The 111,613-nt window shown below is 45.4% G+C and overlaps 2 protein-coding genes across 10 annotated transcripts; one reads left to right on the top strand and one right to left on the bottom strand.

Moving 5' to 3' along the window:
• Positions 1-14,351: 14,351 nt before the first annotated feature.
• Positions 14,352-38,592, top strand: MAX (MYC associated factor X). 9 transcript variants are annotated; one of them, XM_008138942.3, is made up of 5 exons: positions 14,527-14,731; positions 15,465-15,491; positions 23,094-23,201; positions 35,792-35,915; positions 37,131-38,592. In XM_008138942.3, the coding sequence occupies exons 1-5, from the start codon at positions 14,696-14,698 to the stop codon at positions 37,316-37,318; spliced, it is 483 nt and encodes a 160-aa protein (XP_008137164.1). In that variant the 5' UTR covers positions 14,527-14,695; the 3' UTR covers positions 37,319-38,592. The 9 variants fall into 9 exon arrangements, with proteins under 9 accessions (XP_027997378.2, XP_054571960.1, XP_008137164.1 ...); XM_054715986.1 differs by having other exon boundaries at positions 23,094-23,200; positions 35,785-35,915; XM_028141577.2 differs by lacking the exons at positions 14,527-14,731; positions 15,465-15,491 and adding an exon at positions 14,352-14,520.
• Positions 38,593-51,238: 12,646 nt separating this feature from the next.
• Positions 51,239-111,186, bottom strand: FNTB (farnesyltransferase, CAAX box, beta). The gene is made up of 12 exons (XM_008138944.3): positions 110,414-111,186; positions 93,267-93,331; positions 88,600-88,672; positions 86,367-86,458; positions 78,905-79,051; positions 78,719-78,802; positions 73,787-73,873; positions 70,062-70,191; positions 66,502-66,634; positions 59,211-59,322; positions 58,159-58,273; positions 51,239-52,638 (listed from the first exon to the last, which is right to left on the bottom strand). Exons 1-12 carry the CDS (start codon positions 110,555-110,557, stop codon positions 52,507-52,509), a joined length of 1,314 nt encoding a protein of 437 aa, XP_008137166.2. The 5' UTR covers positions 110,558-111,186; the 3' UTR covers positions 51,239-52,506.
• Between the last annotated feature and the right edge of the window lie 427 nt (positions 111,187-111,613).

Consider the following 111,613-nt stretch of genomic DNA (forward strand, 5'->3'; position numbering starts at 1 on the left):
TAAAGGAGTGTTACCCATGCTTTCCCTGGAGTGAATAGGGGTGCATTTTACCCCTAGGTTCCTGGACAGTGGGAAAGGAGAAATCAAAATTGAAAGAGGTATAAGGGCTGGCCGCGGTGGCTCAGTAGTTGAGCATCAACCTATGAACCAGGAGGTCACAGTTCAATTCCTAGTCAGGGCACATGCCCAGGTTGTGGGTTCGATCCCCAGTCGGGCGCATGCAGGAGGCAGCTGATCAATGATTTTCTCTCATCATTGATGTTTCTAGCTCTCTCTTCCTTTCCCTTCCTCTCTGAAATCAATAAAAATATATTTAAAAAGAAAAAGAAAAAGAAAGAGGTGTAAGGAAGGGCAAAAACTCGGGAAAAACTACCTATTCTGCTAGCTAAGCATCAACCTGAACCAGGGGTTCAACCTGGCTCAACATCATCTTCTCTCAGCTTCCTATGACTCTCCCTTCTTCAAAACTGATCTCTTAGCCAGGACATTCCCAGTTGTGCCCCATTTGTTCAGTCTCTCCAACTCATCCAGTATCAGTCTTTCTTCCTTCTTATGTCCTCAAATGCTTTCCTTTTTTATAGTTGTAATTTACTCATAAATCTGTGTTTCCTCCGTATTGTTTTTATAAATAATCTGAAGCATACAAATAATGCTTACATTGTCCTATTGGATTGGAAGTTCTTTGAAAGTGAATAGCTTCTATCTCCTTTGTAATCTCTGCAACATCATTTATATTAAAAAGGTTTATCAAAAGTAAAATATCTTTATTATGTTTTTCAAGAGTTCATTTTTTTAAAGTTCAAACAGTACAGAAAAGAAGAAAATTCATAATTCTATTCCAAAGAGATAACATCCATTAAGAGTTTGAAATATATCCTTCAACACACCTTGTTCTACGCATGTACAAAAATGAACAAGAACGATATCTCACTTCATATTACATTTCACAACTTTCTTCTTTTATTTTCATGTTGCTACACAGACCTACTTTATTTCTCCGAATAGCAATATGATATTCCAAGGCACAGATATTCCATAAAATTGTTGGTTTATTAGTAGATATTTAGGTTGTTCCAAATGGACTTTTAGGTTGTAAAAAAGCTGTGTTGCTGGGTAGATGGTGATAATGCCAATTAAGATAGAGAATACCACAGAAGTAGCAGGTATTGGGTTGGATAACTTGTTTCTTGTCCCTGGTTATTTTCTCTTTACAATAATATAACCATTAAAATCGAGAGCCAAGATTGATATATTATTGCTGTCTAAGCATCATACTCCGTTCCACTTTCACTAATTGTCCCAGTGGCATTCTTTATAGCAAAAGGATTCAATCCAGGATCATGCAGAGCATTTAGTTGTCATGTTTCTTCAACTTGCTTCAATCTGAAATAATCCCCCGGTCCCTCCTGATCTTTAATGGCCTTGAAACTTTTGAAGATTCTAGTCCAGTTATTTTCATAAAGTTACTTATCAGAGGATAGAGCTAGGAAGAACTCTGTTTCTGTATCTATGTATATATGTGAAAACCATACATTTACAGTTACTTTCCATTTTAATCCAAACCATGGGATTCATTAATTCTAATAATCTTCCTCTCCATATCATACTTCTCTCTCTGATGAGACATCTGTCTTTCATTATTCTCAAGATATTTATTTGATCGAGGGCCCTGTGTGTAACAAATCTTCTCTCGCTGCCATCACACCCCTGCACAGATGCCCTTATCATCTCACCTACTCTGGGCACCCCATCACCCCCTCACTGTCATAGAGGCCCCCCTCACTCAACTTAGACCCTGACAACCCAGTTGGGCCATCACCGCCCCCCATTCATAGGTGCTGCCTCACCCCATTTGGGTTCCTATGTCTGTGATATGTGACTGCAACTCCCACTCCCCAATCCCCACTGATGCATACTTTGCTTGGCCCATGCTAATGTGTTTTGTTTTCTTCATGCTAATGGTTTTACGCTAACTTTTTCAGAAGGAAGGGAAGAAGTGAGAGAGGAAAATGTTCCCTGGTTAATTTTTAATTAAAAAAACTAATGTAGCCTGGCCAGAGTGGCTCAGTTGGTTGAGGGTTCAATTCCCGGTCAGGGTGCATGCCTGGGTTTCAGGTTTGATCCCTGTTCGGGGTCTGTTGGAGCCCGTATGGAGGCAGCCGATCAATGTTTCTCTCTCACATCTGTTTCTCTCTTTGCCCCTTCTTCTCTCTAAGTATGTCCACAGGTGAGGATTAATAATAATAATAATAATAAAATAATAATAATAAATGTAAATATCATTAAAGATGAAGGAAGACTGAGGAACTTGTTTCTAGAATAAAGGAGACTAAGGAGACATGACAGCTAAGTGCAGTGTGGGATCCTGGACCAGAAAAAGGCCATTACTGGGAAAGTGGTGAAATTTGAGTAAAAGCTATGAATTAATTAATAACATCATATCAATATCAACGTCCTGGCTTTTATCATTGTATTGTGATTATGTGAAATGTTAACATTAGGAAAATCTAGGTGAAAGGTGTATGGGAACTATCGTTACCTTACAATACTTTGGTAGGTACTGTTTTATAACCTGCTTCACTGTGTCACCTTTCATTATGGACGTGTTCCCATTGTTTATCAGTACATAAAAGTCTCCCTCATCTCCCATGTCAGCGCATCTTGCTGTAAAGGATAGAGTGGGCTTTCCATAAATGTTGTTGACCTTCTCCACTTGCCGCGAGTCAATTGGCTAGAGAGGGTCGGCCTGACCGACAAGAAGACCAGACTTATTCCAGCAGCTGTCAGCGTCCAGAGGACACTGTGTTCTTTGGACCTGTTACCAAACCAGCCAGGTCAGTTTCGCCTCCTATTTCAAAGCAAATTTCCTCTCATTCTCCTTGAATTGCCACAGCATTTGGCCTGTAATTGTACCACAGGGGTGGGGGCAGAGAGGAGTGCCACTTAGAAGAAAATCTTCCTATCCACGCAGAACAATTGTTTATACTTTATCATTCCTATTTATTTATTTCAATCAATATGCTTAGAGCTTAAACAGTTCAACTGATTCTTGAGAGACGTGGTCAAGGTCTCACAAGCCCCTGGCAGTGACAGGAAGAAAGATGGAGAGATGGCTGTGTTGTCTTTAGCCAGCAAACAGGCTGTGCCAGGCACTGCCATCCCTGCCACGCCCAGAGCGAATGCCAGAAGCTCGGGGTTCCGCATTGGCAACTGAAGAGACAGCTGGATTTGGGAAAGCTGTGTGACAACTTCGGCAGTGTTTCCACACTTGCCCTTAGAAAGAGCCTCTGAGCGGTCTAGACACCTGTCAGCAACCAGCCTCTGGGACTGCTGCCCTTCATCACCCTGATGCCCCTTGAACTCCCCTCTCCGTCAAGTGCATACAAACTTCAGACTGTGCTGACTACATAAGGGTCTCAATTCACAGAAGGAATCCACAAGCCAGGGTTCCCCAACTCACTCTTCTGTCAACTGGAGTAGGCAGGGAGCTTATGTAATTTGATAGAGAAAGCAACAACTACGCCGAGGTTGATGAAAAGGAGTAGCTTGGTGTCATGTGACTACGCCATTTCCAAGGTTCCTTTCCATTCTAAAGTTCGCTATTCTGTTCCTGACCGAGGCAGCAGTGCCATGGTGAAAGCACACATTTCGGCATCCGAGAGACTTGGGCTCAGGTTCTGGTTCTGTCACCTACCAGCTACGTGGTGTTGGGCAAGTTACTTGACCTTGCTCTACTTCTGTTTCTCCATCTTCGTTGGGCTATTGGGAGGTTTCTGTAACATGATGCAGGGCTTAACACAGCACCTGGCACAGCAAAAATGCTCAGTACCATGGCTATCATCATTACTACTAATCAGAAATTTACATTTCTGGAAAAACAGATGGAAAGTTTTTCTGCAGACAAGGATTCTTCCTTCTAAAACGGTTACTGAATAGAATAAAGGAGATGAGACACTCTGAATGGGGAGGACTGGTCAGACACTTCTTTTTATTTGTTCACTTTAAAAGATTAGAGTGGTAACCACAAGAAACAGTTCTCAGAGGTCATTAATGAAGAAAAGTGAAAGGGGAGGTTAAGTGATTGCTCAAGATCACTAAGCTAATTAGTTTGTCAATCTGTCCTTAACCTCAAATTTCTGCTGTGTCCCAGTCAAGCACAACGCCGCCTAATTCTTAACTCTGCTCTCAAAAATGTTGGTGTTGGAAGTGTCACTTAACGACTCTGGGTTATATTAACGTTAAGCTATCATTTATTGAGCACTTACGATTTGCCTGGCACTGTGCTCTAATCCTTGTTCATTCAGTCTTTAAAACACCCTGTGCGTAAGTATCACGTCCCTATCTTGGGGGCAGAGAAACTTACTCAGAGAGGTTAATCACCTTGCCCAAGGTGACACAGCCAGGAAGTGTCAGAGTCAGAATTGCAGCAGCCATTTAATTCAGGGGACCCTAGGGGTCAGAATGTGTGGGCTCCAGGGTTACCATAAGTTCTAAATCACTGCTCTATGGATCTTAGGATTCCAAGGCACTCTGAGGAACCCAACATTGGAAGCACAAGATAATCCACCTAAAACTCTGCCTGTTTGTGCTTCCATGTGGTGGTGGGAACGGACTCACATCAAAGCAAGAACTGGAGAGGGGGAACCGGACCCATCTCTTGGCAGCAGACTCTCAGCCTGACCTTCCCAAACTGGAAGACAGTGGTCATTCCATCAGACTTTCCCACATTCAGTCAGATCAGCAAGAGACCTTCCTAGAAAATTCTCCAAAGACACAATGGGTGGCTTATAGCATAATTTGGAGGAAGCCAGTAAGGCTGAGTCCAGCGCTGAGCCCTGTGGGTTTGGACTGAACAGCAGCAGAAGGCTCAGGGCTACCTGGCAGGAAGCTTGATTTCCACCCAACGTTCTTGGCCCGGTTATTGTGTGCAAGGAAAAGCAGAAAGTGCAATCTGAAGGGTGCTAATAACTGGCAATATTTGTAGCTACAAGGTCAGCATAGAAGAGCAGTTATGGGGGTACAGTGTCTGGAATCTAACACACCTGGATTTTATTCCCCCTCGGGTCTCTTATGAGCTGGGTTGCCTTTGGCATGTGATTTACCCTCTCTGGGCCCCCTGTCTTCACCTGTAAGGTGGAGTAATAAAAAGGGTCATTGTGAAGATCCATGTAAAGTATGAAGCCCAGTGCCTAGGGCATGGTAAGTGTTCAATAAATGTCTACCAGTATTCACTGTGATTCTAAATAAGCAATATATTTTTGTAGTATTGCTCCCAAGATTCAGTAAACATTCTCGGCTGATTGCTGTAGCCTCTGTTAGCTAGTTGGGCAAACTGTCTCTAAGTTGCCCTTCCCAATCCTGGGAAAACTGCTTTCTACCTACCTGTATAAGGGATGTGTAGAATTTTTTTTTCCCAAAATATTGTCACATTACTCATACATTGCTGGTGGAGATGCAAAAATGGCACAGCCATTTTGAAAAACAGTTTAACAGTTTCTAATAAAGTTAAACACACACCTACCATATGACCCAGCAATCCCACTCTGAGGTACTTATTTCAAGAGAAATGAAAACTTATATTCACACAAAAACCTTTATGCAAATGTTTACAGCAGCTCTATTCATGATTGTCAAAAACTGAAAACAACCCATATGTCCTTCAGAAAATGAATGGATAAACAACTAGTAAATCTATCAGTGGAATACTACCTAGCAATAAAAAAAAAAAATGGACTGATGATGTGCATGTGCAAAACTTGAACACATCCCAAATACAAAGAAAAAGAAACCAGACCCAAAAGGCTACTTGCTGCCACTGCTGTGACATTCTGGAACAGGTATAATTACAAATATAGAAAACTAGAGGCCCACTGCACGAAATTTGTGCACTGGGGGGCGGGGGGGGGGGGGGGCGTGCTGCGCCCTCTCACAGTCTGGGAGCCCTCGGGAGATGTCTGTTAGTAGGTCATCCTTAGTGCCTCGGAGGTGGGAGAGGCTCCTGCCACCACCGCTGCACTTGTCAGCCATGAGCCCGGCTTCTGGCTGAGCGGCGCTCCCCCTGTGGGAGCACACTGACCACCAGGGGGCAGCTCCTGCATTGAGCGTCTGCCCCCAGTGATCAGTGCGCCTCATAGCTACCAGTCATTCTGCCGTTCAGTTGATTTGCATATTAGCCTTTTATTATATAGGATTATTATATAGGATAGATTAGGCCCTGGCTGGGTGGCTTAGTTGGTAGGAGCATTGTCCGTTACACCAAAAGGCTGTAAATTCAATCCCTGGTCAGGGCACATACCTAGGCTGTGGGTTTGATCCCCGGTCTGGGAGCGGACGAGAGGCAACCAATTGATGTTTCTCTCTCACATTGATGTTTCTCCCTCTATCTCTCTTCCTCTCTAAATACCAACTAAAAAGTGAAACAAAACAAAACAAAAAAAACCATAACCTGGTGTGAGGATTAAAGAAAGAAAATAGGTCAGGGGTCATTTTCAGGGGCTGAGAATGGTGGGAGAGGCTTAATAGAAAGGGGCCCAGGAGAATTTTAGGGGATGATGAAACTGCTCTGTAACTTGATTGTGGTGCTACTTCATATGAACAGTGAATTTTACTTTATGTAAATTATACCTCAATTAAAAGAAAACCAAAACAAAATATTGACACATACATAATCGCATTGTATCCCCATATCTCCATCACCTGGGCCCCAGAGCTGCTATGGGAAGTTTAGAGGGAAGTGGCACTCCAGTGGAATCAGAACCATCCCTGCCACCTCCACTCCTAACTTGGAGCTATTTCCACTCTGGAGCTACCCCGCACTGACTGCCGACCCTTCAGTCAGTTCTCTCTCCCATCAGAAGGAACCCTGCCGGGCTGGCTACCTTCCAAGGAAGAAAGAGCCCATGTGCAGGGGTGAAGGCGCCTTTTGAGGGGAGGAAAGGGAAGGGACGGGGCTTAGGGTACTCAGCACACGCTGATTGGTGGTTTCATATAAGGCACATGATTAGGCACTTAGGGACGTAGGAATTGGGGGCTTAGGGTATTTGGCAGGTGCTGATTGGTGGTTCAATGTACAGTCCATATAAGGTGCCTGGTTAGGTGTTCAGGAATGTTCGTGCTGCAGGTGCAGTTTACGTCATTCTCCGTCCATCAGTTGGGGGAAGGGAAGATCTATCATTCCCTTTCCCATGAATGCCTCATGTTTGAAGCCATCAGTTTAAATAACACCAATAGTCAATCAGTTAATTTGTAGATTAAAAGTTTGGTGATGGGTATTCTGAATCCCACAAGCTTCAAAGAGCCATATTCTTTCCAAGGCCCCTAGTTTCGTCACGCGGAGGAGACAAAGGAGACCTCCTTGGGGGAACCACGTGTTCTGGCACATGTTCCTCTAATATAAAAGGAACTTGGGGTTTGTAGGCAAAATATTCTTGCTATGGTCAGCAAGAAGCCAGATCAAAAGAGCTAGTCTCACAATCTTCCCAGCAGTGACTTCAAAACTGCCCTTGGAGTATGTTTCGCCCGCTGGAGAGGGTCACAATGAAGACTGATTGGACTATTATTGCTTTGAATTAAAGTTATTGTCTCATTCAACCTCAAACATCTCCATTAAATGAGGCCTGTGATTTTTGTTTGCTTGCTCTTTGTACATTGGACTTTGACTCTATGAAGAAACATATAATATGTGCAATCTTATTCCTTTATATGGAATTTCTCCTACGTAATATAAAATCTAGCGTATATCACTAACAGCAGTCTAAGTGGTCAGTGAAACAACTTCCATCAACAGACTTCCCATGTCTATGAGGACACTAACGCCAGCGCTAAGGAACAAAACATCCTCTGCTGGCTCTCTCTTACAAAAGCTCTGAACCAATGCCTTTGGTTTTCTGACAAAGGAGTCAAATTAGTTCAAGGACTGCAAGTAAGGTGTAGGCTAAACACAGACTGGCCCTTGACCTAATCTCCTCCTCTCCACCCTGACCCCTAAGACCTCAGAATTGTTGAAACACATTTGGAGAATTCAGAGCTGGGCGTTATTAGCAGGGACGGTCCTGCCAAGCTCACTGTGTAGAGCTGGTCCAAACAAGTAGCCTCCTTGTTCCCCATCAGCCCTGGGATGTGTGTGTCAGACAGGGAAGCTCTCCTCAGCCCCCGGGCAAAGGTAAAACCATCTTTATGATTTCCCGCGCTCCTCCCCGCCTCCCCCCTCCCCCCCATGGTATTTCTAGGAGTGACTTAACATTTATCAATGCAGACCAAAGTATGGTGAGATTGAGATAAACAATTGTGAGGTTCCATATTGCAGTATTTATTATGTACCAACCACATACCAGCTATCATGCTGAGTGCCAGGGATATGACTAGGAGCAAAATGGGCACAGCCCCCCCCCCCCCCCATAAATAAGTAAACAAATGTCAAATAAAAACAGGTGCGATTGGCTTAGTCCATCTGTGCTGCTATAACAAAATGTCACAGATTGGCTGATTTACAGCAACAGAAATCTATTGTTCAGTTTTGGAGGCTGGAATTTCAAGGCACTGGCCAGTCCACTCTTCAGGGAGGGAAAAATATGGGAGGGATACTCTGACATGTCTGTCCCCCTTCTCTATCCCCTTTGGAGGAAGAGTGGCTCATCAGCTTGGCAAATTTGAGAGGAGAAACTGGTTGCCTGTGGCTCAGTGCATTCTCCCTAATCCAGCCTTGGAGAATCCAGGAGGACTTCTTGGAGGAGGCTATGATGGCTATGTCAAAAAAGATGAGAAGAAAAGGGAGGGCAGAGGGAACAGCTTGTGAAAATCCCTGGAGGCTAAAGGAAACATGGTCCTTTAGGCAAAAGGGAAGAAATTCTGCATGGTTAGAGGGTAGAAGGTGAGAGAGCAAGAGCTGAAAGATGAGCCTGGCCAAGGAGCCAGCCAGATCATAAGGGTCTTAATGTGCCAAACTCTGGAGTCCGAGCTTTATCCCCAGAACATGGAGATGGATGAAAGGGTTTAATCAAGAGAGTGAGGACATTTCATTCCTGAGAGGTCATTCTGGCTGCAGGGTGGAGAACAAGCAGGAGGTTGGCAGTTCCCAGCCCTCTCTGAAAGTGTAAGAGGAGGAAAGGGTCCTTTGTCATGCCTCAGAGATCTTCCTTTTGGCCCTCCCGATCCAATTGCCCTGGGCTCCAGGTCTGAGCTCCTGTCAGAGGGCCCTTTCGTATACCCTAGACACAGCTCCATAACCACTCATTCCCTCTCCCCTACACGTCTATAGATGGGCAGAGAGTCCCAGTGGTACTGCACAATCCCTCATAGTTTCTTTACACCCTGCTCACATATTTGTAAACAACCTCATTATTAAAACCTCCTTGAATGATCCTAATTTGAGTGTGACAGCTGGCTCCTTCTGGGACCCTTGAGGTTATACCCTCCCCCCAAAAAAAGAAAAAAGCAGTAAAAACCCTTTGAAACAGCATGGAGGCACCTAGAGAGTATTATGCTAAGCGGAATAAGCCAGTCAGAGAAAGACAAGTATCACATGATCTCACTCATATGTGGAATCTAATGAACAAAATAAACTGATGAACAAAATAGATCCAGGGACGTAGAACAGACTTCAGAGTCTCCCAAGAGAAGGCAGAGAGGGAAGGGGGCAGCGGGGGTGGGGAGGGGGGTGACATCAGCCAAAGAACTTATATGCATATATGCATAACCCATGGACACAGACAATAGGGTGGTGAAGGCCTGGGGGGGGGGGGTGCGGGGAGGGGCGGCTAGAAGAGATCAATGGGGGAAAGGGGAACATATGTAATACTTTCAACAATAAAGATTTTTTAAATAAAAATAATTTTAAAAAGAAAAGAAAACAGGAAGCATAAGTGGCATGGGAAAAGCATGGAACTGTCTTCCTCAGGATCGCAACTTGAGAAGTTTGCTGCTTAGGAAAGATAATGGACTTATTGAGATAGTGGTTGTATTTTAATAGCTCTACTGGTTTGGTGAGAATGATGCCGTTCACTTGAAAAGATAAAGAAAAATCATTGGAAATTCCACCTCCCAGAGACAAATGCTATTAACATTTTTGCTGAATAGCCTTCTACACATTTCTCTACATGCAAATACTTGAACAGATATGTTCAGTTTTATAGGGATGAATCATACTCCAAATGCTGTGTCAAACCTACTTTTTTGTTGTTGTTAATCCTCACCTGATGGTATTTTTCCCATTGATATTTTTTAGAGAGAGTGGAAGGGAGGAAGGGAGGGAGGGAGGGGAAGAGAAGGGGGAGAGAGCGAGAGCGAGAGAGAAACATCGACGTGAGAAAGACACATTGATCTGTTGTTTCATGCACTCACCCCAACTGGGCTGAGGCTGAACGAACCTTCATATGCCCTTGACTGGAAAAAACGAACCTTGAGACCCTTCGATGCGTGGACACTCTAACCATTTAAGCACACCAGTCAGGGCTGTCAAACCTACTTTTTCTTATTCACCCATAAGTCTCGAGTTTTGAGTTGCCTGGGATTAATCTAGGTGGATGTGTCCAGAAATAAATTGAACATAACAATCTAGAGTTCAACAGAGAGAGATTCTGTCTTAGGGTCGCCATCAGAGAGATGGCCGCCAAAGCCTCAGGAGGCAGAAGAGGCCACCATGCAGATCCTGGGAGGGGAAGAGAGAGGGCCACCAGAATCCCTGGAGCTCAAACACTGATGGGCAAGAGGAACCAGAGGAGTCAGAGAAGAGGCAGCTATGGAGGTAGGAGGAAAGAAGGAGTGTATTTGACCTTCAAGAAAGACGAGTGGTCAACTGTGCAGAAGGCCAGTGTCAGGTCAAGTAAGACAAGGGCTTTGGATTTAGCAATAAAGAGGCAGCTCATGGCCAGGATAAGAGTGATTTCAGTCTAGTGGTAGAATGGAAGCCAACTTATGAAAGAGCTGAGGAGAAAATGGAGCCAGTTGCTTTGTCCTCCCCACTTGCAGTCCCCCCTCCTCTCTCATCAGAGCCTCTCAAACACGAATGCACGTATGAATCACTTGGGCATATTGTTACAATGCAGGTCTGTTTTAGTAGGTCTTGGGTGAGGCCTTTATTTCTAACAAGGTCCCTGGTGATGTGGATACCACTGGACCAAGCTTAGAGTAGCAAGGGGCTAGATTGGGCAGCCCCAGGGACAAGACCCAATCTTGATAAGCTCATACAGGGCTTTCCCAAAGACATTCAAGCATGCAGAGATGAAAATGAATTCTTAGGATCCTAGATTATTATTTACATCAGAAAAATACTGAAAAGGAAAATTAGAGGACATTTCTCTTTTCATATGTCTAATTCTTCCCTGTGTGTATGCCTTGCTCATGGAAGTCCCTCCATTTGAGTCACTTAAGTGTTTTCTGCCCTGGCCAGTATGGCTCAGTTGCTTGAGCATCCTCCTATGCAGAAAGGTCACCCATTCAATCCACAGAAGGGAGTGTGCAGGAAGCAGCCAATTGATGTTTCTCTCTCATTGATGGTTCTCTCTCTCTCTTCCTCTCTCTCTAAAATCAATAGAAACATATTTTTTAAAGGTGTTTCTTAAGTTCCAAATGTATGAGGATTTTCTAGTTATCTTTTATTTCTACTTTAATTGCATTAAGTGCAAGAACTTGCTCTCTAAGATCACAGTCCTTTGAAATTTGTTGATATTTGCTTTATGGCTCAGAACATGATCAATTGTGTCAATGTTTCCTGAGAGCTTGAAAAGAACATATTCTACAATTGTTGGGTGACGTGTTTTATGTCTCTTAGGTCAAATTTATTACCTGGGTTGATGGGTCTTTGTATTCTATCAATTTACTAAAAAGAAATGTGTTAAAACCTCCAGGCTCTCTACCTGGAAAGTTTTTCCTCTGCACTTCGGGTACTTCCTCAGGCCTCCATCCAACAACTGGGGATTCATGTTCACCAAAGTTGGACCCGGTCTCTGCAGACCCCATCCTTGCCCTGATGGACCTGACAGCCTAAGAAGACTTACCTGATCACCAACCTCTCCCCACCCCACCTCAGACCTGGAAACACATCTTCCTTCTCTGAGCTCCTACAGCATTCACTGCCTGTGCAGCTAAGTTAGCACTTAGTCTATCTTCATTGCAGTTATTTGTATTCATAATTTACAACCCTATCAGGTTTTAGATTTTGGGTGGGCAAAGATTACCCTACTTTTATATAACTGCTTTATTGACATATAATTATTGACAAACCATAAAATTCACTCTTGTAAAGTATACGATTCAGTGGAAGATCGTTTTATTTACCTTGGATCCTTGGTAGCAGTGGTTCTCCATCTTGGTAGCACATTGGAACTACCTGCAGAGCTTTAAAAAAAATACTGCTGCCTGGTCCTCATCCCCAGAGGTTCTGACTTAATTGGTTTGGGGCACAGCCAGGGTATTGAAATTTTTAATAGCCCTAGAGTAATTTTAACTTGTAGCCAGGATTGCCCTATAGTGCTTTGCACATAACTGGCACCCAATAATTGTTGGTTGTAATCATGAATAAGCCCTAACTTCTAATATCCAGCTAAATTACCTCACCGAAGAGCTACCTTCCCTGTCTCCCTTATAGCCCATCAGCTCTTATAACGCACTGTCCTACTTATGCCTATCTCTCCCACTTAGTGTGAAAGATGACTAAGAGACAAAAGCATTTAGAGAAGATGACTGATTACTTGTAAAGACCTGCAAACTTCAGTAGGATTGGATCACTGAATAAGAGACACAACAGAATACAAAAGAAATATAAATGTGACATAGTCCAAATTTCTGTATTCAAAAATCAGAGATAGAATGGTTTTCATTCGAAATTCAGTAATTTATGGAAAAAGCTCAAGATTTCATTCATTTTGGAGACCAGATGTTAAAAGTAGTTTACGTCAGGGCTGAAAGCGTCTTGTTATTGTTTACGTCAGGGCTGAAAGCGTCTTGTTATTGTTTTTCCTTCCAGTGGGACTTGATGTTCACTGTTAAAATGGTGGCAGGGCATTCTAATTTTTGTTTCCACAGCTGTGAGCAGCATGAAGGCTGGGACTGTTCCAGTTTTATACAGTATGGCATCCCAGTGCTGGCACATGTTAGGTGTTCAATAATATTGGTGGAATGGATATGAGCACACCTCATGCCACAGTATTTAAATATGAATTTAACTGCACAGCTTTCCTGTTGTGGATAGAAGAAGGGCTTCTATGGAAAGCAACCTCACAGGGCGATCTGATCAAAAATTCCTAACTGGGCAGGTCATGCCCCGGCATATAACTTCTTTAGTAAAAGGCTTAGCTTTCCCTTAAGCAAGCCCTGTCCATTGTTTCTTGCGTCTAGGTTAACACACCTTTGAAAAGCCCCCTTTCAAACCTCTCCTTTTAAAGTGTGAGTTTAACTATCCTGCAATCCAATCCCCAACTCACTTTCTCCCCATTTTCATGTAATCTTTACGTTATCGCCTTAATCTCAAATGCACAAAGGAAACTGAAGAACGTATTCCCTAAAGCTTTGGGGATCTTGCTCCCTGGCATGTGTTGTCAGTTTGGCTCAAATAAACTCTTAGAAAAATTCTCTCTAGGTTTGGACATTTCTTACCCGGACACTGTTTTGGATACTTTCTGCAATTCTTAATTACGGTACTGCAAACTGCCGGGCCACTCCTTACACTGCCTGGGCTACAACAAACCCAGGAGAGGCTTTTACTTCCACATACACAGTTGTTGGGGTAGGGTGGAGGAAAAGGATGTCTGTGTATGTAAAAGAGTAGCAAGATGATCAGTCCCAATTAATGAATACAAGATTATCACGTCTGGGAGCTGTCCTTCAGCGAGGCGGGTCACCCTGCCTATCTTGTAACACCACTTAACACCTGCCATTGACACCTCCCCACAGCCAGATCCCAAGGGTCCTCGTGTGTGCACCCGAAGCCGCGCCCCCAAGTCCTCCGCCGCCTCAGCATTCCCCCGAGCTGGCGGTTACGCCCCAGCACGCAATGCAGAGCCACTCAGAGCACTAAAAAAAAAAAGAAAAAAAAAAAAAGTAAAACCACTCGTACCAAGGAGAGGCAGCGTTATTTAGGCAGCCGGCTACTCCCCCAGAGTCTCCACCCTGTCCCCTGGGCCCAGCGCCCAGCACTCATACGGTGCCCGGCTTCAGGAGCCCCAGCTCCCTCCACGTGTCCTGTCTTCCCAGCAGCCTCCGCAGCTGCCTAGGGAGGAAACCTCCTGACAACTCGCGGTCTGCGGACTACGACTCCCAGCAGGCACTGCGGCGCTCCTCTCTCCGCCCATCCCCCGCCCCCCTCCACAGGATACGCAGGCGCTCTGGGTTCCCTTCGCAAGCTGGGCTAGCGACAACTAGATGCAGTTCCTTATGGGATTCGTAGTTTTTCTGGAGCTAGCTGGGCCGTCAGTGAAAGGAACAGGAACTACAAGTCTCGGTGGCCCCAGCGTGACGAGCCCGGTCACGTGTCAGGGGGCCGACCGGGCGTGCGTGCCGCCGTTGATCCGGTGCTGCAGTGAGGAGGTGGTTCTCGCCCGTGTTGTGTGTGTGTGTGTGAGTGTGTGAGTGAGTGAGAGAGCGAGTGAGTGAGTGAGTGAGTGTGTGGGGGGACTTGCTTGTTGTCGGTGACTTCCCCCTCCCCTCCACCCTTACCCCTTCCCTGCCGCTGCTGCAGTGGCCGCTCCCTGGGCCGTAGGAAATGAGCGATAACGATGACATCGAGGTGGAGAGCGACGTGAGTCCCTGGGTTTCTTCCTTCCCTTGGGGGTTGTCAGGCGGGGACAGCAGGGACAGCGGCCCGGGCTCTCAGCGGGGCCACCGCGGCGGGGGGCCGGGCAGCCGCCGCCTGCCTCCCACCCTCGGGCTGGGACCGCCTCCGTCGCCCTCCTGGCTCGCTCCGCTCCGGGCTCCCAGCCGAGCGGCCTTCTGAGACTGGAGGTGGGGAGGAGACGTGCGGCCTCTGGGATCCCCACCTCTCCCGTGGAGGAGGGTGCTGCGGCCTCCCGCTCCCACCTTATCCCGCTCCGGAGACGGGGGACAGGGACGGGGTGCGCCCAGGATCCCATTGTCCGGATTCTGGGGAAAGGGACGGCGCTCAGGACCTGGCCCTTCGTTCCGCGATCCCCTCCTCCCTTGACCCGCGGATCCTTGGGGCGTGAGGGTGGACGCCGAGGGCTTGGGAGCGCCCTGATGCCCCAGTTGGGTCCGAGGGCAGGAGACAGTGCTCTGACCCCCTCCGGCCTGGGTCGGATCCCGGAAGAAGGGGCGGCGCTCGGGACCCCCCTGTCCCGCCACCGGATCCCGCTGGGAATATGGGGGTGTGGGGCAAAGAAGTGGGGGGTGGGGGGTTTCGGGCTGACTCCCCACCCGTCGCTTCCTCCGCCGCCGGCATTTTCTTTCTTATTATTGAATGCGAAGTGTAAAAATAACTTCTATATTTTCTATTTTTTTTTTCTCTCTTATTCCAGGAAGAGCAACCGAGGTTTCAATCTGCGGTACGTCTCCTACTCTCCATTTCATTTTCATTTCCGTTCAGTTCTAGTCCTTTTTGGGGTCAGAGAGAAAAAAGATCATTCTATTACTTTTAATATTGTAGTAAACTTTCCTGTTAACCGCTAAGGTGAGGTGGAGCCTTGTTCTGGGGTTCTAGGTTGGGGAGGGGTTACAAATCTCATAATTCTAGATTCTCAGGTGATAAGTTCCAGTGTCTGTGGGTGAGAGGAGCTGTATGCCAAGAAATGAATCATTCTGTAGTTTTCAGGTGGGGGAATCTAGCTGTCACTCTGTATGTCAGAAACGAGAAGGACATCATCCTGAAGTAAACTGTGGTAGTATTTCAGAGCAGAGTGGTCAGAAGATTTACTTTGGACAAATAGGTTCTAAAGCATATCTACATAGTTGTGTAAAACTGAAGCCACATGACAGTCACCGAAAGTCATGTGACTGCTGTAGACCTGTAGCATCTAGTATAAGCTGGTATTATTCTAATGCAGAAGTTGGAAATGTAGAGGAGCCAATGGTTGAATATGAAAGTGTCGCAGACAGCTTATTGTGGTCTGAGTGTATTTGAGGCGAAGGAGTGGTATAAAGGAAACAAAAATTGTTGAAGGAAAGTGGCGTTGCAGAGATAGTTTTGCTAAAGGCTGATGGTTGAGACTGGGCAGTGTTATCAATAATTTCTCAGGGTTTTGATATTGATGTTCTCAGAAAATGGCTTTATGGATATATCTATGAGTATAGCTATAGATATATACTAATCCTATGTGTTTGGAGACAGAGCTGTGGTTATTCCTTGAATATGTTAGAATAAAAAGATAAATCATAATCAGAGAAGGGAAGAGAAATAAGTGTATCACTGTCTAATATTTGACAGCTGGGAACAGTAAGAAGTATATAGAATGAGGGTCGAAAATGTAGATGCCTCTGGGGGACCCAGGCAATAAAATAGTCAAGAATAAAGTAGAGAATAGAGGTAAAGACTAGGGTACTAGAGAGCACATGCCTCTTCTAAAAAGGCAGCCACTAAACTCCAGTGGGTTGTTATGTAGGAAGGAGGGCTCATTGTTGCCAGATCTTCCTATTTTTAAAGAAAGATTAGAAATCCTTTTGTATGTTATTTTTCTGATTTTCAAAATGATGTGTGGGACAGTCCCTTTGTCGGAGGGCTTGTTAAGAATGTGTAGGATGTCACTTTAATACCTCTGGTCAAAGAATTTAATTACCACAGGATAAAAGCAAGCCTTCTTACTTGTACCTTCATTAGAGCAAACAAGGATTCTGCCATTTGTCCAAGCAGATAGGCATTAAGAAAAATTTTATTTATTGAGAGCTAATATTTCCATAAAATCCAAGGATGCCGTTGTTCCAGGGTTCTTAAAAATTGTCCCTGGCTAATAGTCACTATGAAAGAATTCATTTTATTTCTCCTTGAAGTATTGTCAGATACTAAATGTTTATGCATATATTTGAAAATTCAGTTCCTTTTTTTTTCCCCCCAGTTACTATTAACCTTAATAATGTGAATGTGGAGTTTCATGTTTGGAACTCAGTCTATTTAAAACATTTCTTTCTCCAAGTCTCCAGTCCTAAAGTCTCCCCCAGAGCTTGATCATGGTTGGAGAATAGGGATAGGTTAGGCATCCTTTGCAGAATCATTACTTGAATTGGAATTACATTGGCTTTCCAGTGAGAGAAAAGTTTTCTTTGTGAAATTTTGGCTTGAATTTTGAAAAGCTTTCTGCTTTTCAAAATATTCATCCACATGGGTGTTGATGTAAATTGCTTTGTTAAATTATTAAAATGTTTCCATTCTCCTAGAATGCTAATCTCATTGTTTTGTCTAGATATTTTTAGTCTGATGTTAAGGTGCCTAGGGTTTTTCCCTTTGATTTTGGGAAGTGGGCAAAGGGAGTGGGCTTGACCTTTTGTTTTTAATTTGACACATCTGCTTGCTGAGACTTAAATATTATCTAGCACGGGAGTATCACAAGAGCGTGGAGAGAAGAAGCAATAGACAAATATCAAACAATTATCATAAACGTGTAGGGTAAAAAGGATTTCATTATTTTTCTCTGAAAACATCTATTTAGTTCAGGCATCCTCCAACTACGGCCCGCGGGCCACATGCGGGTGTTTTTGCCGTTTTGTTTTTTTACTTCAAAATAAGATATGTGCAGTGTGCATAGGAATTTGTTCATAGTTTTTTTTAAACTATAGTCTGGCCCTCCTACGGTCTGAGGGACAGTGAACTGGCCCCCTGTTTAAAAAGTTTGAGGACCCCTGGTTTAGTTCTTGACATTTAGTATAGATCATAAATATATATATATTTTTTTTTAATTAGGGGAAAACTATTCTTAAGCTTTGTCTCATTCATAAAAGGATGCGAACTGAATAACCGCATATATAGGACTACTGAAGAACTTTTAAAAAGTTATTTAGGAAAGATTCTGCTGGGTCCTCATGAAAAGAAACATCATTTTTATAATGTCAACTACAATAGCTATGGTCTTACTGCATGAGAAATGTAGGGTACTTCACAAGAAAAGTTAGGAAGTGAAGCTAACTGTAACAGAAAGTGAAACTGATTTGACGAATTTTGTTGTTGTTGCCTGAGTGCCAACGGAACACAGCTCCAGTGACCAATCTGTTAAAGGAAGTAACCCCAAACAATATTTTTATTACTAAATTTAAATATATCAGAATCCCACTGATGTTATTTTTATTATTATTTTGCATTTTAAAGATAATTTTCTGGGACAGATATATTTCATGCAAAGTGATCTTTTAATTTTACTTCTGTTTGAGAAATTTCTTTTGGAAAGAACAAAGGTATACTAAAAATGTAGGGTTAGTTGTTGGTCAGAAAACTCAAGCCTTTTTCAACTTACCCTCCAGCTGAACGTGTTGCAGTTACAATATATCTGTCAGGGAGTTTAAGAACAGATTTGTGCTATTTCACTTCTGGACCTTTCTGGTATGAAATATTTTTAATTTCTCAGAGCTCTTTGCTTCTTTAGGAATTGCAGTGTATTCAGTAGGGAATGAGCTTGGTTGCCTCTGAGATTGGAATTGACTCAGGAAATTACTGTCTGTTTTACCAGGAATTAGTTGCTTGGTAAAGTGCTGTATGATGCATGTACTTTGTGTCTGCTTAGAGTGTTAACAGTGATAGAGAAATACCAGGTTTGTTTCATAAATATGCCTGTTCATTAGAATAAAGGGTGTTCTTACATTTTTCTATTTCCAAGATGCCAGTAATGGTGAAATAGTTGATCAAGGAATCCAAGTTGATTTTCAATTAAAATTTCCTGATGAAGGCATTCTTACTCTCTTAAATGGCTACAGTACGATGCCATATTTGGGAAATAGTGTTCCCAAGTTCTTTTAGGCACCAAATGATTGTTTTAAAAAAGTTTTGAAAACACATGTATCTATTAGATGTTAGCAATGTATAACAGGCTTCAAGTAGGAGAGGTGTTGGGAAGTTGAAATTTATATTAAGGACCTTAGTTTCTCATTCTAGCTACCCATTACTTCATGTTGCATTTTTCATGTTGATTGCAATGAGTTGCTTAGAAATTCAGTTTTATTTATTCTGTCCTCTTCCCGTCTATCAGAAGTAATAGATCTTTTCTGATGAGAATTTTGAGTCTGTGTATTTTCAGTGTTACTGTTTAATAAGAATTAATAATCGAAGGCAACACTATCTTCCCTCTAAAAGCAACCTTTAAATTTCTTAAAGTTAGTAAGTGTTTAGTGGGCAACTCTAATTCCCTATTTGCTGAGCATTTTCTATATTGGAATTGAGAAGACTCCCCTTATAGAGGGGATTAGGTATGAGGTAGCCTGCAAGAAATGGCATTATTCTGGAGAACCTGTGCATTCTTCAGTAACGGAGTATTTATTTCCCCGTGCTACTTGCCTACCTAGAACTTGCAGAAAATAAGACGGCTGACTGATGTAATGCCTTGGATGAGTATGCATTCTCTATGCAATAAATTGGAAGGAAATAACTTAAAGAGATTCCCCTCAATTTTGAATAGACCTCCTTAGCTTGAATGATTGACTTTCTGCCAGTTTAGCAACTTCTTGGCTAACAAAATAATGCTTGCTTTCAACATTTAACAATACTTAAGATACGTGTGCTTGTTAGTGTCAGAGATGGACAAATTGTAGGTGAAGATTTTTATTCTGGCTGCCAGTATGGAAAGTTTGGTGGAAATAAAACTGAGAGGCGGAATAAAAACCTTGGCGGAGATGTCAAAGCTGGAAGTGATTTGGTACTGGAGTTCCTGTTGAGCATCTGTGGGCCACTCTTCAGTATCGCGCAGCCTTTTAGTATTCCTGTTAGCTTCGGATGCCCTGAAGGAAGGGTTTTCTGGCAGAAACCACAAATCCCTTGTACTTGAAAAGCAGCAGCATCCAGCCATTGCTCCTGTAGATATAGAAGAGGTGTTTGGGGGCCTGCTGTCCTACCCAAGAATACCTCTGTTGTCTCCTAGAATTTGTTTGGTACGACCCATTTTCATAATCAGATATCTTTCTCAGTACAGGTGAGAGAAAGCTGGCTCATCAAAGTTGAGCTTTATTTGTTCAAGACACAATTGTTTGGCCCTTTTTAAAATTAAAAACAAAACTAGTTTTAAGTTTGTGGGAGGATCTCCGATGCCTTATCCTCGGATTCTTCACCCAGTTTTTGATTCTCAACTCTGAAACCTTGGCCCTTTCAAAAAAGGTTGCCAGCAAGTGAAGATAGTTAACAAAGCAGTGATAAGCCTGGTAACTGGCCTTCCATTTGGATGAATTGGTTGCGGGGTGAGGGGTAGCAGTGTTACCTGGCTGGTTGGATCTGTGGTTTGGAAATGTTTCCCCAACAAATTCTCTTGCTTTGTGTAAAGGTTTTTCATATGTTCTTCTAAGCCATTAGAGGTATCACTTAGTTTAGAGTTGCCTGGAATTAGGCATATTCTGCATTAAAAAATAAAATTATTGATTGGAGAGAGAGAGAGAGAGTGACAGACATGGTTGTAGTTCCACTTACTTATGCATTCATTGGCTGATTCTTGCATGTGCCCTGACCGGGGATCAAACCCGCAACCTTGGTGTATCAGGATGACACTTTAACCAACTGACCTACCTGGCCAGGGCCCTTTCTGCATATTTTTAACTTGCTTTTTCAAATGAGGCTTGGGGAGGAGAAAAATACATCATTGCCGTTGTCTCTGAGAGCTTTAAAATTGACTTTGGTTAAGTGTAGCTGCTTGGGGATGGATATGGCAACAGGGATTGGGCTAAGATTCCACTCTTCTGCTAGTTAAATTGGACCTGGAACCACCACAGAAATTCCATCCACTACTTTGAGAACAACAGTCCCCAGCCCAGGCTTTCTACCAGGCAGTAGACTGCTGCCTTTCCTTGTTGAGCCAACTTCTCAAACTTGGCTGGCTCCCCAGATGAGAAGCCAAGATTTCTGCTTATGGTCCTCAGCCAAGTTCACTTACAATCCTCTAACCGAAAGACTTGTCCATTTGAGTCCTTTCAGGGCTCAGTGAATGGGAAGGGGGTAGTGTATTGTGGGCATGAATTTGGTGTTAGATTATACTCAACTCCATTCCTCTAGTGTAGGCCTGAGCAAAACCAAGTTCACTTGATTCTAGCCTTTTGAGATTTGCAGGGCTCTCCCAGAAAGAAAACAGACAATTAGAATTTTATTTGTATCAACAAGAGGGATTATGGGTAACTCTGGTGTCACTGCTTCTGTGCACAGCTCTTAAGCTGGGAGGAGGGCCAGGAATCAGGGTGATTTAGTAGACCAGAGTATCTTGGGCTGCTGCTGGAGACCAAAGCTGGGCGATTAATTTGCATGTAAATAAACTAGCTTAGGGAGTATGTAGCAAACACAGGAGAGGCAGATAGAAGCCAAATGCCATCTCTCAGCCTTCTAAACTGTAGATATAGTCCAGGTTAGAATTTACTTACCTGTATAGGTGACTAGAGAGAACAGTAGGTTAGAAAAGAACAAGGCACTTAAATATGTTTAATTCCTTCAAGCTATTTCATACTGCTATTCAAGGCATCTGCAATTTTCTGCCCTAATGTTGTATGATACAGTGGACTACCTCTAGCCTCAGGGAATCTGTCTAAGCTTGATCTTTCAGATTCCCCATAAATTCCTTATATCACTGAAGTTCAGCAAACACTCATTTTATAGTGAATTTAGACTTTAAAAAATTAGGAGGGCCTTAGTAATGCTCCATGCATCTGCCCTGAAAGTGAGTGCTGTGTTCTGGAGAACCAAGGCTGTGATGGGAACCATGTGTCTAATTCAGCAGAGCTATAGGTGAGGTGTTGTGCTTGAGAGACCAGGAAGTGACTAAAATTACCACAGCTGCTCCCATCCTCCTCTTCCTCTGAAATGACTCAGACTTTTAGGATTAGATAATAGAATTTCAAGTCCTTTCATTCCCACATCTTGTTTAATACAAGGATTCATTTGAGGCTTTCTTGTGCTGACTTTTTACTCTTGTTACTCCATTTTTAAAATTCCTGGTGCTCTGTCTGGGTTGATTAAAGCTACCTGAACTTCCCTTATACAGACTTGCTCCTTAGGTTAGCTCAGTGCACCCTTGCGTATTAAGGGAAAATTCTAAGTATATTATTTTCCATAATTCCTCATGTGTAGAAAGTTCTTGCTTAGCTTGAGGGAGCATTTTGTGTTCCATTTGGAGAGAAGGCACCTTTAATGGGGACCTGCAGTGCTCTCCAGCCATTCCTGATTTGTTGGCAGTCTTCACCCCTCTCCAGCTGATTGTTCTTGTTCTTTTTGTGAGTCTAAGCAAGGCGGATAAAGACTTTGGTTCGTGGGTATTTAGGTGCTGCCAAATAAGCATGACATGCCACAGGTGCCCAAGGATATTTTTTCAGAGCCCTTACCTTTTCAGTCACAGCCTGTGTGAGGGGAAGACTTTGGCAGGATGGCACCCTGGATCCACTTTTAAAAGATAGGATCTCAGAATGCAGTTGGGGTCTATATCAGCTGTCAGAATGATCACAGATTCATGTTTTCGGGTTTTTCCAGAGGTTTTAATTTTAGCGAGCTGGAGACCAGAACAGACTCATGGTGATGGGTTTCACATGGAAAGAAGCATGGCACCAATGCCCTAACTCCCATCCTGGGCACCCTCCATGGGGAATCGCTGACTTACAGTGGGGGTGATCACACCTTATGAAAGGGCCCACTGGAGCTTTTCCTGGGTCAACCTCCCAACCACGGACTGGCGGCTTTTCTGTCATATAAGTAAGTTATGGGGGAAAACTAATGTAGGAGAGTCACACTTTGTCCCCTTGAATAACTTTTATTTTACTTATGCATGAGCTGGATGCATCGAGCTACTTTGGATGTTCCTGTCACAAGGCTTGCTCACCCTTTTTCCCCCTTTAGCAGAGCCTAATTCTGGAGATTCCTAACTGCCCACCTCAACAAATCCTTCCCAGTCCATTCACCAGGGACTGCGCTGACAGCATATTCTTCCCGGCTATAACCCACTCACCTGTACCAAGCAAAAGGAATGACATTGCTAATATGCTCTTTCTTCTAGGCTGACAAACGGGCTCATCATAATGCACTGGAACGAAAGCGTAGGGACCACATCAAAGACAGCTTTCACAGTTTGCGGGACTCGGTCCCATCACTCCAAGGAGAGAAGGTGAGTTTATTGAGAAAGCTGGGTGGCCATCACCAGGTTGGTACTTGGAGTGGAGCTTAGCAGCACACTCACTTATCTGGAAAGAAATGGAGTCAGGTTTAAGACACCAGTAGTAATTGTCTTTTAAGTTAGTATTATTTGTAATAAGTTACTCATTCAAGAATTATTATAACAATACACTATCATATAAAGAGGAGACCGTAGTAGTTTGGGATAACACTAAGGGTTCCTGAGGTCAATGATTCCCTAGACCTCCATGAGAATTTCTTTCGCATGGCTCAAAGTTAATACTTAAATGAAACCTCCCAAGAATGTAGGTGAATCAACTTGGACACCAGTGATTTCCCCATTCCAACAGCTGTTATTTCAAAGGCTTGTAAAGAGCATTTTAAGCTGTGGGACAAAAAAACTTAGGTAAAGAGCTATATTCATATGAAATGGAAGAAAAAAATTATTGATTTTCCTCCTCTGTCCTCCTCCCCCCCCCCCCCCCCCCCCCCCGCCGTTCCCCACTAATGGTGGCATTCCAGAAACTAATGTTTTCCCTGGAGAGGGAGGCACCAGCTTTTTTACATTTGGAAACGTTGGAAGCTTTGAGTAAAAAGCCTATGGGTTAGGGTCACTCCTTGGGATTTGGAAGAAACATCTGTTTGCACAGTTAGTTTCATCCTTGACACAGAATGTAGCTGGCCGCTTCTGCTGCAGTTCAGTGGTAGGTAAGTGGCAAACTCGGAAGAAGACCTGTGTTGGTTTTTTTGGTTTTTTTTGTTCAGTGATCCAGAGTGTTTAAAGAAACAGTCGTTAGAAAAATGTCGGCTTTGAATGAGTCTCCTCATTTAGCTCTGTGGTGGGGGTCCTGGGTTTGTTTGGTTATCCAATCAAATCTGGAACCATTATGGTTTCATTTTGTATATACTGCCACTCTGGTAAGTCATATACTTTATACCTTATCTGAGGTGTGGCTTTCTGTGTGGCTGAAGCATGGGGTAGGTCTGACCTTTATGAAAACAATAAAACAGGCCATGTGAATACCTAGTATTGCAAAACCAGAATTTGCTGTGGGTTAGACCTACTTAGTATAGACATGGTTTAATGGCCTTGGACCAAGGTTCTTACCTGGAATAACAACATTCCTGGGCACAACACTGTCTAAAGCACCACAGGAGATCTTTATGATGGGGACAGAGACCAACCCTTTTAGTCAAAGTACACACGTGCAAAGGATTATCTTCCATGCGTGTCTGAGTTGTTGACAGTTAATGCTTATTCATATGCCATGGTATCACTTAAAATGGCTTTGGTAAACTGAATGGACAGAACTGCCTTCTTAAGTCTCACATCTAACCAGCAGTGGTGCCAAGTCAGTGTTTTCCAAGATGTCCTGTGGACCACCCACATCAGAATCACTACCGAGTCTGCCTCTCTGGACGCAGACCTGGGATCTTTATAACAAGCAGTCAGCTGATTTTTAGGCATTCTTAAGTTAGAGAACACTTTGGGGGAAACAGGTCACAAGAGCCTAACTACAGCCTATTTTACATTGCTATAACATTCTTAAGTTCTTAAAACCACATTATCCTAAATCCTGTTGTCTCCTTTCTTCAAGGAAGTTGACGGTTTGAATTTGGTAGCCTTACATACTGAATAGTTTGTCATTCATTGTGGCCTATTTATTTATTTATTCACTCCATTCAACAAATATTGATTAAGGATCTGCTACATGCCAAGCACTGTTCTAGAATACAGCAGTGAACATACAGGCAAAAAACAGAAGCTCTTAACCTGGTGAGGGAAAGATGGAAAATGAACTAATAAATAAAAATATATACACTGAGTGGCCAGATTATTATGACCTCTGAACACATAATAATCTGGCCACTCTGTGTGTGTGTGTGTGTGTGTGTGTGTGTGTGTGTGTATTTTTTCTTTTTTAGAGGCCCGGTGCATGAATTCGTGCATGGGTGGGGTCCAGCCAGCCTGGCCAGGGGGAGGGGACATGGGCTGTTGGCTGACCTGCCTGCTGGTCTAACTCCTGTATATAGGATATACACAGTGGCCAGATTATTGTGCATTCAGAGATCATAATAATCTGGCCACTCAGTGTATAGTATATCAGATAAGTGCTAGGAGAAAGTTGAACAGGGAAGGAAGGGTTGCAGTCTTCATTAGGGCAGACAAGAAAACTCACTGTCAAGGCAACATTTGAGCAAAGATTTGAAGAAAGTAAAGGAAAGAGAACCATGCATCTATCTGGTGATGAGCATCACAGGCAGAGGGAAGGGAAGGTGAGTAATAGCCCAAAGTCAAGAACCTGGGAGCATTCCTGGGCCCAGCAGGGAGAACAGTGGCTAGAGTGGAATGAATAAAAGTACCATGGCAGGAGATGAGGTCAGAGAAGTAGAAGACTAGTGGAGGGGAGCTGTTGAGGGGTCAGGGTGCGTAGACCCCAGCAATGAAATTTACAGGTGCCTTTCCAATTTCAGAATCCTGCCCTGTGTTTCAATCCATGTATTTCACACTGAGCGTGAATAAAGGAACTGGCTGTTAGCTAAATTCCACAATCTTCATTAATCTCCTTGTCTGCCAACACTGTTTCACAGATCTACAGGGAGTCTTACAGAATACTTTGGTCTCGACTTCCGAGTTCTCACTAAATGTTGCAATTTTTTTTAAATGTGGTATTTGACCCAAAGGAAATTGGCTAATTCTTGATTTGGATTGCAGTAATTAAGGTTATGACATTATGTGAATAATCATGAAATGATTATTTTGCACCATTTTAGGGATCTTAGGTTCTTTTGTTGTTGTTGTTAAACCTATCTGAGGATATTTTTTCCATTGATTATTTTTTAGAGGTGGAGGGGAGAGGTAAACATCGATATAAGAGAGAGACATGGATTGGTTGCCTCCTGAATTCCCACTGACCCAGGCCAGGGATCAAACCTGTGACCCTTTGGTGAGTGGGTCAATACTCTAACCACTGAACAACACTGGCCAGGGCAGGGATCTTAGATTCTTGAAGAAAAAACCTCTAGTCTCCTTTATGACTTCTCATTTAGTATTTGGACTATCATGTGTCCTAACCTTTTGTTTTGTATTAAAGAGAAACAAATACTGAGTTTTATCCTAACCAAAAAACTTTTTTTTTATATTAAAAAAAGTTTTACGTTTGAGACCCAGACTCCATTATCCTTTGTACCCTGTATTTCTACTATAACATAAACATAAAGAATGGTCACCTTTTGCTTAAGTAAAAAAATCTGATAACTAACATGTGTACTGCAATGTAAAGTTAAATCAGTACAGCAGTTCTATGAGGTGAGTATTATACTGCTATTGTAATTGGACAATTGGTACTATTGCTAGCTTCTGCCATTATTACTATATCAGAGGTGAGGAAAGTGGCTCAAAATCATGATTCCAGGGGACTAGAACTAGATCATGGACATGGACTAGAACTCAGGACTGCCGATTGTCAAGTTTTATTTTTCTACCATACCATAGGCCCAATTTAAGGATACAGGTGCTTCTCGGCTTATGATAGGGTTTTGTCTTGATAAACTCATCGTAATTTTTCATGTCAAAAATGTATTTAATACACCTAATCTACCAAACGTCATATGTTAGCCTAGCCTGCCTTAAATGTGAACACAATATCCCAAAAATGCTGGCAATACAGTGCACTATAGAATATCCATTATTTGTCTCGTGATCGTGTGCCTGACTGGGAGCTGTGACTCGCTGCCACTGTCCAGCAGCATCATGAGAGGGTATCAGTACTGCATATTGCTACCCCAGGAAAAGATCATTGTGTGTCATTTTCACACCATCGCAAAGTTGAAATATTGAAAGTTAAACCATCATAAATCAGGGACTATTTTAAAGAAATTTTGCTTAAGTACTTACATCTTGTTTTTATATTGGGAGCTTCCCCTGGATAAAGGCAGTGATTTTGGCAGTATGTCATACCAAGCCTGCTACTAAAATACTCTCCTCTGAATCGGTCTATGTCAGTAACACTGAAGCATAGAGAGTTGGGGATCATTTAAAGTTCATAAATTTTTCTGAGTCCACACAGCTTCTCTGAGAAATAGACCATTATAGTTGGCAGCCCATTTGGGTTTTCCCACAGTATTAGCAAATGGACTCTTGGACTCTGTTGTTTTGGTTTTATTTCCCATGTAGTTTTATTCAGCTGGACATCTCGCTGGGACTGAAGGAATGATATAAGAACCATCAGCCAGTCAACCAGAGTAAGGGGAATAAGAGCAAGAACAATTGTGGCTCCATTTCTTATAGGAAGACATTACTGTTCTTGAATAGAATTATTTTTTTGTTTTTAGGGTCCTTGGTTGGGTACTAAAGAGTGTTGCCCAAAGGCCTGCTAGCACTGAGCTCACCCTGTTTGTGTGTGGGGCCAGATCTGGTGGGCAGCCCATGAGTTTGCCTTTACATAGGGATAAAATTCTGCCCACCACTCCCATCACTTAGCCCCATCACCCAAACCAGAGTTACAACCAATTATAATGTCTCCTTAGCATGGTTGACCTTAGTGAGAGAAGGTTCTGTGTCAACATAGTCGTTAGTAGCTGTACAGTGGTTTATAGAAATTTCTCATCTCTAAGTCTTTTGCTAACTGCCTGTTTATCATACTTAGTTGCTCTGCCAGGCAGTTGTGCTCTGGATTTCTCCTTTCTGGATGGAGCTGTATTAAAAAGAGGGAGCCCTGGCTGGTGTGGCTCAGTTGGTTGAGCGTCATCCTGTGCACTGAAAGGTAGTGGTTCGATTCCTGGTCAGGGCACATGCCCAGGTTGTGGGTTCAGGCCCCAAACGTGGGAGGCAACCAGTCAGTGTTTTTCTCATATCAATGTTTTTCTCTCTCTAAAATCAATTTTAAAACATATTTTTTAAAAATCATTTTTAGAAAGAGGGAATGGGACCTAAAATGAAAATAAAGAAAAACAAGGAGCAAGCATTAAGTTCAGAATTCCTTCATTTTGGGTGAGAATCTGAGGGCACTGCCTCTGTCAACTCCTATCACAGACCCTGGCACGTGGTAGTTCCCAGTAGATAACTGTGGAATGAGCGCCAGAAGAAACAGTGAGCTTGCTTATCCCTTTAACAAAAACAGCAACAGCCAACACGGTTGTGCTCACCTGCTTAATTAAGAGCTGTGTGAGTGCTGTAGAGGTTTAAAAGGTATAATAGTGTCTGCTCTTGAGGGTCTTGCTCTCTTGTTGGGAGAGACGATTATTCCTAACAATAATAAGGTAACATCCTGAGCATCAAATAAGAGGTTAAAACACTGAGCTCTAATCTGTTTCATCTTCATTAAAGCCTGGTTTTCTTAGCAGGTAGATATTGGTCATATTTCTTCCCTCCTGGCCTGGCAGATAGTAGAGTGCAGAGTGGGTGTCTATTAACTGAAAGAAGGAAGTCCCCGCCACCCAGGCCATGATGCACTGAATAGGCTCATTCTGGTGGACACCGGTTAAGGCAGGCAGTTTATTCAGCAGCACTGTTTCTGTATCATATTTGGACTGCTGGAGGGATTATCTCCTAAATGAAATGTAAATCACAGTCCTAGCCATTTCACCTCATTACTCATTAAGGTTATTACCTGGCTAGACTGTAAGTTGGGCAATTATTTTCTTCTTAAATTTTCTATATCTTAAATTATTGTCCATAGTTGCCCACGTCTTCCTTAAGCTCTGGGCTCAGCAACTGTAAATGTCCTGATTTGTTGAATTGTATGTAAACTGTTTATGTGCTGCTGGAAACTTCCAAGGGCTTTTCAGTGCCCATCAAGGTAAGGACTGGCATTCCATGTTCTCTAAGTAAGGCACCCAACTTGCCCTCCTGCTTTTTCTCCTCCTTCCCTTATTGTGGAGGGTGTACACAGGAATCTCAGTTTATCTGCATTCTTCCCTTTCCTCAGTGTCTAACTCTAGCTCCCTGCCCAGATGATGTCAGGTTTTGTGGTGAGGAGACCCACTCACACGGGCTCCCTAGCCTGTGCACTCTTTCCCCACTCATGTGCCTTCATGTGTTTCTCCCTGCCAGTCAGTCCCCCTCTGCCCACCTTCAGGACCCATCTCCAAAACTTCTGCTTCCTGAGAGCCCCGGGGGTTCACTCCCCCTTTAATCCCAGTAGCCCTTTCTGGAGCCTCTCCTGTGTTTTCCTTCCTTCTGGCTGATGTTACACCTAAGTAAAGGGTGCACTCCCTGAGGGCAGAAGCCTGTCCATCCTCCTGAAGTCTCTGCAGTGTAGAGTGGGGAAGGGCTCACTCCCATGGAGAGGACTAGAGAGCAAGCAAACTCGCTAATGCCTTTTCCATCTTGAGATTTGGAAGGATAGGAATTGGTTATTAGGCCTTCCCTGAAGCATTTTTCTTTTTTTCTTCTAACAAAATTGCAAAAACTTTGAGCCACAAATACATTTTAAATTTAATATAAATATAATTATAATTCCTGGCACAATAAAAGTAAAATAGCAAGTGAAATTCATTTTAATAATTTATTTTATTTAATGGAATATGCAAAAATAAGTATGACCTTAGTATATCTATAATCAATATATTAAACATTACCAATGGCCTTGGCCAGTATACTCAGTGGTTAGGGCGTTGGCCTGCAGACCCAAGGGTCCTGGGTTTGATTTCTGGTTAAGGGCATGTACCTGGGTTGCAGGTTTGCCCCTGGGCCACGGCCAGGGCATGTGCAGGAGGCAACCAACCAATGTGTATCTCTCACATCGATGTTTCTCTCTGTCCCTCTGTCTTCCCCTCTCTCCCTCCCTCCCTTTTACTTTCTCTAAAAAAAAAAAAAAAATCAATGGAAAAAATATCCTCAGGTGAGAATTAACAGCAACAACAAAAAATTACTGATGAGGTACTGTACATTATTATTTCAAGTGCTATTAGCCACATGTGGCTAGTGGCTATCATGTAGGGCATTGCATAAGAGATACACTCTCTCCATCCCACACTTCCATTTTAATATGACTGAAATTGGGTGCCATCTTAAAGTGGATGTCAAGAAACTTGCCTCTTCTCTCCCCTCAAAAGCTGCTATTATTAAATCCATGGGTTTGTTGATGGAGTCTGAGAAGCAAAGAAATGATATAGTGATGACCATCTTAGTGTGTGGGGCTGTTTCCATAGAATAGATTTCCAGAAGTTGCATTGCTGGGACTAGGGGTAAGAACATCTGGTTTCTTGCTGTGTGTTGCCAAAATGCTTTTCAGAAAAGTTGTTTTTATTTCTTTTCTTTCTTTTTTTTTTCAAGCAAATTAGCCTTTTGGGTAGTATCTTTTGAAAGTACCAATTTTACCAATACTGGAAATTACTTTGAAGTGGGTGACTAATTTTATAGGCAAAGGTAGTAATTTTGTATTTTGTTATTACCTGTGAAATTAAATTTATTTCCACATATTTATTTACTAGTAGTTTTGCTTCTTTGGGTAACTGTGCTCCTATCCTTCATCATTAAAGTTTGATGGGAACACAGAAGGAAAAAAAAAAGTTTGATGGGAACACAGGAGGAAAAAAAAAAGTTTGATGGGGAAGAGTCAACCTTTGTTTCAAACTGCCAAGGAAGGGCACAAGAAAAAAGAATACAAGTTTTGAAACATGATTTGTGTTGACTCCTAAACAAATGTCTGACTCTTGGCTTTAACTAGCCCCTTAAAGATCATGATGGCTCTGCCTTCCTCTGGTCATCAACAGAGTGGTCCTTCAGTTTGGCAGCAGGAAGCCTTGGAGGGGTCTCTTGACTGTGATGGCTCTGACCCCACAGCTTGTCTTGTTGGCATTGATGGGGCTTGCATATGGGAATGAATTTAATGCAAACCCAAATTTATTGTGCAGATTCCTTAATTTTTGTTTTCAGAAGATGGCTTATTCAAATAGAAATGTACACTGGCTTTTACATAGTCCTCCCTTTACCTTAATATGTATAAAAGCTTGTGCAGGTTATGGAAAATAATGATTTTATTTTCTTTAAAATAACTCGTGCAAAATAAAACAGGTGTCAGTTGGTGAGTCAGTAGTAGTTCTTTTTCATTTTCCAGGATACGGCATTTTGGGTCTTGGGCAACAAGGCAGTTAACATCAACCCGGTAGGACCTGATTTTGACAGTGAAGAGGAAAAAGTGATCAGTATAGCTAAGATCAATGTTTCTCAAGTCGGCATTAGGACTGCAGGAATGGCGATGGTGTTTCTAATTTAACAGTCTAGTACCACCCTTCTTTTCCTTGCCTCTCCCAATCTGCTTTCTGAAACACCTTGGAGTTCTACACAAATCCAGGTTACTGTAGTAAGATTTACAACTTCAAAAATGTGTGGAACTCCTCTTTTATATGAAAAGCTTTGAGAACCACTCCCTTAAATGGGATTTAGAAACCTAGGATGTCATCCTAAGCTTCAGTGTTAACTACTTTAAGAACCATTTGGGGCCTTAAAAAGGTACTAATTAGAGACTCTTGGACTTGAGGCCTTTGGTTAAATATGTAGTCAGTTCTTGCTACAACACATAAGGTTGGTTCACTCTGTTCTCAAGCAGAGGTCTGTCGAAGTGGGTGCTTCTGGAGGCTGGATTGACCCTTTTGTCTCTGTTGCTTGGGCAGGGATACAGATGTACAAGCAGCTGCAGCACATGCAGGAGAAGGGGCAAGAATCTTTTGGGCCTCTTGGACAGACTGGGTCTTCGTCATTGTCCATTTAGTTTTACTCTTCTTGGTCAATGAAACCACAGCTCTATGGGAATTGTCATTTCCCCTCCCCAGGGCCAGGTTCATGCAGTTCTCGCAAACATTCTTGCATCTTCAGGCTCTTCTTCATTGCTACTTCTCTGCTAGAAGCCTATTTGGTTTTCACATGTCTTTAAAAGAAAAAGGGAAACAGCCTTCCTTCAATGTGGCTATTACTCCAAACTACTTTTTCCCCCATTTCTTTTTCAACCTAATTCTAAAAACTAGTCTCTATATTTGCTTCAGCTTCAACTCACTTTTGCACCCATAATCTGTGCAGAGATGATTTACCTAAACTCTCACTCTTCCAAGAAAGAGTCTTCATTGACATCTTTGTGGATAAATCAGGTGATTCTTTTATAGTCCTTTTCCTTTTGCTCAAACTCCGCTTCACAACAATACTGCCTCTCCAATACTATGGTTGTTTTTTTATTAGTTCCACAGCCTCCTCTTTGTTCCCAAAATATGGATGTTTTGGAGGCCTGTGTCAAATTGTGACTCTACTGTTTAGTAGTTATGTAACGTTAGGTAAGTTGCAGCTCTTGCCTCAGTTTCCTCATTTATAAAAGAGAGGAAATAATACATCAGCAGGTTGTGAGGATGCCTGGCATTTAGTAAGTACTCAGTAAGTATCAGCCATTGTCATTATCGTCATCATCATTTGTATCACATGTGCAACCATGGCTTTGGAACAGGATCTGGAAAGGCTGTCCAGTGTCCTTTTGCACGCTCCCCGTGGTGAAAGGCCTGAGGAGCACTTTGCATTAACTCACACTGTTATGTAGCAGGCCCAGGACCTCTTGAGTCCTCTCAGCTGCAATTCTTCCTGGCCCAGAGTTGCATCCAAACCACTGAAGAGATCTGTTTCTGCTCAGAAAGGCAGAATAAGAATTAGTGTCTTCTTATTTTAAAAACTAGCAGGAAAAAATTATTCAGATCCTTACTGGTTATCCAAAGACAAGAGTTGATCTTTGGACATGTTAACATACCATGTTCTATCTGCTCAGTCACACTCACTTGGAGATTGCTGACTCAGCTGATTGATCCTGTTAAATAAAAAAGAAACTGAAAGCCCAGGGCCATTCCATAGTCCATGCCATAAAGCCAGGGCTCTTGCTGGCTCATAGTACACTGTTCACATAGTATAAAGTCATAAAAGCAAGGAAGGGCCTGCCCACCTCTCAATCCTGTGGCTGGTCACATGATCTTATATGGTTTAGAATGCTGGGAGGAGGGAATTTTGGGTGAGTCTAGCATTTTCTGGCTCCAACCTTTTACTTCTTCCCTGGACTAGATATGTACATGTAAATATTCAGGAATTCTATATTTTGTGCTTTAAGGTTTTGTTGTTGTTGTTGTTGTTGGATTTTACTTCTTGTTGAATACTCTGGGAAGAGCGAAATAAAGTTAATTGAACCATTCTTTTGGACTCGCTAAGGAGTCAGGGGCACCGTGAGTGGCCTAAGGTTCTTTTGAAGGGAAGGGAAGACGTGCTGTGCTAAGTGTTCTGAAGGTCTTGTGCTGAGTTTATACCAATCCAGCCTTCTTTGGGGACCTCTTGTTCTCAAGACATTCTGTGTCGTTCATTAAAAGTTATCACCATGAACATTTGCAAGTGTTCCATCATTCATAGAATTTGCTCTTTTTCCCCCCTCTTCCCAGATTCAAATGAGTAGTTAAATAAGAGCTAATGTCGCTTTCTGGGAACTGTTAATTGAAAAAGATAGGCAAATTTAAAGAGCGCCTGCACTGTGAATATGCATAGCAATTAGATGGATCAGTGACGGAGTACATAGAATTTGGAGGGCTAGGTGGGGTCTGAGAGATATTCTAGTCAGATAAGGAATTGCCACGGAGAGAAATACTTTGTTTGCCGTCACAGAGCCCATTAATGACAGAGGCTGGGGTGCCTTGTCTCCTGGATTTCTAAGCTCTTCCTTGCCGCTCTGCCACCTATCCTACAGTACTATTTTTAATCCCATATCTAGCATCCAGGGAAGCAGGGTAATTAGTCCCTTCTAATTATGTGTCCTTTTTTTTCTCATTTAATCACCTAATAATTAGCCCTAATAAGAAGTCCCCTTTGGCAGAAATGGGAAAAAGCCTCTGAAGTAGCCTTGCAACCAGAGTTGCAAGCCCCCATTGCTAGGTACTCATTCTTCCTATATCAGCAGACGTACTTAACTAGAGAAATACAGCTGGCTTCTCCATCCTTATGCCTTTGCCTGTGCTCTTCTCCTGGCCCCGAGGAATCCTTTTCTACAAATTCCACCTCAGTCTAACCCAGGGTTCACTATTTGTGTGTGTGTGTGTGTGTGTGTGTGTGTGTGTACATGTACGTGTATGTGTACGTGCGTGCGTGCACACACAGAGCCAAAGCCCTAATCAGGAGCCATCTTTCCTGTGGCCTCCCTAATCTGCTTAATTCCTAATCTGTACTACACAGGTTACACTTATTGGTACTGCCCTGTGATTTGTCTGTGTACAGATACATTTATCTCAACTAGACAGTAAGTAAGCATCTGGGCAGAAGAAACCATGACTAATACATTTGGTTTCCCCACAGTACCTTGCACATAATTCACATCAGATAAAAATGGTCAAATATGAACAGTTTCCTTTTGAGGAAGTTGCCTTAAGGGTGCTATAAGAGGAAAGCAAGCCTGGAAGTTCTAGAACTTGTGAGGACTGCCCAGGCCTCACAAACTTCTCTGATACCCAGCCCAGCCTGAGGTCTATAAATTGAGATTGTCAGGATTTACTTACAAGTGGATTTAGTTTTGCTAGCTGAGAGTGAATGTTTTCTTTGCCCCTTTACCCCTGCTATGTTCTGGTTACTTAGAACCCAGTGGGGTTATAATAGAGAATTGGTCAAGTTCTGCCCTACCCTGAGGAAAAAGCTTTGCTACTTCTCAGCATCCTGGTAGCATGAAGGCCACACTTCAACTACTGGACAGCCCTGCCCGTGGCTTCATTTCCCTTGGCTTTGTACCATCCTACCACTTCAGCTGGTTGGCTGAAGGGGATCTTCCAGGCAAGTGTGACCTCCAGGGACAGAGTAACCTGACATCCATTTTATTGGTTCATTAACTTACTCCTCTGACAGACAGTACCCAGGCTACCGTGGGCATGGTATAGGTGTGGCTGCTTCCTGAATTGGCCCAATCTCATGCCCTTCCTGTGTTGACATCAAGCTCTGACTGCCTTCACGACAGTCTTTTCAGCCCGGAAGGTTGAAGCAGTGACACAGCAGTGTGGCTTAATTGGAAATAGTTTCAGTCTGAGAATTTGGCTGAAATTTAGGGCCTTGATGAAAAACTTTGTACCCACTCCTTCCTGAGCCAGCTCCAGCCGCGATCTTGCTCTTATCTTCCTGGCACGGCCACCTGTGGTCAGGCCCTAGCAGAGAATGAGTGGCATAAGCTCTCAGTGAAGTAGTATTTTCATGTTTTCAGACATAGCCAGGCTGAAGACTTGAGAGCAATGTAAAGAACCAAAGGGGATGGGAGGAGTGGAGTACAATTTCAGTAGTTGACGCACCTGAGTTTGAATCCAGGCTCTCCCACTGTCTAGCTGGTGATTTTGAATAAGCCAGTAACTCTGAGCCTCGGGTTCCTGTGGAGCTACTTCTGAGTGCTGGTGAGGTAAGCCATTTAAAGCACTTGGCACCTTGACTGGCACACAGAAGACTATCAGTAGCAATAACTTTGTTTCCTCAGCCTTGTCCACCTCACCCTCCTGCTTTCCTGCCCCCATGCTGCTGTTGCAGAAAGACAGTTTCCTCACTGCTTGGACTAGGTCTTTATTTTGTTCCCTTTGCTTTTTCTCGTATTGCAACAGGCATCCCGGGCCCAAATCCTAGACAAAGCCACAGAGTATATCCAGTATATGCGAAGGAAAAACCACACACACCAGCAAGATATTGATGACCTCAAGCGGCAGAATGCTCTTCTGGAGCAGCAAGGTGAGCACCTGAGCCTGTGGGGCAGCTGGCCCTGCTGCGCTCTGGCCAGGTCAGGGCTTTGCACCTGGGCCTGCAGAATCAGAACCAGGAGTGTGTGCTCATAAGCGGCTGTGGCCCTGCTTCTGAGTAGCTGAGTGTTAGAGCCATCCTGAGGAAGTACCTGAGCCGCCAGTGAGGGAATAGTGGAGTCTAGGGTTCGACATCTGGAGACGTTTCTGAGATGATCTCTCCCCTTCTTGGGGCTTAGGTGCTCTGCCTGTAGTAGGAGGCACACCTGGCATTAGGTGTCTGAAAAGAGCTAAGGTCCTTGGATTGGAGTGTGCTGTGTAAGTACCAGAAATCCAGGTGTTCAGGGTCAGTGAGCTCTCCCATTGCCAATGGTAGTCCAATCAGGGCAGCCTATGGGCCAGGCCCATGCTGTTCTCCAATGCTCACATCCGCCTTTTCCTACAACCACAGGGGAAAGCGAGAGCTGATCAAGTTCTTTGTTCCTGGGGAATTCACTTCTCTTCCTCCCTCATGGAAGATGCAAGTAAAAAGAAATGCAAGTAACCACTTGGGTTAGAACACCTCAAATAAAATAAAATAATATAAATGGGTTGACCTTGCAGGCTCAAGATGAGCTGAACTGAGGGATGGGCAGAGGGAGGCAGCAGCGGGTTGGTTCCCGGGCTGAGCAGCCTGCATGTAGGGGCTATGTGTCAGAAGGCCCAGGTATTCTGTGTATTGGTGACTTGCTTCCAAGTGTCCAGCTTGTCTTTCCAAGTGGATCTTGTACAAGAGAGCTAAGCCAAAACTTTTCTTTGGCTGATACATCTTATGTCATCCTTTCCTGCTGTTGTGTGGCCTTCACACCTTTATGGATCCTAGCATTGCCAGGCCAGCTTCTCCGCTGTCACTGCACTGTTGGGTCCCACAGGGAGCTCCTGTCTCAACACTGGGCTTCTAAGGCAGGACGGTGACATCACAAGCCTTCTCTTTAGGGTTGAGTGGCATTGCAGAGTAGCTGGCCATGTCCACTGGGCTCCAGGTCTGGCTGGGAAAGGAGGGAGATGAAGTGTGCTGGTGGAACAGCTACCAGAAGAGAGTTATTTCTGAGCCTCAGGGCCCAGCAAGCCCTTCGGAAGAACAGGCTGGACCCTGACCTGAGACTCAGTTATTCTAGCTTCTCCTCTGTCTCAGAGGCTGTAACCCGCTCGCTTGGTTGCTTTTCAGTCCGTGCACTGGAGAAAGCGAGGTCGAGTGCCCAACTGCAGACCAACTACCCCTCCTCAGACAACAGCCTCTACACCAACGCCAAGGGCAGCGCCATCTCTGCCTTCGATGGGGGCTCGGACTCCAGCTCAGAGTCGGAGCCTGAAGAGCCCCAAAGCAGGAAGAAACTCCGGATGGAGGCCAGCTAAGCTCTGCCGGGCAGGCCAGCAATAAAAACTGTCTGTCTCCTCCGTCGTCTCATCCTCCTTTCAGTTCATCCTTAGAACCCTCAGAACCATTTAAGAGACTCTATTTTTTCCTTTCTCTATTTTTTTTTTAAATTTTATTTTTACATAGAAGCTCTTGGACAACAGCTCTCGTTCTCCTTCCCCATTTCCACTATTTTTTTTTTAATGTTTCCCTTCAGGGATTCCCTGTCCCCACCAGGAATTTTTAAACCAAAACACCCCAACTTGGCAGCTTTTTCTGTGGAGGACAGACGGCCGGCCGGACCTCTGAGCACATGGTGTCCTGACCACCCACCAGCTCCTCCAGCCCTGCCGGGCACAGGCCCGGAGGACTCCTGCCCCTCCCAGGCCTCCCCAGGCCACCCTCGCCTCTGTTTGATAGACTTTGTGAATCTGTGGACTGCTCTACTTTAAGAAGATGACTGGTTTAAGAAGTGATGAGAATTAAAAAGCTATTTATCGCTCCTGTTGAAAGACCAGATCCTTGAAGAAGTTTGTGGTGTGAAAGGAAGTGGGGACAGAGTTGCAGCACAGTCTTGGGCCTGTTTCACTCCTGCTTCTCTCAGCCAGCCTTCGGGAGGGCCGTGGGACACTCGTGTGGTGTGGGGGACGTCAGCAGTGAAGTGGCCGCCAGAGGGTGCTGGGGGCGGGAGGGCAAGGAGGGAGGAGTGGGTGGGGTAGAGGTTTTGTATTGAGGGCCAGTGATGATGTTTTGATATTTATTTCCTGCTACTGAAATTTGAATCTGAGTGAATTGTCCCTATTTCTGATGATGTCGGTATTGCAAAGCGACAGATTCATAAAGTAATGATCAAATCTTCCTTTCTTTCCGTGTGTATTTCTAAGAAATAGAGCCAACTGATTTTGTATGTAAATACCAAGAGCAATTTACCTGGTACTAAACCCGCACCCCAGTGCGGCCCCTTCCCACCCTCGCCCCACGTCCTTTCTGACTGTTCTGGAACCTGTCCCCACGGTGACCCAGCCCTGGTTCTGGCTGCGGTCAGCAGCTCCCAGTGAAGGGTTTTGTGTGTTTAGGCCTCATTTCTTTGTCTTTTTCCTACTCCGTTCCTGGCATTTGCTGATTTCTAGTGTATACTCTGTAGTCTCAGTCCGTGTTTGGTTCCATTCCATGGAAATAAAAAGTATGTTGTACATACTGCCGAAGAATTGTCTTGCAAGTTAAGGCTTCCCCCTTTACTATAAGACTATAAATAAAAACTTATTTTATCCTTCTTGGTGGTGGTGTCTTCTTGCCCTTGCAAAGGCCAAGATGCTTAAGAGAAGAGCCCTGTGGAGGCCACTAGGCCTGAGAGGAGCAGAGGTCACTTACGTGGCCTTGCAAAACAGAGCAACCATAAGCCAGAGCAGTTCCCTTTTTGTTCTAAAGGCTCAGCTTAGCCCAGGCAGGGCAGGGGGTGGGTAAACTGGTGGTGGTGACTGCTCATTGGATAGAAGCTTTTATTATTTTTAAAATGTTTTTATTGATTTCAGAGGGAGAGAGAGAGAGAACATCAATGATGAGAGAGAATCATGGATCGGCTGCCTCCTGCACGCCCCCCATTGGGTTCCAAGCCCACAACCTGGGCATGTGCCCTGACCAGGAATCGAACAGTGACTTCCTGGGTCATAGGTCGACGCTCAACCACTGAGCCACACCCAGCTGGGCAGATGGAAGCTTTTAAAGTTCCAACGGGGATGGGGTTATTCAGGGCAGCATTTCTAGACCCAGTTCCTGCTAAATAAATGACCCTTAGGGAGTTGGTAGCCCAGAGCTGTGGGTTTGGGTTTCTCCTGGTAATGAATGCCCACTTCAAAGGCGACCGGTGTTCTCTAGGACCTGTCAGTTTCTAGCGGTTCCAACATAGTTAGAGGAAGCAGCAGAGCTGGCAAGGGCTGGAAGTAAAGAAGGCTTCAACAGCATCAAGTGAGGGCCCAACACCAGCCCAAACTTGTTTGGCCTTGAAAGGAAAAGGGTTTCTGGCCAGGACACAGCTCAGCTTTGCTTTTCCTGTCTGGCTGGCAGGAAATACTGCTGTACCTAGACCAGGAGAGTGAAGTCAAATCAGTTCTTTGCTTTGTCACTCTAGAATGGTAGTGCTGGACCCCTATCAGTGGGATTTCAGATCCACAGTACCTTTTTGGTTAATGGGAGTTTAGCTGGGTCCTGATTCTACAAGAGGCAGTTTGTAACATGATCAAACTCCCTCCCCGCAACCATGATTGTAATAAGGGAAGCAAGGATGTTGGGAGCACAATCCCATTTATTAAAGGCACTCCATTTCAAGACAAATGAAACAGGAATAAGACAAATTGGAATGAGAAGTCAGATGATTTCTTAAGCCCTCAAAGTTAGCATGCTTTCCTCCTCTTTTTCATTGCTTTTTACTATATCTCTTTGCATGTCTGGCTGTAATTATAAACACGTCGCACACAGCTGGCTTGGTCAGTGTAGGCATTAGAACCGACTGCAGGTTCTAACCCGGGGATGAGATGCAAGGATTGTGAAGCTGGGCGCCCGGTAGGCAGGGAGCCAGCACAGTGATAGGCAGTGTCCCTGAGAGCCAGCTCCTGGCTCCAGCATATTGGCTGGACAAGGGATTACATTTTAAGCTTCTCAAAATTTCAATAAACCTGTTGGAAGAAGAGCCACAACGGATAGCTGACTCACCTGGGAAATCGGAAGCCCTTGACTGACTTGCTGAGCAGACTGGCAAGTGGTGGGGAAAGGTGGTACACTGGGAGCAGCTGCCTGGAAAGAAACAAGGTAAGAAACCCAAGCTAGAGATGGTGCTTTCTAAAGGGGACTAGTGAAAGTCACAGCCATGCTCCTTCTGGGGGGGTGTGTCCAGGGAACCAGTGTCTACCCACCAGGACAGCGACGTCTGACTGTGTTTTACTCTGACAGCAATGTTATCCTCTGGTTTGTTCTCGCTGTTGCGTTCTGGACAATCCCATGCAATGCCAGAGAACCTGGTGATTCCCTGGGTTACTGCAGCAGGTGGCATCGCTGAGGGTCTTGTTAAAAGCCCTGTCTTTTTCTTAGGGTGAACTTGATGTTTTCCTATTTTTACAATTAATTGCCCCAAGTAAAAGGGTATTTTAAATGGCTCGGCTTTAAAAAAAAAAAAAAAAAGCAAAAGAGAGAACTCATGGATATGGACAATAATGTCATGTTAGCGAGTGGGGGAGGGGAGGGTGGTGGAATAAGAGGGCATAGAGGGGATAAATGGTGGTGGAAAAAATTTAAAAAATGGCCCAACTTTTGTACAGGAGCTACAACTTCTGCAAAGACTTACCTCAGCTCACAGAGCTGTCCTGGCTGGAAAGGTTTAAAGCACAAGACTGAATAGATGCTAGAACAGAGTAGTGTTTGGTGCGTGGCCTGAAGTCAGACTGCCTGAGTTCAAAGTCCCAGCTCTGTCCATAGTGGGGGAATCCCAGGCAGGTCACTTCTCTCGGCCTCGGTGTCCTCATCTGTAAAATGAGGGTGATAATAGTACTAACCTTGTAAAGTGGTTGTGAAATATGCTTATCATGTGCTTGACCTTGGGACCAAGTGAGCACTCAGGTAGGCGCCAGCCGTCGTTACCGACACACAGCGTGTGACCAGGGCTGAGTCTGCAGGATGGAAAAGTCCAGCTCCCGCGGCCCTCTCTGCAGAGTGGGAGGGTGGGCTTCCTGGTGTCTCGCAAATGCTTCCCGACCCTCAGACGTGCCCTATTCTTACAAGGCAGAGAGAATAAAGACAGCAGGAGAATAAAGGGAACCCCAAGACTGGACTGATGCACTCTTCAAAACCGAGGAGGCCCCATGGCTGCCTGGGTCAGATCTGGTGTCAGCCCAAGTGAGGTTGTGCCATTGCCTCCTCCCGCCATTCAGTGGTGTCTCTGAACTTGTGCTATTGGACGGTCTGCCCAGGAAGAATCACTCAGAAGCCCCCATGGTGTTGATAATCAAGTGGGGCCTTTGGGCCGTGCCCAGGGGTGCTTGTTGAAAGGAGTCCTGGGCTCCCCCTCCCCTGACCTAAAGCATACTGTGGCCCACCACCCAGACTGAGTTTAAGAAGCTCTGACTCCCAAAAGTAAAATAGCCCAGGAACAAAAGGAAGCTGTTGGGGAAAGTGAGGTACGGAAGACTGAATTAGCAAAGTGTGGCTGAGGCCAGGCTCTCTGAGGCCGCACTTGGACAAAGGTGAGGGACGGGGTGTGTGTGTGTGTGTGTGTGTGTGTGTGTGTGTGAAAATAGTTCATTTGATGGTGTTAAACAGTGTTTCCCTTCCCCCAGGGGGGCTCGAACACTCGTCTGGCCAGTGGCTGCCCAGCACCTGCTTTTGAAGCCCACTGCTCCCAAGAGAGGGTGACATCATGGGGCAACACCCATTTTTACGCCATGCACTGGCTGTCCTCCGGTCACCAGGCAGGTTTATAAGCCAGCCAGAGCAACGCTCGCTCTCAAGCTCTTTCCCAGGCTCCATCCTGGACAGTCTCCGGGAATGTGAAACCAGAGCCTTTTTTTTTTGTTCAAATCTGTTTCTCTGGCCTGTGGAGGAAACCCAGGTAGGGAATAGTTTCCCAGCCTCCACACGGGATGTGCATGCGAACACCATGGGAGAACAGGACCCTTCTGAGGCACTGCTAGGTCGTCCCTGGGCAAAGGCAGAATGTCCTTTAGAGTCGGGGGTTTACTAAGCCCCAGACTTTCCCAGGCTATAGACAGAAATGCATAGCTTCTAGTTAATTCCTCAGGTAGAAAATCAAATTGGCCGAATCCCCCATCCCTGGACCAGTTTGAAGAAGCAGGCTTGCCTGTGTGCGGGGCTGAGAGACGACATCAGGCAGGCCCCGTGAGTTTTGGAAGCTCTCCCAGCTAGCCGCCATCACCCACTGTGTCATGTCATTGCTTCGCAGGGTCAGGGTGGGGCACGGAGCTTCAGAACCGGAGCCGGGTGGTTAGGTCACAGCCTCTGAGCCCACCTGTCTGAATTGGCTCTAAGTGGCACTGCCCTGGCTTCCTGAAGCATAACATGAGGACAACAGCAGCACAAAGGCATAAGGTGTTTGAAAGCACTTGACCCGTGCCTGGCCCTTAATAAGTACTCAAATATTAACAATTCTTAGGTCTGTGTGCCATCATAGGCCCTGGGCAGTGAGCCCTTTCTGTTTGAGTTATGTTGAAATATGGAGTGAATAAATCCCATTTTTCAGTGCATTAGAGTCCTTAAAGGGGAAGTAAATGCATGTTGAATACCAAAGGCTGGTATCCAAAAGGCTTTGCTTGGTTTCTGAAGGAACTCATGAAAGACCTTGAATCTGAACAAAATCTGGACTTAGGAAATGAAATATACCCTTGCTGGCCGGATCAGAACTATTGCTTTGTACTGTTCTCCTGGTTTCAGGTCTTGTTCTGCCGTGCCTGGTGGTCTGCACTGTGGTAGGCACAGACACTGCAAGTGTGCCTACCCAGAGGTTCACACCAGGGCCTGGTTAAGACAGGGTTGAACCCTGGTTACTCAGACTTTCCAGGGTGAGGCGAGGACAGACTACCCAGTTGGCCCTGTACGGTCTAATGAGTGGTCCACTCCAGCTCACCGTGGCTGATGTGTATGCCCTGTGACACCCAGTAAGATGGGCGTGTCTAGAAGAGAACCAAACAGGTGGCCCTGGACAATTCACAACCAGCCAAGCAGGTTCCTTCCTGCATCCAGTGCTGGATGCCAGCTGCACCAGCCAGCCTGTTCTGACTGCCAGGCCCCATTTAGGATTGTTTTCCTCTGCTGTCCATTGCAGGGGTGGGGCCCTCGGACAGCCACAGCCTTCTCTGGGCAAAATTATTCGGCCACAGTCTCTGCTATTAATTTTAAACAATGGAGGAATCAAGGATCCACTGTTAAATCAGTGCCAGAACCTTCCACTCCAGTGCTGAGCATGGTGAAGGTTTGAGCCTCCTGCCAAGAAAAACAGAAACCTGGCAGCTCCCGTGGCAGGCCTGTAGGGAAAGGTACGCACGTCACAAGCTAGCTCCTGCAAGGGCCCAGTGAGCCATGCAATGTCTGGTTCAAGAAATAACCAAAGTGATTTCATCTACATGCGGAATCTAAAGAACAATATAAACAAACAAAACAGAAATAGACTCACAGATACAGAGAACTGACCGATGGGAGACTGGGTGAAAAGGTGAAGGGATTGAGAAGTACAGATTGGTAGTTACAAAATAGTCTTGGGGATGTGAAGTACAGCATAGAGAATATAGTCAATAATCTATACTAATAAAAGGGTAATATGCTAATTAGACTGGGTCGACTTTCTTCTGGACAAAGCCACAGTGGAGGGGGCCGAGGCAGAGGCGATTAGGGGCGATCAGGCTGGCGGGGGAGCAAGCAGTTAGGGGCGAGATCAGGCTGGCACAGGGGAGCAAGCAGTTAAGGGGCAATCAGGCCAGCAGGGGAGAACAGTTGGGGGCGATCAGCCGGCAGGGGAGGGCAGTTGGGGGCGATCAGGCTGGCAGGCAGGCAAGTGGTTAGGAGCCAGCAATCCCGGATTGTGAGAGGGATGTCCAGGTGCCGGTAGCCGGATATCCCCCTAGGGTCCCAGATTGGAGAGGGAGCTGGCCAGGCTGAGGGACACACACACACACACACACACACACACACACACCCAGTGCATGAGTTTCATACACCGGGCCTCTAGTATTGTAATAACTATGTATAGTGCCAGGTGGGTATTGAAAATATCGATGGAACATTTTGTAAAGTATGATTGTCTGACCATTATGCTGTATACCTGAAAGTAATACAAAATAATATTGAATGTAAAAAATAATAAATATACTTTTGATTAAAAAAATAATAAACAAATGGGTATGTAGAGCTGCCACCCATACCCCTGGTCACTCATCACCAGCCAGAGGAATCCAGCTGGCCGTGTGGCTCCTACACGCCTGCGTGAGAGCTTCATTGTTTCCTACCTATTGGGTATATCTAGGGCTAAAGGACAGCCGCCAATGGCTTTGGGCCAAAGGCCACAGCAAGGCCAGCCAGCTGGGAGAAGGAATGTCACGTCCACAGTATGTACCTACTGCAAGGCCAGCAGTAGACTATGTAAGGGAACTCTGGATCAAACAACCTGACTCTGTTTCCCATCCAGGAAACGAGTCCAGGGCCCCTCCTCTGCAGAGTGTTGCCGTGAACACATTGGCAGGCATTCCAACTGGGAGCTCCCATGAGGCCAGGTCTGATCTTCATGCCTGTGGCTGCACCCCTAGCACAGTGCCTGGCCTATCACGGGTAGCCCACAAATACTCAGGTGTGTGTGTGTGTGTGTGTGTGTGTGTGTGTGTGTGTGTGCCAGTGGACTTCGCTCCCCAGTGTACATTCATCTCTGCACTTCTAGGTCAGCCTCTGCATGAGTTCAACCCACAGGTATTGGAGCAGCACGTATTAGCCCAGCTAATACAGGGCAGCTAATGGAGCCAGGGCCCTGCCTTCAAAAAGCTTAGAGTGGGCAGAGACCTGGTTCTTGCACATGGCACAGAAGTACAGGTCAGGGCTCTGATGGGCAGAGTAGTTCACAAGTTGGGAGCCTCGATGAGAGAGGGCTGGCATACGGGAGGGACAAGGAGCAGGGCTAGGTCATCATGCTCTCCTGTCTTCCTCCCTGTCAGCTGGCAGAGAGGCTGGGGAGAGGCTGTTGAAGGGAAGGTGGGCCGAAGCCTTTGCTCTGCATGGGCTGAATCACCCTTCACATTCCAACACATTCATTGGCCACCTTGGTATCGAGGCTCCTGGCAGCCACTGCTCCCAGAGGGAGGTACCTGAGTGGTGGAGGCCAGTAAGCTCCAGCCTTCCTGGGGAACAGTGTCGCTCTCCCAGGTGCTCATGTCATCATCACCATCAATATCCCCTGCACAGAGGTGCTATGTGCAGGGCACTCACCACCGCCCCGCAGGCACTGGCCAGCACACCTGGGGAACAGAGCCTCTCTGCCGAGGGTCCACCGAGCCTTCCCCGACAGAGCTGTGACACTGAGCTGTTCTAAGTCTGGTAGGTGAAGCCCCAGTGCCCATCGGCTCAGGTACAGCAGATGGAACATGAAGTCTCACATCCAAGAAAACTGACATGCCATGCTTTTTATTATGGAAGAATTTTATTGTGACCAAAAGTTGAGAGACTAGTGTACTGAACCCTAATGTCCTCATTGTCCAGTGTCAATGATTATCAACATGCAATACTTCTTGAAATAAAAATGGATTTTAAAATGCATTGTTGTTATTATTAAGAAAGTGTGGGTATGTCAGAGGGACACAGAAGCTAACTAAAAGAGCTTCTAATGGCCAAAGCTAGGACAATTGGAGCAGCAATAAAACAACAGAGTATTGGAACATAACCCAACGTATAAAATAAATATGAGTCCATACTAATATAAATAAATGATTGAAAAAAATAAATAGAGAATAGATAAACCTCCCATACTGAAGAATTCCAAATAATTTATATAGGTACACTCCCCGTCAAGGATGTGGAGGGCATAACGCCCCATTCCCTAAGTGTGGGTGGTGCACCAGGGCCTCCTTCTATCTAAAGGATGCACCATGGGAAAGGAAAGAAAGAGGAGCCTTAAGGTGGGAAACCTGACAAGCACCAGCTCAGCCAGGAGGTTAAGGTTAAGAGTATCAGTGGTGAGCCACGCTCCCAGCATGTACCCTTGTTATTAGGACATGATGAGAGGGCACTTACCTCTGAGGTCTTATCCCCAAAACCCAGAGCCCCAGACTAATCATGAGAAAAGCTTCACACAAATTCCAACTGGGGACATTCTGCAAAATACCTGACCACTGCTCCTCCAAACCGTCAAGGTCACCCAAAACAAGAAAAGTCTGGGGAATTGTCACAGCCAAAAGCTTCCTAAGGCAATGTGATGACTACATGTAATGAGCTATCCTGGATGGGATCCCGGGACAGAGAAAGGGCATTGGGTAAACACTGAGGAATCTGAATGAAGTATGGACTCTAGTTTATAAAAATGTGTCCGTATCGGTTCATTAGTTGTGAGAAATATACCATATTCAGTAAGGTGATAACAATAGGGGAAATAGGCTAAGGGGTATAGACTAACAAACGTTTACTTTAAAAATGCATTCTTGTTCTTGTTATTCTGTAAGAGCTGTGTTTCCGTTGAGGGGGAGGGGGTAGCAGAGGACAGGGAAAGTTTAGTTCATCTGGGTCGGTGAAGAGCGCTCTGTCCCCACCTGCCTGGTTTGTTCTTGCATGTGCCCGAGAACTAGGAAGGCGGAACATCAGAGGCCAGGCCCCGTGCCCTGGGCCTCCTGCACCAGCTGGTGGGAAGCAGCGGTGAGGTGGTTATTGCAGGGAAATGAAAGGGGATGTCCAGGAAATGGCCAGGCGTGCCGGCCAGGCTGGAGAAGGCTGGCTGCCACTGGGGCTGCGGTCAGCTCCCAGAAAGACTGATTCACCACGGCCTTGCTGTGAGTCATGCAGGGTCACGCTCTGCAGTGGAGTGGCACGCAGTTAGTGCCAGGGGCTTAGGCAGAGAGTGGAAGAGGGGGTAAAAGGGTGAAGTGAGCCTGCCCCTGCTGTTTGTTGTCACCATCCTCATCCAGGTAAAAGATGGGGCAGGCATTCGAGGTCTTAGCCACCCAGCCCTGGAGGCACCCACCTCCTGGCACCACCCATGCTACCTCCTTTAGAGACCTGGGGTTGTGGAAGGGCATGGCCCTGGAGGCAGCAGATCTGGGTTCAGGTTCAGACTCCACCACTTGATACCTAGGAAACCTTGGGTGATTCACTTAGCTCTCTGACCTGTTTCTCTAGTTGTAAAATGCAGATAATACACCTGCCTCACCCACCTCATGAGGTTGAGTCAAGGATCAAATGTGGAGTTAATAGACCAGGAAGCATTCTCTTAGGGATGTTGTTTGGGTGGGTGTGGCCAGGGTGGTCACTGTTCTTAAGTCACCAAGTAAGGACGTGCGTGGCCCTAGGGCTAATCTGGGATAGAGTTTTGTATGACTAAGGATGTTTTGGTTGCAAGTAATAGTAAATCCAACTCCAGTTGGCTAATAGTTGAAACATCCAGAGGCAGAGCTGGCCGCAGGAGCAGTGTGATCAGGGTTGTGGTCGTGATGGCTCAGTCTCCCAGGGAATCCTATGTACTAGCTTCTATGGCTAGCTTCCTTGTAGGTGGGAAAATGGTTGTGTAGGAGTCCCAGGCCACCCATTCCACCATCCCTAATAGGGATAGCTGCTTTTTTTCTTATCATAACATGTCTAGGGCTTCTCTCTTTGGTCTATTTCAGGCCACATGGTTGGCTCTGAATCAATTAGCACAGCTAGGACAAGCCATGTTGATTGCTTAGACCTGGGTTATTACCAAACCTTAACAAATTATGGAAGCAGAGAGGCGGACTAAAATGATTGGTCTAGGCCCATGGTCGGCAAACTGCGGCTCGCGAGCCACATGCGGCTCTTTGGCCCCTTGAGTGTGGCTCTTCCACAAAATACCATGGCCTGGGCGTGTCTATTTTGAAGAAGTGGCGTTAGAAGAAGTTTAAGTTTAAAAAATTTGGCTCTCAAAGGAAATTTCAATCGTTGTACTGTTGATATTTGGCTCTGTTGACTAATGAGTTTGCCAACCACGGGCCTAGGCCAATCAGGGCTTGGACCTAGAGGTAGGAGGGGATCAAATCCATGCAAGCTTTTTGTCTGCCACCGTTAGGAAATGGGGAAACGATGCCAACAATATCCACTACACGTTTCTATCACAGTAAGAATTCACCATAGTAAACAATAGTAATTAGCTTCTCTAGCATCCGTTTCCCCCTGTTGGCTACAATCCTAACTTACATTTTGGGCTTTATTCCTTCCCTATTCTTAGTCTATGTGCTTCCGCTGGAACTCCATTTCCCACTCATGGGAGAAGCACGTGATTAGGACTTAGGCCAATCAGTGCCCTGGAATCTGGCCACTGGATTGCTTCTCTGGCACTTGGTTTGATCAAAGCCAGTGAAACACAATGACTCTCACTGGGAAGGAAGGCTGGGACTGTTGCCTGCTGCTCTTGTCTGCTGAACTTGACCGTAAGAGGATAAGGTCTGGAGCTATTGCTGTTATCATTTTACAACCACATGGAAAGAGCCTGAAGTTGGAGCTAATGTAGAGAGATGGAGAGAGGGGAAGAGGCCTACGGAAGTCACTCACACAGCCAAGCTAGTTTCTGGACATTTCAGTTTATGACCAACACATTTCCTCTTTGCTTTAAGCCAGTTTGGGTCAAGTTTTCTGAGTTGCAACAGTGTCCTAAATCATACAGTTCTCCTTCCTGTTCAGAGGCAATGAGCAGCGCATGTGGGTGGCTAAAACGTTTGTCCGAACTTCACCATTTGTCATTTGACACTAATATTACATAGACAGCATCCCAGCCATGAAGGAAGTGGAAAAATGCCGAATGACTGGATGAAATTTAGTCTACATCAGGGGTAGGCAAACTACAGCCCACGGGCCAAATCTGGCCCACCACTTGTCTTCATAAAGTTTTATTGGAAACAGCCACACTTTGTTCATGGCTGTTTTGTACTACAATGGCAGAGTTGAGTAGTTGCTTGCAATGCCTAAAATATTTAGTATTTGACCTTTTACAGAGGAAGTCTGTTGTCCCCTGATATAGATGGCAAAAAAATAAAATATTAGCAAATTACTTCTCCCCAAATGAATACCTGTGTCCCCAAGTGGAAGTAACACTGACTGGCCCTCCATCATAGACCATTGTATCCCATTAACATCAGGTTCGATTATCAGCATTAGGAAAGCAAACTTTCATAGAATTGAACTTATCCCAGACAGTGAATGAGAGACGTCTATGTCTTTAAGATTTGGTTTATGCAATGCCTGGATCTTACTAGCCCTGGTCACAATGTCTCAGAAGCCTACAGACATAAGAACTTTCTTTTCCCACCTGGGCCTTTACCCTTCCCTCTGAGTTGGGATACTAAAGCCACTGGTGAGCCTGGCTGGCGTGGCTCAGTGGTTGAGCATCAACCTATGAACCAAGAGATTACTGGTTCTATTCCCAGTCAGGGCACATGCCTGGGTTGCAGGCTCGATCCCCAGTAAAGTGCATGGAGGAGGCAGCTGATCGATGTTTCTCTCTCATCGATGTGTCTATCTCTCTACCCCTCTCCTTCTCCCTCTCTAAAATCAATAAAGACATGTTTAAAAAGAGAAGGCAGTGTAGGGATACTGCTGACTGGTCCTGTATTGTTATCTCAGGGGAGTTTGCACTGGCTTATCCATGAGGCTCCCCTTTGGCTCCCAGTAGGATCTGACAGGCTTCCCAACTTACATAACACTCAATGTGGGTCTGAGATGGATCCAAGGGGAAAGTGGGGCTCATCCAGAGATAGGGATCTGTAATAGTTTTATATTTCTTTATTGATGGGGGAAATATTTCTTTGGGGTAACCTACCTTGAGTGCTATGCAAGTGCCTTCTATTTAAGGATCCACATGATAAATCTGAGAATTGAACCTCAAGGACCCACTTTGAATGCTGTTCAAGTCAGGAAACCCTCCAGACTCAACGGGGAGCAGAAAGGAAGTCTTATGGTAGGCCAGTAAGATGCTTATCCTATCTAATAAGAGTAATATGCAAATTGACCATCACTCCAACACACAAGATGGCTGCCCCCATGTGGACATAAGATGGCCGCCACAAGATGGCTGGCAGGGGAGAGCAGTTGTAGGCAATCAGGCCTGTAGCAGAGGACAGTTGTGGGGGACCCAGGTCTGCAGGGGACCCAGGTCTGCAGTTAGGAGTGACCAGGCTGGCAGGGGAGGGCAGTTAGGGGTGACTGGGCCAGCAGGGGAGGGCAGTTAGGGTCAATCGGGCCTGCAGGGGAGCAGTTAGGTGTCGATGAGTCTGGCAGGGGAGTGGTTAGAGGTGATCAGGCTGGCAGGCAGAAGCAGTTAGGGACAATCAGGCAGGCAGGCAGGCGAGCGGTTGGGAGCAGTCCTGGATTGTGAGAGGGATGTCCCAGAATGGAGAGGGTGCAGGCTGGGCTGAGGGACACCCCCCCACACCCTACCCCCGTGCATGAATTTTGTGCACCGGGCCTCTAGTTCTGAGATAAGAATACTAGTAAATGACCCTCTCTTCTGTACTTGGCCAAATTTTACCTACCTCTTGGGATCCAGCTCAAATCCTCGATCTTTGATATAAAGCCAGCTCAGACTGAGCAGTCCCTTTTGTCTTCACCACACCAATTACTACTGCAATTAATCTCAGAATACCTTGGGGCTCTGACTGTAAACTGTCAGCCAGATATTTCTCCAGCAAAATGGGTTTATTGGTAAACAGCAAGGAATTGCAATCCTGTGCATGCGACCACGGCGAGCCACCTGCAAGTCAAGTTGGCTAACACAAAGAAGAGAAAGCTCTTTTATGAAGGGGAAGGAAGTTGGGAAGGCCTCTTAGTTTCCCCCTTGCACTTCATGCTCCACGTAGGGCCTGAGAGCTCCCCCTTCTGGTCATTCCCGCTTTTGGACTCAAGAGCACAGTCCCTGCTTAGAGTCAGGTCAAGGAGACAGACACCTAGACAGACCATGAAAGGCAGTGTGCAGAGTCCGGGACAAAAGCAAACTGCACTGCTCCAGGGAACCTGGGAAACAGCTTTCCCCACGCCTGGTTAGACCCTGCGTCCTCCACTGGAGAAGGCACATGAGGGCGGAACCCACGTCAGACCTGTTTGCAATCACTAACGCACATGGTGTGGAATCCCCCTCACGGGGAGACATGCTCGAGAGCATCCTTCTAACACTGGGCATCCTGAAGGAATTTTCCTGGTACCAGTCACAAATGAGAGACGTCAGAGAAAATGTTATTCTTTTATTACTTCCAGGAGGTAATACATAGTCCAATATGCCAAAGCAATAGGGAATTAGAGGCAGCAAATGGTCAGAGTTTTTTAGAAGAGCCTCATCTGCCCACGGCCCGTGGCTGCCTACAGGAGAGCCCGGGGCGACCTGGAGCTTGCTGTGACCGCAGCAGCACTGGACAGATGACCCAACTCGACACCCCACTGACCAAGAGAGGGTTCCGTGTGAGCAGCAGGGGCTGAACACACCAGGTTTATGCGGCTACTGCCTTAGCAGCAGTCAGCTTGTCCAGCACTTGATTTTATTTCTCTGAGCCTGAAGTGGGCAGGATGGGAAGAGATCCTGAGTCAGAAATGAAGGTGAAAGACTTAGTAGTGTTAATACTCTGGATGAGAGAAGACAACACTGTCTTTGAGGAGGGTGGGCTGGGGCTCTGGTGGAAAAGAGATGGAGATGCGCAGAATGGCCATGGACTGAGGCGCTGCCTTGAGGTCATCAGAAGGGCTTTTCATGGTACATGATGGGGTGGAGTGAGGGCATGGGCCCCGGGGCTGCTTCCTCTGGCACGGAGTTGAATTAGAGGTTCATTTTCCGCTCATAATTGGTTTCCCACGCCAGGGCTGAAGCAAATCCTGCCCGTGCACCAAGCGTGGCCTTCCAGAGAGGTGTGGCTCAGTTCTCCAGTGTGGAGGAGGAGGGACCCCACTCTTTTCCATTGCAAATGACAGGGAGGGAGGTAAGAGCCTTGGGCTTGTTTTTCTGGAAAATTCATTTTGGTGGGACCCAAAACCCCTCCCTTGCCATGGAGCAGATTTATTCACCGATGGGAGGGCACCTTTCTGGCGACTTCATGGTGGCGTGCAAGTAGGAATCGCAGCAGTAGATGCTGTAATACTCATGGACGTCATTCATTTCAATAGGACTGTCCAGGCTGGAGAGCTGGTTGGGAGGGGCTGCTTCCCAGCATGCACTGTTCCCCAACCAACCCTGGCCAGGCCCAAACTGGTTTATATGCTGCATGTGCTGATAGACTTTTGGTTTGTCCGGAGTGGAAATAATTTTTTTTTTTTTAAACCATGCCACTGTGTTCTCCAAACCCAGAGCCATCGGTTGTGTTCTGGTTGACAAAGAAAGGCAATCACAGCTCCAGAGTGGCCAAGGCTTGTGCAGCACAGAATGCAGTATTGTCGAGACGTATAAACCTTGGTCTGCACAGGTGAGCACTGACTGCGGCGAACACAGAGACTCGGGACGCTGTGTCCTCTAGTCGGTGGAAGGCTCTGCTGTGGTCTCATCCTCACGCTCCTCAAAGCCTGGGACCGGCTTCTGCAGAAAGTGCATGGTGGCCTGGATCACCTTGTCTGGTCCAATGTTGTACACGGGGTGAGTGGGCTGCTGCAAAGAGGAGAACAGATGCTGATCAATCGTCCTTGAAAATCTGACCCATTCAATGCACTTGTAAGAATTTAGCATAAGGCCCTGGCCGTGTGTGGCGGCTGGTTGAGTGTCATCCCATGCACCAAAGGGTTGCCAGTTTGATTCCTGGTCAGGGCACATGCCCAGGTTGTGTGTTTGGTCCCTGTTCAGGGTGCATGTGGGAGGCAACCGATTGATATTTCTCTCTCACATCCATGTTTCTCTCTCTCCCTCTTTCTTCCCCTCTCTCTATAAATAAATAAATAAAAATTTTAATGTATCATAAGTAATCATCAGAGATACACACAGATTTTTATCACACAAAGCCAATGTTCAACAACAGGGTACTGATAAAAACATTTCATGGTCCCATGGGACACAAAGGAATATTATACAGCCAGTAAGAAACGTGCTTTCAGATATTTAATGATATGGGCAACTGCTTATAAATATTAAGTGGGGGGAAATAGTATACACAATATTATTCCAAACTTACTTTTTGAAAATTTGTTTGTAATTCTGAGTTACAGTATGTGCAACTCAAGGTAAGGACATTTTAGGTACACCACCTGGAAAAATGCCATTTTTTCTGAAAAATGTTTTATAAATCTTTTATGTTAATATTGTAATTTAAAAGGTGCAGTTAAAAAATAAAAATATATAACAATAAAAATGTGTTTGTAGCTGTGATGTATATAGACAGGCAAAAATTAGTCATAAACCAAAATAGAAAGAGTGATATAGTGATATGATTGTTTTAAATTTTCTTATTTAAACTTTTATATATATTCTAATTAAAATAATGAACATGCATTTACATTTATAATAAAGAAAAAGAACCATAACCCTATTTCACAGTAAAGGTGACAGGCCATATTTAAATACTTTTGTATTCCACTCCATCACAGAAACCCAAAAGAAACTTTAGGTCTGTGACAGGGCACAAGCCTCGGTCAGTATTAAGGACTTTCTTCCACTCTGAGAGGATGAAGAAGGGGACATAATTGTAGGAGAGATTTTACAACTTTTAAGAGAATACTATGAGCAAGTTCATGCCAAATGTATAAAACTTCAGATAAAGTTAATAACTTTATAGAATATAAATTTTCAAAACCAACTTAAGAAGAATTTCTTTAAAACCTATATGAAATAAATTATATCTATAATAACAAGCTTATTCTGCTACCATCATTCCTCACCTCACCTCACCCCCCAAAATACAGGCCTAGATGGTTTCTCACACAAGTGTTATCAAACCTAGAAGAAACAGAAAATCTCTAACCTATACCAACTTTCTCAAAGACTTAAGAAAGGGGGTGGGGAGAGATACTCATCTAATTTTATGAGGCTATAATATTATCCTAAAACAACCTGGAAAACAACAACAAAACAAAAATTTAGATCAAATTTATTAACATATATGCAAAAAGTCCTAAATAAAATACTAGCCAAAAAACATTAGCAAACTGAATCTAGCAGTGTATTAACCACACACACACACACACACACACACACACACACTCATACGCCACTAAGACCAAGAGGGCTTACCCGAGCATGTAAGACTAACATCAGTATATTTATTAAGTAAGTATATCACATTAGATTAAAGGAGAAAAAACAGGTGCAGAAAAAGCATTCAATAAAATGTAACACTGATGAACAAAAACAACCTAGCAAACCAGGAATAGAGAGGGACATCCTTAACCTGATATGAAGTATTTACTAGTATCAAAGCCCCACAGTAAGCATCCTGCTTACTGGTGAAATTAGAGAAGCTTTCCCAGCAGTCAGAAGCGAGACAGGAACAGCCTCTATTACTACCTCCAGTCAACACTCTGGAGGGGTCGTAGCCAACGTCAGAAGGCAAGAACAAGAAATAAAACTCTTAAGAATCATAAAGGAAAAGGCAAAACTTATTTGAAGATGACATTACTCTCTAAATAGGAAATCCAAAAGATTCTATAGATAAACGATTACAACTATTAAGAAAGGTTAGCAAGGTTGCTGGATACAAAATTAAAATATAAATATAAATAGCATTTCTATACATTAGTAACAACCAATTATAAAATATAATGGGGAAAAATATTCTGATCACAATAGATACAAAAACTATAAATTTCTTAGACATACACTGAGTGGCCAGATTATTATGACCACCCCATCAGTACTTCGTTGGGCCACCTTTTGCCTTCAATACTGCGGCGATTCTTCTCGGCATTGACTCCACGAGATGTTGAAAGGTGATGCGAGGAATCTGACACCATGCCTGATGAATGGCACTGTCCAGTTCTGTGAGATTTGATGGTTGTGGAACCAGCTGCCTGATGGCTCTTTTAACTTCGTCCCACAAATGCTCAATTGGATTGAGATCTGGTGATTGTGGGGGCCACCTACACAAGGTAAAGTCTCCCTCATGTTCTTGAAACCACTCCTGCACAATACGAGCACCATGGCATGGCGCATTGTCTTGTTGGAAGAAGCCATCTCCATTGGGATACACCATCAACATGATAGGATGAACTTGATCAGCAATGATACTTAGGTATGTTGTGCTATTCAGACATTGTTCCACACGAATTAAAGGGCCCAAATCATTCCAGGAAAACATGCCTCAAACCATAACACTGCCCCCACTAGCTTGAAGGGTTGTACTCATGCATGTGGGGTGCGTGCTTTCATGCTGTTTCCGCCAAATTCTCACTCTGCCATCTGCATGATGCAACTGGAAACGTGATTCATTGGACCACATGACTTTTTTTCCAATGCTTGACTGTCCAATCCTTGTGTTTCTGTGTGAATTGGAGACGTTTTATCTTGGTAACTGCCGACAGCAAAGGTGTTCAAACAGGCCTTCGACTTCCATATCCCATACGATGCCGTGTACGGCTAATTAGCCTACAAACGTCAGGTGGTCATAATAATCTGGCCACTCAGTGTATATCTAACAGAAGATGTGCTAATTCTTTATAGAGAAAATGATAAAAGACATTGAAGGACATGGTTATGTTCACAAACAGGAAGCCTTAATATTGAGACGTCATGCTCTCCCATTAATCTTAAATTCAATGCAATGCCAATAAAAATTCCATTAGGTGTTTTTTGTGGAATTTGAGAAGCTGATTCTATATTCACAGGAAGAAGCTAAAATGAAAAAAAATAGCCACGACAACTTTAAAGAAAAAGAACAAGGTGGATGGGACGTGTTCACCTGCATTTAAGATTTGCGTAAGACAGTGCGGACAAACAGACCAAAGGAGCAGGACAGTGTCCGGAAACAGTCACCGCATATACAGCAATTGAGCATATGACACATACAATGCGCATCAGTAGGAAAGGTTGTGAACTTCAATAAATGGCGCTAGTCAATTGGTTACCCATATGGGAAAAAGGTAAAATTATATCCAACCCTCACCACAGACAGAAATGAATTGCAAGAGAATTAAAAATCTAGATGGGAAAAGCAAAAGTTTAAACTGTCTAGAAGGAAATATATTTATGACCTCAGCATAGGAAAAAATTTCTTAGGTAACCACCTACCCCACCCCCACCCCCCCAAAAAAGAAACCTCAAAAACCAAAAAGGCAAATAAAATTGTTCCCTTTAAAATTTAAACCATCTATTCAACACAAAACACCAAAAACAAAGTGAAAAGACAAGTCACAAACTGGAAGAGATTCGCCACACACACACCACTGATAAAGGATCAGTATCGGGAACATACTGACATGTATGAGAGAACTCCTACAAATATGTAAGAAAGGGCAAACAATTAAAGTTACAAATCAGGAAGAAAAAATGAGCAAAGGATATGAGCTGGCAGGCGATTCACAGAAGACATAACAAAAAAAGACATAACATTTGAAAGGATGCTCACCCTCACTGGTAACCAGGGAAATGCAAAATGAAACTATCAAACTGGCAGAGAGGAAGACCCTGACTGTGGGGCGGCTCAGTGCCCTGTGAGTGTAAAACAGCACAGGCACGTGGGGAGGCCACTGCCATCCGTGACGGTGGGGGTGGGGGTTTTCTTCACCCCAGCAAGCCTCTCCTAGAGAAACTCTGACATCACAATGTCCACTGTAACACTGTCATCGTGGAAACTGAAACCAGCTTGATGTTAACCAACAGGAGACTAGGAAAATAAGTTGGGATACATTATACAAGGGAAGATTGTATAGTCATTAAAATGATTAAACTAGAGCAACACTTATGAACACAGATAAACCTCAACAGTATAACTAAAGGTTAGTGAGAAGAGCAATACAGAGGAAGTGGCTCAGTAGATCTCTATATATAAAAGCCTAAGCGGACATTAAGACCAAAAGACCGGTCGACCAGTCGCTATGACATGCACTGACCACAAGGGGGCAGACGCTCAATGCAGGAGCTGCCCCCTGGAGGTCAGTGCACTCCCACAGCCAACCTCCTGGGGCGGGCCAACCTCCTGTGGTCCCCTCACCCCGCAGCCGGCTGGCCCTGATCGCCCCTCCCCCTACTGTCCGCAGGCCCTGATCAGCCCCAATCCAGCCAGCCAACCTCCCCCCTCTGGCCGGCCATCCCCGATTACCCCGATAGGGACTGGGCGAGACAGCCCCAATCGGCCCCGATCACCAGCCAGGCCAAGGAACCCCACCCATGCACAAATTCGTGCACAGGGCCTCTAGGGCTGTTATAAAAGTCTGAAAACATACAAGACAACTCTCTCTACATTATTTATAGAATCATGCATTTGAAGTAACAGCACAAAAACACCTGCAGGCACGATAAAGGTCAAATTTAGGCCAGGGTTACGCTGAGAAGGAGGGAGAGAGAAGAATGGAAGAGGGTTGCATAGGAGGCAAATACGGGAAAATGTTAAGACTTGAAAAAAGCTAGTGGCTGTCACTCTGATTTCCATCCATCTACTGGCCATTTGTGCTTCTTCTGTTGGAAATACCTCGTGACAATCCTGCGACCAGGCTGCTCCAGGGCTGGCTGTGGGGGTGAACGCCCTGCCCGCATGGGGCTGACCGTTTTGAGGGCAGCAGACAAAAGCAAGTTAAACAAATTGTGAAGAGCACAACAAGGCGTGTGGCAGGGCATTCTGGGCGATCTCATTTAGACGGTGGACGGGAAGCTTCCCGGCAACAAGGCTCACAGCTGCGAGCTCCGGAAACACAGCCCGCCACACAGTGAGCGCGGGGGGCAGAACTCTTTGCCTCTGAGAAGCTCCTCGGAGAGGAAACTAGTGATAAACGGTCCAGGTCCTACCTAGACTCCGGGATAGAGGCACAAAACTGGCGCAGACTGGAACCTCCACCTCGAACCCCGAGTTTGCCTCCAGGTGTGTTTCCTCCACAGCCACATCCTCCCCAATGGGCTGTAAGCACAGGAGGGCGGTGACCGCCACCCCGGCCTCCTGCACAGGAGACAGGCAGAGCCAGTTCTGCAAGCGGGAGCGCTGCTCTCTCTGGGTAAGCCTGTCGGGGGGCCTGTGGAGAAGGGGTGCCTTACCAGCGCGTTCTCAGGCACACCCAGGACCACGTCGTGCAGCATGGCTCCACTGCCGAAGTGCTGAGCTATGGACAGGCCGCTCAGGCAGTAGCAGGTGTGGTAGAAGTCCCGCGACCTGCAAGGACAGGGCAGCTCTGAGCAGGTGCCCCTCTGCTCCCCACGGTCCCCTCCCCCCCCCCCCAGCACAGCCTTCAATAAAGCGACCACAGGCTCAGAGGCCGGGAGCTCGCAGTCCCGCCCCGCCCCGCCCCGCCCTCCTCAGCAGCTCCAGGCGGCCCGCTTCCCCAGCGGCCCTTTCGAAGCCCATCCGCAGCCCTGCCAGGCACAGAGCTCTCATTTTAGAGCCAGTCCCTCCTGCTGCCTTCCAGAAAGGGGTCCTCTGGGCAGAGCTGGTGCTGAGTTAATATATTTCTCAAAAAAACGACAAAAACCACCAAAATGTCTAGAAACAGGCCAAATTCTTTCCGATAAATTGCTGAGGACTGGCCTTCAGCTGCGCCTTCCCCTGGGCGCTGACAGCAGCAGGGGTGTGTGTGTGTGTGTGTGTGTGTGTGTGTGAGAGAGAGAGAGAGAGAGAGAGAGAGAGAGAGAGAGAGAGAGAGAGAGAGAGAGAGAGAGAGAGAGAGACGGGGGGGGAGGGGGAGAGAGAGAGCATGTTTGGCAGGTGAGAAGCAAAGGGAACAGAACTTATTTGATTTCCCTTTTTCTTTTCTTTGGCACCCAAAGCTATTCTGTAATAGTTGTGATTATAATATCTGTTTACGATACTGAAGGGTTTTAAAATTCTGTATCCCAGCCATCTGTTGGCCTGTCTGGAGAGGGAAGTGCATGTAAACTGGGGGAAAGGATGGGCACTGGAGGTGCCAGGATCGACGGCACTCAAAGGGGGCTCCAGAGTTGGGGTGCTTCTCCCCATACCACACCAGCAGCGGGAGGGAACGGGACACCCGGGCTTTTAAAGGTGGGCACCTGCTGCCGCCGGGCTCTGAGGAGACCTGAGGTCCACGCCGCTGTGCCCTCTCCAGCCCGCCTCCCCGAGGGCAGGCACTCACTTGCCAGGCTTGTCCAGAAGGCCCCCCGCGGGGCACTGGCAGCACATGAGGATGTACTCCTGCAGCGCCTGCTGATGGAACATCCAGTGGCTCATGCTGAGGGCGGGGTCACCTGCAGGAAGGCAAAGGGTCAGTGCGGCCCGGCCTGTCTGAAGCCCAGCACAGCACCCATCACTTCTTTACAGTTTATTACCCAATGGGAACAGTCAAGGTTCCCCTCGATTCTTCTTGGACTTCTGTTGAAAATTACAATCTCGGGGCATTTGATACCTTCACCCAAGTCCCATCACACGTTCCTTCTCCTGAACCTTGACATGAGTCCAAGAGCAGCAGTGCAGAGGGGCTTTGGCTTTGCCTCAAGTCACCCACTACCTAGAACGACCGTCTTCAGCCACAGCCTGGACCGTCTTCAGCCACAGCCGTGGCAGGCGTGGCCGAGCTGGGGAGCTCGGCTTTCCAGGCTGACCTGTGACTGCGCCCGACTTGGTCCACGACTTACTCTGGGCTTTGAGGAAACTTCCTCTAGCTCACCTCTGAAACTTGCTAACCAGACTCTCATGAGCTAAGAGAACTCTTAACAGGAGTGATGATGTCTGGATATTCTACTTTTCTAAGCCTGAATTTACTCTATCTCCAAAGGGGATTCTCCAACTTTTCTCTTGGCTCAAAAACATTCCCGAGAAGCGTTGCTGGGAACTGCCCTCCTGTATCATGTAACATGGTAGCCTGCGCAGAAATTGACAATTCTGGTAAGAATACTATAGTACTGCGCTTCTTCACTCTGAAGTTCAATCAGGATGGTCAGAGAATTCTGCGGGCCACATGGTAATCAGGTGGGGAGGAGGGACAAATCACCGAAAGATAGATGTGGGTGGGAACATTTACATGGGGTTGATTTTTTTTAAATACACATCTAGGTTCTGGCTGGCATGGCTCAGTAGGTTGGGCATCATCCCGTGCATCAAAAGGTTGTGGCCTGGTTGGGGTGCATGTGGGAGGCAACCGATCGATGTTTCTCTCTCACATTGTTCTCTCTCTCTCTCTCTCTCTCTCTCTCACTCTAAAATCAATGAAAAATGTCCTCAAGTGAGGATAAAAAATATGAAGTAAAAACATCTTTAAAAAATACACACATAAGGATGTTCATTAAGTCCTTGGTCAATTTTATACTTTGATAGCTGGGCTTCAAAGATAGAAAACAATCTGTAAATGGCAATTGAAAGCCATTTTTTCTTTGTTTCTAAGCAATTTTCTATATAGTTATTATACTACTAGTGACCCGGTGCATGGATTCGTGCACATTGAAAGGAAATTAACTAGAAGGTGGCCGGCGGGGCAGGACTGGGCCAGACGGGCTGGACACGCCCTGAAGCCAACCTATCACGGTCCTTCCCCGGCATCTGTGGAGTGAGAGGGGTCCCTCCGGCAGGTGGGGTCCCTCTGCCTGGCCTGCAGGGATCGGGCCGAAACTGGCCCTCTGACATCCCCCGAGGGTCCCGGAGTGTGAGAGGGCACTCTGCAAAGTTGCTGTCGTACAGGATGTGGAATGCAAACGCAAGTGTGCAGTAAACCAGATTCAGGGCCGACAGTGCCCCAGCAACAACATAACCCACAGCCGAAGGTGGAATCACGCGACCCTGCAAGGAATCAGGCTCCTTCCTCTCAGGTTTCGGGGTATGTCACCCGAGAACCGCTGCTGCCAAGTCACTGCAGCTCGGCAGCTCCTGCATTGAGCGTCTGCCCCCTGGTGGTCAGTGCGCATCATAGTGACTGGTCCCACGGTCGGACACTTAGCATATTACCCTTTTATATCTATAGATTGTATCTTAAGTTTTTCATTTAACACTATAGATATAAACTTTCCTATTCTGCTACATAATCTTCATAACCATCATTCTAAAGAGCCATATAGCATTTCATTAAGTGGATGCATAAGGTAACTGTATTAACATAGACACTGGGCCAAAACTTTTATATATATGAGCATAGAATCTTCTATGATAAAAATCTGTCAATATTTACAGTAAATGCAGTCTATAAGAGAGAGTGTGTGAGCAAAATATTTAATTGTGGGATATATATATATATACCGTATACATATTTCTTAAATGAGAGAGGAAGAGATAGGGCAGCTGGAAAGTGATTGCTGTTTCCTGGTTTGAGCACTCAATGTGGTGCAGTGGACATTTGGGGGTCATGTACAAACACCATCTATCTTCAGCACCTGAGTCATGCTCGGCCCTGAGACGCTCACTCTGATGAGGCACACAGGAACTGAGCCCAGCGGCAGGAGAGAGCTCTGAGGCCCCCACTCAGGCTCGCTCAGCGTAGCACATGCTCGCTGCATCACTCGCACTATTTTAATTACTCCCCTCTTTCTTCTTCCCCCACCTATGAGCACAGCTGACTTTGTAGAAGATACATACATCTATGAAGGGACTTCACCCTATCTCCTTTTCCTTATTTCCAGTGTTTTCCAGTTCCTTGCAATTACTAAAAAATGCTGCAATACACATCTTTGTGAGGCTTCTCTGTGTTAGAATTACTTTCTTCCAATAGATTCACAGGAGTGGAATTATTCAGGTAAAGGGAATAACATTTTTAAGGCTTCTAATAGATACTGCTAAACTGCTTTAAAATTTTATATAGCCACCAGCAAAATTTAAGATGTTCCTGTACTACCTCCAGCATTGATTACTTAAAAAAATTCTCAGTATTTAAAATGTTAAAAAGAAACAGTGCCTGATCATTTGTTTTGATTGACATGCCTTTGATTACTAATTAGAGTAAAATTGTCCCATGACTTTGATTTACTAGTTGTATTTCTTTTTGAGAGTGCCTGTTGGTCCTTTGTTTTCTGAGATCCAAGAATCTATTTTGTCAATCTAGCTTTCCATTATATTTACCCTTTGTCTGTATCATATGCTGCACATATTTCCCCTTTTGTTTGGTTACATGGGTTTTAAAGAAAAATATACATATATATTACACATATGCTGTAATCACACTGTTGATTTTGCCTTTGTAATTTCTTCTTTAAAGAAGCATATTTAATGGGTACAGGGATTCTGGGGGGAGTTGATAAAAACTCTGACACTGATTATGGTGATGGCTGCACAACTCTATATATACACTAAAAACCATTAAATTGTGTACTTTAAATGGGTGAATTGTATGGTATGTGAATTATGTCTCAAGAAAGCTATTATTTTAAAAAGCATATTTATTAAACTTTAGGATAATAGCATTAAGCATCTGTATAAAATATACCTTTGTTTCATATCCTATAAGAAATAAAAGGCTGTTATTATAAGGTAAATGATAACCTATCACAAAAATTAGAATCTGAAAAGAAAATGCTATGTTTACTGTTGAAGAGATTACAGAGTGCTTCAGTTACCTCCCACATTACTGAAGTCTGAAAGCCCCAAGTTCATAACCTCGACAAGCAGCTTCCAGAGAACTTGGATTTGCGCACCGCACACGGAATCATAGTGAGATGAAGGGAGATGTGATTACAGGGTGACACTGTGCACTGGAGTCAGCTTTTAAATCCTTCATACCTCTCCCTGAAATTACAGATCCTCCTTATCATGCCATTTTGCATTCCAAAGTTTCTTTTTATCTAAGAAATGAAAAGTTCTTCCAAACAGTAAGTGACAGGTGCGGCCACATGGAGCTCAATTTCACAGGTGGACAAACACAGGCCTGGGGCATGTCCCCAAGAACAAACAAGCAACGAGTAACCGATCCGGACAGAAACTCACAGGCCTGCTGCTTTCTTACCCCTCCACCAACACCAAATAATTCTCTAATACAATCAGCATTTGATATTAATAATAACTCCTGCTTCTACTCAAACACTGTCTTCTACACGCATTAGGCATCCACCCCCAGGAACTACTGACGGCCGGCCCCTTGCAGAGTCAGGGTCCAGCCTGGGTTCACGTGCTGACCTATGTCGATCCCTGTTTATCTTTCTAGTTAGCAATATGATCACCGCCTTCAAAACGTGTATTTATTCATCTACTAAAAGTAGTAATGCACATGATAAAAAAAATGGGGAGGGGAAGGAGAAGGGCATAGTACAGAGAGCAAACTAAGAAGGAAGTGCCTCCCTCCCTACCCACCCACCCCTCCGTTTCCTCCCCTCTCCCAGAGGCCCTCACTATTAAAGGGGCTTTGTGCCCGCGTGAGGAAAGGCTGTGTGGATGCCGGCCTGTGTGCACACGTCCTGCGCCAGGCCTGGCCTTTTACACTTTGGGCTGTGTCTTGGAGAGCTTTCCACATCACTGTATGCAGCACTGCACGAGAGGTCATCATTTACTTAACTGCTGACCTTTTGTTGGGCAGTGGGGTTGTTTTCTATTAAAACTCCACTTCAGCAGGCATCCTTTGTTAATATCACTGCAGGTAAATTCCTGACAGTGCACTTGCAGGGTTCAAATAACTTAAACAGATGCCTCCAAACCACCCTCCAAAAAACGATGCACGTATTCCCACCCCTACTAATAGTACAAACGTGCATTTTCCACACTTGACCCTACAGAGACTATCAAGGGTTCTAATCTGTCAATCTGGTAGCAAAAACGAATCGTGGCCCACTGTTTCTACTTGCATTTCTTTATCACCTTGGCCTTTTCATTTGATTAATGGCCATCTGTGGTGGTTACCAAGCAGGGCTCTGACACCTTCGTAAGGTGTCAGTCAGGTATTTATAAAGCAAGTCGCTTACCCTCGATGTAATGTTTCCTCATCTGTAAAATGGGAATAACAATAGTACCTATTGCAAAAGGTTGTTTTGAGGGTCAAATGAGGAAATATATGTGAAAGACTCAGTTCAGTCCCTGGCTTACGGTGAGTGCTTGGTAAGTCTCAGCTGCCAGTAGTAGCAGCAGCAGTTGTAGAAGTTAAAATAATAATAATAACAGTTCTTCTTTTTTTAACTTTTTTTCCCATCACCATTTACCACCCCCTTTTCCCCTCTTGTACCTCCACCCACCCCTCTCACCACACTGTTGTCCGAGTGCATGAGTTCTGTTTCTGTCTGTTCTGAACCTGCCTGTTCAGATCCTTTGCCGGTTTTTCAACTGGGTGGTTTCGCTGTTCCCTGTTGACTTTCTCAAATGAAAGCAATGAGCCCTTCATTGTTTGTCACAAATATGTCCCCCACCTTGCTACTTGTTCTGTTTATGTAATTTCCCTTCTTTTGTAAAATAACTTTTGTTGGTTTTCTTTATATGAGAAATACAAAGCAATTGTAGAAAAATTGGAAAATAAAAATAAAAAAGAAAGAAAACAAACATCACCTGCCATTTCACAACCCAGATACCTCCCATTAATTTTTTGGAGTCAGCTCTCCGCGGAAACTGGAATTACATACAGAATGCTTTGAAACCTAGTTCTGATCACAGTCTATGCTAAATAACTTTCCCCACTGCGTCTCCTTTTGACCCCCAATGTCAGCATTTTGCCCGCCGTTCAAAACACTTCCCTTCTTCCCAGACCCTGCCTGGCCCAAGCCCACTGTTTCTGAGGAGCGCGAGTGGGCCCAGCACGGGCCTTCTCCCAGCCATGAGAAAAGCTGGGAGCACCAAGCTTCACCGGCAACCTTTCCACGGGCAAAGCTTTGGATGTGACGAGTCCTCCAGAGCATGTGCTACAATAAACAAAATGTCAACCGGGGCCCCCCTTGAAGACTTTGGCACGTGGTGCTCCTGTTACAGCTCTCTGCGCATTTTCCTGGCAACTGCAGGGCGACTGCATCTTACCCCTGCCAGGGACAGGCTTGGGCAAGGCTGCCCGTTTTACCAGGGGCTCGGTCTCACCAGTTCCAATAAGAAGTTCACTAAAACCCCATGCTATTTCTGGACTCTAGGTGAATTCCCGACCCTTCCCACCACACACACACACACACACACACACACACACACACACACACACACACACACACACACACTGTAGTGATCAGGCCAGAGTCAGGGGATTGGTTGGTCTTACTGCCCTGAGGCCGGAAGCCCAGGGGCCCCAGGCCAAGCATCTCAGGACAGACCGAGACAGAGAGAATGGGAGCACAGGACAGAGGCTCTGTTTACTTCAATTCAGTCTCAAAAAGTGCCAAAACTCAAATGAAATTAAGAAGCTAAAGAAAGGGGCTCTGAAAGAACAGCCAAACAAGGAGAAAACGTGTGTGTGTGTGTGTGTGTGTGTGTGTGTGTGTGTGTGTGTATGCACGCGCATTAGGGATGGGGGTGGGCAGTAGGAAAGAATCTCATCTTCTACAGTTGAGTAACTGATTGCCCAACCACAAAGTCCAAAGAAAAGCTTCCCCTGGGCCAGGGACCTCACTCCAAGAACAGATCGGCACCCAGCAGAGAGCCACGCCTCCCCTCTCCCTCTGCTTCCTCAGGGACATCCTGTTCTCACACAAAATCATCGGGAAGATAATCCAGGAGTCAGCAGGCGGCCTGAGATTTCAAGAGGCAATCAGGGGAGGCTCCCAGAGGCTTTGCTTGCTGTCTACCTGCTTTGGTTTTGCACGCCCATCGGAGACGCCACAGAAGAACATGGGTCCCTCCACTCCAGCAGTGCCGGTGGGACAAACCTGCGTTTCAGGTTCTCCAACATTTTATTTTTTTACTATTATTTTTTTATTTATTTGATTTCAGAGAGGAAAGGAGAGGGAGAGAGAGAAACATCAATGATGACAGAGAATCATGATCATCTGCCTCCTGCACGTCCCCCACTGAGGATGGAGCCCACAACCCAGGCATGTGCCCTGACCGGGAATGGAACCGTGATCTCCTGGTTCATAGGTCAATGCTCAACCACTGAGCCACACCTGCCAGGCTCTTCAACATTTTAAAATACGTTTCTGTGGTGGCAATGATGCAGCCAGACACACACGGCGGGTCTTTTCTCTGTGTGTTCTGGCTCTCTGCCGCTTTATGCCAGTTGCCGAGGGTGCAGTGTGGGTTTTCGGTTCTGATGGGACCAGGACAGAGCACTGCACTGGAAACTGTGGCTTCACACCCAGCGGAGGTGGCAGTCACCTTGGAGCCAGGACAGGCACCCGCCTCCTCCAGTCACAGCCAGTGTGAAGCAGCCATGACCCCCTAAAGGCTAATTCCTGCCCGAGGCTGCACATGCGTGCCTGAGACGAGGCCCCAGACTGGGAACTCGAAATCCAGGACAGACCGAGCTATTTCAACCCCTTGGAAATGCACGCTGGCTCTGCGGCTTGGTTAGCAGCCCAGGACACCATCTCGCCCTCGCCAGCAGCTCGGCTCACCTTGGGCGTGCAGCGCGCGGTGGAGGAGGGGCAGCAGCCCCGCCTGCCAGAAGGAGTAGCAGCCGTCCACCAGCTTGTTGCAGCGGCCCTGAAACCCACCTTCAAACCGCATCTGCCGGCTCGTCACCCATTGCTGAGAAAGAGACAAAGAGGGAGAGGCGGCCGTCAGCTAAAGGAGACACGAAGTCCAGCAAGACCAGCTCCAGAGGCCGATCGGGGAGGGAGGGCTCCCGTCTCTTAGCTTCCTGGTGCTCACAGCTCTGGTGCTTGGGCTTCTTACCTCTTTCCCCTCTGACCTCAGACCTCAAGTGGAGCGCGTAAGCCCACCCTTTCGAGGCAACCAGCATGGATCTCTGCTCGAGCCTAACACAATTAACGGCCTTTTCCCAGGTTCAAGTGGGTTCCGGTGCTGAGAGGATGAAAAGGCCACGCTGGCTTGTAAGGAGATCTGCAAATGTCTCTCAATAAACGGGGCTTCGCTGGGACACGGAAGGCGAGACCACCAGGAACTCATTTCTAACCGCGTCCCCTGCTCAGGGAAGTTCATTAAAAGCAGATAAATGGAATTTTGTGCTACATCCCATCCGATGGTCTCAAACTGTTCCTGACTTTTACTTGGCTCCTGAGGAAATTCATCCCAGGTCTCTAAGCAAGTCCCTCGCAAGAATGGAAGCAGAAGCCATTAGTCCCAACGACCGATTGCGGCTCTGATGGCTGATCATGGCTGTGTCCAGTCTAGCCTCTCTCCAGGGAACCTGGCTGACTGATAGAAGAAAATCTTTTACTTTGGACCTGTAAAATGGCTCTTGATGTCACTCAGTGGTCACATGATATTACCATTCCTCGCTTATCTCCCAAGCTCTCTAAACACGCTTGCCTACTAAGATCCAGATAGTCACAGGTTGGGCCCCTAGGAATGAGCAGAACCAACTGGCTGAGCAGATAATGGCATTTCCATTTCCCTCCCCGCCCTGCAAGCCAGTTGCAGCCACCAGCCATCGGCTTCCACAGCTGCCATGGTAACTAAACAGTACAGAGTAGGGTATTTCCCTGTCCCTAGATTCTTACTAGGCTGAGTTCTTGAAAGTAGCCACACAGAACGGGGAGGGGGGGAACGGGGGAGGCGGGGGGGGAGGGGCGCGCAGCGATTCCAGTCCTCCTTTAAGTTAACGGTTGTAGAGTTTAGATGATATCCCTGTTTAAGGCAGGCGTCCTCAAACTACGGCCCGTGGGCCACATGCGGGTGTTTTTGCTGTTTTGTTTTTTTACTTCAAAATAAGATATGTGCAGTGTGCATAGGAATTTGTTCATAGTTTTTTTTTAAACTATAGTCCGGCCCTCCAACGGTCTGAGAGACAGTGAACTGGCTCCCTGTTTAAAAAGTTTGAGGACCCCTGGTTTAAGGCAACACCCACTCAGAAAGCCACAATCCCAAGTTCTTAAAAGAAAGACCAAAAAAAAATAAATAAATAAGTAAATTGCACTGCAGATGTAGGCACTAGTATATCCCCAGTTGTCTTAAATGAACCAGTGCCTTAGGGATGATGCCATTTAATGAAGAAAAGAGATAACTGGCACTATCATGGGAAGTCCATTCTTCATTTTACTTACCCCACAGATGAAGTGTTTTTAAGCCAAACTAAAATATTTTCCAGGGTCTAAGCCCATGGGTTCATTCTACTGACCATATAACATCCTTTAGCTATAGGGCCTACTTCTCCCAAAGCAAGTGGAGGGGAGGGAGTAGTTTGGTAAGGACACTAACATTCAATGAGCACCTACTAGGTGCCAGGCTGTTTATATATGTTCACTCCTTTAACCCTCAAGGAACTATTATCTCTACCTTATAGAGACGGGGGAGGGGAGTTGAAGCTGAAACAGATTGGACAAGTTTCCCAAGGCCACTAGGAAGTGGTAGAGACAGGGTCCAAATCTAGAATATTTGTAACTGAGGCATTTGCTAATTATATTCTTTATTTCTGCCTGGGAGAGAAATAAAGTTCTATCTGGGAGAGAAATGGAAGTTCTACATTTCATGTGTTGTTAGTAATCAGATTTTAGTGGATTTCAGAGTCAATGCACAAAGTTGGCCATTTCAGCCCTAACTGGTTTAGCTTAGAGCAGTGGTCGGCAAACTCATTAGTCAACAGAGCCAAATATCAACAGTACAACGATTGAAATTTCTTTTGAGAGCCAAATTTTTTAAACTTAAACTTCTAATGCCACTTCTTCAAAATAGACTCACCCAGGCCTGTGGTATTTTGTGGAAGAGCCACACTCAAGGGGCCAAAGGGCCGCATGTGGCTCGCGAGCCGCAGTTTGCCGACCCCTGGCTTAGTGGATAGAGCATCGGCCTGCGGAATGAAGGGTCCCAGGTTCTATTCCGGTCAAGGGCATGTACCTTGGTTGCGGGCACATCCCCAGTAGGAGGTGTGCAGGAGGCAGCTAATCGATATTTCTCTCTCATCGATGTTTCTAACTCTCTATCCCTCTTTCCTTCCTCTCTGTAAAAAAATCAATAAAATATATTTTTTTAAAAGTTGGCCATTTCAGTATGAACCTTCAAGCCTTTAAAAGCCTTCGAAGAGTATGCTTTAGGAGGTCCCTAAGGAGGAAGACAAAACGCTGCTGGTCATATCCCTACACAGTGTAACAGAGAGTCTCTAGGAAGTTCTCGATGGGTCCCACGATAGGAACCTGACATATGAACTTGGGGAGAAAAGATGACTGTCAATTGCAGCGGTTTGCTGTAAGGTCATGATCAGAGAGTAAACGCTTCCCAAAGACATCTCCTGGGTGGCTGTGGGGGGGGGGGGCGGGGAGGGGGTTTGTGCACAAGGTCTCCAATGATAATTTAACTATAATCTAGTGGCTCCTTGAAGCTGACCGTTTTCTGAGTTCATTCTGAATATTGGTCAGGAGCTTGGAGTCGAGATATAAATGTGTGGGCCGCCTGCTCAATGCAATTACCCAGCTCTGCCCAGCAAATTTAAATTTGGTTACTGAGTGTTCACATAGCGTGGTAGGTAATAAAAGCTTGGCTTCAAGATGCCTCAAAGCTTCACATAAACTCTTCTCTTAGGATATTCTAAGACATATGATAACCCCTAATTTTAAGAGACTGGAGCTACGTTTTTCTTGGAAGTCTGGGGAAGGTACTCTGGCTCATCCCAGATGTCTGAGGGACTCAAGAAAACGCTGGAGTTGGCCTAACGCACCACGTAGAAAGTTCAGAGCAGGAAGACGGGCGGGCAGGCAGAAGGGAGCTGAAACTGAGAGCAGCTGTCCACTCCTTCCACTTCCTCAGAGCAGCGTGAGTGCTCTAGCAACTCTCTCTAAAGCTTTACAGCAAGCATGTCAAACTCAAAGGGCCAAATAACCGAGGCATGCGGCCCTTGGGCCGCGAATTTGACATGCTTGCTTTACAGCACTTCTGGTTCACAAGCTCAAAGCAGGAGTTATCCACCTGCCAAGAGCCAGACCTTCCCACGAGCCTGTCTGAGTAGTCACATCACTGGGGCCTGAGGGCCTGGGAGGAAGATGGATCAACAGACACTTACCAATAAGTTCTTCAAGTTTAAGGAACGTTCCTTCTTGAGGATGACCAGTGCGGCCAGGCCACAGAAAGTGTAGCCTCCGTGGGCTTCCATCCCTGGCACCCCACCAATGCCACCTTCCCAATTCTGACACCTGGGAGAAGATTGAGAAAGGGAGATTAGGGGATCAGTGTCAACCAATGAGAGGCCGAGCTGAGTGGATGGGTACACATGTAGGACCCTGGGAGGCAAAGAATGCGTTCGCTCACATTAAGGCATAAACCACAACTATGAATAGAAAGATGTCACCTAATTAACTTTTGGAAATGCCTCCTCCCACCACCACCAAAAAAGGAAACTCAGAAATAGTCTACTTATGTAACAAACACAGCACCTCAAAGCATTACTTTTTGGAAAAAAGTTATAAAATTGACAAATAATTGCTAATTCTGGTTATCTTTTAGTACAGGTCTATTGCTGATATTTTTCCTATTTTTCTGTATTTTCAAGAGTTTCTATAGTAAACATGTATGCCTTTATAACTATTCAAAATAACTTATTTTTTCTTTTTATTATTTTTTATAAGTTATTATAAAAAATAACTTATTTTTTATTTTTATTTTTTAAATCCTCACCCAAGGATATTTTCCCATTGATTTTTAGGGAGAGTGGAAGAGAGAGGGAAAGTCAGAGAGAAATATTGATCTGAGAGAAACACATCGTTTGGTTGCCTCCTGCATGAGCCCCGACCAGGGCCTGGGCTGTGGAGTACCTTGCAACCAAAGTACATGCCCTTGACCGAAATCAAACCCAAGACCCTTCGGTCCACAGGCCGATGCTCTAGCCACTGAGCCAAACCAGTTAGGGCCATAATAACTTACTTATTAATTTATAGTTTCTTATGTATTCAAATTACTCGTTTATTCTTACTACTATTATTGTAATTTGAGGTTAGACTATATATTAAGAGTATGTTTTCTAGGCATTAAAACATGCATAATCTTTGGCCCAGAAATATAGGGTCATTTCTAGTAATTAATCATATAAAATAAGAGTGTTTCCAAAGATCAGATTTTAAGAATTTTTACTATATTATATATTTACATAACCGTAAAATATTAGTGTCAACATGGAAGCTCAACAGTAAGGGACTAATTATATAAAACCTTGTGTATCTGTACAACAGGGTACTACACAGTCATTTCAAAGACTATAGAAGTACTTGACATATGTAGAATCAGGAAAGTGTGACATATTAACTCAAATATACCCTGATATTAAAATTACCAGAGAATGATTTTTGAAGCAGGTATTATATATTTATTTCAGTGAAGTGAAGAAAAATATACTTGTAATGAATAAAAAAATTTCAACTGAGCAAAAAAAAAGTATAAAAATAACCAATTTTAACAATGACACTGGGAGCCAGAAGATAATGGAACAATACTTAAAAATTCTGAAGGAATACAATTTATAATTTCCAATTTAGAAATCTCTAACCAAATAAACTACTAATCAAATGTGAGACTAAAACAGTTATATGTAAAATCTTACAACATGTATCACCACCTGGCTGGTATGGCTCAGTGGTTGAGCATTGGCCTATGAATCAGGAGGTCACGGTTTGAATCCCGGTCAGGGCACATGCCCTGGTTGCAGGCTCGATCCCCAGTGTGGGACGTACAGGAGGCAGCCAATCAATGATTCGCTCTCATCATTGATGTTTCTATCTCTCCCTCTCCCTTCCCCTCTGAAATCAATAAAAATATATATTTTTAAAAATGTATCACCATAACCAATGTCACCCCAATCAATTTAATTTGAAACTTTTAAAAAATGTATCACCAATTGCTCTTTTGGAAGATTTATTGAGTATGTGCTTTGTTAACATGAGTTAGTAAACCAAGAGAAAGGAGGACAGGGCTTCGACAAAGGAGAGGAGTGAAGTGAATTTCGTGCTGAAAGGAAGCTGGTGGATGCCCGCTGTGCGCAAGCTGAGAGCAATCTGTCCAGATACAAGCAGGAGGGCAGAGGGCTCCAGGTGGGATGACTAAAACACACACGTGCGCACAACTACACAAATACACACACACGCACACAAAAGGGAATGAATACATTATCTGAAGTGCTTGACTGCATTGAGAGTAATTTGGGGGAATGAATTCATGATACATACATTCTTAAAAAGAAGTAATGATTAATTCTAAGAAAATAGAAGTTATATTAAAAAATAAATAGTATATCATCTGGTTTAGCTGTAAATTATATTTTCATAGTACTATTACTTTGATAAAAATTGAAATATTAAAAAAACCATACAGTTTGGATATCTTTCTATAATATAAATATGTATCTACTATACCTTTTGTTTTCTTTTTCTTAAATATACTGTATTTTTATTTATTTCAGAGAGGAAGGGAGAAAGAGAGAGATATAGAAACATCAATGATGAGAGAGAATCATTGATCAGTTGCCTCCTGCATGCCCCCTGCAACCTAGGCATGTGCCCTTGACCAGAATCAACCGGGACCCTTCCATCCACAGGCCGATACTCTATCCACTGAGCCAAACTGGCTAGAGTTTGTTTTCTATTTTTTAATGATGAAATATTTGAAGCATCCAGGAAAGTATAGGAAATAATACATGGAACATACATGTATCTAATACCTACCTTTAATTTACTCATGTACATTTCAGGGTTTTTAAGAAATATTTTAAAGAAACAATTAGATACAGTTGAAGTCTTCCGGGGAGATGTGCAGACCTCCCCTGACCTCATTTCCTTTACTCTCTCCCCAGATGTAACCACTATCCTGAATTTGTTCTGTAAGTTTCCTATGCATGTGGGGTTTTTTTAAATAACTTTTAGAAAGGATTTTTAAATTTATTTTTTTAGAGAGAGAGGAAGGGGGAGGGAGAGAGGAACATCAATGTGAGAGCGAAATTTTGATCAGCTGCCTCCTGCATGCCCCCTACCCGGGATGGAGCCCTCAATCCAGGCAAGTGCCCTGACTGGGAATCAAACTGGCAACCTTTCAATGTGCGGCGCGGAATGACGCCCAACCAACTGAGCCACACTGGCCAGGGCTCCCATGCATGCTTTTACATTGTTAACAATGTGATTCTTCCCATAAACAATATAGAATTGTTTTGCATATTTTAAAATGTTAAGTAAATATCCCGATTGGCATGTTTTAACATCCTCCCCCTTTTTTTACTCAACACTGTTTTTGAGATTTGTCCATATTGATACATGCAGCTCTCGTTCATTCGTTTTAACGGCTATAGTATATTCCAATGTGCCTGTACAAAAATTACTTCTCCATCTCGTACTTACGACCATTTAACCTGTTTCCAGCTTTTTGCTGTTATAAACAAGACCTATGTTTGCCTCTTTCATGCATCTGAGTGAGAGTTTCTGCAGGAGTGGAATCACTGGGTCCATCAGCAAGGGCTACCTGGAGATATTATCAAATTGCTCTCCAAACTGGATAAATCCATTTGAACTCCCACCATTACTGTCTAACCAAGTTTTCGATCTTTGCCAATCTAAACTGGAATACAACATCAAAGAAATCTGGGGGAAAAGAAAACTTTTAAAGTAATTCTAAAACGCACAATGCTACAACCCTAATGGATCTCTTGTAATTTAACTTTTCCTTCCAGTCTTTTTTCATTGCCTTTATTTTTCAGAAGTCCTCTGACCACCTGCTGTCTCAGAGGCCAGGACAAATCCCAGCTTCTCTCACCTGGCTATCCATTCAGCAGTGCCCGCAAAAAGGTCTGGAGTGATGATGTTGGTCAGGGAAGCTACGGAGGCGGCACAGTACGCACTTCTGCAAGGACAGAAATAGAGGGGGAGCGTTAGGCTTTGTGGAAGAGCCTAAATAAGGCTCCCGAACTTCTTGGGCAGATTGTTCCCTTTGCCTCGTAAGCTGTAATCACCTCCTGTCCTCACCCTTGGCACCGGGTCAGTCCTCCCGGGCCTCCAGCTGAGAGGTTTGACATTCTGTTTGGATAGAGTTGCTCACAGCATGGCTCCCGGGAAAGAACATGACATTCTATTCTCCCGACCTCCACATGGTCAACTCGACATCACAGGAAATAACAGCCATCTCAACTCATGTCAAAAGTGAATTTTGCTCCAAAATTCCCTGGTGTCATTCAGGCATTCCTGATATGCTCACTCTCTCAGATGTCAGTATTGTTTTAGATCCAGGATTTCCGTGTTTGTGGCATGGACACGTTAAAGCTGAACTGTATTTTTTTTTTTTTTCTGCAATGCACACATTGCAATGCAGGCCACCAGACCTTGATGGCTGCTTAGATTAGAGAGGAATGGATGGGCCCACTCAGATACATTCCTTGGGCCTCCAGACGGAGGAAAAAAAAACAAAAAAACTTTGATTTCAAGCACCAACCAGCACATACACACACACACACACACTTCTAAATCAAAAAGAAAGAGCACGCCTTTTAATTTTTTTGATGTTATCCTGCTTTATTTGGAGTAGTTCTGCCAGCCCCAGTTCTCCTCGGGACACATTTACTTTCAGTTTCGCCCTCTATTATGGAACATGTCTACAAACTGTCTGTTCTCCCCTCCTACTGTCTTTTCAAATAGTCAGCATCTCCGCTCCATTTTATGTTGAAGACCAAAATTCTAATTCTGCTTACAAGGCCTTTTCCCAAGGCCTCTTAAGAAAGGATAACAGGGAGGAATGGGAAGGGCCTAGTCTCCATATCATTCGCAATAGTAAGTCAAACTGACTGAGGTATTGCAAGGAGATCTCTGCAGAAGCCGAAAGCATTATTATCCTGCAAGCATTTTTATCAGCCTGCTCATGCCGGCCAAAGGCACGCAGAGGCTGAGCTATGCCAGCAGGCACCAGAAGCTCCTGGGTCCTATGTGCCAAATGTTATCGTCTACCAAGGGCTAACTTCGAAGGTCTGATCTAATTTCCTTCAGGCCTCGAGCCTCTCCCAGGGGTTCCCGAGCATTTGCTCTTGAATCCTAATGTAACTGTGGAGGCAGGGAGGCAGCCAGAATCGTAGACCGCCTCTCCCAAATGGAAGAACCGAGAAGGGATGCCAGGAGCCACTCGCTAGTCCTGGCTCTCACATGGAGACGGGGAGGGAGCAAAATACATCTTTCTGGTGCCGTTTCTCCCTCTCTCCCTCCATCCAGCCATCACATCCCTCAAATTTGTCCACTGCTCTCCATCCACGCCGCTATCACCCAAACCCAAGACACCTTTACCTGGATCAGTCCCCTGTCCGGTCTTCCGCCCTCCAGTCCTGAAACCAGAAGGCTTTTGCTAAAATACTACAACCTGTTCATTACACCTGGGGAACTAATAATGTACGGATCACATCACTCCCTACTTCCAAGGTGTCAGTGGCTTCCCACTGCCCTTAAAATAAACTCCAGGCTTCGGAAGACTTCAGAACCCTCACCTGCTCCCACCGGCCCTTGCAGCCCCCAGTCTCCCACTGCCCCACGGGGCCCCTACGCTTCAGCAACACGGAACTTCTTTCTGGAACACACCCTATGCTCTGTCTCCTAGGTATGGGGTAAAATGCCAAAGCGATCTTGCCAGGGTTTGCTTGCTTTTGCCTAATAATCGCAGGGAGTTTTTAGAAAGTTAAGTTTCAAGACTGCATATTTGATTGGAATGTCTACAGAACAGGTATGAAAATGTAGTGACTTCGAAGGGAAAAAACATCTTTGAACTTTTCCTTAAGAAGTATCAACACAATGCTGTATTGCTTTTCTTCAATAGTTAGATTGGCTTTGTTGGCCTACACAATGTTACAAACAAGGTGAGAGGCCCCAAACGGAGTCACGTTTGCTAAACCAATACTTAGTTAGTTTCCGCTCTCCCAAAAACGGCATCTTAAACCAGTCAATCAGGAGTCGCCTGGTCAGTCCTCGTTAGGTTGTCTGCCTGATACAGTCCTGCCAGCTCTAAAGGAAAGGAACGCTGCAATAACCAACCTGCTTTCTGCCTGGCGTGCCTTCCGTGGCGCTGACCCCTCCCGCCCATAAAAGCTGTCGCTTTGTGCAGCTCCTTGGAGCTCCTTTCTGTTTGCTAGATTGGGCGCTGCCTAATTCAAATAGATGTTTGCTCAAATAAACTCTTAAAATTGTTTCATGTGCCTCAGTGTCTCTTTAACGACGATACTGAGATACTGTGGTACAGGAAAGCTATTGGGTCTTCTCCCCAATTCCTGAGTTACAGGTGTGATGGGACAGTCTTCTGTGATTTATAACAAGCCCCGTTCAGCCATACCTGAGGGGGCTCCCGGAGGAAGGGGCTGGTTGCCGGAGGAAGGAACTAGGGGATGAGAAGGCTGGGACTTTCAGAGGAAAGGGGCTGGAGACTGGATTAAGCACCACTGGCCAATGATTTCATCAATCGTGCCTACCTAATGGAACCCCCATAACAACCCTAAATGTGGGGTTTGGGGGAGCTTCTGGGTGATCGAACACATCATGTGCCTGCCACGGGGTGGCACACCCCAACTTCATGGGGACAGAAGTTCCCTGCTCTGAACCTTCCAGACATCGCCAGATATACCTCTTCATCTGGCTGTTAATTTGTATCCTTTATAGTATCCTTTAGAATAAGCCAGCAATAGTCAAGTGTTTCCCTGAGTTCCGTGAGCTATTCTAGCAAATTATTGAATCTAAGGAAGCATCATGGGAACCCCCAATTTGTAGCCAAGACGGGCAAGAGTATGGGTAACCTGGGGACAAAATACTTGTGATTGGTGTTTGAAGTGGCAGCAGCCTTGTGCGTCTGAGCCCTTAACCTGTGGCGTCTGTCCTAACTCTGGGTCGTCCATGTCAGAACTGTTTCATATGAGGGAAAACACACACCCAGGGTCAGAAGTGTCATGAGTAGAAACAGCTTTCCAGTAGGTACATAAGCTGCTTTTTTGGTTGGAACAGACAGGTGACAGAGAGAAGAAAATCCTTTACTGAAGGCCTCCACGGCCCGGCTGCCTGCCTTATCTGCATGTAGTTTATGCTCCACAACTGGCACGCTCTTTTCTTCCCAGCTACTTCCAAGCCAGTGGTTAAGCCAGAGTATTAATCAACTCGTGTAGAAGAAAACATATTTACAAATAGGCAATAAGATGGCTTTGAAATAGAAACCTCATAAAAATGTATTTCTCAGACTAAGTCATAAGACTTGGGTATAAAATCTCAATGATCCGCTGCCGTTGAGAAATGATTTGCTCAGTAAATTCTCTATATGCTTATGAGCAACCACCTGGCAGGTAAGTAAGCTGCTTGCTAGGTACATCAGACAATTCTTGAGTTAAATAATAATGTGGCACCAATTGGTTCCAATCGTTAATGCAAGTCTATTTCCCTTCACTCCACTGGCCCGTAAGGGTTTCTGCACCTCCCGGAGCAGTTCTCACTCAGGTGTTTAACATTGTCATGATTTCATCAAATTCATGCCAAAATATTTGCTAAGTCCCTTCTGGGCGTTTTTCTCCCTTCTATTCCAGAGAGATGAAGGACCGTATGACACTATATGATTATTATATACTAGAGTCCCGGGGGGTGTGTGTCCCTCAGCCCAGCCTGCACCCTCTCCAATCTGGGACTCCTTGAGGGATGTCTGACTGCCCGTATAGGCCCGATCGTACTGGGATCGGGCCTAAACAGGCAGTGGACATTCCTCTCACAATCCAGGACTGCTGGCTCCCAACTGCTCGCCTGCCTCTGCCTGATTGCTCCTAACCACTCCCCTGCCAGCCTGATCGACGCCTAACTGCTCCCCAGCCGGCCTGATTGCCCCTAACTGCCCTTCCCTGCAGGCCCGGTCACCCCTAACTGCTGTCCCCTGCTGGCCTGGTCACCCCTAACTGCCCTCCCCTGCAGGCCTGGTCTCTCCCAACTGCCCTCCCCTGCAGGCCTGGGTGTCCCCCCCAACTACCCTCCCCTGCAGGCCTGGTCTCCCCCGAACTGCCCTCCCCTGCTGGCCTGGTCTCCCCCAACTGCCCTCCTCTGCTGGCCCAGTCACCCCTAACTGACCTCCCTGCTGGCCCGATCGCCCACAACTGCCCTCCCCTGCTGGCCTGGTCCCCCCGCAACTGCCCTCCCCTGCAGTCCTGGTCCCTCCCACTGCCCTCCCCTGCTGACCTGGTCCCCCCCAACTGCCCTCCCTTGCAGGCCTGGGTCCCCCCCAACTGCCCTCCTCTGCTGGCCTGGTCTCCCCTAACTGCCCACAACTGCCCTTCCCTGCCAGCCATCTTGTGGTGGCCATTTTGTGTCCACATAGGGGAAGCAATCTTTGACCACATGGGGGCGGCCATCTTGTGTCTTGAGTGACAGTCAATTTGCATATTACTCTTTTATTAGATAGGATTATGGTATATCATCTTATACCAAATCAATGTATCTTTAACTTTTAATAAGAGCAGTTGATTTTGTTTCTGTCTTGCTTCTATTTTGATATTTACATAAAAGGAGTCGAGTGACCATCACACTGAGGACCTCGGTATCATCTGTGATTGCAATACCGTGTCACCCACACGTCATTCTGCGTGTCAGTCTGTGACAACACAGCAGCTTTGCCATGTTGGTGCTTGGGTTTGGCATCTCTCATGGCAGGTGAGCTCTGGAACCTACTGATGCAGCAGCCTGAGAAGGCCCCACTCACCTCACATCCACCTCACCTCCAACGTGCATGAGAAAAGAGCCGTCAGGTTGCTTCAGAGAATACAAATACTGCAGAAGCTTCTCTCTGAGAAAGGAATGGGAGAGAGGCAGGAGAGGGCAATGGTCAGTGTAGCGTCCGCCGGCGGGGAGCCCTCTGCGTTCCCGTCACTGCTGGCTTTGGCTGTACCTGTTAATGACGTCATAGGCCTCCTCGGTGCCAATGATGCATAGTGCGTTGACTGCTGCATATGTGGGTGCAAGGTGTGGGTACTGGCCAGGGCCCCCTCCAAAGCCGCCATCTGGGCTTTGACACAGCTCCAGGAAATGACACACACTAGGTACACAGCCAAAGGGAAAAGCAAAGTCAGAGAGCATTCATTTCAAAACACCAAATTCTACCAGATCCGTGCCTTTTCAGAAGGAAAAAAGAAAAACAACTTCTCCTCCTACTTCTTGAATATATATTTAAAATAGTTAAACCCTCCCAGCCAGTGTGGCTCAGTTGGCTGAGCAAGGTCCTGTGCACCAAAAGGCTATGGGTTCAATTCCCAGTCAGGGCACATACCTGGGCTGCAGGTTTGGCCCCTGGTCAGGGCACATACAGAAGGCAGCCAATTGATGTTTCTCTCTCACATTGATATTCCTCTCCCTGCACCCCTCAAACATGTCCTCTGGTGAGGATTACAAAGTAAAATAAAATAGAACAAGATAAAATATAAAATAGGCCGAAACCGGTTTGGCTCAGTGGATAGAGCGTCGGCCTGCGGACTCAAAGGTCCCGGGTTCGATTCCGGTCAAGGGTATGTACCTTGGTTGCGGGCACATCCCCAGTAGGGGATGTGCAAGAGGCAGCTGATCGATGTTTCTCTCTCATCGATGTTTCTAACTCTCTATCCCTCTCTCTTCCTCTCTGTAAAAAATCAATAAAATATATTAAAAATATATATATATATATAAAATAGACAAAACAAAACATAGTTGCACCTTGCAAAAGGCCTAACCCTTACCCTGCCATCATCAGTATTGTGTGCTCTCCCATCTGAGTTTTACATTTAAGCACTGGCCTATTCATGAAGGAAGAACATAGGCTGGGCAGGAAGGAACAGCCTTTCCCGGAGCTGGGGGAACTGCCACGCTTCCTGACCACATCCCTCCCACCTTTTCATGCTGGTGCTCTACTGCTCCTGTCCACACTAAGCACCCAGGTCCAGATCCCCCCCCCCCCCCCGAGACTCCCCCCCCAAGAATATTCAAAGAGATGCCTGCTCATTCCCACTGCCACCTAAGCCCCAGTGGGCTACTGACTGCTATTCCTTAACTGACAAGAAACCAGCTTTTGTGGAGTCTGCGCCATGGTTAAGAGAACCGTGCATCCCAGTGGTGGAAACCTGTGTGTTCTGCTGACTCGGGCCACAGACGCACCCTGGTCTGTAGGTCCAGCAGAGTTTTCACACTAATCCCGGCTCCAGTTCCCTCACCGAGAGAAGCTGTCTAGTGAGGGCTGGCCGTCGAGCTCCTGCCTCCAAACCTGGCGTCAGTTTGCCCAGAAGTTTCATTCTTGCTTCAGGTGAAACCCAGAAAGCCCCTATCTGACCCAGGTCCTCTGAGGTTCACCAGAAGGGGGTGCCCCAGGAAAGTCCTGGTTATCCAGTCGTTCCCCCGTGACTCAGCTGAGGTCACAGACTTCCTCTGAGGACGGGCCTCTGTTTAAGGGAACAAACTGCAGATCTGTGTCCTCCTAGTGCTCAGGCAGCCTTCTCCCGGGTTTTCACGTCATAATTTCTTATCAGCGGCTGCCAGAGAGACCGCATGGAGTCCAGTTCATCTCCACCGAGACTCGGTTTATTGTTGCTTTTCCTCAACGTATTTGATTTCCGATCTCCCATTATCTGGGCTGGGACAGCAATAGAAAATTCGGCTGACTCACTATTGGGAGTCCTGAAATCGTCACAGGTCGAAAACAATACACAGTAAATTCCATTTGCCCCTAAAATTTTACTGTAAGGAACAAAAGGATCGAAACTGAAGTTGATAATCAGAGAGGGAAGACAGCGTTGCGGCATGTCGTTGATAGCAATCACTTTTCATAGAGAAAATGAGTTTGTTCCTAACATATTTTCCAAACCATTCCTAATCTCTGTCGCATTTCCCAGGAGCAAATAGCTAATAAACACATGTCCCAGCAAAGGCTGGCTGCACTCGCATATAAAAAGTATTCTATGTCACAAAGGGTTTGAGTTGCTATGAAAACTTAGCACGTTCAAGAGGACAAAGAAGGGTCACCTAGTTACCATTCCCTTCCCCAGCTCCCAAGACAGAGTCATGCCAAGTGCAACCCTCCTGACCCTGCAGCCTGAAAAGTCTGGAATGAGCCGGGATCGGAATGTACCAGACACCTCTCAGCCATCCCTCCATGCCAACCCCCATCAGCTGACGGGCTGCGTCTGACTGTCCCCGGGGCTGTGCTGGGGCACAGGGGTTGGGCTTTGCTTGACTCTCAGCCACTTCCGCATTACGGAACATTCTGATCCAGAAGCCCTGCCCCTCAAGGAACTGGCAACCTGGCCGTGAAGCTACCAGCTGTCCTCAGCAGAATCCTTGGCAATTCAGAAAACCAAAATGTGAATGACACTTGATCAAAAGAGGGAGAAAGACTTATCCTAGAAACCAGAAGTTCACCCACTAACACTCTGTGGAAAACAGTTATTCACAAATCATTCATTTAGTCATACAACTAAAAGATTTAATGGATCAGTTTGGTTTCAAACCAGCAAGGCATTTCACTCCAGATTACATGACAAGTACCAACAACGTGGGAAACTATCTTCTAGATCGGGGATTTTCAAACTCAAAATGTGTGTATCAGAATCACTGGAGAGCTGGTAAAGAATACACAGCGCTGGCCGGTTTGCTCAGTGGTTAGAGCGCCGGCCCTCGGACTGAAGGGTCTCAGGTTCAGTCCCCGAGTGTGGGAGGCAACCAATTGACGTGTCTCTCTCAAATCCATGTTTCTCTCTGTTGCTACCCCTCCCTTCCACTCCCTCTAAAAATCAATGGAAAAAATATCCTCGGGTGAGAATTAACAACAACAAAAAACACACACAAAAAAACAGAAGCCAATAAGAATAAAACAAATAAATTAGGTGCAAGTAGTAATATATGTATTTAGGGGACAGCAGGAGTGGGGGATGAGTCAAGTGTATAAACATAAGAGGGGAAAGGACTTAAGAATATAGCAGACAAAGGACCAGATGATAGGGTCCGTGAGTTGTGAACAATAACAAAAATGCCGGTTAAAAGCATTATTCGTCGGAACTGTATCTGACTCAAGCCTCCATTTTCCAACTCAAAGGAAGTTCAGATTAGAGTCGTAAAAGTGGCTAAATATAAAAAGGATTAAAAGGCTTAATATTACAGGCAACCACAGTAGAAAGCTACCCAGCCACATACCTCAAACACATAAAGGGTAATTATACAAGCTTCCTGGTAAATAAACAAAAATGGAAGCTAATTTGCAGCAAGATTTTAGGTTAGACGTTCAGAAAAACTGCGACACCAGAGTAAGTGACCACATTCGGACGGTAGGTCTAGAATAAGTCACGAAGATTACAGCTTTGGAAAGAGGAACAGTCACCCTTGAGCGGAACGGCCCAGGAGCAGATGCCTTAACATCTGCAAGAGGCAGGAGTGGACACCAAGCTTCTTCTAGCGCCAAGTCTTTCAGACGTCAAGCTGTAAAACAGCTTCGGCTCCGCACGACGAGGGAGAGGAAAACTCCTGCCCTGGTTGGGGCAGCAATGAACGGGTGAGAGGCAGCAGCTCCCTAGGTGACCCCGGGGCCGGGCTGCCTGTAGAGTGGGGCAGGTCCTCTGACTCCGCACCGGGGCCGGCAGGCCTCTGGGTCTGCAGTTTGGACGTGTGGTCAAGTCTGAAGGTGGTGATTGGACAGCAGGGTTTCTCCACCTTGGCCTTACGACATATTGGGCTGGATAACTCCTCGTGGGGGGGTCTGTCCTGTGGAGGAGGGTTAGCAGCATCCCTGGCCTCCACCCACTAGATGCCTGGTGCTGCTGGCCAAAAACAAAATGCCCAGAAGACAAATGAGGTGTCCTGACTAAAAGGTAAAGAAACAAATCGTATTTATACTTAAAAATTAAAAGGAAAAAAAAATACTTAAAGAGTTATTTACTGACACGTGAAAATTTAATCTTTGGAAAAATTTTATAAGCAAAGAGTCCTAAAACGATTTTCAAGTTAAAGACGAGTTTTAGATCTTACGGAAGCTAAAAGCCTAACTCAACAGGGCACTGGTCCCCCCTCCCCCCCCCCCCCCCCCCACGGTCTTCATTTTGTTCGTGCCCTTCGTGAACGCGGCTTTCCATAACAAAGCATGGGGTTGCTCCCTTCAGGGCTAAAATCACGAACAAAGCAAATGTCCTTAGTCTGGTTCCAAAATACTAATTTATTTAAGGTAAACACATCTACATTTGTGGGTACAATCTCTTAAGAGAGGCAAGCTAAATTCCTACCGATGAATATATTGCTCCTGAGGGGTCTCACACCAACAGCAGAAAAAAAAGGAAAAAAAACGACATTGCTGGCTTCGATCAGCAGTCACAGCAGCTGACAAAAGTGATTTTGTCCACTAGAGGGAACTCAGCGTGGCATTTTGTTCCCTAAACAAATAGAGTCACAACAGTGAACAAAATAGGAAAGAGGGAAGAGAGAGAGGGAGAGAGAGAGAGAGGAGAGAGAGAGAGAGAGAGAGAGAGACTAGATGAGGGAGTGGGGAGAAAAGAGGGCAGGAAATAATAAAATTCCAGAGCGAAACTCAGCCTCTAGGTCACCTTAATATTTGTATGAAGAAAAAAACCTGTCCCCATTTTCAAAGCATTTCTTTTCCCTGTGCAAAATAAATAAGAAGGCAATATCCTATATCAGGTAGTCTAAAGAAACAAATCCCGTATTTTTAGAGAAGTCATTAAGATTTCTCTGTATCTCACTAAAAACTGCTTTCCTTATAGGTCAGAGCTACTGGGGCTCTGTTCATATTATCAGCACCCGAGGATACATTTTTATTGATTTTTAGAGAGAGAAAAAGAGAGGCATCGATGTGGGAGAGAAACACCAATCAGCTGGTGCCCATATGCTCCCTGACCTGGCATGGAGCTCGCAACCTAGATATGTGCTTTGATAGGGAATTGATCCCACAACCTTTTGGTGTGACGGACGATGCTCCAACCAACAGAGCCACCTGGCCAAGGCTCTAAGTAAGTCCTGAAAAGTGTGTTAAGTCGGTGCTGCACAGAACCACAGGTAGGCTTTTAAGGCAGCCATGGAACAGAAACTCGAAGCCCTTCAATATCAAGTTGTTCTTGAAATCAGCTTTCAGGTTTAACACAGTAACCATAAAACAATGAAGATTCAATGTAGAAACTTTAGAAAATGAAAATATGTTTAGAAAAAAAAGAAATCACCTTTAGCCCCACTATCTAGAAGTGACGACTACCATGTGTATCCATCCTTCTGGTTTGTCCATGCATAGAACCATCTATATTTTTACTCTATAAAAGTGAAATCTTTGAAGCCACCTTTGCACTTAAATCAGGAACATCTCTATATAAATATACACATTTTTACATACAAATATATATATTTATCTATATAATTTTATTGTGGTCTAATTGACATGTAACATCAGTTTCAGATGTAAACATAACACTTTGATATTTGTGTATATTGCAAAATGATCACCACAATAAATCTGGTTAGCATCTGTTAACTTTTCATTTTTAAATGGCTGTACAGTATTTCATTGTATAAATTACACCATAATTTCTAAAATTTAATTACATAACCCTACAGCAGTGATGGGCAACCTTTTGAGCTTGGTGTGTCAAACTTCGCCAAAAAAACTGAGCATAACTCGGGTAGTGTGTCACTTTGAGGAAAAAACATTATTTCGCAAATGTTTCATCCTCAGGAGCAGCAAATGTTTCATCCTCGGCATGCGGCCACCTCAGCGGCCGCGTGTCATCAGAAATGGCTACGCGTGTCAGAGCTGACACGCGTGTCATAGGTTCGCCATCACTGCCCTACAGTGACCGTTTAGGTTGTCGCCAATTGGTCAGTGTCAGAGCCCTTTAAGGGGGTCCTCTCTTCCTATCAGATGCCACAAAGCTGTCCCGGCACTTACTTCCTCAGGAAAGCCTCACCTAAAACAACCATCAAAAACTCAAAATTGATGCTGACCCAAGAACCCCTCATCATGATCTTCCACTTCAGAGGGCCCTGTTCTCCTTCGGGGGCACCTGTACTTCACTCAACAAAGGCCCCCTTACCTTTTCCTTCTCTCCTGTTGGACTTATCCATTCCCCTGCCGAAATCCTGATTGTGTGTGTGTGTGTGTGGGGGGGGGGGGGGGGGGCGGGGGAGAAACTTCCCAAACAAGCCACAACCCCCAACTGGTATTTCAGAAACACACGGGCCTTTACTTTGACAATCAAACCCCAGTTGCTGCAGGAACTGCCTCCAACCCTACTTGGAGCTAAAAAGCAGCTAGGCTCGTAGCCGCATCGTGAGGAGGGAGACAATGCATATTTCTCCTCTCCCTCAGAAGGCATCGTTATGTATCACAAGGGTTAATGGCCCAATTCTTTATTATCTTCCCTATCCACATTCATCACAAGACACCCTGCCCAGGAAGGCAAGAATGAGAGGTTATTGTTAAGACAGAATGAATGAGACAATGTGCGGTTCTGTTCCTCTGACCTGACAATGTGACTCATGCAGGGCACTGTGGCCAGGGAGGGGCACGGCTGGCCTCCACCCATCCTGGTACAGACACCCCTGTGTGCTGTGGGGGGCCTCCCCTCCCAGATTCCTCTCCACAAGGAGCCCCAAGGGGCGTGGAGGATCTCAAGTAGCTGCCGAGGGGACATGCTCTCTCTCAGTGAGAACTGGGACGCTGGATCCGATTCCTGGCTGCCTGCCCTCCCCTCCCCCAGGTATCCCCAAGACTGGGGTGATGATCAGTTTCTTCTTCTTTAAAATTGTGATGAGCTGCTAAGGATGAGGTACCACCCTGAGGACACCATCTGCACCAGCAGTTTGGGAAGAATCTTAGTTGCTTAGATCTCGAGTCTTAAGAAAACGGTGAGTCAGGGCATCTGCACACCAGGATGGTAACACATCCAGTCCCATCAAGAGGACACCGTCCCAGGCACTGGGGGCGGGGGGCGGGGGGTGCTTCAGTGGAGGTGTTCATGGAAGGCAAGGCTGTCTGTTCCTTGGGTTGGCACATGCCCTCCCACAGAAGCATACTGTACTTTCTGGCAGAATCGTGTCTCCCAGAGTTGATGATGAAGACTTTCCTCGCAGACCAGAACAAGAGCCAAAGGAAAAACCCATAGAGGAAATCAGAATCCTTCCCTCGGGAGTTCAAAGCCTTTTTCTACCCACGAGCTTATGATGGGCTTCTAACGTGGAGGAGTTTCAGGAGGTTACTGGAGGTCAAGAAAAGCATGGGCTTCTTGGAAGCGGTCTGTGTTTTTCCTTTAACGTAAATAAAACAGACACAAAACAAAAAGCACCCCAGACTCCCAATACAGTCCCAGAGAACACCCTCGACTCCCCGCAGCCAGACTCACTCTGCCGCCACCATCTGGGGGATGGGTTCGTCCAGCAGCTCCAAGCTGTGCAGGATCCAGTAGCAGAGCCACGGGCGGCTGGCGTCCAGACACTGGCACAGGGACGGGGAGAAAACACACCCCTTATTCAGAGTCGTCCCAAGAGACGGCGGACAAGGGGATGTCTGTCTCACTGCTGGCAGCCTGGCAGGGGCAGGGGGGCACCCTCCGCACAATCAGTGAATGAAGGACACTTTGCCTTGTGGCCTTAGCCAGCAGCTGAAAGAACCACGTGTGAGAAAGGACAGTGGGACAAAGAACTTGACCTTGAACCCGACCTGAGGAGGACTGAGCAGAGCACCTCTCGCTCGCCAGGAAGGGCTGCTGTGTTCTCAGTGTAGACCCGAGGAGAGGCGGGATCCCAGAGAGGGGTTTCCTGGATTAACTCAGTCACTGATTAAACCAATGTTTAGTAACTACCTACTCGGTGCCACGCACTGTGTTAGGTTCTGGGGGCTCAATCATGAATTCAGTTCTGCCCCTATTCTTGAGATGCTTGGAATACAAGATGTGTGTGGTTATCTGTAGAGGGAGAGGGCACTAGACACAGAAGAACAAGTGACCTTGCTTTTCTGGAACAAGGTGGAGCCACACGTGCGTACATACGCCTGGATAAAAGCTGGAAAGGGCAGAGGCAGTCCTGAGGGAGCACGGGGGAGAGACGGACTCTGCCCGGGGGCGCTGGGAAAGGCTTCCCAAGGTGACAGTGAACAGAACGTTCCCCTAATTCGAGCTACAAACATGCACTGAGCTTCCAAGGCCAGGCAGGCAGGTAGTATTTCTGCCGCCGGGGTACAGATTTAAAGCATATAAGTGAGGCCCAGAGAGACGAACTTTTCCTAGATTACAAAGACAGTGAATGGCAGAGATGAGACAAGAAGCAGGTTTCTGGACCCCCAAGCCAGTGCTCCTCCCACTTGCCCAGGCTGCCCTCTTCGTAAACGTGCGAGGACCAGCTTTCCACCTGGTGTGGTGCCCGAAGAAGCTGCTATGGAGTTGGCCGGCCTGGGTGTGTGAGTCCCAGCTCCTCTGCTTCCTAGCGATTTGCCTTTGAACGAATTACTTCATCTTGCTATGCCTGATTCCTTACCTGCGAAGAATAAAGACTCACCTCCCTCGTGGAGTCGTTGTAAGGAGGAATGAGATAATGCATGGTAAGCTTTAGCACCCTGTTCAATGAGCTGTTAGCTGATTCGGTGTGAACTGTAGCAGGGCTGGCTGGACCCTAACCATGGAGGATTCGAGTCAAGGATTTAAAAATGGGAACCCAAGGCCAGCTCTAGCCTGGGGATGTGTTCTGCTGGCTCCCTGTAGTGTTTGTTTGCTTGTTTGTCCGTTTAATTGGAATTGGTTGCAACATTTAAGCATTTGGAAATTCACACAACAATCCGAATTTCTGGCTTCATTTGGAGGGAAAAGAGAGAGAGCTCTGGCAACCTGGGTCTGCAGGGATGGGCAGGAACAGAGTACATACAAGTGTGGGGCTTCTGGTTTGCTTCAGTCTCCCCAGCCCACTGCTCCTGGTCATGCTAGCTGCTTGGGTCTATGGGCATTTTCATTGGTCAATCCCTGTAGTAAATAGTCAAATGTACAACTCCAAAATAAAAAAACAAATTAAGAGCAGGGCCGCTCTGTGTAAGCCTGAAGCCCTCCTGCTCACACTCATCCTCTGCCTGCCACTCCACACCCTTCCGCTCCTCCACCGCCAGTGCCCCTCCCCGAGGCCCTCGGTGGGACCCTGGGAGCTGAGGGAGATGACTTTTACAGCGGCATGCTCACAGCACGGAACTGCAGTAGCACTCTCTGGAGTTACATACTGACCCTTTGACCAGCTTAGGAACTAGATCAGCTTATAGGGCAGAGGGTTAGGGATGAACAGGTAACAACTGCCTTTTAGCTAGCTGTCAAGGGGTGTCTACAAGAAAGCACGTGACCCCTTCCGCCGTGATCTCAGAGGAAGAAAACTGCCCCATCTGGGTGCTGCCCGAGCTGAGGGAGGACGGGCCAGGAAGAGCCAGCTCTGCCCTTCCCGCAGGGCCTGGGTTCCCGTATCCCTGCTTCCCACCAGAGCCAGGTGTACAATGCGCAACCCTGCAGCAGGTCACGCTCATAAGTCTCTTACGTTCGAATAGAACAAAGGAAGAACTATCTGGCTGATGATTTGATAGAAAATGCTCCTGATCAATGCATTTACCTCATAGGCATCTGTCAGCTGTCGAAGGCCTCTCTTCAGGTAATGGAAGTGCTTCTCCCTCTGCAACACAAGCCTGGAAAGACAAAGAGCTCGTAAACCTAGTCTGGTCTCTTAGGCTTCCACCCCGTACAGAACACACATGCACCTGTGTGCACACACTCTCTTGGCTTCAGGACATCCCCACCCCAGTCAATGAATGGATAACCAGCAACTTCTTTAGCTCCACGGGCAGGTAAATCAGAGAAAAGAGCCCAGCATCTGAATGTCCCTAAAGTGCCCGGAACCACGCTGACCAATGTTTTGGGTGCGATCCTCTTCTTCATGGCGGGTGGCTTTGGCTAAGTGAAAAGCAACCATGAGCACACACAGCGAGGCAGTGACAAACCACCCAGAAAGTTGCTCCGGGGTCTAACTGTGCTCCCCAGCCTGTCAGCAACTTTAATCTGAGCCTCGCCACTTCCCTGACGCGGTTAGCCTCCGTCATTCCAGTCATTTCTCCTGGGGTCACTTCTCTGAGGTTTGTAGTGTGCACTCTGCCTGCCCCTCAGTTATCTGTCTATTATTCCCTCCCCGAAATTCCACCTCCTACGTGCTGACCCACAGCCTCGGCCAGAGGGCCGCTTGCATTCTACAGCCAGCCGCTCTCCTCGGCCCTGGTGTCAGCAGTACTGGCTCTCGGATGGAATGTGCCGCCGTGGCCACCTGCACAGGCAGGCGAAGGACGGGGGCTGCGCTGCGCGCCTGGTCTCGCCGAAGAGGCCTGTGTGACTACAGAGAAAAGGGGAAAACTGCCATGGCAACACATTCACTGCGCTTGCTCATCTCGGAAATAAAAGAAGGACCATTCTCTTTTCTAGGTATTCAATTCAACAATTGTTTGTGGAACTCCCACTCCACTGTGCACAAAATAAGATCATTAACATCGTCTTTACCTCAAAAGGTCTCCATTCAGGCCCTGGCTGGTTGCTCAGTGGTTAGAGCGTCGGCCCACGGACCAAAGGGCACACACTTCGGTTGCAGACTCAATCCCTGGCCCCAGTTGGGCAAGTGCGGGAAAGCGACCAGTCTATGTGTCTCACATCAATGTCTGTCTCTCTCTCTCTCTCGTCTCTCTCTCTCTCTCCCACCCTCCTTTCCCCTCTCTCTAAAAATAAATCAATGAAAAAAACACCCTCAGGTGAGGATTAAAAAAAAAAGTCTTCCTTCGGTGCTAGAAATGAAATAAGGACACGCGTGGCTACAATATGAGGGGAAAATGGGTAGGTTTCATAAAGGAAACAGACCAAACCCGACCAAGGCTCTCAGGGAGGGCAGCTTGGTCTGAGAGGGATATCAGGAAAGGTTGTGTGGAGGAGGAGGAAGCTGAGGTGGACAGCCCAGGTGGAGGGAGAGATTTTTACAGGCAGAGGTGGCCAGAGGGCAGGAGATGGTGGGAGGATGGGTTAGCCAGAAGAACAGAATCAAAAAGGTACAGAATGTCCAAAGAACGTTCAGTGGTGACAGGAATGCCATCTGTGCTGTCCGCGAGGCAGCCACCAGCCACCAGCCACATGTGGTTGGTTATAGGGCACTTGAGATAGGCTGGCGTGACTGAGCAGCTGAATCGTAAACTTTGTGTAATTTTAATTAAGTTTAAATGGCTGCGCATTATGCAGCACAGGTGTAGTGTGCAAGAGGAGAGGTGGGGGATTTGGCCTGAATATTAGGAATGGAAGAGAAATGGCCGAAAGGCAGCTGACGCCTGTTTCCAGCGGTCTGGGGTTCCAGCTGGGGAATTTCTACCCAGTTTAGGAGGCAAAGGGAAGCCCTGCAGGTTGTGAATGGAGAGAGAGAAAATATGACCTGAATGGTGCTTTAGAAAAACTACCTGACAGCAGTAGGTATTCAATATGTGTTTACAAATGGCCTCAATGAAAGCACTAGGTGGAGAGAGATGGGGTGGGAAGGCGGGTTAGATGAGTGGGAAAACAGATGAGCCATTCTCTTTTCTAGGTACTCAGGTCAGCCGCTGTTTATTGAGCAAGTGTTAAGAGTCACCCTTGCCCTAACTGGTTTGGCTCAGTGGATAGAGCATCGGCCTGTGGACTGAAGGGTCCCGGGTTCGATTCCGGTCAAGGGCATGTACCTTGGCTGCGGGCACATCCCCAGTGGGGGGCGTGCAGGAGGCGGCTGATGGATGTTTCTCTCTCATCGATGTTTCTCACTCTCTATCCCTCTCCCTTCCTCTCTGTAAAAAATCAATAAAATATATTTTAAAAAAAAGAGTCACCCAGGTGAGGAGTCCTGAGAGTACGGAGGGCTGGGACGAGCACAGTGACCCATGATAAGCTGGCTTCCGGACAGGTGGGCTTTAAGGCACTGACAGTGCCGGGGAGGATGTCAACCACACAGTTGGAAACGCATGTGACACTCAAGAGAGGGATCCAGGTGGCAGACTGAGAACCATTTATCTGCACACAGGAGACAGGTCAAGCTGCAGGAGGGGAGGGCAGAGCAGAGAGAAAGTTTCCGTGCAGAACTGGGGGAAGGCCCGTCCTTGGAGGACAAGAAGCCAGAGGAGAAAAATAAAATGTTACATAAGCTGGGGAGATGCCGGGTCACAGGCGATTCGGGAGGAGGGAATTTCAAGGAGGTACTGAGCAGTGGCAAATGCTGCAGCAAGACTGAGGAAAAAGAGGACAAACCGCAGAGTGGCTGGTGACCTTCAAGAGAGTTCAGGGGGTGGTGAGAGTAGATTCCAGATCCCAAAGAAGAGGAGAAGGCCAGACTCGATTTCTCTTTCAAGGAGGTGCAGGGGTCAGGACTCAGGGAGCACCCACTCTGTGGGGGCCGAGAGGGAGGCGCTGGGGAGGACGCTGACTCAGCTCCCTCGAGCTACGGTCTGGAGGTGAACATGGACAAGTCCACGGTGATTACAGCCCTGTCCAACAAACACTCTGATCAGGACGGGTGGTGGGCTCTGCAGCACGCGGGACGGCACCGAGGGTCAGAACACGCTTCCCCAAGGACACAGCATTAGGTCAGTGAATGAAGGAGACCCAAGGGCATGCGTCAGCCAGGCAAAAGGGTGTTTCAGGAAGGGAACACTGGGGACATTCCAGTGAGCTGAGTTTAGCTGGAGCCAAAGCACACGGTAGTGAGCAGTGGCAGACCATGCAGGACGTATAAATGCACTGGGAGCCTGATTTTAAACCAAGGAGCACACAGGAGTCACTGTGCTACAACATGGATGACCCTTGAAAACACTGTGCTAAGTGCAAGAAGCTGTCACAGAGACCACATATTGTATGATCCTGTTTAAATGGAATGTCTAGAACAGTCAAATCCATAGAGGCAGAAAGTAAATTAAGTGGTTGCCAGGGGCTGGGGGAGAAGGGGTAGAATGGAAGAAATGGAGGGTGATGGCTGAGGGCTTCTTGCTGGGGTGATAAAAGTATTCTAAAATTAACTGTGTTGATGGCTGCACAACTGTGAATCTACTAAAAAAACCAATGAACTGTACACTTTAAATGAATGAAATGTACACTTTAAGTGGGTGGAACTGTATAATGAGATATATATGAATTATATCTCATTAAAACTATTAACAAAAAAAAAGAATTTAAGGGAATCACTGAAGTATTTCAGGCACAGGGAAGACATGGTCAGATTTGCACTGTCTAGATCAGCGGTTGCCAACCTTTCGGACCTCACGGGCCACCGGTTGGTGACCGCTGGTCTAGATCGCGCTAGCCTCAGCATGCCAAACAGATTGGGTGATTATCAGCTAGTGGCAGGAAACCAAACCCACAATCTAAAGGTGTCTGTGGTGATGTGAGGGAAGGAAGACAAGAGCAGTGGTCTGATGCAGCACTAGGGTGAAGAAACGCGGTTCACATGGAGGAGAGGTGAGCAAAGGGGAGACGCTGAAAATGCCAGAGCCCAGACTGAATCCATCAAGGAAGGTCCCCAAAGTGGAGGCAGGAGGGTCGGGATGGAGAGGTCAGCAGGAGAGGTGAGCTTGGCAGTAAGGGAGGATTCTACATTCTTGAGGACAGAAATGATGGGAAAGAACCAAGACCATACAGGACTCTGGAGGCGGGAGCGGGAACCCGAGGAGACTCACGGGGGATGGCCTCAGTTTCCTCAGGAATCAGGACACCAGACCATGGAGAGTGGATTGGCCACTGTGATGAGTGTGTTAGGGAATCTACAGGGGCTGAATGAAAGGGTTGGAAAGCAGTAGTAAGGCCCAGCTGAAGCTAGGTAGTAGTATCATTCTCAGTGAAGCCATTCCGCAGGCACTGTCACATGATTTTGTTTTCTTGGAAATCTCGCTGGGACCCTTTAGTAGAAGCAGCGGTGGGGATGCTATGGTTAGGGCTGGTTAGATGGAAAGTAGAGGTGTGAAGGAACTGAGTGAGACCAGAATGGCTGAGAGAGCTCAGGATACGTGCTGGCCCAGGCTGAGCAGGCTGGGTATGGCCAGGACGGGTACAATGGATGAGAAGAGCCAAAAGACCATTGAGGAGTTGGGGTGATAAGCACATGCCAGTGGCCGCAAGGTCAAGAAACATGTCTCGCAGCGGACACATCCCCGAGGGTGGATGAGCTGACGGAGGAGAGAAGAAAGGCTCCCCCAGGAGGCAGTGTCTCCCCAAACCCCTCAAACTCCTGACCAAGCTTACCTTGGAACAAGGTGGTTCAACTTGTAAGAACTGAAGACCTCCTGGATCTTTTCTTCTACTTTTGCCTGGGAAGGATGCAGGAGATGGGAGAGAGAGAAAACAAATACAGATGAGACGTCTATCAGCTTTTCTTCCTGTTGCCACACGTGCCCACTGGCTAGAGGTGCTCGGCGTGGTTTGGTACGTCCCGGTACTATAAGCCTGCATTCAGGGGCGCTGCAGGATGGCAGGAAAGAAATAGAATGCCCTCCCTGTACCATGCTGGTGCCACCATCGACTTCTCCGTAAACTAATCCAGAATATCCAAACGAATGGCAGTGTGGCTCCCTGGCACCAGTTACCCAGGGAGCAGAGGAAGACAGATACATTTTGCTTGAATGATTTATTCTCGCCCACTCTATGAAGGGTTCATTTTACTGGTCATTCTCCAATACACAATTAATTCCTGCCAAGAGTCCTAACTTCTTATTTAAATACACACTGAACAGTATTAAAATCCCCTAAAGGATTTATAAGAACATCAATCGTAGAAACACCAAAGAAATAACGTATCTGCTCACTGATTCTACGTCACACTTAGGACTAAAATGAAGGCTCTCAGAGAGTCAGGTCACAAAAGAAACCAGATCCCCTGGTCCTCTGAGGACCACACCACAGTGCGCTCACACAGTACAGCTTCTGTAAGAAACGGGCCCAGTAACACGGGAGGGGCGGCTACCAGGACACAGGGCTTCCCCTTCATTGGCATCCCTACTCTGGTGAGGCATGTCCTCATTGAGATTTCAAGATACATAATAATGTCCTTTCTGGGGAATTTTTCTAACTATTATTTATTTCTGAAACACCCACTGAGCCCGAGCTCCGTGGCTCTTTGACAAGGTATGCAGGAATGATTTGTGATGATAAGGGGAACCGTGACGTGAGCCATCGAAAATGACAGCCAACTGAAAATTCATTTATATGTGGTTTTAGGATATGCTTTGGTATTTGCCTTTGAACAAGACTTTGAGGGATATTCTGGCTAAGAATGTGCAATCCTTCAAAAACCAGACTGAGGTCCCTGTGAGAACCTGCCTCAGGAGGAATGAGAGCGTTGTTCCCGATTCCTCATCCCTCTTTTTCCATTCCAGACACTCACGTGGGACTAACACAAAGCACCGGCCTCAATGGAACACAGACTGCGTTTCTCAGCCGTGCCTTCCTTAACTGTAAGCTGAAATGGACAGAAAAAATATGCAGGGCAAGAAACATCTGTCAGTGAGATCATCAAATAAAGACTCGCCTGGTTGCAGCAAAGTGCACTGATGAACTCTGAATAAAACAAAAGCAAGTGGGAAGAAAACATACTTCCTTTATCCAAACATTAGCCGATTCAAATCCATGTGACTTGATATTCAAAGGCTAATGGATGAGCCCATCTTCTCCTCGGCATTTTGACACTGAGACCCCCTAGGACAGTGATGGCGAACCTATGACACGTGTGTCAGCACTGACACGCGTAGCCATTTCTGATGACACGCGGCCGCATGCTGAGGGTGAAACATTTGCTGCTCCCGAGGATGAAACATTTGCGACTAGAGTCTTGGAGTTAGTTTTTTCCTCAAAGTGACACACTACCCGAGTTATGCTCAGTTTTTGGCGAAGTTTGACACACCAAGCTCAAAAGGTTGCCCATCACTGCCCTAGCAGGAAAGCTTCCAGCCAAGAAACTCCTTAATGAAAAATCCCACCTTCAGTTCCCACTCAGCAGCCAAGTACTAGATGAGGAAAACGGAGGTTTATTTCTAAACCAAGATACCTGACAGAAACACAGCGGTATGTCATACAGCAAAGTCGAAAATGCTTGAAATATTCCCAGCCCAGTGTCATTTCTCTTAGGATATTCCTAATCACATTTCCTAATCACATTCTTCAGAATGAACAAGTGCTATTCCAACGCAGTTAGTAACTGACTCGTGTCTGACGATCTAAGTTATGAATTCTAACAAACATCTGAGTATGACAGGTCAGCTTTTCAGAATAATGGACAAATAAGAACTCGTGTTATTTTTCTCTTAAGCACCGGTTATTTTTCTGATAGCTTTATTAAGACACAATCCACACACTATTCACTCCACCCATCTACAGTGTACAATTCAACAGCTTTTAGTATTTTCTCAGAGTGCTGCATCCATCACCCCAGTCAATTTTAGAACATTTTCACTGCCCCAAAAAGAGCCCCTGCACCGCTTAGCAGTCACCCCCAATCCTCCATCCTCCCAGCTCCTGTCAACCACTATTCTACTTTCTATCTCTATAGATTTGCCTATGCCGGATATTTCATTTAAATGGAACCACACAATATAGGGTCCTTTATGCCTGGCTTCTTTCTAGCATAATGATTTCAAACTGCAGCATGTGCCAGTCCTTCAATTCTTTTCATTGCTGAGTAGTATCCCATTATATGAATTTATCACATTTTGTTTATCCACTCATCAGCTGATAGGCATTTGGGTGTTTCTACTTTTGGGCTATGATAAATAATACCACTGTAAACACGCTTGTACAAGTATTTTCGATGAACAGATGTCTTCATTTCTCTTGGGTATATACCTGGAAGTGGAATTGCTAGAGCATATGGCAACTCTGTTTAACTCTTCGAGGAACTGTCAGACTATTTTCCAAAGCAGCCGCGCCATAGTCCCACCAGCAGTGCATGAGGGTTCCAACTTCTGCACATCCTCACCGAGACTTGCTATTGGCTGAGTCTTTGATTACAACCCTCCGAGTGGGTGTGAAACACTGGTTATAGCAAAGTACATTGATTTGCCTTTGAACAAGAGTTTGATTATAGTCTTGACTACATTTTCCTGATGGCTAATGATACTGAATATGTATATCTTCTTTGGAGAAATGTCTATTCAGATACTTTGTTCATCTTTAAAATTGGGATATTTGTCTTTTATTACTGAGTTGTAATAGTACCTTGTAAATTCTAATACAAATCCCTTATTGGATACATGATTTGCAAAAATTTGCTCCCATTCTATGTATTTTTTAAGAAACTAGTGTATTTTTTAATAGAAAGGATCACCTAAGAATACACAGTATGGCTTTTAGATTATAACTTTAAAAATAATATTTAGCAATAAGCCTGAACTGTGGGGGTTTGTTGTTGTTGTGTGTGGGGTGTTTTTTTTTTTGTTACAAATAGTAACGAACTAAGATAGAAATTAATAAGTATTGCTTGGCCAGAGTGGCTCAGTTGGTAGAGTGTCGGTTCAATGGTTCCATTTCCGGTCAGAGCATACCTGGGTTTTGGGTTTGATCCTCAGTCGGGGAGCATAAGGAAGGCAATTGATTATGTTACTCTTCCTCTCTTTCTCCCCTCCCCCCTCTCTCTAGGCATATATTCAGGTAAAATTAAATTTAAAAAAAGTACTCATCGGGAAAGAAAAAAAATCAAAGTAATCACCAAAACATGCAACATCCTTTTCTTTTTGTCTACACCTCCGCCCATGTAGCCTGCCAGTGTATATAAAATCTGAATAACTTTGTTACTGAGACGACGTGAGCATTTTTAAATGTTTTGATTTGCATCACGGAAGGTAAAGAAAAAAATCAGTTGAATATAAAAGACTTATCATGACAGGCCTGAGACTCTGATGCTTAGAAAGGCCTGTCTGAAAGGCTGACCCTTGGCTGGTGTGTGGAAAACCGGATTCCTCCAGGGGAGTTCCCACCATTTCCAAAACCGAAAGGAGGGGCTCCCTGTGTCGAAACTGCTTAAACAATGTGCTTCATGCTGAACGGCTGCTTTCCTTTTGAGAAGCGCTAGGCAGAGGGTACCTCAGTGACCAACCCCCAGTAAAACTGGGACCACCACTTCAGGTGCGTTGTTCCAGTTCGCAGCTCAATGCTGGAGGGACTACGCCCGTCCCGCGTGCCTCCAGTAGGAGAGGACTCTGGAAGCTGATGCCTTGTTTTTTCCAGGCTTCACCCCAGAAGCCTCTCCCTTTGCTGATTTTGCTTTGCAGCGTTTTGCTGTAATGAATCATAGCCTTCAGTATGACTATATGCTGAGTTCTCCGAATCTTTATATTGAATCACCAAACCTACGGGTGGCTTTGGGGACCTTCAACACTTATAGTAAGTTTAGAAATTTAGCCTTTGGGACAGAATTAAAGGAAATAGTCCTAACAACTGCCTAACATTTATAAGCAAGATCTGTAATTAAATTCCTTTTAAAATTTTATCAAAATCCTCACTTTAAGGAAAACTGAGGGGTAACTATTTAAAAAACAACAACAACACAAGGCTAAATTGTGACGAACTCTCAACACTACACAGCTCTCAAATCCAGACTCAAAAAAACAAAAAGCAGCTTCAATACAGGGATGCTAAAGCATGTCCACTCTCCTGGTCTCACATTTTATCTCAAATTTCCATGCTTCCATTCCATCCCTACGGAATGGACTATTCTATTCCAGTTCATTTCTCCTGTCTGCACAAGAATCCTCATAGGCAAGGCAGTTACCGACGGAGTACAACACTAAGGCTGGCTAACAGCGCTAAAACAACAGATACTTTTCTTCTGCACAAATAGCAAAGGGCCCATAGGTTCCTTTCCCATGGGCACAGGGCACAGTTCATGACCATGTTAATGAAAGTGATACGGCTCTCTTGGGAGGAGGAGGAGGACAGCCTAAGGCATCTGATCCGTTTCAGAAACAGTGATACTGGCAATGTTACAAAAAAGGCCCCCAGCATAGTCACCAGAAGATTTATTTTTAAAAAAATATATTTTATTGATTTTTTACAGAGAGGAAAGGAGAGGGATAGAGAGTTAGAAACATCGATGAGAGAGAAACATCGATCAGCTGCCTCACGCACACCCCCCACTGGGGATGTGCCCGCAACCAAGGTACATGCCCCTGACCAAAACCGAACCTGAGACCTTTCAGTCGGCAGGCCGACACTCTATCCACTGAGCCAAACTGGTCAGGGCAGCACCAGAAGATTTAATCCCAAGGGATTAGCTCTTCAAAAATTTTAAATAGCCTGAAATAAAGAAACTTTAGTTCAACACACACACACACACACACGCACACACACACACACACACACACACAGCTAAGAAGTGTCTTGGGACAATTGGGGAAATCTACACTAATAAAAGAGTAACATGCTAATTGATCATATCTTTGTGACACCCACCAGCCAATCAGGAGTGAGTATGCAAATTAACCAAACAAAGATGGCAGGTTAATTTGCATACACAGGCGCAGAGTGGCCGGGGGCGATGATGCAGGCGTTCTGCACCACGCAGCATGGGAAGGTGGAAAGGCGGCTCCAGCCAGAGCAAAGGCGGTGCCAACAGCCAGAGGAAGGAAGGCCCATTCTTGCATGAATCTTCGTGCATTGGGCCTTTAGTGTTAAAATAAACTGGATATTAGCCGAAACCGGTTTGGCTCAGTGGATAGAGTGTCGGCCTGCGAACTCAGGGGTCCCAGGTTCAATTCTGGTCAAGGGCATGTACCTTGGTTGCGGCACATCCCCAGTAGGGGGTGTGCAAGAGGCAGCTGATCGATGTTTCTCTCTCATCGATGTTTCTAACTCCCTATCCCTCTCTCTTCCTCTCTGTAAAAAATCAATAAAATATATTTTAAAAATAAAAAAATAAACTGGATATTAGATGATATAGAATTATTTTTTATTTTCTTAGGTATGATGTTATTGTCCTTATGCAGAAGAATGCCATTCTTAGGAGATGCAGGCTTTATTAGTTAGGGGTGAAATGTCATAATGTCTTGATTTTAATTTCAAAGATTCAGAAAAACATTAGTCATCTACATATATACACATGTACACACACACAAACACACACTGAAAAATTGTGTCCTGGCTAGATGATCCATTGCATTATCTCTACCTTTGTCCTTGACTAGGCTACTTCACAACTCTATAGAGGTAGAAGCTAACTTGTAGAAATGCAAATTGTATCTTGTAAAATGTAATTAATTATCACCCTACAGCTATTAAGCAGCTTTGCAGCCATTTGTAAATTCATTTCAGCATTCCTTATCTGACTGTAAGTGTGTGGTACTTGGAGTTCTCTTCTAAACTAGTTGCAACATCTGACTAGTTCCATGAGTTAAATAAAATCTTTGACATGTGTTCATTTTATATTTATATGAATCATGATGTTATCTTCTTTTAAAATTTATTTTTTGACATTTTATATGAAGGAGGGAGATTAGTGAAGGGTAAACAGATGCTGCCAATTTTTCTGTATATTTGAAAAACTTTAATAATAAAAAGTTGGAGGAAATTATTATGAATCAAAACAAAACACTCAATACCCAGATGCCACCATGAGTTCTTTATCCAGGTATAAGAATGATTGTTGAAAAATCAGATACATATGCATCCACATATTCGATGCATTTTCATATATATATAGTAGACAAGTAAATGCTTAAACTGTAGCAGGTTAGTAAGATGCTAGGAGAATTCTTTGACAAGTGGAAACTGAGACAGATAGCTAAATAAGGCTGAGTGGTTAGCAGCCAGCTAACCAACTGCAAGATCTTATCATCCCTAGCAAAGGACACTTAGGAGCAAATGTCTTACACTTTCCAGACATTGCCGGGGCAGACACCCCTGGGTCCCTTTCCTGTGACCTTCTATGAAAGTGAAACTGACCAGAGAATGACCCTGATCCCTCATTTTGATGCATCAGCATATCAAAAGACACACCTGGAAAATGGTGAATATTCTGATTGAGACCTCCCCTAAAATTCCCATCTTTAGAAAACAGATAAAAACCTTTAAGCCAAAGGATCCACTGCTCACTCTTCATTAAGCACTGCCTAGCCCTCCCCTCTTTTCTCAGGTGTGTATCTTGCTTGCTTTCTCCTAAGCTCTAAGAGTACCAACGAGACTTGCAGCCAGGGAAGCAGTGGGCAGGGGCAGCTAACCCCCTGAACTGTCTCCAAGGGCCCTCCTCTTGCCTCTGGAACTCGTTTCCTGAGAACACACAGCCCAGCTGGCTCACTTCTGCTTCCGGGACTTTCTTTCTAAAGGGCGAAGGCAGCCTCGCCTAGGCTCCTCCTGTTGCTAGGATCTTGCCTTTCACTGTCCCAGCTTCAATAAACATACTCTCAGAATCACCTGGACTCATACCATCAAGTCTTTCCTGCATGAAGTCAAGAACCCACCTCAGTCCTGGTCTCTGTCTGGTGACAAAACCAGTTAGAATGCTCCTGGCAATTTAAAAAGTAAATACTCTACAATGAGACCCTGACAGAGTCTCGCCTTGACCAAACATTAGTCAGGCTCCTCTGAATGTGTTAACATAAAAACATTCAAACCTGTAAAGAATTTTTATGAGCTTATTTGAGCCAAACTGTCGACAATTGCTGGGAAGCAGGATCTCAACAGATTGGGATAGTGCTCCAGAGAATGGCGGTTTTTCGCCTATTTTATACATTACATTCAAAGGAGATGTAGATGAGTTACAGGAAATGCACTGGTGAAAGATTAGAGAGGCGGGAGAAAGCAAAGTGGTGAGGTGGGGATGGGGGGACCCTCTGGGACTGGATATAAAGTAAAATGATAGACACATACTTCTTTCACTTAGGTGGGGCAGGATAGTTAACAGTCAACAATTAACACGATAACAATAACAATGAAGGAATGTGTGGTATCTGTCCTGGCACTAGGGCATTTGGTTGTGCCCTGAGGGGTCCGGAAAAAAGGGAAGTTACAAGTTACGATGACATTTCAAGGATATGTTATCTTAGATGCAAAAAGACAATAGGCTCAGTTAGGGTAAAGATTGACCTTGTCAGGGAAGATACCTGCCTAGGACGTGACTACCCACCATAACTGCTTTTAGTTAAAGTTTTAATTTCAGACCATCCTTGTGGTTACTTTAAGTCTTAAGAGTTTGCAAGACTGCCACGCAGGCCTTCCCTGAGCTTCTGAGGTTAGCATGTGGCCCCTTTCATCTACTTCACACCCACCGGCAGAATGACTAAAACTGAAAAACATGGACTATTAAGTAAGTGTTGTTGGTTGAAAAATTACCTTCCTACTTCATACCCTAAAAAAAATAAATTCCAGGATGATTAAACCTGAACATGAAAACTTGAGTCAGATCACTAAAAAATCATAGAATATCTTTATATTCTTGAGAGAGAAAAAGATTTCTTCAAAAAGCCCAAGCTATAAGGAAAAAGACAAATAAGAACATAAACATAAGCAAGCTTAAAGACAGACAAGAGCCCAGGAGACGATATTTGGAACATTGCTAAAGCCACTTTGGACGGCAATATGGTAGCAGGCAATAACGCTGTGGGAGGGCACAGACCCTGCAACACAGCCATTCTACCTCTCAGGTAGAGATATACCTGGAGAAACACTTACACATGTGCACAAGAAGGTATATATAAAGATGCTCACTGCAATCCTGTAAATACCTGTAAAACTTAGATGCAACCCAAATGTCCATCAACAGGGACGATATGGATAAAATATACTATACGTTACCATACGATATTATACTACACTATACTACACGACATCTAGGTCATCCGTCTAACTGCTATATACTATACAGTAGATACTAACTATGGTATACTACATATACTATTGAAGCAGAGCAGACAATGCCACCCCAAAATGTGTCACTTTTGTTAGGGACAGAAACAGAATATTGAGGACTAGCTATAATTATAATAGTAGTAAATATTAATCATGCTCTGTTAACCGTGATGGTCCTTTCTGATTAGAGAAAGCACATTCTAACCTGGATGAGAGTTGTATGCCCTGGGACATGGGCACTAACATCGGAATGCGGTCCATCCTCCTTTTCTGAGAACTGCCTAGATTAACAACCTTGTTGCTGGAACAATCTGGTCCCAGAAGGGCCCGGAGGCACCCGCCCTCACAGCCAGCATTGCCTGTATCCTGTAACCATTATACCGTGCCTACTTTCCCATGCCTGTAACTCCTGCTTTCCCATGTAATCTTTGTCCTTCTACCCAATATAAGCAGCTGACTTATGGAGAGGGGTAGAGCAGATTTTTGTGGATGACCTGCTGCTCTCCATACTGCCAGCATTATTGGAATTAACACTCATATATGATTCAACCCTCTCTCTGCTGAATTGGCTCAAGTAGTGACAGGCAGTCTGGACCCATTGATTGTCCGTTTTCGGAGAGTTTTAAAAAATTATTCTTCCCCAACTATATACTTTTCCCAACACCATATAGCAATGTAAAAAAATAAAAATAAAATTCTGTATTTCAGTAGAAAACTAAGCATTGTCTATAGTACACCCTTCTGGGCTGTCTGCTTCTACCCCTACTCATTGCCTCTGAACTATTTAGACCTCTGTGTAAATTTAGGAGATTGATTACAAGCAAACTCTATCTGGTCCCTTCAGTTTTGATTTGATTGACTTTCCTCCCAATGGTACAGTTTTGTACCATTTGCAAGTCAGTTTCATTAGTCCACATAAATTTGCCTTTTGACTTTTTCTTTGAACTGGTCATAACATCTGCGTGGTTCCCTCATATATGAGTAAAATAAAAAATTTAAGACATTCATTTTTATCTATAGAAGTTATGATTTTATCTTCTCCTTAAAGTTATCTTTATCAGTACCTGAATAGGATGAACTAGATGTACAAACGTCAATTTGGATAAAGGTGAAAAACATTAAATAGAAAAAGGCAAAATGACAGTGTGACAGTTTAAGCAAATTTCTAAAAACAGCACATAAATACAGAGCTTACGGATGCATATAAGGATTTAAGATGAAGAACTAGAAGTATATGCACGCAATTCAGGATAGATATCGCTTCTACAGAGGGTGAGGGGCAAACTGAACTGGGAGGGAGTTAAAGGAGACTAGCTATATTTGTGATTGTTTTCCTTCAAACAAATAACCAGAAGCAAGCAAACAAACAAACAAACAAAACACCCTAACAACTGCTAATTTTAGGGTATTTGTATTTTTTGTTAACTATAAATTTCTTTTTAAAAGAAGATTATACAGACTGCAGAACCTCACAGGGAAGGCAAGGGAGGATGGATGGGTGGGAAGTGATCAACCAAAAAATTTGTATATATACATATACATATACATATACATATACATATACATATACATATACATATACATATACATACATATATATGTATGTATATGTATATGTATATGTATATGTATATGTATATGTATATGTATATGTATATGTATTGATCCCTTCTAGCCTGCTCCCACCCCCTGCCCTAGGCCTTCACCATAGACAATAGGGTGGTGAAGGCCTAGGGCAGGGGGTGGGAGCAGGCTAGAAGGGATCAATGGGGGAAGAAAGGGGACATATGTAATATTTTCAACAATAAAGAGTTAAAAATTTAAAAAAAAGAAAGATCAGAAAGTGCTTTGCTTTGTGATACCTTATCACCCAATCTTCCCCACATCCTACATAGATTGGCAGGCCACAACACACAAAGAAACTGTGTTCTGAAAGTTCATTGGTAAGTCAGTTATTTAGACCTTGTTTTCCCATCAAAACAATGTTATAGCTAACAGGTTCCCAGGCCAGCCCTCCTAAACCTGTTTAATGTATAACATAACAGTGAATACTAATAGTACACCTCTCATTTTCTCCGGTTATGAGGCAACAGGTCACTTAGCACATGGCAAAGAGAGAACACTAATGAAACTGACTTGCAAATGGTACAAAACAATGGTTCAGAGTTCCAGTCTACCTGTTTGTTGGAAGTTTACCCCTGCTTTTAACAGGACACAGGCTAGGCAGACAGAATGTAATGGCTCCCTCTCCCTCTCCCTCTCCCTCTCCGTACCAGGAAGTAGAGAATAAATCAATGGAGAAGACTCGACTTAAATCTGCATAACAAACCTCACTAAACTCTTGTTCACCAGACTTTTCCTGTTCCCTTCTCATAACTTATCATCCCTATCTAGAAGCCCCAAGCCCTTTTCCTTTGTTTCACCCTAAAACAGTATAAAATCCAAAGTTCTAACCACGCCTTTGGGTTGCTCATGGATGGGTGCTGACATGTGTTCTTAGGTAATACATATGTTAAATCTCTGTTTTTTTCTGGTTAAACTTCTTTGGCTAGTCTAATTTACAGGGCCCCAGCTGGAGAACCTGAAATTGGTAGAAGAAAATATTTTTTTCCTGGTCTACTATCCTATATAATAAAAGGCTAATATGCAAATCGACTGAACAGCAGAATGACCGGTCACTATGAAGTGCACTGACCACCATGGGCAGACGCTCGATGCAGCAGCAGCGCTAAGGATGTCCGACTGCCAGCTTAGGCCCAGTCCCCACTGGCAGTCGGACATCCCCCGAGGGCTCCCAGACTGCGAGAGGGTGCAAGTCGGGCTGAGGGACCCCTCCCCTCCAAGTGCACAAATCTCGTGCACTGGGCCTCTAGTATATTTATACCTATATGTGCACATATATACTAGTATTTAAGATATATAATATAAACTAATACATTACATATCAGTATGTGTGCATATCATCTATACACATGATAGAAACTAATGTTTATTAGTTTGTGTTTTTCAATGATGGACAGCCCTGTTTAAAGGATACCTCATGGAACTTTCTAGAAATCCAATCAATAGACCCACAGAATAATTTCCATTCATAGGTGAGTCATAAAAACCAACTAATGCATTTGGTACCTTTCTCTGTCACAGATTCTACCTAAAGCAATCTCATGATGCACCAACTTCCACATAATGGACCATCACTTCCCTATATCTCCCCCTCTCTCCCAGAGAAGGACCCTTCCAGAAAGCAGATTTACTGTCTGAGACTCATGCTAATTCTAAAGATTCGGTAAAAGAATCATTAATAGGTGAAATATAAGGCAAGGATTCTTCCCTAAAAAAAATGATCTCACCAGAGGCAGGGGGCGGGGGCAGAGTAGAGGGGTTGATTGGAGGTGGGTAAAGTGGGGGGAGGATGGGAGATATCTGTAATAATGTCAACAATAAATTAAAAAAAAAAATACCTCTCAGAAAAAACTAGTCACTTTATAAGCAATCCTTACAAAGGAACTCTTGCTGTGGTGAGTTCTTTCAATTCTTTATCTTAAATACAAAGTACCAGTTGGGGTTGACACATCAGCCAAAAATAAGGTCTGGTTTTGACTACTTATAGAGCTAAACTGATGATATCAGCAAAAGAAGGCAAATTAAACACAGATTTAGTAGTTATTCCTGGGCTATGAACTCACACTTCCACATGTAAGTTGCCATTGTAAGATTTTCAAGGTTACTTTAAAAAGTAACAGCATGGCTAAGTCATGGCGACCACAGGTGTACACAGACTGGACACATTGTAAGAAAATGCTAATTGTAACTTGTAGTAAAATAGTCAATGACAGTATCTTACCCATGCTCACAAGGGATGAATCTCAAAAAACTGAAAGTGTGGTCTGGACAAGCATATTAGCTGATCCAAAATGTGGCTCCAGTAATGATAAAAATACTAAGGTCAAATATGGATGTGAGGAGTTTGAAGAAAAATATCTTATGAATAAGAGGAGGAGGAAAAAACATATTTCTAAATTAGTGTGATTTTATAGAGCATATGTGATTATAGATATATATACCTAAATTTAAAATGTAAATTTTGCTCCACCACCCCCCCAAAAAAAGGAAATTTTACTTTAAGTAGGCATTTTGTCTGTCTACATACCTAAAAGTACATGTTTTTTCAACTTGGCCAAAAAACACTTTGGGGGACTTTTTAATAGGGAAAATGGGGGAAATTTTGATGTTTGAAATTGCCTTACAGTGGGCAGTATGGTATATGCTGAATTTAATAAAATTGACTCACAGAGCTAGCCTACTGACTACTTAAGCAAGCAGAGCTCTCTTCTCTTCTATTCGGTGCACGCAAAAACTGGTAAGTTTGATCATGTTTAGTGGTTTGTCCCACCCCCAGTCAATAATCTTTTGGAGACTCTAACTTGAAACAAGTCAACAGGAGGAGTTCAGGATTCATTCCTGGATCCCCGCGCTCTTCCTCCAGGGATTGCCGTGGTGCAATGCCCCTCACTTCACGCCAGCTCTTCAGCCTGGCCCTCCATCCGGACCCACCCCCGTCAGCCCCCACAGCCTGACCTCATTTCCTCCCACGCCCCACTTCACCCTCCATTCATTCCTGGTGAGTCTTCCTTCACAAGGGCTCCTTCCACTGGAAGGGCTCTCCCACCCCCAACCCCATCCTTTACAACCCAACCCAGTGCCAGGAAAGGAAGGTGTCCTGATGGTCTCAGCCCACAACAGACGGGCTTCCACTCCCGGAAATCCTCATGCAACGCAGTCATAATTTAGCGCTGAATTACATGCGTTCATAAGCTACTCTGTGATTGCTTCAGGCATATTTCCCCCCACCCGCTTCTCAGAGGAAAGAATTCTGAGGGCAGGGACTAAAACTAAGAATTCTTCTAGAGTCCCCTCCGAGCTCATTGTCACGTCACTGAAGCTTGTCTAATGACACCATGCCATTTCAGGTGGAGGATGCTTTTGTCCCTGTTCAAGGGCAAACTACCAGAAAAAAACACACAGGAGTAGTACCTTCCGCACATGGCTGCTTCTGGCAAGCCTGCTACCGCTGAGACTGTACCAGTTTAACCTACTGACCCGAATCGCAGAGTGTTTGCAACGGGGTGACTGCAGGTGGCACAAAAAGGAAGGCAACCACTAACAACACAACCCCGTCTTGCTTTCTGGAGTTATACAAGGTGCTCCAGGCATCAAATCCATCAGTAAAACACTTGTCAAGGTGGAGACCTTCAAAAATTACCCAGGACCTGACCTAAGACACGCTAATACCACTGTTCCACTACCACCGCCCTGAGTGAAGCAGCCATCATCTGTCACCCGCAGTATCGCAATAGCCTCCTAACTGGTTTCCCGGCACCCTCTCCGCCTCACAATCTATTTCTCAACAGTGGCCTAAATGAGCCTGGTGAAATGCTCGTCAGCGTGTGTCCAAACCCTCCCATCGTGGATCAGTCTGGTAGGAAACAGATGGCCCATTCAAAGGGGGTGCTTTGAGGAGAGTTTATAAAGGAAGGCGTTACAAAGGCATGGGCAGGTGTAGGGAAACCACAGAGGAGGGGGCAGTGCTTGGGGGCTGGCGACACAGGGGTGCTTGATCCCCTCCTAGGCCAGGTGTGAAGAGAAGGAGATGGACCACAGAGAGCTCCGTGGAGAAGGCACCCGATAGATGTGACCTTAAGTCTAGAGATTCAGCTCATGCAGTCCTGTAGGAAGGGAATGAATATGCTGATCTCATTCTTCTCCCTCTCTGTCATCCCCTATCCTTGCTCCCCGTGGCCCAATACAACCAGAAGCCATAAAGCAAGGGAGCCTGCCAATGCAGGCCCACCTCCTGGGCACATCTACAGAGCAGGCGGGGAAGGGTAGAGTGAATCTGGGGAAGTAAACAGAAGCTAATTCCCAGATACCCCCGTAGCTTGTGCCCTCACTTACTTCAGGTTTCAGCCAAAATGTCACATCCTCAGAGGCTTTCTCTTGCCATCTTATATAAAACCACCCCTGCTTCCACCCCACCCATTCCCGGCACACTCTACCTCCCTTATCCTGCTTTATTCTCCTCCACAGCTTTTCTCTCTAACATATCTAATAAATGATAGGTGGTAGGTAGGTAGGTAGACAGTTTTCCCTTTTTTAACTGGTTGCCTCCTGGCCTAGAACAAAAGTTTCATAACGCCATCAACTTGGCCCCTTTTGTTCACTGCCTTATGTCCAGTGCCTAGCACAGTGCCTGACACACAGAAGGCACTCAAGTATTTGTTGACTAAGTTAAAATAAATAAATAAAACAGAAGGAATCATAACTAAGGGCTCTTTCCACGACTTATAGGTTTAACTCCTATTATCAAATTGTCGTTTAACAAAGTCTCCTGATAATCAGACAGAAAGCAGGTGACAAGCATTTGGTGTTTTTTTGTGGTTTTTTTAAGCATTTATTTTTATTGGCAATGGGGCAAAATTGAGTAAATCCCTATGAATAAATGGTTCCGTCAGAACCAAAAGAATAGCGGTAGTATATTCTGTAAACAACTCCTAGCAAGGTTGGTATTTATTAATATATCATTATTAATCTACCAACCTAGTATTCCTCTAAGCCTCAGTTTTCTCATCTGTAAAACGTGTAAGGACTGAATGATACAATGTGTGGAGAGCCTTAAGCACAGTGCTGGGATGCAATGAATGGACATTATGATGATGATGATGAAAACATTGAGGCAGCCATGAAAACGAGATACTATATTATCTTCCCACTATCTAGAACTGTTTATCTTAGACTTTTAATGTGAGCTGGAAAATGACATAGAAAGGAAACAAAATATTCCTTTTCCATCTACCTCACAGTTGGGCCTACACGGGAAAGACACCCTGCAGTACCCTATGTTCCGTATCAGAACCCGGTTTCCACTCCTGGCCCAGACCTTGGCCGGCCCTTTTGCAGACCGGAACCTTGTTGTATCTATTTTTGCATCACTCATTTATGCTTAAGTAGTTAGAATATAGGCACTGGTGTTTTCCTTAGGAACTAAGCAGGGGCACTCTACTGAAGAAAAAAAAAGTATAGTAAAAGAAAAAGAGCAGATGAGTAAGGCTCCTGATTATGTTCCTTTTTTGACTTACCTCTCTAACCATGGAAGTCTCTGTCCTGGCCACTAAATATACAGACCAATTTCTATCCCCTTTTCTCTATTAGCATTCTACCCCTGTGTCAATTCAGTTAACTACATAAAAGGTGACCCCAAAGTCTTAGGTCAAATACAAAGAAAAAGGCTTGATCTAAACTCAAAAATTCATCACTTATAAACACTGCAAAGACGCTATAGGTTTTTCATTGATGAGAGAGTTCTTTGCCATCTTTTGCAAAAGAGTTCTGAAAAGGACACACTGGTGGACCTAGAGTCAAAAGATAAGGGTTTCCTTTTCTACCCTAAAATCCATGAAGCATAAATCTCCAGTTATAATATTCTCTCTGCTACTGTGTGTATAATAATTGTGTAGTCAAGCCTTTGTTTTTGTTATTAACTTATAATTGTATTTATAGCCATAATATACAATCTGAAACTATCACTACTAATTTTGCCTTAATGGGGGCTTCCAACATCAGATATGAAAGTCAAAGCAGGTCCCTCCAAGGTTAAGCCTGGAGACTGTGCTTTCTATGAGACCTATTTTAGTAAGCAGCCTGATGCTTATTTGTAAGTGCTGCAAAGAATCATCCTGACCACTTCTCCTAGTGACAGATGGGTAAACATTTTCACAATTGCTTGGGAACAGTTGGGGAAAGAAAAGAAAAACAAAACTACAGTTCACTACTCATTCCTAAAACACTTCTCAAAGCGATAGGTCCCATCCTACTTCGAGGACTCAGTGAATGGCGAGTAGTTAAAATGTATACCTTTATTGTAAACACTTTCCAAACTATATTGTTTTCCTGTCTGTCTTCCCTAAGCAGGCGGTGACATGCTCATGGTCGGGCGCTGTTTTATTTCTTTGTATTTCCAGCGTTTAACATTGTGTCCAACACACTGCTGGTGCTCAAATGATTGAATGACTACAATGCCCACCCGCGAGGCAGGCCCCAAGCCTGGCACTGGAGGCAGAAATTAAACAGATCGTGAAATGACATGACCTAAGCCTGGCCGTTTCTCTTCCACTCCATGTCCCCAAAGTACAAGTAGGGTGAGGAGGTTGCACTATCCATCCCAGAACCTCCAGAAGTCCCGGCAGCATGGAGTGGGCTGTCTGACCCACCCGGGCTGCTTCTGACCTCCAAGCACAGAACATGATTCTCTCCGCTTCCTAAGGCAGAGGGGACCCAGGGACTGTCCTTTCCTCCAAGCCCAATCCTGACAACGACCCCACCCCACAAACGCTTCACTCCCCAGACCAAGCCCTGGCGCCCGGAGCTCCCCAGAAGAGAGGCTCCGCGCTGCACTCTGGGAACTGTAGTTCCGCGATAAGTTCCGCACACGGGTGGCCCAGCGGATCGGACTCCCACTCCCAGAAGCCCCCGGGCGGGCGCCTCGCCTAGTCCTGTCATCTCACCTGTTCTATGGACGTGACTGTTTCCACCGAGTCGTCCTGCAACCGCTCCCTCACGTGCTCGGGCCTCAGACTGTACAGCGGCTCTGACCAGACAGGGGAAGAAGATGGAGGGCTGTAGTAGGTGAAGGAACTCGGAGAAGCCATGATCAGTAGAGCAGCGGGCGGTGTATAGGACTCAGCTTCGTCCAACAACAGCGCGCATTGAAACTCGAGCGGGTTAAGGCGCTACGGAGAGCGGATGGAGTCAAAAAGGTTTTGACCGCGAGTCTTTCTCCTCCTACCTACAAATCTTCAGAGAGTGAGTTACTGAGATGCTGCCGCCCCCCATTGGTCAGAGTTGCTGCTGCAAGAGGCTCAGCTTCCTGGAGCTCACGGAAGGAAGGATGTGTAACATCTGACTTTCCTTTCAGAGGAATGGTGTAAGATGCCTTGGTTCGTCATGCAAAAAAATACACACACACACTTCATTCAACATCACTTAATTGCTAATCGTAAACGGCAGTTAGTTAATAGGCTCGAATGTCCAAGAACCCAGTGATTGTACCTTTGAAAGCATTTCTGACAGCTCTCCTGGATGCCTCAGTCACACCATTACTAATAGAATTGTTGTGCACCTTCGGGTATGTGACAGCCGCCCAGGAGAAGCCAACAGCTTCTCAACAAAGGAACTGCCACCTCCGTACTCGGTGATTGAAGGGAAGGGGCATTGAAAAGTTCTCCTATTCCCTTGGGGGTTGCAGTGCAGAAAGAACTAAAATGCAGTTGAAGGCACAAGTGAAACAACCAAGGCAATATTCGTTCATTTATTTATCATGTGTGTGTTTTTAAGAATAATTTATTGATTTTTAGAGAGAGAGGAAGGAAGAGGGAAACATCAGTGTGAGAGTTCATCTAGTGACTGCCTCTTGCACGCCCCCTACTGGGGATTGAGCCAACCTCTTGTGCATAGGACGCCCAGCCAGCTAAGCAACACTGACCAGGGCTATTTAATCAGTTTTTTTGTAAAGCACCTACTATGTCAGGCACTGTGCTAGGCCCTAGCAATACAAAAGTGAATGAAACAAACAAGGTCCCTGCCCTTGGAAACCTTACAGTCTAGTGGAATAGACAGAATTAAGTGAATGAACACAGTAACTATGGTATTAAGGAAAACAGGGTCTCTGATAGAAATTAAAGCGGGAGGTGACTAATTAGATTGGG

This window comes from Eptesicus fuscus, chromosome 5, assembly GCF_027574615.1.
Source record: "Eptesicus fuscus isolate TK198812 chromosome 5, DD_ASM_mEF_20220401, whole genome shotgun sequence".
Lineage (NCBI taxonomy): Eukaryota > Metazoa > Chordata > Mammalia > Chiroptera > Vespertilionidae > Eptesicus > Eptesicus fuscus.

Excerpts from the sequence above, each read along its gene's own strand:
- MAX (XM_054715985.1), top strand. The coding sequence starts at position 14,356 with ATGCAGTTCCTTATGGGATTCGTAGTTTTTCTGGAGCTAGCTGGGCCG. Across the intron at positions 14,521-23,093 it reads TCCGGTGCTGCAGTGAGGAG|GCTGACAAACGGGCTCATCA; the intron begins GTGGTTCTCGCC and ends TCTTTCTTCTAG. Across the intron at positions 23,201-35,784 it reads CCATCACTCCAAGGAGAGAA|GCAACAGGCATCCCGGGCCC; the intron begins GGTGAGTTTATT and ends TTTTCTCGTATT.
- FNTB (XM_008138944.3), bottom strand. The coding sequence starts at position 110,557 with ATGGCTTCTCCGAGTTCCTTCACCTACTACAGCCCTCCATCTTCTTCC. Across the intron at positions 88,673-93,266 it reads TTGAACCACCTTGTTCCAAG|GCTTGTGTTGCAGAGGGAGA; the intron begins GTAAGCTTGGTC and ends TTGTCTTTCCAG. Across the intron at positions 58,274-59,210 it reads CTTCTGGACAAGCCTGGCAA|GTCGCGGGACTTCTACCACA; the intron begins GTGAGTGCCTGC and ends CTGTCCTTGCAG.